This window comes from Lynx canadensis, chromosome B1 (genome assembly GCF_007474595.2).
Source record: "Lynx canadensis isolate LIC74 chromosome B1, mLynCan4.pri.v2, whole genome shotgun sequence".
Lineage (NCBI taxonomy): Eukaryota > Metazoa > Chordata > Mammalia > Carnivora > Felidae > Lynx > Lynx canadensis.
Window position 1 is genome coordinate 186152039 of NC_044306.2, and position 143516 is coordinate 186295554.

Here is a 143516-nt window from a genome sequence, read left to right on the forward strand (position 1 = left end):
GTGCACAGTTGGAAACACTGCAGTAGCTAAAGCAGGTCACGTAACTGAGCCTGGAGTCAGAGTTATAGACAGTGGCTGGGACACCGGCAGGGAACTATTAATGCCGTTTTCTGAACCATGTACCGTGCCAACAAAACAAGGCCGACAATAAAACGCAGTATTTCCATCTCCCAGGTGTGGTACTTCTTTTTCAGGCTTCCAAGATGCTGAAGAGGCCCTCTGGGAGCTAGAAGTCCTAGTTGAGTCTCTGTTTCTCCACGTTTCAGATCTCAGTAGCCACATCTGATAAATGAAGAAGACAGCTATCTCACAGGGTTGATCCAGGATCCACAGGGGGCTAGAAATCATAAAGCAATGTCGGCAGTCAGGCTTCCACAACTGTGCGATAGGTTCACAACTCCTTCTCAACCTACCTGATCATTTGCACAGGTCGCGCTTCCGCGACTGGAAAGCTCACCATTGGTGGTGGTCCGTGAGAGGAGTTTAGGAGACCTCGGGAAACCATCTTAAATAATAATGATTCATATGTTGAAGATTTCCTGCCCTCTGTAACTCTCTTCGGTCCTTCCTCTCGGGGGAAAGTCTCGTTTGATGCCAGTAGGGTTTTTTTTTTTTAAGCTTATTTATTTTGAGAGAGAACGAGAGAAAGTGACTGCAGACAGAGAGGGAGAAAGAGAGAATCCCAAGCAGGCTCTGCACTGTCAGCGCAGCCCCTCGTGGGGCTCGAACCCACCAACTGTGAGAGATTATGACCTGAGCCAAAAACGGAGTCTGAGGCTTAAGTGACAGAGCCACCCAGGCGCCCCATGATGCCAGTAGGTCTTAAACACCTCTCCTGACACATGTGCAGCATCGTACTCAGAGCTTTTAGTCCTATTTAGAATTCAATAGTGTTTTATTTTCAATATTTTCGTTTGCTTCCTATTTATGACAGCTGATAATTTGAGAAATAAATATAAGTAAACACTGGAAGCTTTAAAAACAATGTTAACTATATAATAACAGGAGGTTCGCTCATTCATGTGACCAACACATATTTGTAGAGCACCTACTATGTGCCAGGCCCTACACCTAGCATTCATTAGAGAACAAGGCCACCACCCTGTCCCGGTGATGCTTACTTTCTGGAAGTGGGTCAGGGGCTGGTTAGACAGTTGGGCGGGGGGGGGGGGGGGGGGGGTTGGTTCTTGCAGGGGACACGCAGGTGTCTGTTGAGCCCGCCTCCGGCCCAGGGAGAGCAGGCATCCAGGACACAGGAGTCACCTGCAGGTTGAGACCACCCGCTGCCGTCAGTCCCTTCCCTTGCACGAGGGTCGAGGGTCGGGGGCCGGGGCCGGCGCAGGGGTCAGGGATCCCGGCGTGGAGGTCAGGGGTCGGGGGCCGGGGCAGGGGTCAGGAGTCCCGGCGCGGAGTTGGGGGGGGGGGGGGGGGTCGGGAGGCCCGGCGGCGCGGGGCGGGCCGGGGCCGGCGGGGCCCTGGCTGCGGGCCGGGAGGCCGCGGCTCCTCCTCCCCTTCCTCCCGCGGAGGCGGACGTTGAGTCAACAGCGCGGGCGGCCGCAGGCGGCGGCGCGGCGGCTCGGAGGCGCCCGGCCCTCTCGGGGCCGCGCGGGGCGCGGGTGGCGGCGGCGGCGGCGGCGCGGCGGGAGGAGGCGGAGGCGGAGGCGGAGGCGGGCGGCGTCCACGAGGCCGGCCCGCGCCCGCAGGAGGAGGCCATGAACGGCGACCGGACCGAGAGCGACTGGCAGGGGCTGGTGAGCGAGGTGAGGCCGAGGCGCCGGCCAGGCGGGAAGGGCCGGGCCGCGCGTCCCCGCCCCGCGCCCGCAGCACGTCCCCCCTCCCCCGGCCCGCGCCCCCCTGGGTGGCCGAGCGCGGCGGGGACGCGCGGGGGGCGGGGGACGCGCTGCTCCCCGCCCCCGCCAGGTGCGCCGCTCCTCGCGCGCCTCCCGGGCCGGCCGGGCGCCGCTTCCACGCCATCTGGTGCCGGCTTCAGGGGAGGGGCCTTCCCCCTCCCGCGGGGCTCGGCCCTGGATTGGAGAGCGGAGCGCGGGGGACCCGGCAGGAGAGGAGCCAAGCCCCACCTGCCTTCCCGGTCACCACCGTTGTGGAGCCCAGCGATTGGACGGCCCGCGCTGAAGCGGAAAGGTGGTGCCGGGGAGGGGCGGGGGGAGATCCGGGCCCTGGGGTTCCCCCCGGGCCAGGTGGAATTACCTGCGGTGGAGGTTTGGGTGGGGGGAGTTCGGGGTCCTCCGTAGCCTTCATTCAGTCACTTACTTCTGTCAACACGTGTGTCTTGCGGGCCTACTCTGGGTAAGGTGGAGAGCCATTTATCAAAGGAGCGAACGACAGGTGCGGAAGGCACTCGATTCGTGCAAGCAGAAAACACCAGCCCTCTTCCCCCCAAACCCCTTTGTCACAACCACCCCGGGGTTGGCTTTTAGTCTCCTGAGCTATTGCCTCTTCAGCCCAGCCTGAGTTTTTTGGCCTGGGAGGGGCTGTCCGGCTTCTGCAGGTGACAGTGAAGGCTGATATCTTCCTGTCACAGGTAGGTCGCTCGTCCTGACTTACCGCCATATGTGATGGCAGTTCCCCGTGCTACCTAGCCTTGCTGAGCACCCCCCCCCTCCCAGTTTTCCATTCTCTCCCTCCCGAGAACCATCCCTTTGCCCAAAGCCAACTTGGGGCCTCTTTGACTTTACTCCTGTGCACATAATGCAGGGTGTAGTGATTTGCTCTCTTCCTTCCCCTGTGGGATGTTAGAAGAGAAACCCTTATACTTTCTCCTGTAATCATTTCCAGGGCCTCCAGGTCAGGCGGATAACAGTACTTAACGTCTGGTGTGTGCAAAGCGTTGTATTTCTGAAGAGGAATAAGATGCCATAAGTTCTTCCTGGTTTAGTTTGTTTACTCTTGGTCTAGTAGCTGAAAACTCCTAACTAGACAGTGTTCGGACGCATTGTTTTGCGGCCTGCTCCCTCCCGTCTCCTCTAACTCTCCGGCTCTATGTCAAGGGACAGATCCTCCAGGGAACTTTCAAGAATCAAGAATCATACCCAGTAGTCAAGGAGGCTGGGGGTGCGTCTTCATAAGAGTCCAGGGTTAGGCTCTGAAATGGCAGCAGAATGTTCTCTACTCCAACAAATATGTATCGAAGGTCTATTAGCAGCCAGGTACCTCGCTAGGTGCTTGGGATTCAGCGGCAAAGAAGGCAGACAACCCCTTCTGCTCTCAAAGAATTTCTGGAACCTATGCTACAGTTTGGGAGAGTTACGCGATAAACATAAAGAGAATGCTAAAGGGTGGAAAACCAGAGGAAGGAAGTGCTTCATTGCATCCGAATATGCCTCCCCGAGGTGGCCTTCCTTCTGCCTTGCGCTGACCACGCTACTGTGGCCTGGTGGTCTCCCCACCGGGATGTGTGTTTTACTTGGCTTTGATCCAGGGGCCTACACACCGAGCTCCATACACAGCGGGTGCTCAAAAAATGCTTATAGAATAAATCAAGATCCTGACATGTGCCTTTTAGGAGTTGCCTTGCCTATCCCAGCTGGATTTCTTCAGGGTAGTGCATTCGTGCCTTCCACAAACACTCAGTAAAGGCTCTAGGGTGTGGAAGGCACACAGCAAGGAGCTATGCTTGCCCCTCTCCTAATACCTCATGGCTGTTTCTTGAGTCCTTCATCAGTGTTAAGTATTTTACATAGCCTCATTCTCATAATGTTATAAAGTAGGAATTATTTCTCATTTTGCAAGTAAGGACACTGTGGCTCAGATAGGTTAAGGAGCTTGCCAGAGCCTTATAGCTGGAGCGGGCAGAATTTGAACCCTGGTCTGACTCCAGAGCTTGGAATCATTAGGCCATACTTTGTATGTTAATCATTGGTTCATCTCTGTGTATCTTCAGCTAGACAGCAGGTTCTCCAAGAGAGAGAACCATGTTTTATTCACCTTTGAATCCCCAGTGACTAAATCAGTGTTCCTCAGACTACGATCTACAGATCACCTGCACCCCAGTCATTTGGGGAACAAAGAACGCAGAGTCACTCTGCATTTTTGGGAAAAATGCAAGTTTTAAAGTCTCTCCCCGGATCCATTGTGCATTTCCCCCTCTTCACCGGGGATCCATCTAAGTCTTAACCCCCCAGTAGCTGTGAATGGGACCTTATTTTGAGATCGGGTCTTTGCAGATGTAATTACGTTAAAGATTGTGAGATGAAATCATCCTGGATTTAGGGTGAGCCCTGAATCTAATGACTGGTGTCCTTACAAAAGAAAGTAAAGATAGATTTCAGACACAGAGATACAAGGGAGAAGACAATGGGAAGGCACAGAGAGGGAGGCCATATGAAGATGGAGATCGAGATCAGAGTTGCACATCGAAAGTCCTGGAATGTCAAGGTTTGCCAGCTGCCACCAGAAGCTGGAAGAGGCATGGAACAGATTCTCCCTTAGAGCCTCCAGAAGGAATCAGTTCTTCTGACACCTCTTGACTGTGGACATCTGGTCTCCACAGCTGTGAGAGAATACATTTCTGTGTTTTAAGCCACCCAGTTTGCGGTAACTGGTTATGGCAGCCACAGGAAACTGATACACCGATGGCATGAAAATGCCCAGGGGTATAGCCTAAAATCTGCTCTTCTCAGACACTGAGCTACCCAGGGGATTCCCCTGCCCCACTCAAGTTTAGCTGGCCGGGTGCGGACTGGGCCTGGCGTGGAGATGCCTGCTACGTAGCCAATAGGATCCAAGGAAGAGAGTGGTCAGTGGCTGGTGGTGTTTCAAAGTGATTTTGGAATCCAGCCAGAAGAACTGGGGAAGACAGTCACCAGACACCTGACCTGAGCTGAGTGGGCCTTTTGACGGCTCACGTCGATTTCTGCAGAGGACCTGGTTTCTGCCTCCCGCCCTGGACACGCACTCCGTTGCCCTTCCTGCCCAGAGCCCTGTGCTGCCTTTCCATCGGTCTGCTTCCGCGGCTCGCCTCTACTAAGCCGTCTTCACTTAAAATGATCCTACGGAGATCAGTTTTATTTTCATATTTTTAGTATAACTAGCTGAAGTTGCAGCCCACTCGTAGGCCCCAAAGTAAACACGGCCATGCGTGTGAAGGAAGCCTGGCTGATGTTCTCTTTTAGAAATTGAATGTCTGGGGAGGGGGAAATGTTCTTCCTAGCACCACCTGAAGTGATCTTCCAAAAGATCTCTCTCTCTCTCAGGGAGAGATCTTGAAATGCAGCCATGCAGACAGTCAGTAATTTTTTATTTCTAAAATAAAAATGCCGGCCACCTCTTGGCCCGCTGCCTTATGATAACCCATGCCTAGTTCAATTTCACTATTTTCATCATTTGAATTTTGGTTAATTAATTAGATAGCAGTCAGCGTCATATTCTTTGAGTGTGTTGTGTAACCCTGCACCTCTACCCAGAATAGAGCCACTGACATTGGAAAGACAGAGATTGAATAGGCCCTACGGTTAATGGTGTGGCTTTGGGTCTGCGTTGTTGACTGAGCTCTGCGGGTGAATCTTGGCTCTACTTCCCTCTGGGTGCGAATGATCAAAAACCCAACCCAAAGCGGTTCAGCTCAGGGAATTTATCGGCTGATGTTGTGGGTTGAATTGTGCTTCCCAAAAACATATGTTCAAATCCTAACCTAACAAAGCTGTGAACGCAACCTTGTTTGGAAATAGGATCTTTGAAGATGTAATCAAGTTAAGGCAAAGTCATTAGAGTGGGTTCTTAATCCAGTGACTAGTGTCCTTACAAGGAGAGGAAAATTTGGATATAGGGATGCACAGGGAGAAGACACTGGGTGAAGTCACAGAGGAAAGAAGGCCATGTGATGACAGAGGCAGAGACCAGGAGTTATGCAGCTAAGGAGTTCCAGAGATTACTGGAAACTACCAGAAGCTAGGAAGAGGCAAGGAACAGTCCTCCCCTGGAGCCTTATTAGGGAGCATGGCCCTGCTGACACATTAATTTTGGACTCTCAACCCCCAGGAGTACAAGAGAATGAATTTCTGTTGTTTCAAGCTGCCCAGTTTATGGCAGTTTGTGACAGCAGCTGCAACAAACCAATACAGCTGACCTGTCTAGTAATTCCAAGAGAGGAGTGTTTTGGGCCCCAGCTGGATCCCACACTCAAATGGGCACTTTCTCTCTATCCATGAGTCTCCTTGCTGTTTGTCTTAAGTCTCAGCCTCCGTCCTTTTCAAGTTCAGAGAGGAAGACAGCAACTCTTATGTAGTACGTCCCATACAACCACAGGCGTCCCTCCATTTGAACCCACTTAGATCACTCACCTGGCCTGAAAGACAGTGGCTCAGGAGTGTGGTAATCTGGTTGTGGGCCCTGCCCAGGAAGGCCACGTGGCCTGAGAGTGGGCAGGCAGCAGGGGCTATTTGCCCGAAGCAGAATGGACTGGAAAAGTCCCTGCACTGTGCAGCTTCTCTGAGCCTCGTTTTCATAATCTTCAGATGGGTAATGAGTACGTACCCCGTAGGTGTGTGAGGGGCTTGTTAGTCCTTGGCCCTCTGCCTGGCAGGTGGTGTTTAGTGAACGTTAGTACAATGAGCATGAACCTCAGGATAGAAACTTAAGCATTCATGAAATGAAAACGTCTATATTTTGCTACAGCATGTGAATTTTGATTACACATTCCCAGGGATGGAAATGTACTTTGGGTCGGAGTCCTGTGTCTCCCTTTCCCCCAGCCTATGTTTAAGTTGTAGGGGGCTTAAGTGGTTCTCAGCCGCTGGCAGGGGTGACGGGGTAGGGGTTACGCATCCCGTCTGGGCTACTTTCATATAGTCACAATCTCCTCATGTTTCATCTAGTATCTAGTCATAGGTCACAGTTGTGTCTCTGCTTGTCCCCCTCTCAGCAATGGCTTGTACCCCACCCGTGCTACTTTGGGTGAACGAAGAACAAGTTGATAATTTGTTCCTTCGTGGCTCTGAGCCTTGCTCAGAGGACCTTGCTGAGCAAGGGGGACCTTGCATTCTTGCCCAGGGTAAAGGCAAGGGGTTCATATTCCGCTGCCCCCAAATCACTCCTGAGCTGACGGAAACTTTTGGAAACTATTGTGCAGTTGTCTGCATACATACACCACATGACACCGGGTGGGTCCAAGACCCTTGAGGTTATTGTCTACTTCCCCAGAAAGAAGGGTGAATTTTTTGGGTTAAGTTTAAGCTACTTTAACAAAGATACCTACCCTCAAAATATGTTGTTTTAAATAAGGTGGATATGTTGGTCTCTTTCATGTTACAGTGTGTGGTGGTCCAGTCTGGGAGGCCCTGCTCCGTGAGTCATCTAAGAACTCAGATTTTTTTTACACCTTCTTACTCCAGTGTGTCTTAGGGGGTGGTCCCCAACTATATGTATGAAGCTGGTTGTTGCCATGTTTTTGTCCCAACCCATGAGAATGGGGGGGAAAAAAGGGCAGGGGGAGTCCAGGGTGAGGGGCTTTTTAACATTAGGGATGACTTCTGCTCACATCCCATTAGTCTGAGCATAGTCACGTGGCCACACCTAGCCATGGAGGCTAGGGAGGCTAGGGAATGGAACTTTATCTGTGCCCAGCTTGTACTTGGGAAGGTTCTCTTATCACCACTGAGATGGTTTTTCACAGTTTGGGAGGTTCAAGAGTAAGAAGGGTACATAGGACATGAAAAACATAACCACAAAAGGAAAAAAGAATAAATTGTATTTTATCAAAACTTAAAACTTCTGCTCTTTGAAAAACTCCTTTAGGAAAATGAAAAGATAAGCCACAGACTGGGAGAAAATTTGTGCAGAACAGAAGTCTTATATCTAGAATATATAAAGGACTCTCACAACTCAATAATAAGAAAACAAGCAGCCTAATTTGTAAAATGGCAAAAGAGGGGTGCCTGGGTGGCTCAGTCAGTTAAGCATCAGACTCTAGATTTTGGCTCAAGGCAAGTTCATGGTTCATTAGTTTGAGCCTCGCATCGGGCTCCACGCTGGCAGTGTGGGATTCTCTCTCTCAAAGTAAACAAACTTTTTTTAAAAAAGAAAATGGCAAGAGAGTTAAATAGATTCTACACTCAAGAGATTTGGATGGTGGGGCACCTGGGTGGCTCAGTCGGTTAAGCATCCAACTGTTGGTTTCAGCTCAGATCATGATCTCATGGTTTCATGAGTTCGAGCCCCACATCGGGCTCAGAGCCTGCTTGGGATTCTCTCCCTCTCCCTTTCTCTCTGCCCCCCCCCCCCCCACACACTATCTCTGTCTCTTTCAAAATAAATAAAATAAACTTTAAAAAATTTTAAAAAAGAGATTTGGATGGAAAATAAGCACATGAATATATACTAAACTGTCAGTCATTAGAGAAATGTACATTGAGATCGCGATAAGGTTCCACAACACAACCTGTCAGGAGGGAAAAACAAACAGATAAAAAATGGATAAACCGAATGCCGCCAAGGATGCAGAGCACTGGAAGCCCCGTGCGTTGCTGGAGGAATAGAAAGTGGTTACGGCCACTTTTGAAAACAGTTGTGCAATTTCTCATACAGTCAAACATACGCTTAACCGAACAGCCCAGCCGCCCTGCCCCTGGGTGTTTACCCAAGAGAAGTGAGGATGCACATCAACACCAAAGCCTGTATGTGAATGTTTATAGCCCTTTTTTTTTTATAATCACTGAGAATGGAAACAGCCCCAGTGTCCGTGAACTGACGAGCGGATAACTGTCGTGCGTCCATGTAATGAAATCCTGCTCAGCGTTACGAGGGGACAGGTTACTGATCCGTGCAGAAACATGAATGAGCCTCCAAAACATTTGGTACACCTGAAGCTAGCGTAACATTGTGTGCCAACTATACTAAAAAAAGAAAAAAAAAATTGGCAAGTGATGGAAACCAGAGGCTCGAGCCAAGCGTACCTACTGTAAGATTCCATTAATATGAAATTTCTGGGGAGGCGCAGCTAGAAGGACAGGAAACAGATCAGTGGTTGCCAGAGCTTGGGAACAGGGTGAGCAGATTGACGGCGGGAGGGCACAAGGGAACTTTGTGGAGTGATGGACGTATTCTGTGCCTCAGCCGTGGTGATGGCTATGTGACTGTACAAGTGTAGTGAAATTCATAGAGCGGTACACCCAAAAAAGATGAACGTTTCTCTGTGAATTGTGCCTCAAGAAATTGAATTTTTTCAAGATCTTTTTTAATATTTATTTTTGAGAGACAGAGCGTGAGTGGGGGGGAAGGAGACAGAGAGAGAGAGAGGGAGACACAGACTCCGAAGCAGGCTCCGGGCTCTGAGCTGTCAGCACAGAGTCAGACGCAGGGTTTGAACTCATGAACCTCGAGATCATGACCCAAGCTGAAGTTGGACGTGTAACTGACTGAACCACCTGGGTACCCCAAAATCTAATTTTTTTAAAGGGGAGAGATGGATATTTGAGATAGACATTGCTCTGGAGAGCTTTATTCCTTACCTCGTCACATCCCACTTCATGAGGTTTCCAGCACGACTAGCCATGCTCCCCACCCTGGTCCCGGGGTTCCCCCTCCACTGCCCTCACCCAGGCGGATTAGGCAGAGGCTCCGTGCTCATTCTTAGAGACTCACTGATAGCCAAACTCTCTTTCTTTGCCCTCTGATTCTGCCCTTTCCTCAACTTTGGAGATCTTTCTAGTCTTTTGGGAAGCCATGGGGGAGGGAGCTCCTGGGGAGACTGTTCCATGCCCTGATGTCTTAAGGACCAGACTTCTAACACTGAAGAGCCAATCGCTTTGTTACCTGTGTTTTGCTGGGTGCTCCCTTCCTTGGAACACAAAGGCAGAATGTCTGGTTTCTTAAAAAGGCAGAGGGATGTGTAGGGAGAAACAGGGTAGGAATTATAGGAAATGGAGGCAAGGTGGGTAGATAGGACATCAGTTAATATTTCAAAGTATTATTCGTATTAATGATAGTATTAAATGAAAAAACCAGTACAGAATAGCGGGCACATATATAGACAGTTGGTCAGGCTTGAGAGGTGGGAAAAAGCTTCCTAGAGGCAGTGGAACTTGAACTGGGTCCCTCCCCTTTGGTTGAAGAGGCCATGGGTGATCATGATAGAAGCAGGCATGAACACTGGGCTGGCAGCTGACCTTTGAGGAAATGCTTCTGACCTTTGAGGAAAGGCTGGAACTAGTGGGTTGAGGTAGAGCAGACATGAAGGTTGGAAGAGCCAGGGTGGACCAGATGGTGAATGACCTCAAAAGCAAGACAGAGGGCGTGCTCTAACATAGCTGGTAATGGAGAGGTGCTGGACACTTTTTTAGCTGGGGTACAAGTCGATGAAACTATCTGGGATCTGTTTCCACCGAACTCAGTGATCACTGAGCCTCTAACAGAGTCTGCGAGGCACTATGCCAGGCAGCGGGGATGTGCAGACAAATTTGGTAACTTTGCCAGGAATCGGGGAAAGACAAGATGAGGGACTAGCAATCTAGTGTTTTCTGTCACCATCAGCATTTCCGATTACTCCTTTGGCACCGAAGCCATGCCACTTACATGGTTTTCTAACTAACCTATAACGTGTCTATCTCTCCGCTGAACCCAAATGATCTTGAACTCCTTGAGAGCAGGGACCATGTGTTGTTAATTTGTGGCCTTAGCTCTCTTTGCACTGTGCTTTGCCCTTTATAGGAATTAAGTAATTGTAGGATATATGAATCTGGATGTTTGAATAAATGAAGTGGTAAGGAGATAACAGCGTCCGTGGGAATAGAGGAGAAGGGATGGCTAAGAGAAAGATTTTGTTTTTAATGACCCCGACAGGATTTCATAGCCAACTGGATTGGGAAGATGAAATGGAATGGGTCCAAGATGACCCGTGATGGGTGGCTAGAGAGAGGCCAGGCTGGGCATGATAGAGGATTGGGAGTGGCCAAGTCTGGTGAGAAGAGATGAGTTCCATTTAGAACTCTGCATTGTTCAGAGTTTCCTGGGAGTACTTGAACTCTTGCAAGGCAAGCTTAGTGCTTACTGGGAGCATTTTGGATGAGCAGCTATCTGCATAGTGGCAGGCTAATTTCAGAGTAAGTTTATTAAAATTAGCATGTGGGGGAAAGTGAGCACAACTGCTATTTTTAACTAATAGGATTCATGTTCTCTCCTGTGCAGGGAAATTCGCATATGCGCTTCTAAAATTGACAATTTCTACTCTTATTATGTTAAAAAATTAATTTAGTGACTTTCACATTGGATAAAATACATTGGCTGAAGATTAGAAGAGGACTTTGGCTAGTCCCTGAATGAAAATGACCAGAGTGAATGACATTTCTTACTCACCGCCTGGTTTTCCACTAATAGAACCACACTGGGGCTTTGGGTACCTCATGGTGGAGATCTTTGCTTAGTGGAGAGTCTGCATCTCTCTGTGGCCCATCAGGTGACATGGTGCCCGTGGGAGGGGATAACTGGTTCCCAAGGAACGTAAACCTTGGTTGGTTTTTGTTTTGAAGTCTTCCCATTTTCATTTTCTGTATAAGTTTGTTCAATAATCTACTCTATCACCTTGTGCTGTTTTATTGTGACATCTCATTTATGTCCAGGATATCAGATCTCCTTCAAGACAGTCTATCCTCTGTACAACTAATCTATTATGCCACCTTAAGAAGAAAAGCACTTTTCACTAAGTCTTCTTACTCAGAAACCTTCTTGGCTCCCCATTATCTGGTGTTCAAAGGCTCCCCTCAAACTGGCCTTGAGCTTTCCAACTTTATGTCTCACTGGTCCCCTCAGAAACTGAGCGTTCCAGACAAACTGATCCATCCTGCATTCTGGTTCCTACCTCATTCCCACATCCTGATCTCATCTGGGTGGGCCTTCAACTTCTTCCCAGACCACAGCCTTTACTAGTCCTCCAAAGTGGAATAGAAGCCCACATCCCTCATAAAATCATCCATGACCACCCAAGCTTGAAGTGAACTCTTCAGCCTGTTGCGTTACATAGCTTAGACTCCAAGCCACTCATATAGCACTAAAATGCTCCCAGAGAAATATAGGGACCTTCTCTGTGTGTGGATCTCAACTCCTACACAAGTTAGTGAGCTCCTAAGAGAAGGGACTGTGACAAGCTATGTTGGGTGGGTAGGAGATAGGAATGAATTTCATGCTATGACTCAAGAGGAGCAGAACTGAGTGGGGATACTGAATAATACCCAAGAACCAACCCAGTTCTGACCCATATACAGGACCTCTACTTTGAGGTCTTCACTCATGGAAAAGTGACTCATCAATGTGCCTGCCCACCTATAGCTTTATTAATGGTCGACACACAGAATGTTACTGATGACATGATTATACCCTCTGGGCAGGGGAGAAATTACCTGGGTGCGGTGGGAAGGTAGCTGATCTGCCAGGAGTCAACGTGATAGGGATGAGCGTCGAGAAGGACACAGGAGCCCACCTGAGCCTCTTCCTTGTCCCCTTGCTCTCATCCACTCTCGATCCACCTGAGTCTGCCTTCTGCCCCTTCTTTTCTCCTGCAATGCTCTTGCCAAGCCCATCCAAGACCAGACTCCTCTCTGCCATGCACAGTGGTCTGTCCTCAGGTTTCAGCCTATGTGGTCCTGGCTGTGCAGCCTCTGACACTCCACTCTTCCTTCCCCACCCGCTGGGCTTCTGCATCCCTGCACATGGCCACTGGACATGTCTCCAGGCACCCTACACTCAATGTGCCCTAACCCGAATCCATCCTCCCTCTGGCTTCTGCCTTTCCTATCTGTCTTCCCTTCTTCCATCCCATCTCGATTGATGATGTCGCTACAGAGTCGTCTTTGATCGTTCTTCCCAGCTGAACCCAATCTAATTATTAATCAAGGCCCATATTTTCTGCTCTTGAACAAGTCTTTAATAAGGGCTCTGTGTCGCCATTTCCACCGTCCCACCACGGCTCAGATTCTCATTCACTGTCCTCAGAATTATCTGCTACATCCTGTAAGACCTTTCTTCTGTGTCCTGTCATCCAGCTGGAGTTGTCCTTATAAGCACTGAAATGCTTTACCACTCCTTTGCCTCAAGCTCTCTGATGGCCCTCAGGGGCCTGCAGAGTCAAGGCCAGTCCCTCAGTTGGCCTCCAGGGGCCCTGCTCCCTCCTCACCTCCAGTGACTCCCCTGGGCCCCTTCTGCCTATCCACTCCCCCACTCTCCACAGAACTCCTAACAGATACCAGATCATTCCAGGCCCTGAGGCATCTCTAGGTCTTTGCTCGTGTCCAAGGTGACCTCCTTTGCGTACTTAAAGGCCATGGTCAAATGTCACATCACATGAGCGTCCTACCTCCCCTGGGCCTGGTATGTTTTACTTGGGAAGTTGATGGTACGTTTCAGTTGGGAAGATGGTGTGGAGAATTGTTGTTGGCAGCATAATAAGGCAAGGTAATGGGGTTCCTGACAATGGGGGCCCTCAGAGAGGTGGGGGGGGCAATAATATCTAGTACAATTCCAGGCACATGGTCCTTTGCAGGTACTCATGGAAGGAAGGAAAGAAGGGAGGAAGGAAGGGAATAACAGGAAGGAAAGAAGGAAGGAAAGAGTTCACGTTGCCATTTCTGATACTGTCTTTGAAGCCAGCCCTGCTCAGCTGCTGGTGTGCCCCACTTCCAGCCTGTCCCCCAGACTGCTCATGGCCCCAAAGAAGCTGGGAGTGAGTGTCCACGTGGCGCCAGCCCATGACCGGTATCCTCACCAGCTGGGTCACGTAAGTCTTCAAGCTCCGTCGGTAGGTAGCTACATAGTGTTGGGTGAATCTCATGACTTCCCCAAGACCTCAAGTTTCTCTGGACTTTATGCAACGAGGATAACAATATCCGTCTTGTATCCCTCACCTGAGATGAGGCTAGAGTGAGGTGATATATATGAAAGTATGTTTCCAAGTCCCCGACCCTCTGCAGCCGAGGTGGTGGTCCTGTGCTTTAGGAAATGGTGCTCTGGTCTTCAGAGCCATTGCTAACTCCTTCCCACGTTTGGTGGGGTCCTGAATAAGCCTCTTAGTAGGCTGACATCAGTTCTCAGGACACAGCACTTGCTCACAAAGAACTAACAGTAACCTCCTCCCTGGAGAACATGCCTCCCTGCCTCCTGCACCCATTTCTGCCCTCCTGCCCTCTCCCTCACTGCCTGGTCAAGTGCCTGGAAGCAAAACTGGGATCTGACCCTTCCTTGGTCAAAAGCCTCCGTAGCTCCTGCTGGCTCTCACTTTGTCTCAGACTTTATTGTCGTTTAAGGCCTTTCTTACTTTCATCCAAACCAAATGATCCGGCCTTATTTTGCACATCTCCGTTTCACATGTCCTGTGTTCTCGGTAAACAGAAGCACGCTGAGTGTTTGCGGGAAGCCAGCGTTTCCACCCACCTGGGGTTTGCTCAGGCTGTGCCCTCTGGCAGGAACCCTGGTTCTCTTACTTCTTCTCACTCCTCCTTCGAGGCTCAGTCATAACCACCTTAACCTCCAGCTGGAAGGTCTTTGGCCTCCTGCGATCGCATAGCATCCAGGTTGCACCTCTGTGACCAGGTCGGAATTATTTACGTACGTGCCTTGTCTCCAGCCTGGAGTTACTCAGAGTGGGAAGGGGTGGATGTTTTTTGAATCTGCCATTATACCCAGCACAAAGTCCTGCTTGTAGACAAATCTGAAAGAGATGACAAGCCTATCCGGCTCTCAGTTAATACTTGCATTGAAAACCTGCTGAATTAAAACAAGGACATCCATTTGTTTGCTCGTCAGAACAACATTCTCGTGTGTTTCTCTCCCCAGAGTCCCCTTGTATCCATTTGATCTCACAGACCTTCTGACTTTCCAAATACAGACTGTGATCTGTTAAAGGTAGTAAGTCAAATCTCCTCTTAATAAGCTCCAAGGGATTTATGAATTCACTAGAAGTCGTTTCCTCTCTCTCTCTCTCTCTCTCCATCCCAACCTCCCCTTCTTTCCTTTATTTTCTTCCAAACTGAAATTTTATCGTATCGGATATATTGCTTGACAAGAGGCAGAAGCTGCGGGTGGGAAATCATTTAGTTATAAAGAGCTGCTTTCTGTAACGGGCTCTGACCTGTGCTATCGTGCGTCGTACCCAGCCTCTGCCTTCACCCTGGACTAGAAGGGTTTGTGCCAAGGTTGTCTGCACCCACCTTTGACTCTCATGCAAAGAAGCTATGCAATTGCTTTGGCCTCTGTGGTCACCTCATCACAGGACATAATACATAAAAACAGTACCTTACATCTGTCTTTCTTCTACTGATGCCTAAGAGGATTAACCCAGCCTCAGGCACCTTGCTAAAAGTTAGGGTGCAGAAGCCAATGGGATGCTGTCACCTTCGTCTCCATTCCCTTATCCTCATAACCACCTCGTCAGTTAGAATGAGCAGGGGGTAGCGTGAAGAAATGGAAATTCGGAGTCCTTATTGATGGTCACTTGGCAAGAAGCAAGTATGTGGAGGCAGGCCTTTTAACTTCAAGTCAGATGTTTCTCCCACCGGAAGGCTTGGGTTCCTATCCTCTCCATGCTCGTGCCAGCTGACCTAGATCTGAGCCCAAGAGCTTGAGCTGAGATAGAGACTTCTGGGGTCGGGTTCCAAATCCCTGCCCAGACTTCAGTAGAGGCTGGAAGTTGAGCAACAGTGGCGTCGGGGACACCTGCAGATGTGGCCATAACTGGAGGACGGTCAGGATGCCACCTCTGCTGTGGAGGCTGCAGGCAGGTGCTCCAGGTGACCCAGTGCTGTCTGAGCAGGGGCTCCGCAGAGGTACTAGAATCTGATAATGCCACGGATCCACCTCCCCTGGATCCTACCTGCCCCCATCACAGAGAGTTTCCTTGGGCAGCTGTGGGGGCCCTACCCTGGTCGGCCTGAATCTGTGAATGGAGAAAGGGTGGCGAAGAGAGGTGAGTGACTGAAGGTATTACCTAGAGATGGTAAAACTTTGGATCAGGATGGATTTGAGTTTAAATATCTGAATAAACTTAAGCGGTCCCCAAATTTAGAAAATATACGTATGTTTATTCATTTTTTAAAGTTTATTTATTTTTATTTTCAGGGAGAGAGAGAGAGAGCAGGGGAAAGGGAGAGAGAGAATCCCAAGTAGGCTCCGTGCTGTCAGCACAGAGCCTAATGCAGGACTCGATCCCGTGAACCATGAGATCATGACCTGAGCCAAAATCAAGAGTCAGACGCTCAAGCAACTGTCCCTAGAAAATATACGTATGTTTAAAAGAAAATAACTATAATTCTAGTACCCAGAGATGACTACTGTTAATATTTTAGTGTTTAATCATTCAGATATTTTTCCAGGCCTTTATTTCTAAAAATGAGTTTATATCACATGCTACACACATACAGTGAATGCACACGGTGAATGCTCAACGCATTTTTGCATGTGCACCACCCAGGTCAAGATATAGAACATTCTCAGCTCCCCAGAAGGCTCTGCATGCCTTTCCTAGTCGACTCCACCCACCCACCCCTCCTGCACCCATTAAGCATTTTTTTGAATTCTGTCACCGTATGCTGTTTTATAAGGTGTTCTTTTTCTTGCTCAGCAATAAGTCGTGAACAGTTTCCACGTCACTAACTCATCTCCATCGACATCAGTCTCTGTGGCAGCACGGATTACACCGTGTCGACAAACTATACATTTGCTGGACTTTGAGCCTATGTCTTAGAAATTCTTAACTGCATTGTTTCCCACTGTCGGAACACCCAGATGTCTGCCATCAGAGTTCTGTTAAACTCTAGAGTAGGCTGCGGGGACAGTGACTTTAAGGTTTTCCCGTGGTTTTTTGCACAGCCGGCTTATATCTTCCCTTGCTTACTTAGTTTCTGTGAATGCACATGAGTTAGGCTGAACGACCTAATAACTACCCCTGTGCGCTGGGGCAAGGGTATCTGGCATCTTACCACTTGGTGTAAAGGTTTGTACAGGAGAGCAGATTCTAGGGTGTTCGTTCATCCTGTCCATCAACTTCTTTTTAAAAATTCATTTTTGAAAAAGGAGAGGAATTCATTGGACAATTTAAACACCTGGGTTTTAGAGAGACGTTCTTTTAAGATTATAAGATTGCTTAGTGAGCAAGGAAAATCACTGCTTTGATTACTGGAAACATTGGTGAGGATTCATGAGAAAAATTCCACACTTCTCCAGAAACATTCTCCGACCTCGTGCTGAACAGTTAAGTTTTGATCATGTAGGTATTAACCGCACACATTTGGGGACCTTCCTTATTTTCACCCTCTCTGTTTAGCTTTTGATTATTTTACTACCGCTGTTTCTACGACCACTGCTGTGATTGCTACTACTCTCTCAGTATCATTATTATTATTAACTGCACTAAAGTTATTCTTTTCGTTCTGTTTTGCTTTTAAGTAGGCTCCCCACCCAGCAGGGAGCCCAACGCGGGGCTTGAACTCTCGATCTTAAGATCACGACCTAAGCTGAGATCAGGAGTCAGACGTTTCACTGATTGAGCCACCCAGGCGCCCCAGTGAAGTTATTCTTAACAAATGTGTCCATTTATTAAGCCCTGTGTGCCATACATATAAGGTTCATCTAAGGTTTGGTGCAGGCACATATTTGAAGGAAAAAGGATATGTTTATCGGGTGCTATTTAATGTGCCCAGTCCTGAACGCTTTATATATGCATTTCACTTATACCTCACAACAGCCTTGAGAGGCTGCTGGAGTTACCACCATTTCATTTGCTGTGATCAATATGGCTAAGAGTTGATAAGTGAACATAAGAGAATATGCTGGCAATACAAGAGCTGGGATTTGAACTCGGGTTCTTTTTATTCCAAAGTCTATGTTTCCCCTGGTCTACCGTAGGCTCTACCAAATGGATGAGTGAGTGAACGAATGAAAAAACATTCTAGTGTGGTGCTCATTTTTAGGAGGTGTGTATTTTGAATTATCAAGCCAAGAAGGAAGTATTCTTTCATTTAAACTCTATGAAAACCTCAGTGTGGTACTTACACAGTTTTGTATCATGGATATCCAGTGATACCTGTCAGGGGTGACATAGGGCTCTCTTATGAACTCAGTTACATATCTTACATTAAAAGGTGCCAAATTTCCTCAGTATCAGTTGCTTGGGTGTGTTGGCAGATTATTTAGGATTAGTTTTAACGTAATACCAGAAACGGCAGTGGTTTGGATAAGATAGAGTTATCTGTATTTCTCTCTCAAGTACAGTGACTTTAGAGGAAGACCGTTTAAGACTGATATGGCAGCTTACAGTTTTTCAGGGACCCAGGCACCTTCTGTTTCTTTTATCCACCGTTCCAACAGTGGAGCTTTCCATTTTCGGGATGAATATTTTGCAGGAGGAAGAAAACATGAAGAAGAATATGCTCCTTCCTTTAAGGCAACTTCCCAGAAGTCTCCTGGAACACTTCTGCTTCCCTCTTCTTGGCCAGCACTTTATAGGAGATGTAGGGGATCATAGTAACTCCTACCTCCTAGGGCCTCATTGTGAGGACCAAATGAACTAATGTGCGTGAAGTGCCCAGAACAGTACCTGGCACACGGTCAGTGGTGGAGGAGGGTCTGCCCTTAGTGTTTTGTCTGATGCCTCCACGGCCATATCTGGGGTCTAGGCCCATCAGGCTTGATAGGTCTTTCCCAAAGACTTGTTTTAACTACTTTGGTCTTTGCACCCTCCTACACAGTACGGACAGCAACAGTCCTCATGATATAGCATGAACATGATGATGATGATTGATGATGAGGAGGATGATGATGATTATAAAGATAAAAAAAATAATAACCTCTTAGCAAATGCCAGCTTCACGCCAGTGACTGGACTAGATACCTTGTTCCATTACCTCCTTTATGTCGCAGACCCTACGAAGGACACACTATCATGGTCCCCCTTTTACAAGTAAGGGGTCTTTGGCTCAGCAAGAGATGGATTAACTTGCTCAAGGTCATTCAGCTACAGGTGCAGGGCAGGGACTGGAATCCAAGAAAGTCTGACCCCCCCCCCCCCCAAAACGTACTTGGGATATCCACTGCCTTCCATGAGCTTTTAGGCCTCTCTGCCTCTAAAATTTCATCTCCTTTTGGAATGGTTAGCCTGGTCACATATTTAGTCAGTCCTATTGACGCTGCTGTCTGTAGTGACCTTGATTATCAGTGACTTTCCTTACTGAAAGAGAAATGCCCACGCCTTGATGCTACCTGCATCAGTGATGTCTTCTCCAAAGGAATCCTTTAAGCGCCAGGTCTTGTGTCTGTACTTGCAGAGGAACAAACTGAAGCAACCCATGTTACTGTCATTTCAATGCTCTTCTGATGAACCGTGATTGTGGTGGACAAATGGGCTGTCAAGAGAAGCCATAAAATTATGCCCAGTGTTGGCTGGTGGCTTGTTGGTGATGTGGAGACAATGAGGACTTTGCCATCCTCCCTGAAAGCCATACTAAATTGAGATCATCCATAGGAGCCCTTTGCTAGCATAATCGACCCAGTTGCACCATTACCAGCCAGGGAAACAGACCTGGGCAGAGCCCTCGCCTTAATTAGTGTTTATAGTCTAGTCTGTCCTCTGAATAAGCCTGCGACTTGAATCAGCAGAACTGCACATCCACCCATGTTCCAGAATGACTCTCCACCTAACTTGTTGCCGTGGGGCCGAGTTCTGAACTGACAGTTCTTGTTGAGGAACATTTCTCACTAATCAGTACTGCCTGGAGGTGGTGGTAAGAAACTGATAATGACAAGCTCAGGAGCAAATTAACAGTGCTCAGGAAAATATGAGCTAGGCATAGAGAGAAGGCAAAAACAGCTCCCACTCACAAGCTTCAGCTGGGGACACCTTCATCCTGTAGGCGGAAATTGGGGCCCAAGTGGCCCTTTAATGATGACTCCGTGATTCTCATGCAGAGAGAACCGCTGGGGGGAGCCGTGATGATCACGATTGGCTGACATCTTGGCAGATGGTGGTAAGAGCTCTACTTCCTTGGATAATTAAAATAGTGATGGATTTGCATGTCTGATTTCAAGATCTCTAGTCTGCAGATGACTGCCTTTCGGGGGCAGACAGGGACGGAACACCTCCTTGCCTTGGAGTATCTGCACCTGACTCTAGTATGGAAGAGATGGAAGCCAGGGAATACTCCCACAAATGCTCCATCTTGAGTTGAGTCTTCATCTGGAGCACTCTGACCCTCTTCTGGAACACTTCATCCCAGCAGGGAGATGATATTTTTCACAAAGGCAAGGTCTGCTGACAAACTTAGGAATGGAGCTTGGTTTTCTTTCTTTGAATAGGATGAACGCAGTTCTTTGGATTATTGTGATTATTAATAAGATTGGTGCCTTTAGAATTTATTGAGTGCTTTTTTAAAAAAAAAAAAAAAAACATGCATTGTCTTATAGAGCCCTTATGACTCTCCTGTGAGAGAGGTGGGGCAGGCCTGGGTTTAAATCCCACCATTTCCAGGGTGCCTGGGTAGCTCAGTCAGTTAAGCATCCAACTCTTGATTTCAGCTCATGTCGTGTTCTCACGTTTCATGGGTTTGAGCCCTGCATTGGGCTCTGTGCTGAGATCGCAGAGCCTGCTTGGGATTCTCTCTCCCTCTCTCTCTGCCCCTGCCCTGCTCTCTCTCTCTCTCTCTTTCTCAAAATAAATAAACATTAAAAAAAATAAATCCCACCGTTGCCACCGGCAAGTTGCGAGACTTTGTTCTTAAGTTTATTTATTTATTTTGAGAGAAACAGAGACAGCACGAGTTGGGCAGGGGCAGAGAGACAGGGAGAGAGAGAATTCCAAGCAGGCGCCGTCCTCTCAGCACAGAGCCCGACACAGGACTTGAACCCACAAAATGTGAGATCCTGACATGAGCTGACATCAAGAGTTGGACGCTTAACAGACTGAGCCACCCATATGCCCCACAAGTTGTGTGACTTAAAAAAAGAAAAATCTCCTAGGTCCTCAGTTTCTTCATCTGTAAAAGGGGAGAATGTCTACTTTTTGGGGTTGTGATAAGGATTAATGACTTATATATGGGAAATACTGAATCACCTTTGGGCACTGAGTAGAGTCCACTATGGTGATGGTCGTTCACCCAGCATTTATGTAAGAGGAAACTGAGATACAGAGGGGGTGAGTGGTAGGTGATGGCCATGGAAGCCACATAATTTCACTCTAAATCCCAGGTGCCATGTTGTGTCTATCAATAGTGCCTTTGTCTCTGTGCCTCCCAAATTCCCTTTTGTTAAAGGATAGTCCTGGAATCAGTTGGAGTTCTGCAAACGACTTGAGCCTCATCTGGGAAGTGGAGGCACTGCCTCACGGTGTTTGAGGGCAGATCTGAGAAGTCAGGGGCAGATAGATATACAGCGGTCACTGTGGCTCAACAGTAGTAAGGATTTTAGGGTTTTTTTTATTATTTTTTTTAATGTTTATTTTTGAGAGAGAGAGACAGAGTGTGAGCAGGGGAGGGGCAGAGAGAGAGGGAGACACAGAATCCGAAGCAGGCTTCAGTCTCCGAGCCATTAGCACAGACCCCCACGCGGGGCTCGAACTCATGAACCACGGGATCATGACCTGAGCTAAAGTGGAAAGCTTAACCGATGGAGCCACCCAAGTGCCCCAGGGTTGGTTTTTTTTTTTTTTTTTTTTTTTTTTTATGATTTCTTTTTGAGACGGGGAAGATGAGCCACAGCAATTTTATAGCTTTCAAAGACAGTTTGACCAAAATGTTGTCCATGCTTTGTTGGCTTTTTATTGGTACCCAGCCCACAAGAAAAGCTTTCTGCAATGGAATTGAATTATTATCCCATAACGAAGTGCCTAGTGAATCTCTCATTACATTCCATGTGTGACTGTTACATGTTTTAACATGTCATTGTATATGTGAGTGTTTGTGATGTGGGCTGTCGGCTACAGCTAGTGTACCCCAGGCCCCTGGCAGCCTGAATGGAAAAGGGTGAACCTCAGATGCGTGGGCGATTTTAGTGCCCCATCCCGAATCCTGGATCTCTGTGAAACAAACCTGAATTGCACGCCTTGCCATCAGCATCTCAGCCGGAGGCAAGGTCAGATCAGCCTAGTGCTGGGGAGAGACCAAAGTCGCTCTAGGCAAGCAATGGTCTTTAAAAATATATGCCGTCTTCAGCAAATGAGAAGGATTTCCTAGCCCATTTATGGCCAACTAGAAGGAAAGCAGTCTTTTTTCCTTGCATTTCCTCCTAATTTTTATTGGCCTGAAAAGAACAGGGGTGCACTCAGACGGTACAGAGACTGAGAAGGTGGGGACAGGGAGTAAGGAAGGAATAACAGGAGGGAAGGATTGAAATAGATATTCAGGCAAACCCTCGTTATTCCTAACTTCACTTAACCAAGACTGTCAGTGAATTTCACATACCCCCCAGCTACCATAGTTCACATTATAAACTCTTCCAATTACCTGAAATCTCACTTAACTTAAATTTCCAGCACATCCCCTGGGGCATTCAAATCATCAAAGTTTGCCTGTCGAAAGTAATACTGAAGAGGGGGAAGCCGCCATGGTGACTCAGAGAAAGCTAGATCATAAAAAAAAAAAAAAGTCATCTTAGAGAATGGCATTAGAATCATTGTTACCAACCTGAAATTGCTGAAGTGTTATCTAAAAATTACAGAGGCGAACACAGATTTGGAACAGGGCTGTGGACGTGCTTAGGAGACTGGGGTGTGATCGTGGCTGGCGAAGGCTGCTCCCACGGGTGAGTCAGTGTGGTGTGGTCACGATGGCCGCAGGCTGGAGGACCTCCGTGAGATGACTGTCCACGTGGGGTTGGCCCCACTTAGCATCTTACTCCATAGATGCCCAAACTCTGCCTGGCAAGGTTCACTGTGTCCCTAAGTGACAGTCCTGTATATCTGGAGTGGTCAGTCTGCAAGATTTCAGAGAATGAAGGTGTAAAGGAAGTTTATGCCCCTGTGATATGGGGAAGCGCTCGTTTTAAGGAATAAAAATGAGGTGAAATTACAAATGCCATTATGGCAATTCTATAGGAATGTCTTGTGACCTCTCCATACATATCAAGTTTTTGCAACCAGATTTCTTTCTCTAAATTTTTTAAAAAATGTTTATTTTTTATTTTTGAGAGAGAGAGAGAGAGAGACAGAGTGCAAGTAGGGGAGGGGCAGAGAGAGAGGGAGACACAGAATCTGAAGCAGACTCCAGGCTCTGAGCTGTCAGCACAGAGCCTGAGGCAGGTTTCGAACCCACAATCCGTGAGACCATGACCTGAGCTAAAGTTGGACGCTTAACTGACTGAGCCACCCTGGCGCCCCACCAGATTTCTTTTTCTAAATGATGCTAAAAATGGACTTTCGAGAGTTAAGCTTAATAATAAATAATAATTGATTAGCTTCCTAAAAAATATATTACAAATAGGTAAATATATTTCAGCTTAGCGGGAATCAAAATTCATTTACATCTCTAATATGTATTGAGCACTCACTCTTGGTCAGGAGCTTGGCTCTGGAGACGCAAAGGTGAATGAGTTGGACCTTGGCTGCAGGGAGGCCTCAGTCGGTGGGGAGGCAGATGGGTGGGCTGGTGGCTGTGATGCCCTACTTCAGGTGTACCTGGAATGTCACATGGTTACCAGGAGTCAGGAAGAGGGCAGGAGGAGTCCGAAGCGGACTGCAGCCAGGTACCGCAGAGCTCTTGTTTGCCAATCTCCATAACAGGGATATTTTTAAAGGTGAGTGAGTGGCAGGACCTGATGTATGGTTTTCAAAGGGATTCGTACCTGGACCAGACAGGTAAGGAGGCAAGAGGAGGCTGTCGTGATGGTCCCGGCCAGACATCACTGGGCAGGGCAGAGTAGGGCTTCTGAGAATGGAGGGAATGGCTTATTGGAAGTTGAAGTTATGTCGATTGTCGGATACTGTTTGCCCGAAGCCGCATATTGGGTGAGAAAGGAGGTATTCCTGGGTGGAGGACGGAGAATAGGGTAAGAAGAGGGCAGTGAGAAAGTAGGAAGTAGAGGAGGACCAGAGGGGGAAATACCTCTCAGAAAAGAGGGAGCCTACAGTTGAGAAGTTTCTAAATTATTCCTGAACACGAACCCTTCAGCCACACGAGTTTATCAGCACGTTGTGAAGCCTTTGGGGATTAGCAGGTAATATTCTCGCAGCGGCTAACGAGAGCTAGCCTGACCCCATCCGTAAAAATCGCCAAGGACCACGAGTCACTGTTCGAGGGAGAGAGTCACTCAGTGGAGAGGCTCCCTCCCTGACAGCCTGGCCACCTTTATCTCTCATCGCATTTGTCTAGCTGTAAAGCCATCTAAACAGTAATGTGGTATTTCAGATAGTCGTTTAATTATTATGATCTTCCTTATAGCAAATTATGATTTGCTTTATTGCAGATAACAGTAAGTGGGTAGATAAAAGCCACTCAGTGGTGAAAACTGTAGGTCTCGGTTCTTAGGATGAGAGCACAAGGCTACCTACGTGGCGTTTGTATGCAGGTAGGGATTGACATCGACAGATGACTTGTGAGTTGTGCTTTAAAAATACAATTGAAATGCAGTTCAAAAGAAGTCTATCTTGGAGAGGATAATAAAAGTGTTTCACGAGGTCTAGCATACGTGCGGAAAACCGGGCATATTTTACCGTTTATTGCATTCACGTTCACTGATTACCCCATGTACTTGGTGTGTGGTTTTCTCCATTCTCCAGGTGGTAGGTGTATACCCCACGGCAGCGTGTAGACTTCACCACTGTATATGTGTTTCTGGGTGTGATTGATAGAGTCTCAGAGGTTAATCAGAATAAAAGGAATTATTATTAAATGTGCACTGTTTCTTTTTCAACCTTTATTCATAAGCCACCAGAAGGAGGACCTTAGCAAAGTTGAGGAATAAGCTCAATAGAATGGATCTACCCAGGTTAGTGTGGTGAACAGTCGTTGTTTTCTCACTCCCCAGCATTCATTTCTCTTTGCACCAACACCCCGGGTAGGAGGGCATTACCTCTGGATATAATCTGCAGGGACAGAGCACAAGACTATAGTGTGGGTGTCCTGTGCTCCCCCAGGCAAAGGATGGCACATGATCTACTTTAGGCCACCCCTTGAGGTGAGAGATAAAGAAGCTGAAACTTTACCCCGTTCTGCCCCGATCGGTGGCTTCTAACCTCATCTTTCCTGCACTGAGACCTGGTGGTTCCTCGTCCTGCCTGCAGCCACCAGAGTCATCTCGCTGCTTACTTGTTTCCAAGTCGACTTCTCTGTCCTTCTGCCAATTCTATGAGTGCCAATATCCTTCCAGTACATTCCTGCGTTAGAGTATCAGTTACTGTCACTTACAGCTAAAGGGTCCTGTTGCTTAGAACCCAATGCAGAGAATAGTCTGGCTTTGCTACTGACTACTACTTTAGGAATGAAGGATAAATTGACCTCATTGGGCTTCAGTGTTCTCCTGCCTAAAATGAGGCTAATCATACAACCTATGTCATAGAGCAGCTGTATGGATTGAATATAATGTTTCAAGTTGATCATTGCATACAGTTTGGAACAAAATGTTCACTAAATAGTGGTCACTATGCCACTAATTACTATTGTTTTTTTTTTGTTTGTTTGTTTGTTTTTGAAGCGTTTATTTATTTTTGAGAGACAGAGAGAGACAGAGCGCAAGCGAGGGAGGGGCAGAGAGAGAGGGAGACACAGAATCCGAAGCAGGCTCCAGGCTCTGAGCTGACAGCACAGAGCCTGACGCGGGGCTCGAACTCACGAGCCACGAGATCATGACCTGAGCTGAAGTCAGACGCTTAGCCGACTGAGCCACCCAGGCGCCCCACTAATTACTATTGTTAATGAAAAGAAAGTCTACATTTCTCATCGTTATTACTCCTAACAGTGCCTGACACATAGTAGACGTTCAAAAAATACTAATTTGTTTTCTCCTTCTCCTTTACTGAAAACAAACCCAAACCCTCCTTTTCTTGGGCCGAGAAGAGAGCAAATATCCCCCACGCCACACATGAAGAGGGGGCGTGGCCCCCACGCCACACATGAACTTAACAGGCAGAACTACGCCTTGACTGGGGAGCAACGATGGAAGATAGGGAGAACCAAGTGTGCATCCCCTGGCCAGAGGGCCGGTTTCCTGAGGTTTGCCCTGCTCGTCTCCGCCCTTTGACCTGCGGTTGGGCAGCCACGTGACCCGTCCGCCCACTGATAAGATTCTGATAGCAGCCGCCGTGGCTGAGGCTAACCCAGTGCCTGCAGCCGGTTGCCTGGCTAGCACCCCGCCTAACAGAACTGCATTAGACAAGGTGATAACAGAATCCACATTAAGAAACAGCAAAGCCAGTGTGTTCTTTGTCGGCCTGACAGATCAGATCAAACTGCAGGATCCAAAGGTGTGTCTGCAAAGCGGGGCCCTGAACCCCAGCTGCCTTCCCCTCCCCCTGCGAGCTTGGCAGCAAATTTTACCCAAGCTGTATAGTCAAAGATAATTTACACCGCATTGATGTCAGGCCGAAATTGTCTTCCTCAAAGGATTCTTAATGTCACTCCCCTATTCAGAGACCCTCGGGGCTCCTGCTTACTGGAAGAATCAAATCTGAACTCCTCAACACCACTTCCAGGCCCTTTCTGACCTGACCACCCATCTGCCTCTCTTTCCAGCTTTATCTTAGGTAGCTTTCGTTCCCACTCCTCCGCCCAAGACAGCCCAGCATGCTGCTTGCCATGCGGACAGACTGTCTTCCGGCATCTCACCTCTGAGCTTTGCTGGGACCGTTTCCCTGCCAGGAGTACGGTTTTCCCATCACCACTACCTGTCACAACCGCAGCTACCCCCCCAGCAAAACAATCCTTCCACCTGTCCTTTGGGATCCGTTTCAAACATTCACATCTTCCTCTGACTCTCTGAGCACCTTCTTTGCCGAGCTGTGATCCTCTCCTTGTGATGAAAAATAGAATAGCAGTGCACATATGGCACTTACTATTGTAAATGTTTCACACATACTAATTCTTTTAATTCTCACACTAGCCCTATGAAGATACTATAATCATACCCACTGGACGGATGGAGAGACTGAGGCACGGAGAGGCTAAGTAATTGATCACATAGCTAGTGAGTGGTAAAGTCAAGATCTGACTGCAGTGTCCCAGTTCCTTCTGCCATGCTCTCAACCATTGCTTTAAGCTGCCTTTCCTGTGTTTCTGGGAACTTTGTATGTCTTTATAGCATTTAGCATGCTATAGTTCGTGACTATTAATGAATGATGATCAGGCTACTTATTATCATCTGTTACTCTCTCTTTTATTTTATTAATAATTTTTATTGCTATAAAAAGTACCAGGCACCATTCTACGTTTATAGGCACTTATGTCTCTCCAGGGATGTGTGCCTTAATTTGGTGTGTGGAGAGAAACACACTGGGCTGAGAGGAACCCTCAGCTTAGGTCCAGCTCTGGGTCCTACTAGTCAGCCCTGGGTAAGTCAGTGCACAGTCTGGGTTCCAGTTTCCACACCTGTATGATTAGGGGTCTGGTTTAGGTGATTCTTGTGGTCTTTACCAGCTGCGAGTTTGAGAATCCATAAAATGGGGATATAACCACATGTGTCACACAGACCGTTGAGGCTATAGTGAGATATAGTAAGAAAATGCATGACATTTTCTCATTCGTTATATGTATGTATTGAGCACCAGCTATATACCGTGCATCATTCTGAATGTGGGGCACCTAGAATGAAAAAGCAAAGCACTCGTGGCCATGGAGAGGGAGATATTGAAAATAAACCAATAGTCATCAGTTACATAACTCAAGATCAAGTACTAAGTGCAATGAAGGAAAGTAACACCATGTAAGAGGATTGAGAGTCTGGGTATTTACAGACAGGGACAGACTTCCTGAGAAGGAGATGTTAACGACAGATCTGAAGGAAGCCAGGGAACAAGTCTGCAATCCAAGCAGAGGAAGCAGCAAGGCCAAGGCCCTGAGGTTGGAGTGGGCTTGATGTGGTCATAGACCAGCAAGGAGGCCAGTGAGGTTGGAGAGCAGTGAGCAAGGGTAAGTGGGAGGACTTTGGGTTTTGTTTTAAATGTGATGGGAGGCCGTGGGGGACTTTGAGTCACTACATGTCACCATCTGCTTTCCGTTAAGAAGCATCATTCTCATTATGACACGGAGCAGGGACTGTAGGTGGGTAGAAGCAGACAGTGTGAAGCAAGAGGCTGGGGCCACGGTCTAATCAAGAGATGATGGCGGGGGCGCCTGGGTGACTCGGTCGGTTAAGTGTCTGGCTCTTGATTTTGGCTCAGGTCATGATCTCATGGCTCATGAGTTCGAGCCCCACATGGGGCTCCGTGCTGACAGTGCAGAGTCTGCTTGGGATTCTCTCTTTCTCCTCTCTATTCCCTTCCCCCACTTGTGTGCGCGCACGCTCTCTCTCTCTCTCTCTCAAAATAAATAAACTTAAAGATGATGGTGGCTGGAACAAGAGTGAGAGTGGGGGAAGTGGGTGAGCAGTACCTGATTCAATATACCCTGTGAAGGTAGAGCCCATGGCATTAGCTGATGAAGCAAATGAGGGCTTTGAGCAAAAGAAAAGAGGCAAGGAGGACTCCAAGGTTAAATGGAAAACCAAACATGGTTTGTACCACTTCCCAATGGGGAAGATTCAGGGCAGGGCAAGTTCAAGGGGATAGTGAGGGTTCAGTTGAAGCTGCCTCTCAGATGTTCAGATGGAGACACAGAGTTAGAGACGAGAGTGAATGCAGGTGAGAGGCTGAGCTGGTGACACCAACTTGGATGAAACCAGCAAGAGATGACAGGAAAGCCCATTGGACTGAAGGCGATCCCCTTGGTTGAGGGGGGTAAGGTTTTGAGTGAATGAAGAGAAGAGGGTCCGGGGCCTGAGTCACAGCTTACGTAACCGTGTGCAAGTGCCCTTTGAAAAACTATGCGTCTCATCCACGTGACTCAGCCGGCGAAGAGCCCAGTGTGTTCATCAGTACACAGGCGGCCAGAACTCTCTGGGACGGAGTTGGTTGGTGACCGAGCAGATGGCTAGGTGGCCTCTTGCGCCTCAGTCCTTCCCCGTGGAATATGATTGAAAAGGGTCCCAGGAGGGCCACCTATCTTCCAAACGAGGCCTCAACACACTATGAGTCAAAATGCACCACTCTGAGTACACAGTTATCTCCGAGAGCGTTTGGTTAAAAATGTAGTTAGGCCCTGGGACGCCTGGGAGGCTCAGTCAGTTGAGGGTCCGACTCCTGTTTTAACTCAGGTGAAGATCTCACAGTTCAAGAGTTTGAGCCCCACGCTGGGCTCTGCACTGTCAGTGTAGAAGATTCTCTGTCTCCCTCTCTGTCTCTCTCTGCTGCCCCTCCCCTGCTCTCTCTCTGTCTCTGTCTCTCTCTCTCAAAAATAAATAGACATTTTTAAAAATATGGTTAGATCTAAGAGAGGTAATGTGTGGACCTGCTAATAATGTATTTGGGACCAATATAGCATACTAAAAAGAGCCTGGAATTTGTACGTCAGAGTCCTGGTTTGAGCTGACAGTAGTTAGTTCTGTTACTCTGGGGAAGACAATCTCAGCTCTTTTTTAAAATGAGGAAAACAGTTTTTGTCCCACTTGTCATACAAGGTTGACCATCAAATGAGAGAATGTCTGTGAAAGTGTTTCATTCGCTTTAAGTGCCATGGACGTAGTACCTTGAATTTTGAAAAAGTTTACAAAGTCCAATTTTAGCATAGCACCTTCCGTTTGAAGCCCAGTGAGGGGGGGCAGAGCAGGTATTAATCAGGGTTGTGCCTCAGTCCCAAAGAACTAATTATCTCCATGATATAATGGCTTTATTTGGGCGCCATGATGCCCACTCAACTCTCAAAATGCATCAAGTGCCATCTCCTGTATGTAGTTTTCCTCCCCTGCCCATAAAACCAACCTCCATCCCACTCTTGCCTCCCTTGGAGGCCTTCGTGAAACATCCATCGAATGAATGAATACATGTGCAGGGTGGCTTTTTACAGAACAGTGGTTTATAGGCTTTTAGAGTGGCAGTCCACACTAAATGTGTGGAGATATGCAGATACGTGTGTTTATTCCTACACACATGCTCCAAAAGAAAAGCTTGGTGAAACAATGCTTACCTTCATGGGATGCACATGGATATCTTCTGTTCTGCATCTTTTTTTTTTTTCTTTTTAAAGAAAATGACATTGCAGGTGAATTAATTTCACTACCCAGACTAATGTGTCGTGACCCACCACTTGGAAAACACTATTAGGCCAGAAACCTTGTTCTTTGCAGTCGGGCAAGTCGCTTGGGTTACCTGTGAGGTTTATCCCAGCTCCAGCATTCAATGCTAATTCTAAATAATAAAGAAAATAGGAGGCTATGGGAATAGACACATAGCATTTAAGGCAGCTTGAAGATTTTCTGCATGTAATGTACTTTTAGTTTTTCCTGGCCTATGTGAGGAAGTCAATATCCAATAAATGCTTAGGTGTGGGACAATTATTGTCCAAGAAAGATTGGACTTTAGTCACACACATGTCGTCAAGACTATGTAGAGATTTGCAAGGGTGACTTTCAAATAAAAGTCAGGTTCCCTGTGTCTAAACTCCTTGGGCCCCAGAGGCGTTTCAGCTCCTGAAGTTATTGGAATCTGAGAGGAAATGCCTTAAGCATATGGTACATTGTGTATTGGCCCCAGCAAACTCCAGGGCAGTGACTAGTCAATAATCAAACACATTGATTTGTCTTCAGCAAATGTATGAATATTGACATTTAGTGGCATAGAGACCATAAACACCTTCACATCTAGGGCACGTGGGTGGCTCAGTCGATTAAGCATCCAACTTTTAATTTTGGCTCAGGTCATGATCTCACGGTTCATGAGTTTGAGCCCCACATCAGGTCCCACGCTGACAGTGTGGAGCCTGCTTTGGATTCTCTCTCTCTCCCTCTCTCTCTCTCTCTCTCCCCCTCTCTCTCTCCCCCTCTCTCCTTCTCCCTCTCCATCTCCCTCTCCCTCTCCCCTCCCCCCCCACGTCTTGTATACATGTGCTCTCTCTCTCCCTCTCAAAATAAATAAAACTAAAAAAAAAAGAATAAACACCCTCACGTCAGCTGAGGTCACTAATGGGATGTGAACATGTCTTCAGTTTTCCAAACATCGGGGGATTCAGAAAAACCCATAAGGGATTGTGGAAATAAGATTTGTTATCCAGGTATCATGTTTTTCATTTTCAAAATCAACAGGACCATTTATCCCTTGGGGAGACTGGTGTTTGGCTCAGTGCCTCCCACAGAGAAGGCACCTAGAAAATATTTGTTGAATGAGTGGCTGAGACCAGCTACAGCTTACACAAGACTGTTCCGACCAAGCCTCTTTGGAGGAAACAGCCCTCTGGTTCTTTTCTGACACCCTTAGTTTATCCCATTTCTTGTAAGTGGATAGAAAACTTATTGCTTCCACTTGGCTCCCTCCCAAAAAGCACAGGGGAGAGATGCTTGTGGATCCTCTTGGTTTGGGTTTTTGTTTTTTTTTTCCTTCTTCCTTCAGGCCTAGAATCTGAGGAAAGAAGAGGTAGGCCCCCTAGATCTAGAGGGGAGTGGGCGAAGAGATAAAGGTTTCACTCGTTTGTTCTAGGTCTAAAACATAGCCAAATTCAGAACTGCCCTCCCATAGCTCCTTGTGCTGGGAATACCGACTCAACGTAGTGACCAACTCCATGAATATTCTGAGGATTTCTTTCTTTCTTTCTCTTTCTTTTCTTTCTTTCCTTCTTTTTCTTTCTCTTTCTTTTCTTTCTTTCTTTCTCTTTCTCTCTCTCTTTCTTTCTTTCTTTTTCTCTCTTTCTTTTTCACAGAATGCTTAGTTTTTCAGGATTTGGGGTTTCAAGGGGTTGGCCCTACAAAGATCTAAGTTCAAATTCTGACTCTGTCCATCCCTGGGCACATTACATGAACTCTTTTATTTCAAGTTCATTTCCTCGTTAGACAATGAATGTGATGACAGCAGAGTAACCTCACGGGATTGCTGTGAGGATTAAAGGCACACATACATGGAAAGCATTTGTCACAAAAACTTTGGTTTTTGTTAATAGTGATGATAATAATACTTGTGTGTCTTCATCATTGTGGTGATTCAGCAGCAGCACAGTGAGGGGTGGGGTGCACAAATATAATCTCCACCAGGCTCCCTGTGCTCCTTTTCTTTGACATGGACTGTATGAGCCAGGATGGGCTAAGTTATGCTGCGGTAACAAACACCTCCCCCAAATCTCTGTACCTTAACAACCACAAAGTTTTACTTCTGGATCATGTAAATTTCTCCGTGGACCCAGATGACTCATCAGGGCAGTTGTCTGCCATGTGGGTACCACACTGCAGGCTCTTTTGTTCTTGTGACGTCTCCATAGCAATATGTGTTGTGGCAGGGGAGGAGAAGGCTTGGGGATTCTTACCTTGGCTCTTCAGTGCTTTCACCCTGGGAGTCCCTCGTGTCCCTTCCAGGCCCACTTTACTGGATAAAGCAAGTAACATGGCTCTATCTCACTCCAGAGCATGACGAGGGACAGTCCTGCCATGTGCCTGGAAGGAAAGGAGAACTGGACATGTCAGAGGGAGACACTAACGTCGACCACATAGACATTGGCCTTTTCTCGTTTTATCGTACATAGTTATTGCAAACACAGCTTCAGCCCAGCACCCTTTGCAACCAGGTAGTGTCCTTAGCCTCTGCTACCTAGAGATTCTGGAACTGCCACTATCCTGGCCTGTCTCTGGAAATCGTTGAGCCAGCTCCATCCTAGATAAGGCAGAAGAAGAGATTTCTGGGTGCTTGAAGTGAGTCATACTTCCTGGACGGGAGCCCCTCACCCCCAGTGTTTTCTCAGACACCCTTTACCCCCATTGCTATTGGATGGTGGTGTTAAAATCGTGGGTTGCTCAAGTTACAGGGCACCTGGGAATCCCTCTCATTTTCCAAGGGAGGACCAGGCAGTGTGTGTTTGTTCTGTGGCTCTCCCAGGGTCCCCAAAGTTCATGATTAGCTCCTCACTAGACCTGCTTCTGGATGGAGGCCTTCTGGCTCTGCCTGGTGATTTTCTGCTGTCCACCTCCTCCATCATCCTCTTTTAGGAGCTGAAATGTCTCAAGTACGTAACTTGGCTTGTCTGGCTTTCTGTTCTATTTTTGCCCCCCCCTTCCCTCTGCCCTCCCCCCACGCCCCCGCCCCGCCACCAGGGCTGGGGCTGGAGTCATGCACTTGCTGGTTGTTCACAGCTGCCAACAAGGAGGCTCTTGGGGACCTTTTCCTTTCCTTGCAGTTTTTGTTATTGTTGTTGTTGTTTGTTTCCAATTGGAGGGATACGAAATGGGTCACGTTAACAGCTGCCATAGGGACTAAACTATCACCATTTTAGAACGAGTACAAGAAATTCCATCCCATTCCCCAGTATCATCCCCTCCACACACATAACCCTTCCAGAGTTTTCTGTTGTTATTTTTTCTTAAGTGTTTATTTATTTTTGAGAGAGACAGAGCGCAAGTGGCAGGGGGGTCAGAGAGAGAGAGGGAGACAGAATCCTAAGCGGGCTGCAGGCTCTGAGCTGTCAGCACAGAGCTGGATGCGGGGCCCGAACTCAGGAACGGCAGGATCATGACCTGAGCCGAAGTCGGACGCTTCACCAGCCGAGCCACCCAGGCACCCTTCTATTGTTATTTTAATAATATATGTAAGCTCTTTGATCAGATGCAATAAAACATAGTCCATGCTTGTACTTATTCAGAACCCTTCTCTTCTACACAAAGTGGCTCAGATATCCCCGGAACAGTCCTGAGAGCCTGCCTCGCCCTTGGACCCGTGGGCTGCCACTGGCTTCTCAGGTTCTCCAGACTACTATAGTTGCGGTTCTAACTTCCAAGATGCCACGAGGCTGGAGGTCCCCGGAGCCTGTGTTTTCCAAGTGTAGATGAAGTCAGAATCACCCGTGCCGTGTGCTAACGATGCAGATTCCTGAGCCGGTTCCAGATTCCAAGTCAGTGGGTTCCCTGAGCTGGGGCCGGGAACCCGCATTTTCATGAGCTTCCCAGGGGAACATAGAGCAGCGTTTTCTAGTGTTCCTTCTTGGTGCTGCCACACCGGGGTCAGGGCGCTGTGGGGGAGGTGTCCCCACCTTCGCCAGGGCAGCACCGCTTAGAGCTGCTGCAGCAATGAGGCTTCAGCCTGAGGGTTCTACTGATAAAAATAAGTGACACAATGCAGTTTTTGCAGTTGGCTGTTCTAGACCATAGTAGAAGGAAAAGCAGTCCAGCAGTGGCTTCCTCGAGACCACCCTTTTGTTGCTGGGGCTCTAGGTTCCGTACAGAATAAGTTTGCTTTCTTCCCCTTTGGTGAAGGAATAACTGTCCTGTTTTCCATGCCCTGAAGGGACTAGAACTGCAGGACTGCACTTATCAAATCCCAGGTCACGGGGCCTTGGCAAAGGCCTCTGTGCCTGTTTCCTGCCGGGCACCTTAGACCCAAGGGAAGGGAGTCCTCTTACAGCTTCCGAGGCCTGATTTGGACCTTGCCTTGGGAGAGAAACAGCTTCTCTCTCTGATCCCATCAGACTGCAGTTCGAGGTCAGGAAACTTGAATTTCCACTTTGCCCTTAGGTGGCGGCCCTTCCCTGTTCTCCTTCAGTAGACCGGCTGTTACAGCCAATCTTGCCTACAGCACCTTACGGTCTTTGGGGCCTCAGATTTGGATCTGATCAATTGGAGGGACAAGGGTGGCCATCTTCCTGCCACCAGGACTAACAGCACTGACAACCCAGGCCTCTGATCTCGGCCGCAGAACCGGAGGCACAAGGGCAGATCGGCTAAATTGTGTGTAAATGGGATTTTTCCTGTGAAATCTCAATACCTCTTTTAGGATGTTGCAGTTTAGGGTTTTTGAGCCACTCTCCTCTGATATTTACTCACGGGGGATTTTACTCTTGAAAAATCACAGTGGCAATACAACCATTTTGCTTCCATGAAGGCGATGTCAAAGTCTTAAAAATCCAGGACGTTTTAAGGCAGGATTCCAACCTCATTACTGCCAGGAATAAGATTCACCCAAGGTGGAAGTGTCCTCCCTTAGAACGCAAATCCGTCTCAGAATGGCTTTTCTTTCCCCTTTGTTTTTAAAGCTAAGCAATTACTTTTTTTTTTTTTAAGGGAAAAAAAAAATTGTGCTAATGCACAAAACTCTCTTTTTCCCCTTTCATTTATTTGAAATTGAACTTAACAAAGTCAGTTCCAAGCAAGCACTATATATGAGTAATGCTTTTTGTCCATAAAAGAGCATTGACTCCAATGGTACGGGAGCGCTGATTCTCTCTCTGCTTTGTGTGAGCGTCCATAATGACAAAGTGCTCATGTCAGAGTGTATAATGAAACTATAAATTGTTTTCATGAATGCTCTGAATTTGGTCTTTTACGGGGCAAATTCAAAAGGTATTTAATGCCACATTTCACATATGTGAATAACGCCAGACGGTGCAATATATCCAATAAAAGTAAAAGAGTCCCAGTCGGGCTCACAGTGGCCCAGGTGGTGGATGATTATCAGGTGAGGGTAGTTCATGGTCAGGGTTGGGGGGGGGGGGTGGGGCGTGGTGATGGGGAGAAGGAGGGACAAAGATATCCTGTATCTCTGAAGAAGAGTTTCAGCTAGGTACACTCAACTGTTTGGGGGTAATTCAAAGTGTGGCTAAAATACTTAGCTCACAGAGTGGGTCTCTGGGGAGTGGGTCGCGGGGGGTGGGTGCCTGCATTGGAACCACGGAAGTTGTACATATCTTGGTGGAGTTAGTGAACAAATGTTCTCAGGTGAGAAAATGTCTGCTGGGCTGAATGGACGAGTGAAATCTATTGCAGTGATATATAGTTCAATTAAGTTATTTTTAATAACCATTTTTGTATTTTTTAAATTATAGAATAGTCATAAGGGCTTATTCTAGAGAACACAGAAAAGCATAAAGAATAAAATCTTTAAAAACACATGCAAATACTTTTGTTACCAGGAGTTGTTAATAACATTTTTTTTCAAAATTTGTATTGAATAGTCTTTCTGTATATATCATTCCATTACATTTTAATACGATTTTACATAATCTTATCTGGATATATACATCCTTTTAAAACAAAATTTGGTTCCAACTATCTATCTGTGTCATTTTTTAAAAAAATATTTTGCTTTTTGCGTTATACGTCGGTTAAACGATTTTATCTATTTATCCCAGTTTGCCAAAGTTCACAAACATATAAGGCTTTTTGGTTCTGTCACGAGAGGAATACATCATGTACCGTAGCCATCTTTACGTGCACATGTCATTCACTGATGTCTCTGGGTATATGACCTCTAAAAATAAAAAAGGCGCCAAAACGAAACCAGCCCCACGGGGTCTATTAAATACGGCGTGTGGCAAACGGAGGTCCATTGATATTTTTGACCAACGGCTTGGATTTGTTTGTTTTGCAGTACCTAGTGTGTAAAAGAAAGCTGGAGAGTAAAAAGGAAGCTCTGCTGATCCTCTCCAAGGAGCTGGACACATGCCAGCAAGAAAGGGACCAGTACAAACTCATGGCCAATCAGCTTCGAGAGCGCCACCAATCCCTGAAGAAGAAATACCGAGAGTTGATCGTACGTGTTACGTCACGGTGACGTCCTTGTCCCCTTATGACACAAAGTGGGTTACACTGGAATTAAAATTTTAAAAAATAAATAAAGCAGGGATTTTGACATGCCATTTCTTTAAAAAAAAAGGATTGCATTCAAATAGTTCCAAAGTGGAAACATTAAGATGTGAAAGTTGTCACCCGTTTCCTCCACAGCCCAGCCCTAGTCGCTAGCTGATGTATATGTGGTTCCAGACCACCTGCTTTGGCACCCGTGAAATAGGCATATATACCTATGTGTTTATATGTGTTTATATGTGCTTACTTATTAATTTATTTGTATTGTACTTTTTATCTTTGTTTTTTTTTTTTTTCTTCAGTAATCTCTATACCCAAGGTAAGGCTTAAACTCACCAACTGGAGATCAATAGTTGCATGCTCTACCGACTGAGCCAGCCAGGACCCTTTTATGGGGCTTTTAAAATAGGATGCATATTATAAATCTGCACTAGAAGCCACTAGTAACATGTGATTATTTAAATCTCATTTCACATTAATTAGAATCCAATAGAATTGAAAACTCCCTTCATCAGGCTCAGTCATCACACTTCATGGGGCCAGTCACCATAGGTGGCCGGCTGATGGCTGCCATATTGGATTATGTTGGTATAGATTTCCATGGTGGCCACTGTATTGGACAGTTAGATCTGGGACATTTCCATCATTGCAGAGCGCTGTTGAACAGCGTTGTGTGAATATTGTTCCAACATTTGCTCTTTTCAGTCAGTACTTTATTTGGGACATCTCTCTAGGCCACACGTACAGATTCAATTCATTTTTAAAAAACAGTTGCAGAGTAAGTTTCCCATAATTTCTTTAACCTTTCCTTTATCCTGAGCATTTAGATTCTCTCTGGGTCTTCATGGGGCAGGATTTTTAAGGATACAGATCACACTGAAATGGAAGACACCAACTGCAGAGTCCTATTTTGCGTCCTACTTTTTTCTCTCACAGATACAGTCTCTGTTTTGGGGTGCTAACGCTATGGCTAACGTTTAGCTGTCTGCACTGGGATCATTGTCCTGGAACAGAAATAGAATAGAAAGATTCTGCAGGTTAAAATACTGTCGACTTACACACGGGCAGCATCAGATAGAGGAGTTTACTGAACATTTACACATTCACCTGAACCTGAATTCTCTCTATTCCCAGGTGGCACAAGAGGGAGAGGAATCAGATCCTTTTAAGACAGAAAGCCTGTGGACTGGAAGAGCTCAGTTAATTCTTGCTTATTTTGAGCATATCCCTTCTTCCCTACCCGCTAAAAGTGTTCCGCCAGTAGGGCAAACTCAAGCATGTGTGGGTCCACTATTATTCCTTTGGATCTAACTATTTAAAAGACGAATTCAACTCAACCCAAATGAAATATTATCTTATTTTTGGCTCTGTTCAAAAATAATTGTGATAAATCCAGTTTATTTGTTTGTTTCACATAGTTTTAGAAAGTATAGGGATGGCTGGATGGCTTAGTCGGTTGAATGTCTGACTTCGGCTCAGGTCGTGATCTCACAGGTCATGAGTTTGAGCCCCATGTTGGGCTCTGTGCTGACAGCTCAGAGCCTAGAGCCTGCTTCGTATTCTTTGTCTCTCTCTCTCTCTCTCTCTCTCTCTCTCTCTGCCTGTCCCCCGATTATGCTCTTTCTCTCTCTCTCTCTCTCTCTCTCTCTGTGAAAAATAAAAATAATAAAAACATTAAAAAAAAAGAAAGTATATATGTTTCGCTGGAACTGATTTCCTAGAGGTTTTTCCAAAGTAACTGGTTCAGTTTATACTTTTTCCTTAAAATATATTTGAATTTGGCTCAGGACACTATTGATTGCAGGTGGGTGGGTCTGAATTTAGTTCATAGTTTGGTTTGGTTTTTTGAATCCAAGCACATATATTGTTTTTAAGTAAAATGTAATATTTGTTTCTTTGTAGGATGGAGATCCATCACTTCCCCCTGAAAAAAGGAAACAGGTAAGACTTATTCCTGAAGCTTGGTAACTCTTGGATTATTCACACTGACGCCTTACAATGACTGGGGGATCAGGGAATCCCAAAATGTGTAGAGAGCTTCCTTACCAGCACAACTCCCACGCCATTTATGTTCTTTTCTCCTAAATGGTAGTCAATGTTGTTTACTGATGAATCCATTCCCCCGCCCCCCACACATTTTAGGTGCTTACTTTTGTCACTGAACAAATCCTTAGATATTTGTGGATCTGTTTATGAACTTTCTGTTCTGTTCTCTTGAGCTTCCTGGGTAGTTCGGGGGTTGTACCACACTGTTCTAGCTGTTTTGGCTTTATAATACTTGAGACATCTGCTTAGGTTAGTCTCCTTCCCTTTGCTTTTGCTTTTCACAACTTTCTTATTTGTTACTTTTTCCAGATAAAACTTACATTTTCTCTGATCCCACCCAAATAAACAGACCTATGGGTATTTTGATTGGGGCTTTGTTAAATTTATAGATTAATTTGGGGACAGTTAAGATATTCATAACATTAGGGGCGCCTGGGTGGCTCAGTCCGTTAAGCCTCCGACTTCGGCTTGGGTCAGGATGTCGCGGTTTGTAGGTTCAAGCCCCGCGTTGGGCTCTGTGCTGATGGTGCAGAGCCTGGAGTCTGCTTCAGATTCTGTCTCCCTCTCTCTCTGCCCCTCCCTCGCTCACACTCTGTCTCTCTCTCAAAAGTAAACGTTAAAAAAAAATTTAAAAAAAAGGATTTTCATAACATTATGTTCAGGAATATTATAAATCACATTTCTTTTAATCCAGTTGTATACACCTATATATATATATATATATATATATATATATATATATATATATATGTTGTTGTTTCCCAAACGTCCTGTTTTGTTCATTGGTGATATACCTGGCATCACATATAAATGTGTTGGGTCCATTTCCCTGAGATTTTTTTTTTAATTTTTTTTAATGTTTATTTATTTTTGACAGAGAGAGAGCAAGAGCGGGGGAGGGGCAGAGAGAGAGGGACACACAGAATCCGAAGCAGGCTCCAGGCTCCAAGCTGTCAGCACAGAGCCCGACTCAGGGCTTGAACTCACAGACTGCGAGATCATGACCTGAGCTGAAGTCGGACGCTCAACCGACTGAGCCACCAAGGCACCCCCCACCCTGAGATTTTTGATGCTGAGTAAATAGTATGCCCAAGGCGCGCGCACACACACACACACACACACACACACACACACACATACGGGGCATTTACCCTTTAACACCAGCTCAGTCCTATGGTTACCCATTTGGTTATTCGGTTCTGCTCATTCCTATACTCTCTTCCTACTTTAATTTGATTATTCTGCAATGCTCCAGGTTTGATCTAAAGGCAAATTTTGCTATGGAGCTAATTGACTTTTTTTCCCCAAACAAAATTACAAGGAGATTTGTCAGGAACGGTTTAAAATTGGGATCCTCAGTCTGGAATTGCTAGATGTGTTTGTGTTTTTGGTGTCTACGAACAGTTATCTTTGTTGAAATTTTAAGAGTTTGTTAGTATTCATGAAGGGGTTTTACAGTTTAAGTGAATTCGCGTTCCGTGACTTTATAATACAAAATTTACATTGACTGAGGAGAATCTGATGAATTCCAGTAAGTCTGTCAAGCTGCATTCTTACGGCTCTGAAAAAAAACCAGTTCAGGTCCTAAGCACTGGCTTTTTTAGATTTGCATATGGCGTTCAGTTTCTGTCCCTTTAGGATTTGTGTGATGGTGTGACTGGCTCTGCGTCCTTCCCGCCTGGCTTAGAACCTCTGACTTGCTGCATGGGATAGAATGCGTTGGGGCACAGGTGACAGAAATTCCAAAGTGTTCAGACAGTGAAGAAATCGATGACCTCGCATAACCAGAAGCTCAGAGGTAGCACGTGCCGTTTCTTCTCCATCGCGTGGACACCTTCTCTCCATTGTGCCACACTTAGCGAACAAAAATACAAATTAAAGTACAGGACACCTGGGAAATTTGAATTTCAGATGGACAGCTGGTACTTTTTTAGTATAAAAGTATGACCGATGCGGTATTTGGGACAAATTTATACCAAACATTATTCATCATTTACCTAACATTCAAATCGAACAGGGCTCCTGTGTTTTGTCTGATCCCTCTACCACTGTGCCGATTTTAACATCAGCTTTCTCTTGACCTGAGTATCAGCTTTCTTCTCAGGCAGGTTTCCCTAAGCAAGAGAGGTAGAAACCCCAGGCGTGGAATAGAAGTCCTTCTCTCCAGTCTGACTGGGCGAGTGTAGGACATGCTACCATTTCTGGTCTACTAACATTCACTAGGAGAGTCTCGTGTGGTTTTTTTGGTTCGTTAGTTTGTTTAATTTTTTTTTTTAATTTATTTTTTGAGAGAGAGAGACAGAGAATGCGAGCAGGGGAGGGGCAGAGAGAGAGGGAGAAATAGAATCCCAAGCAGGCTCCACACTGTCAGCACAGAGCCCGATGCGGGGCTCGAGTTCACGAACCGTGAGACCAGGACCTGAGCTGAAACCAAGAGTCGGACGCTGAACGGACTGAGCCGCCCAGTTGCCCTGAGAATATCATATGTTAATTGGCTTAGATTAATCACCCAGGATAGAAGGGCTGCTAGGAAGCCGGCCGTAACACCCACGAAACTAATTGTGTGGCCTCGGGAAGGTTCCTTTCAGTGTCCAATTCTCAGCTTTCTCATCCATAAAATGGGAATCCACATGGTACCCACCATACAGTGTGGCTGTAAGGAACAAATGAGAGAGTGCAGGCAGAGTCCTCACCACGGTGCCTGGCACTGGGTGGGCACCAATAAATATTTATCATCCTTTCCTCCGCCTTATCCTCTTTTTTAATCAATTGTATATTAGTGTGTCGAATCTGTCTACCACTGCCCTTGTCGGGACCCTTTTGTTTGCCTTTGACAGCCTGAAGTAGCTCGGGCCACAGAGGAGGTTCCTGGCTCATAGGGCCTCAGAGGGGTTGGTAATTAACTGGTGTTGGAGCAGAGTTTGAACCCCTGCAGTTTACTCAGAGCAGGTGCTCAGAGCCACCGTGACTCAGTACCTATTTATTGAGCATCTCATGGGTGTCTTGTGCTAATTTAGACAGTGGAGACACAGGTGTGAAAAAGTCAGAGCCAACTCCCTGAGCTTATAGAACTTGCATTGTAGTTAGAGTGACCATACCTTCGTTTTTCCAGGAATGTTTCCAGTTTTTCATGGCATAATCTCTATTAGTGCTCCTTTCCTCTCTCCAAAATCTCTTGGTTTAGACAATAAGTAATATCATCACCCTAATTCTAGTACAGATGCTATGAACAAACAATACAGAAAATAATTAAAATATATTGGATGTCAATGGCCACTGGTGGCAATGGGGAGAAATGTAGAACCCGATGCAAGAGAGAGAATTCTGGCTTAGTATTGCCAGGAAACGTCTTGATAAATATTGGGGGGGAGGGGGGTGATGGAGAATAATTCCATTATTTGGAAAAATAAAGAATTTTACCCATTCAAAATATATTTTGTCAATTTTATTTACTTTTGGTTATTTTATTTATGAAAGCATGTGACTGGTCTTTGGGGAGTTGGTGTTAAGATGCCTTCTTCCTTAGCTCCTTGTGGGGAAGAAAATGCACCATTAAATGCTTAGTCACTGGTGACAATGAAACTTTCCATTTAGCCAGAAGCAAACAGCTTTGGCATACATGTGACAGGATTGGAAGGGAGAAGCACAATGATTTCCTTAACTTTTTCCTCTGGCAAGAAGGGGTTAGAAGCATGCACTCTGACCTAATGCCTCCTATATCACATTACATGCTTATCCCAAAGGCAAACCAGTGGGTGACGTATTTACCCCTCTCCCTGCAAAGCAAGTACATCTTATATAAGCAGAAGGCACTGGAACAAGAACGAGCTGTCGGGTTAATGGATGGGACATGGAGGTCAAGAGATCCACCTCTTGGAAAAGGAGGAGAGGCCACATTGAGCATCTCATTTGCCCATCAGCCTTGTTTCTTGATTTAGGAGGAAGAATCTCTCTGGTCTCTACTTACTGCCCCCTTCCCCCGTTGATTGCTCAACTCAGAGGGACAGATGGCTTGATCATTCTATTACGGACTGGATGTTTGTATCCCCCCGCCCTTTCATATATTGAAATGCTCCTCCCCAGTGTGACGGTATTAGAAGCTGGAGCCCCTGAAAGGTAGTTGGGATGAGATGAGGTCCTGGAGGTGGAGGCGTCACAAACGGGATTAGTGCCCTTACGGGAGTCATGACAAAGCTCGCTCTCTCTGCTCTGCTCCCCGCGCTGCGAGGATACAATAAGGAGTCACAACCGAAGCGGGCCCTCACCAGAACCTGACCATGCTGGCACCCCAGCGTCAGCTTGTCAGCCTGTGGAACTCTGCAAAACTAAATTTCTGTTATTTGCAAGCCACCCAGACTGTGGCACTTTGTTATCGCATCTTGAGCTGACTATAAACGTATTTGAGGGTTCTTCTTGAATGTAGGTGGAACCTTTGTAGTGCCTTTGTAGTGCTTTGTGCTCTTCAGAGACCGTAGAGGCACACGCGTTTGTACACACGTGATCTCCCAACTCTCTCCTGAAGTCACACGGGCAAGTTAGGTCTTCCGCAAAGTCTCAAGGTCGCATCGTTGGGTAGCAGTAGGTGGTAAGAGGCTGGGTTCTGGTGTCCAGTCGTACTGATTCGGATTTCACCCTTCCTTCCACTTGCAGCCTGGGGGAGTACAGGGGAGCTGCCTGGCCTTTCTGAGACTCAAATTCCTCCTCTCCAAGGTGAACATAATAACGAGGCATATTCACAAAGCTCTTATGAGGCATTGGTATGATAATGCTTGTAATGCTCATTGCCTGATACTTAGTGAGTGCTTGGTGAATGTTTTTCATGTTTCCTGTGACTCGTCCAAGGTCACACAACCAGTCAACAGAGCAGAACTAAAATCCACGTCAGCTAACTCGTAGTTCAGTGCTCTCGTTCAGGTTTTTTTGTTCTAGATTCGACTCTTAGACTGAGTGGGGAGGAAGCATAGTCAACATTTAATCCAACCCATTTTGGAAGTCCAGACATTCAGGTGCTTTAATCAAAGCCCTCTCCTTAGAAGTGGTGGAGAACCAGAAGCAGCTAGGAATTTCTACCTGGGAAGCCAGTGTTCTTTCTTGTGGCAACCAGTGTGTGGCCATAGATAACTTTCCTGCTTCGTCTCCTCCACAGAGGACAGACCAGAACTTTCGTGTTTGTAGTTCTAGAAATATAGTTGTCGAGGCTAAAGAAAGCCTTAGAACTTAGACTCCTTTTTAAAACAACTCAATTTCCAATGTTGAGCCATCCATTCCAGAAGCTGTGAAGAAATCGTGACAATAGCGATGGCCTAATCGCTTCTCCTGGGATGTCGAAATGAAAATTTGTTCTTGGTGCCCCCAGCACATCCGCACACAGGGTACCTCTCTGCACTGCACTGAGAGATCACCAGAAGATCTCAAACAACCTTTGAAATCTTTTTCTTCTGTTAAGCAAGCAGTTCCTCCAAAGGAGACAAAGGGAATTTAAATTATCTTGGGTTAATATTCTTAGAAGATGGGACTCTTTGGGGTCACAGCAGCACATTTTCCCTATTCAAACTCCTCCTTGAGTAAACAATCAAACGCATCTTTGTTTTCCCCTGTTTTGATTTTGAGCTGACACATCACGGGAGATAATTCCTCCTGGCTTAAGCGGGAGTCTCTGCTTTCTTCCCTTGTAGAGTGATGGCTTCTTTAGATGGTGACATGTGCCAGAATGCTGACCCTGGAGAAATCAGAGCATGCAGGGGCCCTTTGGGGGATGGGAGGGAGCCTTTTATTTCAGTAGAAAAGTCTTCTTGGTCAACCTTTTTTTCTTCCCCGGTGACTGCAAATCAGAGCAACTTTGTATACGCGCCCTGGTTTGATGCTCAGAACCTAAAACTTCCTTCAAAGATCTTGAGTGCTTTGAGATGTTTCTTTTCATGACTCTTTGAATAGCACGACTTTCTTGTCCCACCAGGGACACTGGGAAGAAGTGCAGGCCCAGCCTGTGGGAGCCCTCCCACATCTCCGTGACAGCCACTCACTCTGTTCTGAGCACCCGTGCATCTTGCTATCGGTTCTGTGAATCCTTGCGAGGGGTTTGGGAGGAAGGTGAGAGCACCCCACCCCCATCCCCCAGTTTATAGATGAGGAAATGTAGGCTCGACAAGTCCAGACAACTTGAGAGTTACTAAGGGGGGCGGGGGACACTAAGGGACAGGCGCAGAATCCTAATGGCCAAGATGAAGCGAACGTTCATCGTAACAGCAGCTTCCCAGATCTATTGAAGAGTGTTGTTTGCCTGCAGGCCTGGAAATGGGTTCCTTCGCAAGTGTGTGCTTTGAGATGATGAGGTCGGAGTAGGCTGCTGAGGGCCCCTTGCACAGCCAAAAACTATGTATGGAGTGAGCTTTGGCTGGGTGGTTTGTTTTTTTTTTTTTTTTTTTTGTAAATAAGAAAACTGTCACTGTAGCAGAGGTCATCATCTTGGCAGTTGCTATGAATAGGGGGTTCCTTGCTCAGCAAAGCGAGCTTCAGTCTGTTACTATTAACACAGTTGCCGCCATAGACCAAAGCAGCAGAGTAGAAATTGCCATTAAATTTGCTATCAATCACACTGCTCAAGTATACTTGATGTTTCATCAAACTTTTTTTTTTTTTTAACATTCTTGTTTAACCTAGCACTTTCCCCTATCAAAGGTGTGGGTGTAAGGAGTCCAGAGCCTCGGACTTTTTAACACCTTGTCGAGCAGCCTGTTCTAAGTCTGGTCTCTGTCTCTTTCCCACTCACCCTCTCTTTTCCTTACTGTTTTCCGGGAAGTGCATAGGTCAAGGTTTTACTTCTCTGACTTTTACTTATTTTTTTTTCCCTCCCGCTTTTAAATTGTCGTTTTGATATGTCAGTCAACTGAGAAGTAAGTTTTCGGAGTTTTTGGTATACATCATTTCTACACTATGATGGAGACTAACTTTTCCATGGCTAGGTTACTGCAACACCGTATAGCTAACGAATTACCGAGATTGAGGATGGTGTGAGAGATTGTTCCTGGAATGTTGCCCCTGCCCCCTTGTTGCTGATCTGAATCATTTAAGGACTTCGTTGGAAACATGTGGCTCCTCCCCTTTTTCTGCTCTCCCCAGCGTCTGGGCTAGTGCAAGGTTAGAAGGTTAACCTTAAGCTTTTTATCGCTTTCTTTTATTTTGCGTTGCTTTTCCTCTATCCTGTTAGGTTCAGTACACAAGGGCCTGCAAATTTAATCGACAAAAGACAGAAGAACGAAAGTATACAATTTTGTGAATATTTTACATGAATGGGAAAGTTCGCAGATGAAGTGAGACTCAAAGAAGTCGTTGACTCGGGGCTTATATACCGTTTTAATAAAAGAAAGGACGTCTGGGCTTCAAGGGATGATAAACTGTGGGAAAGTGACTAGGAAATGTACGAGGAAACTAATGGAAGCTAAGGGTTATTTTAGTAAGGTTTGTTTATGCAGACTCATCCGTGTCAGGGGCTGCTCTCTGGTGATGAGTCTCTTGCTTCTTCCTGGTATGGAAGAAGATGGAACACTTCACAAAGGGAAATTTATGCCCTGCATTTAGGCAGACATGGGGAGGATGGAAGGAAACTGTCTCTATCTATGGACTCTCAATTGCCTTCAGCTCAAAATATCCTTATGGCCAAGTGGAATATTTTGGAATGGCATATTCTGATCCCCTTCATATCCATCTTTTCTTACGTCAAGGAGAAGGGTATGTAGTGGATCCTTTTTTCCCTCCCATATAAAAGATCCAGGGCTGTTTCTTACAACTAGTATCCTGAAAACCTTCCTTGTGCATGAAGTGTCGATCACTTGATCATTGAAAGCAAGAGTCCTTAACAGTAATTGTCATTGCCAAGTTATATATCATTTACTTTTTAAAAAAAATCTCCCTCCCATCACTTCTGGTAAGTTTAAAAAAAAAAACAACTGTATTGCATCTAGAATGTAAACTTTTCTGACATATTTTATGGCACGTAGAGGGGAATTGAGACCTAGTGGCAGAGGCACTAAGCTAAGCTAGAGCTTAGGATACAGTGGGACTTGAAGAAAGCCGGAAAAATGACGCCCCCTGCCCATGGGACTCTGCCTCGGTGAGAATTTCTGCCCCCAAAGGCAGAAAGGTTGGGGTGTGAGATCCACACTGCTCTCTCAACTTCCAGATCTTTGCCTTCACATAACTATCGGGATCTGTGGCCCTCACCTCTGTGCAGAGAGAATTTCCATGAGCGCCATGGTGCCCACACCAAGGACTGGCTTTGGAAGCACGCTTCTGCAGACATCGCTTATAATCGGGGGTTGAATTGTTCGTTGATGAAGGTGTGCCAGAATGTTCCAGCTATGTCCTCATCAAATCTCCCTCTCCTCTCTTCCCCATCACAATTTTACTGAACTTCCAGCCAGAAAGAGTGATTGCGATATATGGGTCCTATGATACATTCCACTGTATTCATTCCCCTATTATCAGAGCTAAAATGTCACCCTTTCACATCGGCCCTGGCTAGATCTGAATATTTAAAAAAGGCTTCTCTTTAAACCTTTTTATGTTTTGCTGTTTAAGCTACCTCCTGCCCCAGAGACTTAGAGGAAATAATTTCTCAGTTTGGTTTTCCTTCCCAGTGTTAGCCTGTCTGCCACGCTTTCTCTGACATTTCCTTTCTATAGTGCTGCTGTTGCAAACTGATGGTCACAGAGTCCTTCTCAATAACACAGAGACAGAATGCTCTGCATAGCTGATAAATTATAAGCAGGAGCCACGTGTTAGCTTGATGGATTGTTATAGTGAGTGTGTGTGAGTCATGGGTGTTATTTTTGGTCAAAAGAATTGTGTGAACTTTTCTCCTCTATTTTGAGTGCTTTGATGAAATGTACTACTTTCTTTTCTTTTCTCTCTTTATTTCGCCCACCCCCCCTTTAAGGTATACAGCAAGGGATTAGGTACCATATCAGAACAGTCATGTTCTGGTTCCCAAAGTTACTGTTTTGGAGTTGAAGAGGCGGAAGGACTCAACAGACTGAACAGGAAAAAAGAAATGTGTTGACAGGAAACTCAGCCTGTGAAATGTAAAATTACAGTCTCCCTGCTTTGAAGCAGGGTGCCTCCCCCACTTGGCCCTCCCAGAGAGGTCAGTTTCAAAGCTGGGGGAGATTTACTAGAACCTAGCTTGGGGGCGCCTGGGTGGCTCAGTCACTTGAGCTTCCGACTCTCTTGATTTCCGATCAGGTCACGATCCCAGGGTTGTGAGATTGAGCAGCGTCAGGCTCCATGGTGGGCACAGAGATTGCTTGAGACTTTCTTGCTTTCACTCTCGCTCTCTCTGTCTCTTTCCCTTCCTCCCCCTCTCCCTCTGCCCCTCTCCCCTGCTTTCTCTCTCTGTCTCTCTCTCTCTCTCAAAAATAAAAAAAAAATAAATTAAAACTTAAAAACCTAGCTTGTAGGCTGTGTGCTCCTAATTCTGCAGCTACCATAGAAATGCCTGACTTCGCTTTAGTGGATTGCTTTTCGGCTGCCTACAGAGTAAATAACTGTTCCATCACCGGTTCTGCAAGTCACTATTTGCTAAAGCAGCCCTGTCCTCTGCTTCATGTGGCACTGGAACCTCTGACGGGGGTAGGGGGTCCATGCCCTGTGCTAGGGAGAGCTCATTAAGCTCAGTGCTTTCCAAAGTGAGGCCCAGGGAGCATGCCAGGGGGCGGGATAAGCAGAGAGGTGGAGAAAGTGTTCAGAAACTCTTACGGCAATTTGCCAGCATGATTTTATGTCCGTTGAATCTAATGAACACTTGGGGTTTGATCCTTTCGTCTTCTTAAGTTCATTTTTCTAGTAATCGATTATCGGACTTTACAAAAGTTCTGGTCTGGGCCAGGTTGGAGGCTGAGAGCAGGCGGTTCGCGTAGCTGCTACATCAGGCTTCCGAGTGAACACCAGGCTGCCCACTACCGGGGGCTCTCAAGCCACTGTTGATCCAAAAAGGAAAGGGTTTTTTGTTTGTTTGTTTGTTTTGTTGTTTGGGTTTTATTTATTTATTTATTTATTTATTTATTTATTTATTTATTTATTTTGGAGGGGTGGGGGTAGCCTTTTATTAAGTTTCCACTGGCACTTTTATTTTAATTTTAATTTTTAAAACTTTTAACGCCATTATAATTAACACGGACTGTGACATTAGTTTCGGGCGTACAGTGGTGATTCAACCATTCCATACATTACAACCTGTTCGTCGTGATAACAGTTGGCGTCCTGACCTCCCCCACCCGTCCTCTTACAAGCATTTCTCTCCGAGAACCTCTTCCACCGCCTAAGAGGAGGCAGGTCCCGGGAAGGTGAATTTTGCTGTGTCTCCTGCAGAGGGGGTGTGAGACGCCACTTCCCCGCCCCTCCTCGGGCGGCTCCCCTGCCTGTAGCGGAGGGATCATGCTTGCTGAGCTAATGTCTGGAAGACGTTCTGGGGTTCCGTGGAGGGGAAGTGGGGGCGGCCCCCTCGGGGATAGCTTCGCTAAGGAAGGAGAGCTGCGGCCGGAGGGGAGGGGCGGGGAAAGGAAAAGCAACCACTGAATCATCACTTCACCGCCCGTCCCTGGGGTCAGCCTGCTCTTGTGGCCTTGAACTGCCCAGCAAAATGGAAATCTTTGGGGCACCTGGGTGGCTCAGTCGATTTAAGCATGCAACTTCAGCTCAGGTCATGATCTCACGGTTGGTGAGTTCGAGCCCGGCGTCAGGCTCCGTGCTGACAGCTCAGAGCCTGGAGCCTGCTTCGGATTCTGTGTGTCCCTCTCTCCCTCTGTCCCTCCCCCAGTCGCTCTCACTCTTTCTCAAAACTAAACATTAAAGAAAATTTTTTTAATGGAGATCTTTGATGTAACGGGAGAGGGAGAAAGGGAAGCCAGTGCCATTCCCCCCATCTGAGACTTTTCCCTTCCCACCCACAAGGCTCACACTTACTCTTTTTGCTCTTTTAGTCTTGATTTAAATGTGGCCCTTTCCTCGGACACAGTCTGTTCCGTCTGCCTACCTCGTTTTTCTCCATAGCACTCATCATCCAACCCCTGGGTCATTATGTATTTTATGGCAAGATAATATAATTAATTTAACATCATCTATTCAAATGTACGTTTGCAAGGGCAAGGGGTTTTGTCGCTCCTGCTCGCTGCTGTATCCCCAGAGTCCAAAACAGTGCGTGATGCATGCTAGGTGCTCAATAAATACTTGCCGTATAAGTAAATGGACGAACAGGGAACAGTGAAGGGGCAGGATCGCAAAGGAGCCAGTTGTGTCCAAGGTCGCATTCGGCCATGTCTACCCAACTGTCCGCCCAGCGGTTGAGTTGGAGCCACTGGACAGGTGCAGTCAAGGGGAGCTAACCACCCTTTAACCAGCACCTACTTTACCAAGCACTGCGGTAGGTGCCCTGTGTTCATTATTCAGCTTAGGGATCACATGAAGCATGTATGGTTAGCCGCATTTACAGACAGGGAAACCCCAGAGGTTGAAGAATTCCCACACGGCCACCCAGCCCGGTAAGTGGCAGAAGGTGCAATTCAGCTTAATCCATCCGGTTTCCACAAATTTCCCAGAATAGTCAATTGGCCGTAGTATCTCTTGTCTTTTTGCTTTTGTACCTGTAAGATGGGAATTAATTTTCCTGGTAAGAACAGCGAGCTGGGAAAATCAGAATGCAGTTAGTATAAAATACGAACTTTGCACACATGCGGTTGAAAATTAGGTCGCGTTGTTGAGTCACACGGACTTGGTTAAATCCAGCCAGTGGGGATGAGTCCAGTTTTCACGTAGGACTCTGTGCTTAGCACTGGCTTCAGTGTTGGTACGTATTGTTGTTATTCCAAATTCCCCGCTAGGCTGAGACCGCAAACGCCAGACTCAGCATATTGTCTCTCATTTAGAAAATATTGATGGAGCACCTACTAGGTGCTCGGGGTAGATCCATCGAGAGGACCAAGTTCCCTGCCCTTCATGGAACTTCTATTTTTGTAGGGAGAAAGAGGCAGGAAATAAGTAGTCAGCAACAATCCATGAACTAAATTACATGGTGTGTTAAAAGGTAGCATGGGCTATGAATGAAAAAATTAGTGTAGGAGAAGGGGCTTGGAAGATCAGGGTGGAGGCAGGCAGGTTGCACTGTTAGATCGAGTGGTCCAGGTGGCTTTTGAACAAAGGCCTGAAGAAGGTGAGAGATGGAGGGAACCAAGAGGTGTTCTGGAGGGAGAGCATGCCCATCAGAGAGTACAGAGCAACAGTGCAGGGATGGGAGCATGCCTGATATGCTTGCGGAACAGCGAGGAGGGAAACTTGGCGGGAGCTGAATTGGAGTGGGGGAGACCCTGAGGGTAGAGACAACCTGATACCCCAACAGATGGGACATGGGAGATGAGCTAGAGTGTGGGGTCAGGGGTGAGCCAAACCAGGGTTTATTCTTCCTATTCTCTCACCTTCATTCCCTTTTTATAAAAGTATCTGTTGTAATTGAATATTCTCAAAAGTATTAACATTTTTTTAAAGCAACCTTCCTTCCTTCCTTCCTTCCTTCCTTCCTTCCTTCCTTCCTTCCTCTTTCTTTCTTTCTTTCTTTCTTTCTTTCTTTCTTTCTTTCTTTCTTTCTTTCTTTCTTTCTCTTTTCCTTCCTTCCTTCCTTCCTTCCTTCCTTCCTTCCTTCCTTCCTTCCTTCCCTTTTCCCTTTTTTTTCTCTCTCTCTCTCCCCCCACCCCACTTTCTTTCTTTTTTAAGTAGGCTCCATACCCAGTGTGGGTCTTGAACTCCCGACCCTGAGATCAAGTTGCATGTACTGGCTGAGCCAGCCAGACGCCCCTCCAAAGTATTAGCACTGAGCTTTTTGGAGATTTGGCCACTGCAGTTGTACTAGTCGCCTAATGTCTCTGGATGTGGGTTCATCAGCTATAATATGAAAGGAATCTTCTAGATAATCTTTAGAAGCCCCTGTACGACTATTGCTGAGTGATTCCTTTCCAGGAGTCATGTTCTCATTGCTTGCTTCTTTCCCTCCTTACTTTATTCATTTACTCATCGTGAGTACTTAAAACATTTGCTGGAACACGAGCCCTCCCTGGATGCTGAGGAAGTGGAGAACAAAATCTCTCGTTCAAAATAGCCTGAGGTCTCCTTGCTGAGCTTAGGTAAGAAGCTATAAGCAAGGCGAGAATCAGAGCAAGTTGCAACCAGCAAAATACAAACCGTGCTGTAGGACGAGCAGCCACGTGACGGCATCTCCAGGTTCGGGCCACCCGTGAAAGGGGGGTGGGCCCGGTAAGAGGTGCTCACGTGCTCCGGGAAAGCAGGCAGTGATGGTGTGACAGGAAGCTGGCTTGAGAGCGGGAGGCTGGTGAATGGAGAGCCATCCACATGGGCCAGAGGGATTTGAGTCTGAGCTGGAGACACATCCTAGGGAAGGGGTGACATTCTCATGCTGGTACTGCAGGACTAGAAGAGGAGAATAAGGAGGTGAGAAAACCAGCCCAGGAGACTGGTGGATTGCCTCTGGGCCCCGATTCCGGCAGTGGTCGCTCACCCCTCGTCCCCTCTCTGGCTGCCTCATTTTGTGACTGAAATTCTAGACCCTGAGGTAGCACAGAAAAGCTCTTTAAACCAGTTCTCTCTGAAGGGGAAGAAAACTACCTAAACAAGGAAATAAAGCTTTTCCTGTATCGTTGGCTCAACATTTAGAACTGACCTCTATGATGGCCATTGCAAGATTTTTAGTGCAGAGCTCTTAAAATTGTTTTCTAAAAAGTCGAATGTGGCAGACTCCCCCCGTTGCTTGTCTGTGAAGCTCTCCTGGAGACCGAGCACGTCCCCGCACCGAGGTTCACGGCCAACGTCGTTTGCCTCCATGCAGCTGTAGAGGCGTGATTTGCACACTTGCTACATTCGTGTATGCGTTTACTCTAATGGGCTTTGTGTGGTTGTGCTGGGCCTGGACGCCAGCCTCAGTGAGCCTCGCAGAGCCCCACATTTTATCCACTCCTGTGTTTCTGAACGTATTTCATAATATGTTGATATTTCCAGGCTAATCTTGCACAGCTACTGAGAGATTCTCAGGACCGAAATACACATCTGGGAGAAGAAATTAAAGAACTTCAGCAAAGGCTTGCAGAAGTCCAGGGTGACAATAAGGTACCGTGAATATTTAAAGGGAAAAAGCTCTGCCGTGTAATTGTGCACTAGAGGTTTATGTAGAGCACATCAGAAAAATGTAATGCAGCATTTGCTGAAAAATTTGTTATAGATTTTTACATTTGCAATGAAAATTCACAGTTTAGCATTTCTTATCTTTATTACATTGCCTTTGTGTGTGCACGCACGCGTATGTGCGTGCTTCTGGGTTGCTCTAAAATATTGCCACAACCCATTATAGAAGTTTCATTATGTTCAGCTTGGTGGTGAATAACATTGCGGTTGAGGGCAAAATAAAACCCCAAACGCTATACTTTCCCCCTTCTATACAAATAATGGATTTGTGGCTCAGATGATTTGGAATTATTCACATTCAGTTTTGAATTTTAAGTAGTCATCCTACTAATTATGTTCACATAACCAATTTATTTTATTGCTAAATTTGGCAATTTGTATGGAACATTGCTCAAAATCCGCTGCGTGGTATTAATCAAACTCCCCTGTTGGCAACGTTAATTATAAAATATGAACTCATAAACTCCAAACTGAATGTGTGCGCTCTCTCTCCCAGCTGAAGCTATGAACAAAAGTACAATTGAGAGAAAGGAAGAGAAACTATCAAAGTTTAATTCTGTCCCCCCAAATAATTTTCTGTTTGGCCACGATAGATTGATGTTCAGCTCCTTGCCAGAAGCAGCTCTCCTGATAGAGGTGGCCACTGGAGTTTCACGCAAGAAAACTGCATGGCAGGGAGGAGGTCCTTCCTTGGGAAATGCCTTTTAAATGTTACCAAATTTCCTTGACAAATGGTGGTGGCATTCACTGTTTCTGGGAGCTGTTGGTTATTGGAAGGCGCCATTTTGAAAGACGCTGGCTCGTAAAAAAAAAAAAAAAAAAAAAATGCACGAAGTGTCTTGAGTTTTCCAGAGACTTCTTCATAACAAAACAGAGAGGGTTTTATGCTCCTGCTGGCTTGAGAGGCTCAGTCTGAGGGCCAAGTGGGAAGTCTTCCTCTGTAGCGTCTTCTCCACTTAACCTGCCTTTAAGTGTTTTTTGAAACCTCTTGGATATAACATATGTATTTGAAAAATTAGGCTTTACTATTCCGGGTCATGAAATTGGGGGTGGGAGAGAATGCCTAAAGAAGGGTTCTAATTAACACTGGACAAGCTAATCAGGCCTCTGGTATGGCTTTATTCACCACTAAAAGGATTTAAGTTCTGTAACCTAGGTGTTTGGTCCATAATTAAGGGCCAGACCTTCTTAGTCACTTCCTCAAGTGGTAACAGGAGGACAAGGTTTTCTAGAGAATAAAATGAGATGTGTTTAACAGTTTCCTTTAAACCCATGAAAATACTACAGGAATTTTGGAGACATAATAAATCCACGGAATACTAAAACATTTTGAAGATGGTATTTTTGGATTTATAGCCGTTCCTGATTGATCTTTTTTTCATACTTTATTTCTTTCCCCCGCCCTTACATTAGCTACCCCCACCCCCCAACGTTCCTAAATATACCTTCTGCTTCTTGTTTTGGTCGCTTTTAATTCTGTCACCTTTTAGACACGTGGTATTTTAGGGATCGATGTTTGCAACTGGTATTTCAAGGGAAAAGAGGGTGCGTGTGAACGTGACTGTGTATGCATGCATGTGTGAGTAGGTGCAGGACTCAGCGTGGGGATGTGCGTGCATGTGCACCACTAAGCACAGGTCCGGGCCTCCTTTTGCATTGGCACAGTCTGAACTTCGTGATTTGTTTGCGCTCTGGGTCTTTATTCCAGTAGCTGGACACATTTATCAGACTTTGTTTTCTTGCTCAAGGTTTGGAATCTAGTGACTCATATTCATGGCCTATGAAGTAATTCGCCTGCTAAAAGGTACAGGAAAGATGTCATAATGTTCAGCAGACCCCCTGTCTCAGTATCCAGCCTCTCCTCCTCAAAAAAACACCAGCTTCAGTGAGCCCCAGAGGTTCCATTTATTCTCATTTGCATCTAAAGTTATAGGGCTGATTTGTTTCAGATCCCCGTGAATCATAGCCACCCTCCCCCCACCCCCACTCCCACCCCCAGTTGTCAACACGAAAGCCAGATTACTCATTCGATAATGACACCAGGCATCTTGGGAAACTCAGAGGCCCCTGTTCCTAGGTGTGTGGTGTAGAATGGTTAGCCCTTCATTTATTTTTTTCTAATTCATCATGTCACTAGCTGCTCCAACCTTTCCATTGCCTTCCAAATCCAGTCCAACCTCCTTGCCATGGTGGGCTAGGCCCTCCTGTATTTGGCCCCTACTGATTTCTCCAGCCACATCTCTCGCCACTGGTCACCTCATGCTTCAGCTCAGCAGCACTAATTTCAGCCCCTTGGTTGAGCTATACTGCCTTGTGCCTCAGGGCCTTTGCACCTGCTGTTTGTTCTGTCTGGGACTCTCTTCCCTTTTACTCTGCTCGCAAACTCCTGCTCATCGTTTAAGTCTTAGGTCAAATGGAGCCTTCTTCAACTCTTAGGGGCCCACACTGCTCTGCTCTTTCCCCTCTGCTTACACTTGTGTGGCACCCTCACCCCCAAGAGTAAGCTCTTTGCAGGCTGAATTCCTGACTGGTATACTGCAGTATTGCTAAGAATTGGTGCTCTTAGTTCCCGATACGTGAACATTATTTAATAAATCTTTATTGAAGACATGGAGTGGAATAAATGAACGAGTGAAGGAATAAAACAAATGAAGGGAATGAAAAGGAGAGCAAAAACGTTCAAGGAAGAGGAAAAGGGAGATGAAAAGGAAAAAGCATACAAGAAAATATGCAGACTGAGAAAACAAGCCCTGGTCATCATCAGTAACTCTATTTGTGGGGTGAGAAAAGTTTAGAAATTTGGAGAAAAGCAAACCGCTTCACCCAAGTAAAAGCAAAAGCAAACCAAACCCCAGGTATGAGACCTTGGGAAGCCCTTGTGGAGAGAGCAGAGGGTCTGAGGCTGAGCCATGGTGGGCTCAGGGTGAGATTCCTGCTCAGAGGTTGGCTCAAGCCTGTCAAAATCAAGAACACTCAATAACTGCTGTTGTTGGGCTCCTGACTCCTCCCCCCGCCCCCTCGTTCCAAACAGAAGGGCCGATGGCATCATTTTATGAGCAACTGTTAAAGTACAGGATTTTTATCTCCAAGTTGCCATTTTAACTGATGACCCTTATCCGTATTTTGGGAAGCCCAGATTCTAGATGTTAAGTACATTTAAGAAACAAGGTGATAGGAAATTACTTGCCTTGGATATTTTAAGGTAGACTAATTTTTCCATTTGTTCAGCTAGAGCCTTGTAACCCTATGTGCCATAAAGCATTTTCAAACAGCCTCTTGAAAGATTTGTTGCCACCCTGGCTTATAAGCAGCTTAGCCCTCCCATGGGGTGGAGAGGGTGGGGGTTTCCGTGATGGGGGGGGGGGTCCCATGATCAAATACCACCTGCCATCTCTCTGAACTGTGCCCAAGAATTTCTCGGGGCTCCTGGAGGGATGCAAACCCCTCATCCGAGCTTGAAGAGAGGTGTGAAAAGGGAAGCCTAGTGGACACCCTCCGTTTCCCTGATAATTCTAGTTCTGAAAGGTTAATGAGGAAAGAGGAGGCACGTGGGGAAGCAAGGACTCACACTTTTACAGATCACCCTGGGAAAAGCTTTTCGTGGGTGGTAGATTGCCCTGGGCTCTCAGTGAGTCCGTCTGTGAGGCATAAGGACCAATGATGAGGAAAGACCCAGATGAGGCTGGGGCCGCTGGGAGAGAACCGTAGCTTTCCTTCTTACCTCAGAGGTCTGCCTTCTCCGAATCTTCTGGCCACTAAGAAAAGAGTGGATTCAGGCAGAGGGGACTGGGAGGAAGAAGGGGTTCTCCGAGAAATGTAAGGAGTGGTAAGAGGCAGTCAAGAAAACTAGCAGAGCGCATTTGGATCCGATAGCCAGAGGTCAGCTGGTAGACCAGCTCTCTAAAGGAGGAAGCCGGGCTGATAGTGCCTTGCCAACTTCCATGACAAACAAGGAGGCCACCGAAGTGAAGGCACTGACCTGGGAGTTGGAAAGATTGGCACTCCTGGAGAGGCCAGCTGTAGCCTTGCCCCTGTCAAGTGGCGTCAGGAAATACAGCCCAAGGGGTCCAACTTTGGAAATCAGGAGGCCCCAGGTTTATATTCTGGGTCCACCAGTTACTGTTTTATGGGCGCGAGCAAGTTGGCTTTCTCTCCTGGCCTCAGGTGCCTCATCTGGAAAATGGGAGTAACCACACCTCTCCTAGATTTGTTGTTAGGTTTTATCAGGTATTCATGAGTGCATGGTTGGGGAATGGCTACATCCCGCTTAATGCTCTAGCAGCCGTGGATACATCCAGGAATAAGAAAGACAAGGTGCTCATTCTCAAAGAGCGTATATTCTAGTTGGGGAGACACACGGTAAGAAAACAAAATACGTAAGATCATCAGACAGTGGTTAGTGCTGGGAAGAAAGCAGGACGATGAGATTTAACGTGTGTGCGTGCGCGCACGTGTTTGTAAGGGTGTGGCACCCAGTAAGTGTTCCATAAAGGGTTAAGTGTTGCTGGTATCTTGGCGTGACCTGGGGCCAGATTGGCTTACAGTCTTTTTGTGCAGGTATGCCACCAGGAAGCTCAGGGTCTTTCTTTCTGTTGATCAACTGTTTCCAGCGCGCTGGGTACGTGCCTCCCAATAGAGACAGAAACTGTGGTAAAGAGCGTGGCACCTGCAGGATGGATCCCCCAAACTCAGCACTCCTTGTGGCCACCCCAGACTTTGCCAGCACCAAGCATTACTGCTTTGGTACAGAGCTTCTGGAAGCTTCCTTGCATTTTGTGTGCCCCTTGCAGGGTAACCACCTAACAGAATGTGCCAGGAACAGGAACTCAGGTTCCCATTGAGAACTTGGTTTTCTTGTCCACTTGGTTTTATTTTTCTTCATTTTACTGATTATGGCACTTGGGTGCAGAAGAACAGTCACAAAATGCAAGTGTTCAAAAGCAAGGAAGTTCAGGTGGACAGCTGCTCCCAGCAGTGTTCCACGTCCACATTTCCTGGGCCCCCGCTGGCCACTTTAAGCGTAGCTGTTTGTCATATTGCGTAGACACGAGGTTTTGCCCTTAATAATGAGCTTTATGTTACACCAGCTGACGGTCTTTAAGCACCTCTGTTTTATCTGGCGTTGGCACCATAAAACGATGGAGCCCTTCTGTGAACATACCTCTATTGACGTGGGACTTGTGGATGGATTCGGAGCGCAAACCAATTAAGTCAAAGCCATGAGCCAATAAAGACAGACCAATGAGCATGCAGGTGACTAATTAAAGTATACTTTGTTTCAAAAAAAAAAAAGATAACAACAAATGAGTGCTCAGCTGTGGCTGTTTGTAACGGTCCAGGGTGAGGAATCAGAGAGCTCTTTGTAAACAGTTCCTCTTTATGCTTCAGAGGAGCAGAGAGATGTCCTAGTCTGTAGGAAACCCAAATGAAGAGAGTGCACTAATGAAAAGCTCTTACCTTGGGGCATTATAGAAATTAATTACAAAGAATTAAAATGAAGGATAAGAGCCCCTCACCTGCTTCAGCCCCAGCGTATCCTGCTCTAACTGGGATCTTGATTGTGAACTAGAGGCAACGCTCAGTTCAGCCAGCAGCTGATTCCCTAATGTTCAGGATTCCCTAATGTTTTGCTGTCAGATGAATTGGATACATTTGGTCTCAGAGACTGTATTTGAGTCCATGCTGCCTTATTTAAGCGTGTAGCTTGGGTGGCCCATGAGACTGGTGGTTTTGAACAGTCATCCCATAGACCATGTGCTTGTAGTTACTTTTTAGTAGAGAGCAGGCTCTGAAAGCGATCTCGTTTTACAGCCCACCGTATCCAAACTACACTAAACTACCAAGAAATTGAAGCAGCCTTAAAACTGCTCGGTGGGACCCTATAAAGATTGTGGCTCCGCGGTCAATGTGTACCGAACTGTCCGAAGGTGATTCGGGGGCTTCCTGACTGTGTGATCTTGGGCCAGTCGCTTGACTTCTCTGTGTCACCGTTATTCTCATCGGTACACTGGAGATGTCAGCAGTACAGCGGATGGTTCGGTTCAGATCATTTCACCACATCGTTATTGAGGACCCAACCACGTGCTCTCTGGATAGGGCAGGAAATAGTGAGTCCCTGCCTTCACAGGGCTTCCACTCTAGTAAGGGGAGATGAACAGTAACCAAATAAATAAATATATTGGTATTTCACAGATCCGGAGATGCAGTTTTTCACATTTGAACATCTCTGACCTACAGTCAGTGGTATCATGTTGTTACGATTGCCGATTTTTATTCTTTTTAGAGACACGTCATGGTGGGTCTTCAACGTTGATGGAGTTTTATATTTGATGAAGCACAGCATGAGATGTCGGAGGGTGTTTTAGCGCTACAGGAGAAAATTACTCAGAGCACTGTGGAGTGCAGCCCGGGCAGATGGGTTGGTGGGGTGGGGGAAGCACCATTTATATCGGGTGGTCGGGGAAGGCGTATCTGTTCACGTGCCCTTTGCCCTGAAGCTGAAGGGCGTGTGGTGGGAGGTGGTCAGGTAACCGAGGGACGAGGTGCAGAACCCCGAGGCAGGAACAAGCTTGGGATGATAAATTCGTGGCAGGGAGGCCATTGGACCTCTTAGGAGAATCACATATGAAAAGTTATACAAACGGTTAACACAGAACTTGCTCCGTCGGGGGAATGCTGTGCAATGGCTGTCATAGTCGTCGTGGAGAGAGCCAGCACCACATAAACTCCAGAACCCTAGACTGCCAGTCAGGGTCGACCTCCCAGCCCTGCCATTTACAAGGTTGGCAACATGGGCAGATCGCTTCACCTTCTCTGAAGATGGGGATATCACAGTACCTCCCCGGGTGCTTGTTGGAATTACCTGGGTTCATGTGTGTAAGCACCTAGGCTGGGGCTTGGAGTGTGGGAAGAGCTGCACGTGTGTTTGCTGTAAGTCTTAGGAGACTAAGACCTTCGGAGAGGGAGCACTGGAGCCCAGGAAACCAAGCATGGACTCCTCGACTTCACAGCCTGTGTCAGCCTCTCTCGGGTGGCAGGGGAATCTCTCCTGTAGAGGACACGGCAGTGTCTGTCTCCTGGAGTTGTGACAAGCATGGTACGAGAGGCTTCCTGTGTTTAAGAAGTATTCGAGGACCCCTACGGTTAAGCCAGACACCGCTATGGGTGCTGGGTATTCCATTGTGTGTGATAAGGGAGGCTCCCGCTGGGGTGGAGCTGACGGTAGGGAGGGTGCAAGAGACTGCCGAGATCATTTCTGGTAAGTACGATAAACACAGTGGGGCAGGGTGGTGTGAAGGAGAGCCATGTAGGGGTGAACAGCTCCAGCAGTGGTATCCATGGAAGACTTCACAGAGGGAGTGACCTTTGATCTGAGGCCTGAAAGAGTTGAAAGAAGTGGGTTCTGGACAGACCAAGAGGATGTGCAAAGGCCCAGAGGCAGGCACAAGCCTGTGTGTCTGAGGCATTGAAAGGAAGCCGGCCAGGCCAGAGAACAGAGAAAACGCAAGCGGCTGGAGATGGAATCAGGAGGCAGATGGGAGCAGCTCACGTCCTCATGTTGTGCCGCATCAGCCCCGCTGAAAACTTGGGCATTGATTCCAGTGCAATGAAAAGCCACTGACGATATGCGTAAGAAGAGCTTCTAGCACGTTTTTGGGTGCTCAAGTTGGGTGCTGGTGAGCTGGGAGACGCTGATATACATAGACCCCAAAGAGCTCTTTTGCCTCTTCTGCCTCGTGTGGATACAGCAAGAAGATGGTTGTCTGTGAATGAGGAAGCAGGCTCCCACCAGAAACTAAATCCTCTAGAGCCTTGAGCTTGGACTTCCTAGCCTCCAGAATGATGAGAAATGCATTTCTGTTGTCAGAAGCCACCCAGACGATGGCATCCTATTATAGCATCCCAAACAGATCAAGGCAGGAATTGGTACCAAGAAGTAGGATGTTGCTATAACAAATACCTAGAAATGTGGAAGTGAATTTGGAACTGTGTAATTGGTAGGGCTGGGAGAGTTCGAAGGTGCGTGTTAGATAAAGCCTACGTTGCTGTGAATGGACCATCACGGGCGATTCTGCTGAGGGCTCAGAAAGAAAAGAGGCGAGCTGCAGAGAAAGCCTACATCTTCTTGGAGAATACCAAAGTAATCCTGAGCAGAATATCGGTGGAAATGTGGACAGTGAAGGTCATGGATGATGTATCGGAAACTGGGGGGGGAGGGCCTTCTTTGTTATGAAGTAGCCAAGAACTTGGCTGAACTGTGTTCGAATCCATTGTTTTATGAAAGGTAGAACTTGCGAGCAATAAAATTTGATATTTAGCTGAGGAGATCTCTAAGCAAAGTGTTGGAGACATGGCTTGGTTCCTCCTGATTGCTTATCAATTACAAGAAGAGAGAAATGATTTGAAGATGGAATTGTTAAGCAAAAGGAACCAGAACTTAAGGATATGGATAGTCCTCAGGCTATCTGTATTGAAAAAAAAAAAACAAAAAAACAAAAAAAAAACATCAAACGTGTGGCCAGGTGACCATTTGATAAGGAGATTTGTCCTGATCAACCGTCTCAGACAGAAGCCAGGTGCTGTTTTTCACGACAGTGGAAGAATGCCCGTGAAGGCACATCTGAGGTCACCAAGTCTGCCTGGTGTGCATGGGCCTGGAGGTCACGGCAGCCTACACCTGGTTATAGAGGATGGGGCCTCCCAGAACTGCAAGGCCAGCAGAGAGCCACTGTGGGGCTGTCCTGCCAAGTCATGGGGTCACAGAAGTGACATTGCCATCCCAGTGAGTCCAAAGGCAGAGCATCAAGCCAGAGAGGATTATCCTTGAGCCTTAAGGTTTAACATTGTTTGCTCTGTTAGGTCACCTGGGACCTGTCACCTCTTTCTTCTTTCCTAGTTCTCCTTTTTGGAATGGGAATGTCTATCCTGTGCCTGTCCCTCCTTTGTATGGTGGAAGCACATAGCTTGTCTGGTTTCATGGGTTCAGAGCTGGAGGAGTTTAGCTCAGGTCAAATCATACCTAGAGTCTCACCCATATCTGATTTAGACGCTATTTCAGTGAGGCTTTGGACTTTAGAGTTCATGCCAGAATGGGTTAAGACTTTGGGGGCTGTTGACATGGAATGAATGTATTATGTATGTGAGAAGACTGTGAATTTTAAGGGGTCAGTGGTGGAATATTGTGCCCCCTCCCCCTCCTAAATTTATGTGTTGAGATTCTAACCCCCAACGGGATGGTATTGGGAGGTGGGGCCTTTGCAACATTATTGGGTCATGAGGGTGGAGCCCTCATGCCTGGGATCAGTGTCCTTATAAAAGAGGCCCCAGCAGCTCTGTCTTCGCCACCACCATGTGAGGACACAGCAAGAAGATGGCCCTCTGGGAACCAGGAAGCAGACACCAAGCCTGCCACCACCTTGATCTAGGACTCGTGATCTCTAGAACCGCAAGAAATCAATGTTTGTTGCTTATAAGCCACCAGTGCATGGCAGTCTGTTACAGCAGCCTGGATGCCCTAAGACAATCCCCATTTCCAAAAGGACGGATGTCCCCTGGGGCCCAGCAAGGGCTGGGTGACTTTCCCAGGATGCATGACAGGCAATAGCAGCATCAGGGTCTGAACAGGTGACACCCGGGGAACAGCAGCCACTCCTGCCTCTGGCTTCCTCTTCCTGTCTCGTGGGGGAAACGGATTCGGGCAAGTGGAAGCCAGGTGAGGAGAGGATATGGCGGGCCATGACGGCAGAAGCCTGAGAGGAGATGGTGGAAAGGAGTGAGTCATTCCGACTGGGGGAAGGAGGACCAGAGTTTGCAGGGGCCCTCGGCGGAGGAATCGACTCAGGGGGCAGGGTGGGGGAAGGGCACCCAAGAGTCATTTAGCCGCATGGTTTTGTGGCCACATCCCCCAGCCACATCCCAGCTGCAGCCGTTCCTCATCCATAAGCTGACGACTCACACCGTAATTCATTCATAAACGTTTATTTCCATCTAAATCAGCAAATGAATACATCCACTGGTGGCAGGCAAGTGCCTCGCGGGGCAATGATCCACTTCTGGGGCTGGCGCAGGGAGGCTGGCCGCGGAGTTTTGCCCGCCCTGTTTGGGGGAATTAAGTGCCCGGAGCAGTTGTAGCAATAGCCATTTCCAAGGTGGGAAATCAACATCATCGCCTGCAGTCTGCAGATAAGGTTGGCCCTGGAGCCCTGCTTCCTCCAGCTTGAAGGAACGATTGGACTTCCGCAGCGGGCGAGTGTGGGGGGAAACTCACGTGGAGGACGACAATGATGACACTCGTAACAATAATCGTAATAGCAGCTAACACTTCTTGCACACTTCTGTTGTTCCGGGGGCTGTGCTAAGGATCACAGAGAAACCCATCTTCTCTTAGGATTACGTTCTGAAGTCAGCATGTGAGCGGTAAAAACTTGTGTCTAGCCACAGGTCCCCTCCCATCCCCCCCGCGATGGTCCCTGAAATTGTCCATCAAGTTCAGGGCGCAGGGCATTTATGTTCCCGAACACGGCATGATGCATTCGTATGAACAATGCGATCGTGCCTGAATGTGTTACCAGCCACGCCCCCACACCCCTCTGTCCGGGGCATTGAACGCAGGAAGTGGGTAGTCACCCAACTTAAAAAACTTTCTCTCTCTCTCATCCTCTCTTCCTCTTCTTTTTTTTTTCTTTCCCTCATCTTTTCGCCAAGCACGTATGCTTGAGCCCCTAAGTGAAATGTTCACTTAGAGCAACCCCATTCCTTCTCACTGCATGCTTACAGCAACCCTCCAAGGAAGCTATACCATTACCCTTGTGTTGTTTCAGTGCAAGATACTGCAGCCCAGGGAAGTTCCGGCGTGTGCCAAGGTTGCACAGCTAGCAGACTGTGGAGCCAGGACACAGACCCCAGCCAAGACAGGCTCCAGAGCCTGCGAGGCTGGTGCACTGGAAGGCGGGTGAACTCTGCCTTCGGCATCCCTGTCGCAACCCCCTCCTTGGCCCCTTGCACTTGACTTGACTTGCACTTGACTTGACTTGCACTTGGGCTGCTTGCACTTGAGTTTCAGACCAACTAATGATCCAGCTATTTCCAGTTTGGACCTCACTTTAAAAAAAAAAAAAAAAAACACAAATGTTTCAACCAGTCCAGCCCTGCAATTTAATAGACAATATTGTATGCATATTAAACACCAAATGATTGTTAACATATTTATTGAGGCTTAACAGGCATCCGGCATATAAAAGATGACTCTCTTATATGGCTGTCAGACCTCAATAAACATGTTTAATAATTAATTGGCATTAAGCAAACATAATTGCGTGATTCTAAATTAGGTGTTCAGTGAAGCGTACTTCGAATGGAAAACCACCGTAGTGTTTTATTACTTAAAGTTCAGGCTGTCAGTCTGGCTTTTCACAGATCAAGAGAAGTGCCCTCCGTTCAAAGCCGGGTCAAAGGCCGCCTGTTGCCTCGTGCCAAAAAAAGGCACAAGCCTTCTTGCTCCTAGACCCTTTGCTCCGAGAAATGTTTCTCATTTGGTTAGCTGTTTGTCTTTCTGTATGCCCTCTTGGGGTTCCGAAAGTTCTGAACCGAGAAGCTGTGTGATGTAAAAGCTGGTTTCACGTGTCAGCTTTCAGCTGAATTAACCAGTTCTGCCATAAACTCCTGCTTCCCCTAATACAGACGATTCTCATTATTTGCTGTAGTTCTGCTCTCTAAATTCTCTACGAACAGTGAATTAGCAAATACTGACCCATCGCTCCTAGGAGAAGCCCAAGACCAGGTTCCTTGGAGCCTCTGGCCACAACGTTTTTATCAATTAACACATAACTTTGCTTTATGTGTGATTCTGGTTAAGGCCACCTTATTTAATTTATAGTGTTGGTTCCGTGACATTGAACTCAGGGCCTGTCGTGCTGTAACTCATGCCCGACATGTATTCTCTGCAAGGCACCTCACAGCCTATCTGGGAACACTAGATAGCACTTCAGCACTAGGTATTTTACATAGCAAAACACCAACAAAAAACACGAAAGGATGAACAGTCATGGCACTAAATAGACCACGAAAGGGGTATTTATTCACGGTACCAGAACTGAAATAAGGCAACACGCGTTGCCTTGTTCTACCTCAACTGGGAATGCGCCTGTTGGATGATTCACACTTTTTGCACCTCTGTACTTCTCTGCACATGTCTGCCCATGATGCAAAAGCACCATGCATGTTGATTTTGAGATTACAAACACATTGGCAGTAGGCAAATTCACAAATACAGAATCCTCCAGTAATGAGGATCAACCGGAAGCGGGTTCCATTAAGCACAGCCATCTGGATACCTACGTGCCATACGTCCCCCGCCAGCTCTGTGTACAGACTTCCTGGAACATTGTCTGCTCAGTATCAGTGATGCTTTGGCTCGTAGTAGGTGCACAATTAATGTCTCACATTCAATTGAGTGGTTTTCAAATAAGGACCCCAAATAGATGTCACCTGAAAATGCTCTTTGCGGGGCACCTGGGTGGCTCAGTGGATTCGGCGTCCGACTTCGGCTCAGGTCACGATCTCATGGTTCATGGGTTGAAGCCCCATGCTGGGCTTTGCATTGACAGTGCAGAGCGTGCTTTGGATTCTCTGTCTCCCTCTCTCTCTGCCCCTCCCCTGCTTATGTTCTCTCTCTGAAAAATAAATAAACATTAAAAACAAAAAAGAAAATGCTCTTTGCTTTTCTTTGGGCATCATTACTTTCAGCGTTCACTGCTGGTATATCTTGTTTCAGTCTTGTTAATATTCTACCTTGGCTTTTAACTTTCTATCTCTCACCTGCCCCCAAATCCTTTAGAGACTTGAAAATCCATTTCTTTACCAGCAGTGAAGCCCTTAAGATCCGTGCTGGAACAAGGAAGGGCATGCCCCAAGCAGACCCTAATGGCTGGGTTGTGAAAACCTGTCTCCAGGATCTCATCCATCTACGAAGCCCATCCACTCACACCCTACAGGGAGGTGGGGGAGTCAGGCTTACAACCTTTTTAGAAGAAGCATCAGGAAGAAGTGCCATAACTTGAAAAATTCACTCTAATGGCAACCTGTTTGGCACTGAGATAGGCACTTAAGAGATGTTCTGGCACCGTGGGATCATCCTGGGGTCACAGTTCCCATCGCGGCTCTACCAGAAGGTTTGCGGCTGTGCGTAGAGCTAGGTTCCAGAGTCTGGGGCAGCTCTAGATTCTCCAGGGACCCTTTGGAAAAAGACGTTTTGAAGACTGGAATTTTATCTGTAGGGATTTTTAAAGAAAAGCCTGTTATGAAAGTTGTGTGTGCTTACTTGAAAAGTTGGAAAACAGAGATCCAAACAGAGACCATGCAAGCTTCACCATTACCTAAACGTGCACATTTAAAAATGTTGATGTATTTGGTCATTTTTTCTTTTGTGCCTGGGTTCTTAGTGTAATTTCAATTATGCTGCAAATGGAAGTTAGTCGTCTGCCTTTGGTTCCCCGCTTAGCATGCTATCATAAGCATGTTCTGCGTTATTACACAGTTCATCACCCTTGTGTCAAACAGCTGCAAACTAGCCCATTGATTGATTGCTAGCCATTCCACTCTTGTTAGACTCTCTTTCTCATGTTTTAGCTCTTTCTGTAAAGGACAGTGCCATCTACTTTTTCTCTTTTCCTAAAGCATGTCTGGGATTGCTGTTAGCCCAGGTTTTCAGAAGCAGGGTTACTGGGTCATTAGTGGGGGCATTCTTAAGGCCCTTGATGATGTAGCCTCAGTGTTCAGAGCATGGGAGTATGCCCGACTCACCAGACCCTTCTTAACCTTGTGTTACCATTTTTTAATCTTTGATCTCTGACCCAGAGTTTTTTCCTCACTGTGGCAGTGCTGTAAAGGACGTTCACCTTCAAATGCCCAGGACTGTGTTCCTGTTAGATTTATACTGTGTATGCATGCACATGCATGTGTGTACAAAGTATAATATATATTATATTTGGTTTTTTAAACTCATGATACTGTCAAGAAGTTTCTTTTTCTTGTGCCCTTCCTTAGTATATTTTGAAAAGTCTTACCTTCCAAAATTTTCTGCCTAATATGCTTGAGTATTTGTTTGGATCTATTCATTTTAACACACATACACCCATTCTCTCCCTCTCTCTCTCCCTCTCTCTCTCTCTCCTTTCCTTTGCTACCAATGGAAAATGCAGCTCTTGAGAATGACAATTGCCAAACAGAGGCTCGGAGACGAAGAAATTGGCGTGCGACACTTCGCAGCTCATGAGCGTGAAGACTTGGTTCAGCAGCTGGAGAGAGCCAAGGAGCAGGTTATTGCTAACATCTGTTACGAGTGGGGGATGTGTTTGTACGGTCGGACTCTGTCCCCTGTTCCTCAGAGAGGGTGACGTGCCTGGGATGCTAGTCAGAGGCAGAAGAGGGTGTAATGCGTGCTTTTACTTCCTCTGTGCTCTGCGAGTTCCAAGCCCCCCTCTTGGGGTCTGGGCTTCCTGCACATGTGCCCTCCTACTTTGGATGCCATTGTTCTGAACGAAAGAAATGCACCCCCCCCCACACACACACACACACTCAGTATAGACAAGGACAAAACGTGACCCCCTGACCTTAATCTGCAAGTTTCCTGAAATGCCGAGCAATGCTTTTCAGGTAGAATCTCAAAGGGTACAGAGCCCTATTTAGGGAATGAGGAAGAGAGCCTAGACTTCCTTTCCTTCTTTTGCTCATTGGTTTCGAAGAACAGGACAAGATTTCTGTGTCTCGAGAAGCTTGAAAAAGTATGCGTGTGTAAGACACCAGCTGCCCTTCTCAGCATCTGGATTTGCCCTCTCGGAGCCTCCGGCTTGGGGGCGAGCTGCCGCTGGGAGGGGGTGGGTTCTGCTTCCCGGTGGCACTCATCCTATCTCAGACACCATGAGTGTCGGGCAGGAAGTCTGTCCCTTCCCTTAAGCTTTTATTGGTTTCAGATTGAGTCTCTGGAGCATGACCTACAGGCCTCTGTGGATGAGCTTCAGGATGTGAAAGAGGAGCGGTCTTCCTACCAGGACAAAGTGGAGAGGCTCAACCAGGAGCTAAACCGTATCCTGGGCGGGCACGAGAACCGTCTCATCGACGTGGATGCCCTCTGCATGGAAAATAGGCAAGTGGCCATGCCCCCGCGGGTGCTCTGGGGGCCATCTGCAGCCCTAGTGACGTTTGAGGGAATTGCCTTACAATGGAAGGGAAGTCTCAGCGCTAAAATGGTGACGTCAGGGTCATGGATGAGTTCTGAAAGTCAGAAAGGAAAGCACCACATACCTATATGCCTACATACGAACCCCCTTCTCTCTCTCCTCTCTCTCCCCCTGCCCTCCCCACTCCCCAGTTGGGCAGGAGGGGTAGGGAGCCAGCAAGAGCTGCTCGGTATTGCTATCAAGGAGGGGGAAACGAATAAGAAAATAAATTGAGAAATTCCCGTAGCTGTTTCTCTTCCCTGAGGCAAGTTTCAGTGCGCGCGCGCGTGTGTGTGCGTGTGTGTTTGTGCGTGTGCGTGTGTGTGTCTAACTTCATGTTATGTCTTGTGTCGCCTCTTCCTGCCTGCCTTCCCAGTGGAATCATCTTAATGAGAATTATGTGGAAACTGTGTTGATATCCCGTAGGGGATCTCTGCAGAAGGCTGTTCTAAAGTGGGGTTTCTGTGATTTGGGCATATTTGACCTTGATCGCATCCATTTAAGAAGAGGTCACAAAGATGCATTTTTCTCCTCCTTTTGGTGGTGAGAAGGCATTATATGTAAAAGATGGCTCTTGGGATGTGTCCTTTTCTTTTTTTCCCCTCTCCTACTTGAGTGTATTTTTTTTATCTTGTCCCCAAACACTCCCTAGTTGAATGTTTTCTTTTCTAGGTACCTTCAAGAGAGACTAAAGCAACTTCATGAAGAGGTCAACCTCTTGAAATCAAACATTGCCAAGTACAAGGTAGAAAGTCATGGTGACACTAGTGATGATTCATTATCGCGCATCTAAATGCCATTCTATTTTAATTCCCTTTTATGTGCCAAAGACGTTTGAGTACTTGCCTGCCCTCCCAGACAGAATAAGAGCTTTAACTGAGGTAACCAGGAAGAATTATACCCCAAACGACAAGCACAACAGAAACAGCTCTTGCAAGAGTCCCTTCTGTTGCCGTTACTGGGACAGGGCACACAGAGACCACCCGAATCTGGACACGGCCACGTTACGGCCTCGGTGCACGTAGAATTAGCTTTTTTTCCGCAGCTTTTCTGTGCAATATGCTGCCATCAGACGCTATTTGTCGCATAATCATCCCTAAGAAAATGGTTTCTGAGCGAGAAAGAAACAGAGATTGGGAAATCACGATCCGAGAGACAATGTTCACGTCACACTAAAAGGACAGAATGTTTAAATTCTCCCACTGTTGTTTAGACTAATTCTGGCACCATTAGCTTGATAATATCTATTTCTGCAGATGTTCGTTGTGAGCGTTATAATTAGAAACGTCTCCTGGGCTTCTCTGCTTTGAAAATAGATTGATTTCTCTTCCTAAGGGTGAAGTTTTACAGCAGTCTCGATGCTTGGGAGAACCTTCTCGTTTTCCTGGCTTTTGACGTTAGCTTTTTTCCTCAGAAGTCTCTACACTGTTCGTCCTCTTCCATGCGGTGGGGGCCACACTTTACGTCAGTCTATATATACGCATGGAGCCAAAGAAGAATACAGCTTTTAAAGTTGTATAATTAATACATACATTTAAAAAATGTGTGTATGCATTCATTTAACAGCCTTTATTCGGTTCTTCTACGTGCTAAGCATTGGCTAGACAGTGCATATCAATTTTAGCGTAAGGGTCTGTTGTCAGAATGGCACTCTGGTTCACATTCACACTTCCTAATCTCGTGTCCGTGACCGATGTCATTCTTTGACCGTGTCTTCTTCCAGCCCAGCCACGGAAGCCTTCCAAATACTAATAACAATCTTTTGGCATTGGTATATGGAAGTAAACCTGTTCTCCATCTCATGTCTATTCAGAAGGGGTTTCCATAACTAGTGACTTCACACATTAGATGGAATTCTTGCTTCAGATTTGATTTAATTTAACAAATATGCACGGAGTGCCTTTTATATATAGGAGAAGGTAATTACTGTCATTCTGCTGGGCACCAACTTAAAAAAAAAAAAAAAAAAAAAAAAAAAACCTCTTTACCAGATCCATACATTTCATAACTCTTTGGCAGGGACTCAGAATTTTAAAAGTTGGGTCCGCATCTGGAGTTCGCCAGGGTTCTTGCATGCCAGATGGGAGGATGCATGTACTATAAGGAGGTATTTTTCTATTATTTGGCTTTTTTTGATAGAGATTTGTATTTTCTCCCAATGCTGCTTTAGAATGCTCTCGAGAGACGGAAAAACTCAAAAGGCCAGAGTAAATCTAGCAGCAGTGCGCTAACTGGAGTCTTGTCTGCAAAGCAAGGTATGGTTCGACCTCTGATGACAATCCGGTGCTGGGGCTGTGGGTCTACATCTCGGTTTATGGGTTGGGAACCAAGTGGTTCTTAAAACAGCCTTCCAAACCTGCCTCTGTATCAGCATTGCCTGGAAGACTTGTGAAATCACAGATTACTGTCCCCTCCACACACAGAGTTTTTGGTTTAGTAGGTCTGGGGGGGGGGGTGCGGTGCAGAGAATATGCATTTCTTAAGTGTTCCCAGGTGATGCTGATGCCTGTTCCGGGATCCTGCTTTGAGAACCTCTACATTAGATGTTTTTCTAATGACGGGACCCCATTTGCATCTGTTCCCCTCCACTGGGCTCTTCTTTCAAGAATGCTTCCCCCTACCCTCTCATCACCAGTTTAGCATCACTGAGTACATGTTCCAGCCTCATCGAGTTTCTCCTTTTCCTGGCCTCTGTGACCAGAATAGAAAAGTCTCAGAGCTGCTGAAATCATTTTATCATGGAACATGTGCCTTTTTCAAAGAAGCTTTTATTGATTGCAATTTTGTTCCTCCTCCTTGTCGATTCTGATGAAAAATAATGATCTTCCAGGAACAGTCCAGGGGAATAAATAGCAGAGAGCTTGCTTCTGACACTTAATATTTGGGAATTCAGTTCTCAACGTGAGCCTCAGGTTGAACACGCTCGACTGGCCCACTCTCGGGCTGCCGGCCGTGCAGACCAGAACAATCAGGCGGCAGTCTTAATCAGAGCTACAGTGGCTGGGGAAAAAAAAAAGAAAGAAAAAAGTGCTGAATCTCCAGCCCACCTAATAACCAAGGCACTTGTCCAAGCAACTTTTGTTTTTCCACTTGACTGAAAAAAGGAAACCCTAGAATTGTTTTTAAACAGAAAACCACAATACTCCACAGAAATATGGAGTGGCTCATGTGAGGTCAGCCCTGGGTACCCCTGACAGCCAAACATGTTTGAATGGTGAGATCCAGCCTTGCGCTGATGTGGGGGATGCCAGCCATGGCCAAGCAGTAAACCTCGCACGGCCTTTCTAGATAACACTTTGGCCACCTATATCGAAAAGCCTTGAACTCATCCCCTTTGAGCAGCAAGAAATAATGACAGATGTATGAAAAACTTATTGCTTGAAGAAAGCTCTTCCTGCATTACTTAAAATAAAAACAGAACCAAAAAAAAAAAAACCCACATAGGAAATAACATAAATGTCCAACAGTAATTAAAGAAGTTACTCTATATTTTATATATGGGCTAGCAAGCAGCCACTCTATTTTATGTTTTAAAAAATATTAATGATGAGGAATAGGCTTAAGTGCAAAAAGAAGAGCTTTTTCCCATTTTCAAAGAAAAATGTATAAATTTGTGTACCTGCATATAAGCATATAGGAAGTGATGCTCAAAGGTAGACAGTGAGATTTGTTTGTTTCTGTCTGGTAAGCAAGTCCAAGTGGTATCTCTTTTGTGGTGACTCTTAGTTCCTAAAAACATGCATGCACAAAATATATTTTGTATTTTAAGTAATGCCCTATATGATCTTCCCACCCACCGAGCATACCACATCGTGGGAAACTTTGCCACAAAGCGAGGAGCTCAGGACCAGAGTCATTACCATTTGCAAGGCTGTGTGACCTTTAGCTAATATTTTTAACCCATTACCACCTTGCATTCCTGTCCGTGAAATGGGAATACATAATACTTCCCAGGTGAGTTTTTTTTTCTTTTTTTTTTTTTAATTTTCAGCCTCAAATGAGTTAGTATGAAAATGTTTTGAAAGGGCAAAAGACTGGACAAATAAAAAAGATGATTATTATCCTTTTAAAACATTGTTGGTAAAAGTCCACGAGAACTTCCTCCTTTTACTTGCCGTTTACCCCTCATGCTGAATTTTATTTCGTTTTACTTTTGACACCTGATGCGGATTCTTCAGTACAACATCGTAGCATTTAGGGGCTGGGAACGTATCCCAGCTTTGTTATCCAGGAAGAATGGCCATTGGTTTGCATTCCAGCGTTTCAGAAGGACTTAACACTGAGTTGTAAACTTTAATCCCACCTAGTTCAGGATCTGTTGTCTGAGGATCATGGGTGCAGTCTCCCAGCTACTCCACAGTCCATTTCTGATCTGAAATCTCTGGCAACGGCCCTACTAGAGACAATCCACGAGAAAAACATGGTCATCCAGCACCAGAGGCAGACCAGCAAGTATGTAGATAAACCCCTGGGTGGGCGGTGGGTGGGAGAGAGGTGGGACACTGGCTACCTACCAGCAGTGGGTGGCGGCCGGGTGGGTCTGCAGGCCTTTGGGGGAAGCGAGGGAGCCCTCACGTTAAGGAAACTTAACTAAACTGGAATGGTCCATCTGCATTATGACAACATCTTGGCCATTCGCCAGATTTGGGTGAGGAAATACTACCAGTCATTACATATTGAACACTTACTCTGAGCCACTCACTGAGAAATGCATATTACACGGGTGATTTGGGTAGTGCCATTGCCTGGGGAATGTAACCTACCTCTCCTGCAAGGTTTCCTTCAGGGGAGGCACCTCCTCAGTGCCATCATAGCCTCCAGCATGACTTTGAGGGGTTCGGACAGAGAGGAACATCAAGCGTCAATTTCCACAGGCAGCCAGCCGGGCCCAGAAGGGAGTGTTGCGTCACTCTTCCAGATAAGCAAAAACGGTGGTGGGACAGAACTACAGTCAAAACACAGTGTGTTGGTTTTTACAAACATATTGACTACGAGGGGCAACATCAAGCAAGTTAAAATAGAAATTAGAGACGCATGAGGAATTGGAGGTGTTCAGACGATGGTGAATATACAATAAGTTAAAGCAACAAACATTGCAAACAGAGCTGGTTCCAAGGGCGGGCGGCCATGCTCAAGAAAGGCCCCACACTTGGTCCAGGGCCCCCCTGTCGCCATCTTGAAGTCCTTCATCACTGTCTAACGAAGAGGCCTGCGTTTCCATCTTTCACGTAGCGGGTCCTGCTTATAAAACCTACTCACAGAACCAAAATGAAGGCGTGGAACGAGCGAGCAGGCTTCCAGCAAGGAGGAGAGGGATGAGGGAATCAGGGTCCTGGCGAGGGCGGGGGGCACAGGGAAAGAGGCAACCCGAAAATGATTGAGAGTATTGTAAAAACAAAATAGAAAAAAAAAAAAAGAGGGAAGCAAGGAGTGAAGGGAAGATCACGCAGGAGATGAAGATATATATAAAACAAGGCAGAGAGCAGTGGAGGGAGTCTGGGCAATCTCAGAGGGATGACAAGGGTAATTTATTGACAGAAGAAGTTTTTAAAATTCTCTTAAAAGAAATCTTAACCAAGGAATGAAACAGTGAGGTGCTAAAATTCAGATACTTCTCAGGGGAGGGAGAAGAAATGGAAATCTCCCCAGAATAGGTACCAGGTCTATTTAATTCAGGAAGAATCCCCTGCAGCCACCAGTGTTCCACATGAGCCTTCTTTGTCCTCACTGACTCCTATAAAGCACCCACTGGGGCTCTTTCAAAACTTGTCAGGTCTTCTAAACCCTAGACTATTCTCAGCAGGCAGCCTCGGCTTCTCTTTGACCGAGAAAATAGATGCTACTCACCGTGAAGCCCAAGAGTTACTCTCGGATGGAACCAGTGCCTTCCACCCTCTCCCCCATCTCTGGGAAACACACTGGCCCGCCCTCCTGTTGGTCCACACCGCCGTCTCCTGTGCACTCCTCCTCCCACCTGTTCAACGTCTGCCCCTCCTCTGGCTCCTGCCTCTTCACCCAGAAACCACACAGAGCTCCCTGAACCCCCAAAGCCTTTCCGCACTTTCTGCAGCTCCCCTCAAATTCCGCTTACCTAGTGTCCTTGTGAATAAGGACACTTTTAGTTCTTCAACAGCCACCCCCTCAAAGTGTGTGTGGGGGGGGGGGGGGGCACCTCTGTCAGAATTACCTGGAGGCACTTGTTTAGAAATGCAGATTCGGCGGGGGGGGTGGTCATTCTGGAGGGAGAGGAGGGGGTGTCAGGGTTCTGGATCTTAGCACACACTGCCTAGGGGGGAGGGGCTGCCGTGCAAGGGAAAGAAAGACCACCTACGCTTCAACACCTCCCAAGACTTCTTCCCAAATTTTCCACAGCAGGGTCTCCGGTCCCCGCCAAGCCCCACTTTCTGAGTCTGTTTCTGAGTCTGGGATGTCTCTGCATCCCAGTTCCGGTCTTGCACTGCTCTCTCAGAATTCCTCTGACTTTCTCCGCTGCCTCTTCCCCTCGATTCGCTCCGCGTTCCTCCCTTCCACCCCAGGCCTCTGCCAGGACTTCTTTTTTTTTTTTTTTAATTTTTTTTTTATGTTTATTCATTTTTTTTTTTTTTAATTTTTTTTTCAACGTTTATTTATTTTTGGGACAGAGAGAGACAGAGCATGAACGGGGGAGGGGCAGAGAGAGAGGGAGACACAGAATCGGAAACAGGCTCCAGGCTCTGAGCCATCAGCCCAGAGCCTGACGCGGGGCTCGAACTCACGGACCGCGAGATCGTGACCTGGCTGAAGTCGGACGCTTAACCGACTGCGCCACCCAGGCGCCCCTGTTTATTCATTTTTGACAGAGAGAGAGAGACAGAGCATGAGCGGGGGAGGGGCAGAGAGCGAGGGAGACACAGAATCCGAAGCAGGCTCCAGGCTCTGAGCTGTCAGCACAGAGCCCGACGCGGGGCTCAAACTCACGAACCGCGAGATCATGACCTGAGCCGAAGTCGGTCGCTCAACCGACTGAGCCGCCCAGGCATCCCCTCTGCCAGGTCTTCTGCTCTTCTTCCCTACCTGGGAGGGGGGCATCCTTCCCCCCCCCCCCATCTTTACCTCTGGCTCTCTTCAGGCTCCTCTCAGAAGTCATGTCCCCACCTCACCATCGAGAGCAAGACCCACATGGCCAGCTGCTAGGTTGACAGCTTCCCCCTGATACCCTTCAGCTCCTCACATTCAGCAAGTCTTGACTCTGGGCCATCCATTCCTTAGTTCGCTTTAAGACCCTTCAGGGGTGCCTGGGTGGCTCAGTCAGTCAAGCTTCTGACTCTTGATTTCCGCTCAGATCATGATCTCGGTTCATGAGCATGAGCCCCGTGTGGGGCTCTGTGCCGACAATGCAGAGCCTGCCTGGGATTCTCTCTCTCCCTCTCTCTCTCTCTGCCCCTCCGCTGCTCTCTCTGTCTCTCTCTCTCTCTCTCTCTCTCAAAAAAATAATAATAATAAAATAAACTAAAAAAAAAAAAAAAAACACCTTCAAAGTGCTTGTGCCCTTTGACCTACATGGTCTGCATCTAGGAATTTATCCAAAGGGAAAAAAGATCGGAATGATTCCCTAAGATGCATACATAAGGTGTTCACCATGGATTTGTTTATAAGAGGGAAAAAGAACAGAAACAACCCAAGTATTTTTATGTTGGAGACTGGTTAGGCCTAAGAGAGGATATTATGCAGCCATTTAAACCATGATTGGAAGAATATTTAATGGGGTCTTCCCCCCCATCCTGACATCCCGGCTCCACAAACCTCCACATCATGCAGGTTGAAGCTGTTCCAAGACCAGAATGTTTATCCATTAGAATCACTGGTCTCTCCCAGGATATAGAATAGTGCTGGGCCCATAGTAGGTGCTTATGATTATTTAATGAATGGATGACGAAACTATCTTCTAATCCTTTGTACCTATTCCCCCCCACCTTTTTAAAATCATTTTTAAGGGTTTATTTTTATTCTTTTTTTTTTTTTTGAGACAGAGAGACAGAGTATGAGCAGGGGAGGGGCAGAGAGAGAGGGAGACACAGAATCCGAAGCAGGCTCCAGACTCTGAGCTGTCAGCCCAGAGCCCGACACGGGGCTCGAACTCATAAACTGTGAGATCGTGACCTAAGCTGAAGTTGGACGCCCAGCTGACTGAGCCACCCAGGCGCCCCTGTTCCTACTCCCTTAATACTCTTCATGGTTTTCATGCATTCACTATGTATTTCAAGTCCTTGCCATGGGCCTTCAGTGCACATGTCACCCCTCCCCCCCTGCTTTGTCCCCACCAGACTATCACTTGTTCCTTGGGAAGACCTTCCCATCTATCCTCCAGCCTCAGACCCCAGTTCCTCCTGCACAACCTCCAGCCCCAGCGCTCTCATACCTGCCCTCCAGCTGAACACATCACAAGCCTCCACTTAAAAGCTGGACTTTTATTTTTTTTGCTTGTTTGTTGCAAGTTTTTATTTAAATTCTAGTTCGTTAACATATAGTGTGATATTGGTTTCAGGAAAAGGCTGGACTTTTAAAGCAGAGTCCCGCTGCCTGCCAAACTCAGGGACCCCAAGCCATCAGCCTGACACTCCTACCTGTTGGGACAGACTGATTCCCTAACGCGTTCCTACCATAACCCGCACAGCCAGCACACCCCCCAGGCTCCGTGGGCTCTCACCCTCTGTTGAGAAACAGACATGTTCCTTTTGCCAGGTTTGATTTTGTTGTAATGCACCTTTTCATTTTCAACTATTGTTTAATAATTTTGTGCCATCTCGTGGTTCAAATTTTAAAAGGTTAAATAACGATATGTCTATTGGTTACTACTGTCACTCAGCCACCCAACTCCTTTCCTGGAAGAAACCACCATTTCTTATTTCTTACGTATCCTTTCCAAGGATGCATATGTAAGTAAGTGTATAATATATTTATATAGACACATATGAATACTCATGTATATTTATATAGAGATATTCTTTCTTTTCTGTTCTTTCTTTCCGTCCTTCTTTCTTTTTACAAATGGTAGCTAGTATTCACCAAAAAAATTTTTTTCACTGTTTTGCACCTTGCCTTTTTTCCCCCGTAACAATAGATCTTGAAGATTGCTTCATATCAGTACATAAAGTACCTAATGTGCCATTTTTAATACTTAGAAGGTCTTAAGTTTCATACTTTCAATAAATGTTTTATTTGGGAGCATGTAAAGGAACTAATTAGACAACAAATGGAGTGGGAACTAGGAATAGAATCTGAACTTGGTCTGCTTGCTGTTATCCCCGTTGAGTGGGCCCTTTGTGACTAAAGTAATAAAATAGTTTTGTGTTGGTGGAGCATTGTGAGAATATTCTGTTCTGTAAGCGTGTGCTCCCCCTCCTGGCCTTCCGCTGCCCGACAGTTTCCCCCCACTTGGAGAAGGCCCAGTGGGAGCCATCTTGAAGAACTGATGAATCCAATTTGGCTTGAGGTGCTTATCACCAAAGAGCTGGCAGTTGTCTGATGCTTGCCAAAGAAGGCATGAGGTTCATGTGACCTAACAACAGGTAGCAAAGCAGTCGTGGAAGGGGCAGGTGTTGAAGTCCTATTTTCCTGAACGCCACATTCAGTTTTCCAGGCAACGCTTTGCCGGTGGTTGGGTGCTGGTGGTGGTGGTGGTGGTGAATAAATAAGGACACGCTGGTCTCTCACTACCCTTCCTGCTGTGCTTACACTGTTTTTACTGCGCCGCCCCTTCCCTGGCCAATGGCAAGTAGCTTGGAAGTTCAAGATATTGATAGCAGGGTGAGCTCTCATGGATCAGAGCAGAGATTCAAAAGGAGGCTCCCTGAGGTGGAGGTGGGGGCAGGGTTATTGCCAGGCGTGTGTAGAGCCATAGTCCCTTCTTCCTCTTTGGACCAGGCTCTCCCCGGGGGCCCTCACTCTGGAATTTCTGCTCCCTGTGTTGTCTGCAGAGCAAGAGCAGAGGTACCGTGGTGGTCAGCTCCTGAGTTAGTTCTGTCTTTGCAGATCTCCTATGAGGTTGTCACTATCAGAAACTACTACTGAAAATCTGTCTAGAGGCCTGGCATCTTGGGGAATTTCCTAGACCACTAGGCAAACATATGCCGAAATCCCCCCCTAAAACAAACCATAGCTAAATAAAAACCTTATTTTAAAATCTCCCCCATCCTACAAAAAAAAAAAACCCAAAAAACAAAAACACCTCTCTCAAACCTGTTTATGCCTCGAGCTACTGCCCTAGCTGTCTCCTTCCATTCCCTGCTAAACTACTTGAAGAGTCATCTGTATTCACTGCCTAAAGTTTCTCCTAGTCTGCGTCTCTCAACCCTGTCACTTGGATTCTGGGTTTCACCCTCTCCACCATCCTAAAACATCTCTCTCAAGGGTCAGGCACATGTTCTCGGTGGACTTTTTCAGCCAGTGTGACCGCTTTCTAGAATGAGGCAATATGGACCACACCGTCCCACCTGGAACACTGTCTCCTTTTGGCTTGCAGGTCCCACCTTGCCTGGTTCTCCTCTTCCCGGTCTACCTGTGCCTCTCGAGTCCCTTCTTCCCTCATGTGGGAGGTACTCGAGCCTCCTATTCCTCTGGTTTCTCACACTCTGCTGGCGAGCAGACCTACTCCCCAGCCTACGTGCTCCTCCCTGCACTCCCAGACTTTCCTTCTCCCACGTGGCCAGCTGTCTACGTGGATATCCTGTCGGCACTTCAAATTCCTCACCCACCTCCATGTTATTACTCCTTTTGGTTGACTTCCCACATCCCCAGTGGCTTGTTTGGGGCCCCCACCGTCGCTGACTTGGGCACCACCCTTCTGACTGGTCTTTCTGTTCCTGCTCCTACTGGGTGCAGTTCATTCTCAACTCCACATCAAGAATACTTTCCCTAAACGCCATTATGCTGCTTCTCTGCTTAAAACCTTCCAATCTTTCCCTGTTGCCAGTGTATAAAAGTCTCACCATTCTCAACATGGCAACAAGATCATTCATGAGCCGAGTCCCTGAAAACCACTCTGGATCCGTCTTTCCTTGACTCCACTTCTTGTCTGCAGTTCTCCGTAAGTGCTTGTGTACGTTCAGGGCCAGGTTCTGATTCTGGACCTTCCACTTACCAGCTGTGTCACCCTGGACAAGCTAGCTGACCTCTTTGAATCTCAGTTCCCTCACATACAAACTAAACTTACTAAGGGCTGCCTCACTGGTTGTTGCAAAGGGCTAAGGGAGATAATATCTGTGCAGTGCTTAGAGGAGTACCTAGAAGAGGATAAGTGATTGATAAATGTGATTCAGACCTTCCACAGGCTCTGTGCATGTATCTCTGTACACGTCCGTCTCCCAACAGACTTTTAGTCCCTCAAATACAGGGACCCAGGCTGCTTCCCTTCATCATCCCCTACCGCCTCAATAATTGTGCGTTGAATCGGTCTAATTGAATTCAAGGGACCCTGTTCCTACTTTGCTGTCTTCATCTCTGCATACCGCCGCCTGTCTCCCTGCACCACACCACATTCAGTGGACGCCCTGCCATATTTGTTAAATGGGAAGCCAACAAGGAAAAGCCTTTTTTGTCATTTGAGGAATCTTGGGTTGTATTGTTCGGGTCAGCCCGGCTGCATCCATATTTCAATTACGAATAGTGTTTAAGACTTGTTTTTTTAATGTTTATTTATTTTTGAGAGAGAGGGCGAGAGAGAGGGAGGGAGTGGGGGATGGGTAGAGAGAATGGGAGACGGAGAATCCCAAGCAGGCTCCGCACTGTTAGCACAGAGCCCGATGCAGGGCTTGATCTCACCATCCATGAGATCATGACCTGAGCTGAGACCAAGAGTCAGATGCTTAACCAACTGAGCCACCCAGGTGCCCCATGAACAGTTTTTAAAGAGTACTAGTTCCTGACGCAAGAGTGCTTGTTTTAAAGTGCCATTGTTTGGGGCGCCTGGGTGGCGCAGTCGGTTAAGCGTCCGACTTCGGCTCAGTTCACGATCTCGCGGTCCGTGAGTTCGAGCCCCGCGTCAGGCTCTGGGCTGATGGCTTGGAGCCTGGAGCCTGTTTCTGATTCTGTGTCTCCCTCTCTCTCTGCCCCTCCCCCGTTCATGCTCTGTCTCTCTCTGTCCCAAAAATAAATAAACGTTGAAAAAAAAATTTTTTTTAAATAAAAAAATAAAGTGCCATTGTTAGGTGTTGGTTAAGAGCCTGCACTTTGGCAACAAACCGAGTTGTGACTTCAAATCCAGATTCATCACCAGCCGAGTCCTGCTTGTGCTTTCAGGCACGTTAACTAACTTCTGCGACTCTGTTTCCCAATGGGAGTAATCGAGTGGGATGGGCTGGAAGAGAGCGCTGGGGGTGGGCAAAAGATACACCTTGAAGATAAACTGCGTGTCCTTGAGCAAGTTCCTTAGGGTCCATGTGTAAAAAGAAGATAATAATACAGTGTACCCCGCAGGGTTTTTGTCAGGTCAGATGAGATCACATAAGTTCAATAAGTGTTCAGCACGGGCTCTGACTCATACCCAGGACTCGGGAAAGATTAGTTCTGCTGTTCATGTTAACAGTGGTGTGGTTGCTATTGTTATTGATGACCTTATTGCTGCCATTGCCACCAGTACAGTTTCCACTTGGTCCATTTTATTTACCCCCAGCTCTGTATCAGATGCCTATGTCAGGCCAAAGAGAACAGTCACTGCTGACAAACAAGCAGGGTCCCTCAAAGTAGGGGACACCAGCAAATTCGCCTCAGCCCATTTCTGGGAGACAGGTCTGTGTTATCCGGGAACATCAGTAAAAAAAGAACCAAATGTCTCTTCACCACGCCTTCAGACGTTGTTCTGATGGCATCCTTCAGTATACACAGAAGAGTTAAGCCTTATCTTCTGTTTTCCAAGAGGCAGCCACACACAGATGATCTGATCTCGTTAAGAAACAGGCATCAACTTGAACTCTGCCGTGATTGCATCTCAAACCCATCAACTGGTGAAAAGGGAGCTTGGATCGGAAGGTCTGAGCAAAATATTGAAAGCGAGATTACGAAGAATGGTGTTTATTGAAGGGTCGGTGACACGAAAGCAGAATAGACCCAACAAATAGGGTGAAAATGGAAAGTAATTGATAAAGACCTCGCAGAATTTAAGACTTAAGGAAAAGAAGAAAAGCTCCAGGTACCTAGATGAAGAAAACCACATATAGTAACGTCAGAGTTTTCTGTGAACTCAAAGGGAATATTAATTAAGATGCTGCAAGTCAATTCAGGTAAAATAAAGACGGATCCAAAGCCATATATATACGTGCAGATATATACATATTCATGCCTCTGTATGTATGTGGGTGTGTGCAGCTATCTCTGGAATATAAAGAGAGGTAGGAGAACAATTCTGGCATTCTGATTTCTCCTGCTGAAAGGAATCGAAACTTTACCTTGAAGGTGATTTCCGCATCATGTTAGCACAGCAGGGTCAAGAAAATCCCCCAAATAATATAAAGACTGGTTTTTCAATTCCCAGGCCAATGGAAAGTGATTGAAGTTTTAGATGACTATGGAATCATTTCCCAACTATATTTAATGTCACGTAGAGTGAAACATGGGAAATATATGCCCACATTTATGTCTTTCCATGCATGTAGACCAACTTTGGCCTCCAAGTAAACAGCATAATCTTTTAGATCTACATTCTAGAACCTATATGTCACAATGAGCCAGAATGGTCGCCTTGGAAAGCAATTAATTCTTCTAGTGATTCTGCAATTGCTAGAAGTTCTTTTGCAATGCCTATTTCTTAATTCCTTCCACAGATAATTACAGGCCTTGAGAAAAGGAAGGCATTTTGTGTAATCAAATATGTTTATCGAACACCTACCATCAACCAGGCATTACGCTAGGTAATAAGGGTGGGGACGTCAGTAAGACGTAGGTTAGGTATAAGAAGGCAGATCTTATTGTTTTATTGACTCAAAGCAACTTTACCAAGCATGTTCACCCACCTTATTTGTTAGAGTTGGTTGTTTCCAGAACTCAGATCCACTCTCAGAGAATCAGCTGTGATACTACTAAGGGTATTCAAAATGAATCGTAATCTCTAGCAATGAGAAATTCCCGTATAGAAATTGTGTAAAATATTTGGGCAATGATGGAATAATTGACGTGGGAGAGGACTCGAATGGCAACATTTTAGTATTTTTTTAATCACTCGTTTTTATATGTTTTCATATGTGCTTTCAATAGAATGTATATGAATATAATATATATTCTTTACACGCGCACACACACACACACATACACTCTTTTTGCATATACCTTAAATATCAAAACATTTTCTATCAGGGCACTAGGGCGTTTTCCCAAGTAGCTTGCTCACAGCCCTGAGAGCTGATAAGATACTCATTAATCTGTTGCCATTTTCTCTCATTTTCCAGAATCCTAGGGAATCGGGTGGCTGAATTGGAGAAAAAGTTAAGAACTCTGGAAGTTTCTGGTTTGTGGAGTCTTCCAGGTAAGCAGATCTTCATGAAAATTCTTTTCTCTCCTTTTTTTTTTAAGGAAGCCCTCACATAATTTGCAAAGAAGATTCTACTTTTTAAATGTCCTTTTATTTGAAGATCGTTGTGGAGAAATCTACAAGCACTTTAAACTTAGAAGCCATCAATTTTGGAAAACAGTCGGGAAAATTCAATAAATATACTAATTCCCATCTATGGACCTATCAAGTTTCGCTGACCTAAATTCAGAAATTGTCATTGTATGTGTCTGTGTATGCTTTATTTTTCACCTTTGTGAGTGTAGTAAATTGTTTCTTTTCTTTTTTTTTTACCCATAGGTATCTTATAAAGATTTGTTCATTTTATTCTATGTTTTTAAGTTTATTTATTTTGAGAGAGAGAGAGAGCACACATGAGAGCAAGCAGAGGAGGGGCAGAGAGAGAGAGGGAGAGAGAGAATCCCAAGCAGGCTCCACGCTGTCAGCGCAGAGCCCGACATGGCGCTCGATCTCACGAACTGTGAGGTCATGACCCGAGCGGAAGTCAAGAGTCGGATGCTTAACCACCTGAGCCACCCAGATGCCCCAAGATTTGTTCGTTTTAAGTATGATCCCTAAAAGGAATATAAGAATGTACAAAGGTTTGTACAATTTAATCATCAATCTAAAACTGAATATAAGAACTGACAAAAATTTATTCTATTTATCATTCCTAAAAATGCATATAAGAGCTAACAGTTAGTTCCGCCTTCTTCCCTTCTCTTCCCCTATCCTGTTTGTTTGTGCAGCTTGAAAATCAGAATTTTCTGGGGCACCTGGGTGGCTCAGTTGGTTAAGCGTCCGACTTCGGCTCAGGTCATGATCTGGCCGTCTGTGGGTTTGAGCCCCACGTCAGGCTCTGTGCTGACAGCTCAGAGCCTGGAGCCTGTTTCAGATTCTGTGTCTCCCTCTCTCTCTGCCCCTCCCCCACTTGCACTCTGTCTCTGTCTCAAAAATAAATAAACATTAAAAAAAATTAAAAAAAAAAAAAAGAAAATCAGAATTTCCTTTGGAGATTTTTCCCCACAATTGTACTCTGCCGTGAGGAAACTCTGATGCCTCACTTTAATTAGCTATATTTATCCTCTTTGTCTTGATAAAATACCCCCTTCGTGAGACCCCCGTCAGCTATTCCCCTTTGCTTTAAACTCTCCAGAAACTTGTATTTATCATTTTCCACCACCCACTCTTTCCCTAGAAGCAACATTGTACACATATTTTTAGTTACTTAACCTTTCTGCACAAACCAGCCTCCTGTACCCTTGAATCATATCAGTTGCTTCCCGGTAACGTGTGAGAAATGAAAATTGCCACAGGGACGTGGACAACACGTTTTCCTAATGTAAACCTGAATAGCTGCCTTAGTTTGTCTGCAAGTGCGTTTCATAAATTGGAATTTTTAGCAGAGATTCCTTGAACTTGATGTCAAAAGACCTAACAGAACTAATTAGTGGCAAGTGCCATTCTGGGGATTTGAATGATCCATTTTGCACAAGAACCTTTTGATGCAGTTAAAACCTTATCTTCTCTGAAGGCCTTTCTTTCATTGCATTGAATTTCAACACAGGCAAATTTATCGTTTATTTTGTGCAGTCAGATTGCTATTTCTGTGCCCGTACTGGAGTTTTGACTTTTTTTTTTCTCCAAGTGATTTAGTGAAATTTCACAATGTTTTATTTCTATGATTTATGTAAAAAGATGGAAGTTGAATAAGTAAAGGAATGCCGAGAATTCTCTCTCTCTCTCTCTCTCTCTCTCTCTCTCTCTCTGGTGATGTTTGGTCTGGGTTAGAATGGCTGTATTATGCACTAACAATTCTTTCTTTCCTCTTTTTTGCTGCCTGAAGGCCTGAGCTACAATGTTTCAGTAGGATTCGGGAGTATGTTCTATTTAAAATATCTGTGTTTGGGTCTGGTATCAGCAGTGCATTAATAACACCCCTGCATGTAAATAAATAGGAATGCATTCTCTATGTATCATTGCACTTTTCTGATTAGAGCAGTCAATTGAAATAGAGAATTCAATTAGTACAAAGCAAATATTGAACGGTAAAATTAGCTTTCAGGGACCCAGCTAAATGGATTTTATGCCATGGCCGTGTTCGTTTAGTATCCGGCCCCCACATAGACACAAAGTGAGAGGACAGGGAAAAAAACAAAAAAACAAAAAACGGTGGGGATTCCCCAGATCTGATACAGTTTAATGTAAGGGAAAGAGCTGCTCTGGTACACTTGTGAAGGATGTTACAATGAGGCATGGCTTACGATCATTTCTAAACGCTGGTGAGAAATACAAGGGAAGGGCCTCTTGCAATATGAATCCAATCAGGCCCTTCTATCTGCTCATTGTTGATGGTGTGCTTTTAACACACCAAACAGTGGAGCACGGGTCACTCTCCTCCTTCCTCTCTCCTTCTCTCCTCTTCCCACCCCCCCACCCCCCCCACCCCCCCACCCCCCCCACCCCCCACCCCCCCACCCCCCCACCCCCCCACCCCCCCACCCCCCCACCCCCCACCCCCCCACCCCCCCCACCCCCCGCCGCCACCTCCTTCTCTTCCTTTCTTCTTCTCCACCTCTTCCTCCTCTTCCCCTCCCCAGGGTGAAGCCATATCAGTGTTTCAGCCACCTGGAGGGGACTGAGTCCCGGTAGTTTCAGAGAATTGCTAGCTCTCTCTTATTTGCTAGCATCTTGAAAGGATCAGTGTCTTCTCCAATATATCAGCCCATCAGCATGTTGATACCTTTTTGAGCAGCACCTCTGTGAATTCAGTTCTGTACGGGGCATTCTAGACATGCCCCTTGCCCCCTTCCAAGAACCCATAGTCCCATTAGGGCAGCAAGATGCATACACATGTGGCAATGAGAAGAAAGCACGAAGTGATATATAACTAAGTGCTGAGTGACAAAGGTGTTAGTGTGTGTGAGTGAACGATGTGAAGAGTCATCAAATGTCAGATCTGGAAGGACAGCTGAGAGCAAAGGGTTCAAGGATGGCAAATCCTTGGTGTATATTAGAACACACCCATTCCCACATCAGCGGCAGACATTGCTAATCAATCACATGACTCTTCCATACTGATCTCATATGTGGCCTTCAGAACAGACATCCCCACTGGCTTCCCAGGAAGCCACCTCTTGGTTGGAGTTGCCACGTGAGAGAAAACATTTCCCTTTCCTGATCTAGTCCAACCCCCTCTATTTTTGATGAGGAAACAAAGGCTCAGGAATTTCAAGGGTACCTACAGCCACCGAGGCCGGTATTGGAACTCAGGTGTTTCCACCTGTCCTGGGGACCTGCAGTTCAGAGAAGAGAAGAATGGGGTGAGTCAGATCACCCGGGGACTGGATTTCAAAGCAAAGTGGATTGGAGAAGAGGCGTTCAGAGCCAGAAGAGTCTGCCCTGAGACTCCGAAGGACTGTGGTGAATTCCGCCTCACTCCACGCCAGGATCACCGCTGGGCTTTGAGCAAGCAATGAGTTTTCTCTGAGTCTCTTCTCCTCCCTCCTCACTCTCTGCGCCCACAATACGTAGTTCTTGATGTCGTTTGATAGAACTAGGGAAGGTTTGGGATCTTGCTGGGAAGGCAAGTTCGACAACAGTACAGCCTGCATGGAGAAATCATCTGGATAGGAGAGGGCACTCCAGACTATTTAATCGGTTCCTATGAGGCAGAAAGGCATGGGGCTCCTGCGAGAAGGAGGGGATGCTGACCTGGTCCCCCAGGAGGGAATGACACCCCAGCCTCAGCCCTCCAGCCCTTTGCTGGCCTCTGCAGGGAGAGGGGGGTGCTTGGGGGCTCTGAGGGGAGGTCTCCTGGACGAGCTCCTGCTCTGAAGAGAAACACTGAAAGCCAGAAAAAAACCTGGCAAGAGCAGAGCCTGGCTCCTTGAGTTTTTCATTTTACTTCCCTCTTCTCCACTCTAAGCATCAGCCTGAGGAGGAAAGTGTGCATTTTGAAAGTACTTGGCACACTTTGGAGAAGGGAGAGAGGGATGTTGTGTTACAGGGAATCAAGAGCGCTCCCAGACATTCACACGCCCAGCAAACGGAGGTGCCTCTGTGGCCTTCCACACCGCCTGTGGTCTGACTCCTTGTGGGTCACCTGGCCCCACCCCTCCTCCTCCAGGTAGAGGCATCAAAATGAAACAATGAGACAGCAGACCATCAGATTAGAGCTCACATTCATCAGCATAGATGGAATCCAGACTTAGAAACGTTAGGACTGCCTTCTGATAAGCCTTTGAATCCTTCAAACGCTGCAGGAATGACAAAATCTTGGCATTTTACCTCCAGATCAGGAAATGAACTCTCCAGGCAGGAATTTCAGGAAGTATTTATCTTCTCCCCAACCCCCACCTTGGTTGGCCATGGAGAGTGATGGCTTCAGTTTCCCTTTGCTAATGCTTGTTGCTCAGACTCTTGGAGAGGTTTCATGGTGCTGGCTCCAGCATTTTTGAGGAGCCACTGTGGAAAGGATGATGTTCTGTGACTGGAGAGGGCCACAGAGACACTGCACCCTCGAGAATTCCTCATGCCAGGAGGAGGTGGCCCTCAGGCCACCTTAGTCACTCGGCTGCACCCAGCTCCCAGCTCAGTCGGTAATTCTGATTCTTCGGCCGCCAGGGCAGAGGGGACTTGGAAGACTGGTTGGGACACAGAGTGGCAGAGTGTGTCTCTTCCTGCAAGACCGGGTCTACCTGCTAGAGAAAGCTCAAGAAACGCAGTCCTGCTCCTAACTTGAAGACAGTAACTGTTGCCTTGATGGAGAGAAGCAAAAGAAGTTCACCCTGAGGCATCTGCTATGGGTTCATAGTAACCACTAATCCCTCAAAGTGTTCCCAGATTGGATCTTTGCAGCACAAAGGGAGACCTGATGGTGTTTATTTCATCTGAGGGCCTCTTAATAATATCCCAACCTGTACATCTACAATTCTCTTTGGGACACTTCTCCAGACTGTGTCCCTGAAGATTCTGGAGCTTTTTCCACATCAGACACTAGCTGTGCTGGTGGGGAGCTTCAGGATCAGCTTCTATCAGATTTCTGTTCTCCTGGGATGACCCTCAGCAGACACCAGAGTGCTGTGGCTGCTAACAACATATGCCATCTGCCCGAGGCAGCAGCAGGCACCTGTGCCCACCAAGACATCAGAAGTCCCAAGAACCCATCACCCATTTATCCAGACACTTATCAGCTATTTATTAAGCACCTCCCATATGCCGGACTCTCTACTACAGTCTTGGAAATGAAGTTCCCTACTGGGAAGCCAGTATTGTAAACAAACTGAGGGCTCAGGGGTGCAGTCCAAGGTTCAGCTGGTTCTCTAAGGGAGGGAACGTCTTTATAGAAATACCATTCTATATCTGCTGAGGCTGAAGCAGAGTAAAATCACAGAGCTTTAGGGCCGATGATGTGAGCCCCAGAGAGACTGAGTAGCTTGGAGTTAGAAAAGGTCTTGCTTAGAGTGTGATGCTAAGTGAAATAAGCCACACAGAGAAAGACAGCTACCATATGTGTTCACTCTTATGTGGATCCTGAGAGACTTAACAGGAACCCATGGGGGAGGGGAAGGGAAAAAAAAAAAAAAAAAGAGGTTAGAGTGGGAGAGAGCCAAAGCATAAGAGACTCTTAAAAACTGAGAACAAACTGAGGGCTGATGGGGGGTGGGAGGGAGGGGAGGGTGGGTGATGGGCATGGAGGAGGGCACCTGTTGGGATGAGCACTGGGTGTTGTATGGAAACCAATTTGACAATAAATTTCATATATTTAAAAAAAAATAATAAAGTGGCATAAAATTAGCACTGTCCAAAAGAAAGAAAGAGAGAAAGAGAGAAAGAGAGAAAGAAAGAAAGAAAGAAAGAAAGAAAAGAAAGAAAAGAAAGAAAGAAAGAAAGAAAGAAAAGAAAAGAAAAGAAAGAAAAAGAAAGAAAGAAAAGAAAGAAAGAGAGAGAGAGAGAAAGAAAGAAAGAAAGAAGAAAGAAAGAAAAGAAAGAAAGAAAGAAAGAAAGAAAGAAAGAAGAAAGAAAGAAAGAAAAGGTCTCGCTCAAAGTTGGACTGCTAAGCAGGCTGGATCCATAGCCCTGGGGTTTTCATTTTGGGCACTGCAGTTCCCACCCTCAGAATCACAAGGCCTCGTGGACAGAAGTCTGGGATCAGATTCTGCTTGGCGTGCCCTCCTGACCCCTGGGCAGTGTCCCTTTATGTCCACGTGTTTTATGTCTGTGTGTCTGTGTCCATGAGCCGCACTGTGTCCGAAGCCACACTTCCCTGCTCCTAACTTCCAGAACTTGCCATGGCCTCAACAATAGAGTTGTAATGGTCTTCTTCGTTCCTCAAACTTTCTCTATCCACTTAGGGTGTTCATACTACAAGTTCCTAATAGATGAAAGAGTTTGGCCAGTATGGGACTAGCTGTTGTAAGTGAAAGTTTAGCTGTGATAATTTGGGGGACCTGATACTATCTTCCACATGACAGAGTTAGTACTCAGCCTACATGATCAAATTGAAATAAATCAAATATAGTGTATATGGCAAGTAGAATGTGTTTATTTTTTTTAATTACAAAAAATTTTGCTTACATTTATTTATTTTTGAGAGACAGAGTGAGACAAAGTGGGGGGGGGGAGGGGCAGAGAGAGAGGGAGACACAGAATCCGAAGCAGGCTCCGGGCTCTGAGCCGTCAGCACAGAGCCCGACTCGCGGCTTGAACCCACAAACCGTGAGACCATGACCTGAGCCAAAGTCGAACGTTTAACCGACTGAGCCCACCAGGCGCCCCTAGTGTAAGGGTTTAGAGTGTATGTAGCTGTCTACACTGCAAAGTAATAATTTCAAGATGTGACATTCACTGAGCGCTAATGAAATGCTTAAGTGCTTCACACGAGTCAGTTCATTTCATCACAACTACCCGGCGAGGTGCGTGCTGTCCTTCCTCATTTTACAGAGGAAGGCTCCAAGGCTTAAGTCCCTTGTCTGAAGTCAGCCATCTAGCAAGTGGCGGGGTCCAGAACACAAACCGTGTAGCAGTCCCAGAGCCTGCACTCCCGAACACCCCGCAGTGGTTATCCGTGCTCTCACCTAACCCAGACCAAAGCCATTCGGTTTGTGGCCAACATAACAAACGGTGGCATTTATTGGCAGCCATGTCCCTGCAGACTCTCAGGACATTAGACAGCTGACCCTGCACCTCCCTGCCTGGTCGTCACGCTACAGGAGGGGCCGGTCAGCCATTTCTCTTCCACGGCATGGCCTGTGATTAAAGAAAGTGCCTTGTTCACCCAAACGGCCAGTCCATTGTGTGGGGTGAATGTAACTATAACCGCACTGGTGACATCCTGTGTCCATTTTCCCCTTTTCCACGACAGGGGGCAAGGACACCATACTGTTCGGCGACCCCGCTGTTCCCACCATACAGAGATCAAGGTCTCCCCTGCTGAAGTTCATCGAGCAGCCTGCTGAGACCAAAACGAATTCCAAGGACGGTCAGTAAGCACACCTTGATTTCTCTGTCTCTACCTGATCACAGAGGAGGGGCTCAGTGGGCATCGGTTCTTCCCCTTCCTACAGCTTCTGTGGCCCCGTGGGGTCATTCCTTGCATTTCCTGTTGTTGTTTCTGTGGGTCTGTCTTGTTTGGAGCTTCCGGCCAAAGAATGCAGGCCTCTGGACTCAGAACAGTGGCATCAAGGTTAAGAGAAAGGGCTCAGGATATGAACAAGTCGGGCTCATGTTCCAACCCCATATTGTGTTGGCTCTGAGAAGTGGGACTTCTAACCTCTGCACGTCTCCTCACCCATAGAATGGTGAGATGATGGTGCCAACCTCAGGGAAATCTTGGCCCATTGTCTGGCACAGGTTAAGTGTCCTGGGAATCATTTAAATGGAGAATAAAAGCTTCTCCTCTACCAGACACACTTTCCGGAGGCAGAGTGTTTTGAAGGTACCATTGAGGGTGGCACAGGGGCCCATCTCACAACGTGAAATACAGCTATCTTCCCATGTGGCAGTCTTGTTTCCCCAGCTAAACTATCCTTCCTATCTTTCCAAGTTTCATCTGTCTTCTTTTTTATCCCTAGTGTGATCGCCAGCTTCCAGGATGGCCCCCAGTGATCCTCACTTCCTGGTATTCATGCCCTCGCATATTCCCCTCCACATCGTATCAGGGCTAATCTGGGTGACTAATAGAATACAAGGCACAAGTAACCTTATGTGACTTCCTAGGCTGGGTCATAAAAGACATACGGGGTCTTCCTTTCCGTCTCTGTCTTGAGTCATCCTCCCTGGAGGAAGCCGGCTGCCATGTGCTGAGGAACCCAAGCAGTCCTACGTGCTGTTCATGCGGTCTGGAACTGAGGCCTCCCAGCCACCAGCCGTGAAGCAGAATCCGCAGCCCCAGTCAAGCGTTCAGATGACAACAACCCCAGTTAACATTTTGGTGACAGCTTCATGAGAGACCGCTAATGAGAGCCACCCCGATCAATTGCTCCCAGGCTCCCGAGTCTCCAGCTGCTACGTTTTGAGTTAACTTGTGGCACAGTAGCACGTAACTCACATACCCAGCTTGCGGGAGCCAAGGGTCTCTCCCCGATTCCGGTATTTTCTCTCCGTCTCCTCTCGCTCTGAGTCATGTCTGCAACCATCAGCGCTATGAAAATATTCTCGAAATATTCTTCCAGCCGGGTCTCATCTGCAGTTACAGTCCCTTATTTGCCAAAGTCCAGACCTTACCACCTAAGTATTCTGTGGGCTTCTCAAGTATGCCGTCACCAACTCTCCACGCCTCCTCCCTTTTTTTGCCACCCTCTCGGCTCTGCAGCTGCCTTTGGAGTCCTCATCGACCCCTGTCAGCTTTCCTTCCTCATCGCATCTGGTCTGTGGCCACTCTTCTTCAGACCTTCCCCCACCTCCATTCCTCCCACCTCTGGCTTGGCTCAACCCTCTTTTCTTCCTCTGCAGGGCTTCCATCCGGTTTCCCTGTCTTCTGGACCCTCCCTACTTCACTCCCATCCTCCTCCCTTGTGCTGCAGGGTAAAGCTTCTGGAGCACTGCTCTCCTACACCTGCGCACCCTGCTCTGAAATCTTCGGTGGCTCCCCACTGTCTCCCACTTGAAATCGTAACCGGCAAACTGGCCTACCCTGTCTTTCTGACCTGATGATTATCTGTCTTGAAAACTGTGCTTTTATCAAGCTGTACTAACCAGTTTGAAACAGTTGTTACCATTGTGTAACAAACCACCCCAAAACCTAGGGCTGAAAGGAACTACTATGTCTTATTAATCACGAGTCTTTGGGTCAGACCAGCAGTTCTGCTAATCTGAGCTGGGCTCAGCAAGGCTCACTGGGTACAGCTGTGTTTTGAAGCTCGTCTCAATCACTTACAATAGTGCATGGAATGGGAAGAATTGGACAGGTCTGGGATTTCAACAAAGAGGATCCCCAAGCATACGCAGGGAGAATTCTTGGAGAGAATCCCCAACTCGGGTGGGTTTCATATTGGCCAGAAGGCAAGGCCGGGTCTTTCCAGCCAGCAGCACGTGGCTGTTTGCAGATCTGGCCCGTAACACACCATGGTCCGGTGCAGTCTGGAACGTGGCTTGGCTGATGGTCAGCCCGTGCCAGCATCCAGTGTCCACACTGGATCCGAAACCCTCTATCTGCTCTGAGCTTGTTTAGCCCCTGGGTGGGTGGGCCCAGGCCTGCGAAATTGACGAGATCAGGCGCGTTCAGGGTGGTATGGCCGTAGACCAGGCCTGCAAAATTGAAATGGAACATGAGACCGGCTTGATTTTCACAAGGGTAGCATAAGTAATGGCCTGATTCAAAATGATAGCTTCCAGAGTTCCATCATTACCTCTCATTGTTCCAACCCCGTCCTTCACCAGTGCGGTAGGAACAAGGAAGCATTTACGTAGCGGCTGTCAGCGTCTGGGAAGGTCTCATCCCCACCGCATCTCTGATTAATTCCAACTGAAAGAAGCCCACACTTGGGAGGACAAAGCCCGTCAGAGATCAGTTAACAAAAGAAGACGAATGTCCCCTTCGGGCCATTGTGCAAGGGTGACACGGTTTTAGGAGCCTAACCGCCTTTCTACAAAAAGCTACTATTTCTTCATCTTTTTGAGAAAACATTTTTTCTTTCCTTACTATTTATGCCATGAAGCAATTCTACCGGTCGATTGCGTCATCATTATTGACACGTGTTTGTTATTAGTAAGGATTAATGATACTAATTCTGTGTGCAAAAACAGCACAGAATAATTACTATTATTTTCTAATAATATCTTCCCATGCCGAGCTAGTTCAAAAATCCTTCTTTTATGGAAATGGCAGTGCAACATGTCTGTTCTCAAGGGGAAACCAAAACTCGGCACAGTTTAGGAGTCAACATTCCATAAACCCAGACTTAAGGGCAGGTTTTGCACCTCCAGCAAGGAGCGGAGGTCCTAGTTACATAGATCAGCGTTTGTGGCATTTTCGGGAACTTTTCTTTGTCTCCTGACAATGACTTGCGCATACTTTTTAGACATCTTTTGGATAACAAGGGAGGAGAGGATTGAAAAATCTTGCTGTTGACCTATAATCTAATCCTGGGCGGAGGCTGGCGCCTGTGTTTTCATGGTCCTGAGGCTCTGAAAATCCAGACATTCTCAGGAAAAACAAACAAACAAACAAACAAAATCCCTGATCAGACCAAACGGGAGAACCACAGCCTCGCCCATCCCCCTCTTGACGCTGTGTTTTGACCTCTAAGGATGACAGCAATGTCGCTTCCCCCCCAATCCCCAGCCAAAAAAAAAGGTTGAAAAGTTCTCCCTGGTAATCTCAGAGGTTTGCCATTTTAAAAAAGATTCATGCGTTTGGACATGAGCAGAATGTCATCTAAAGAAATGGCACGAGGCAAAGTACCGGCGACCAAAAGGCCCCGGTGTAATTTAGACCACCCTCACTTAGATGTAAATTAAGGTAGAGAAGATTAACCTGACCCACAGTAAAAACACCGAGAATGGTTTAGGGGTTAGGTTGTTACGGGTAAGGTTAATTAATTTTTCAGGGGCACCAGAATATACTATTAAGTGTCTTGGAAGGAGTAATTTCATAAGAGTAATTTCCAGACGGAGTTTATTCATCTCACGTTGGTGAAAAATTTAACTGCAGAAAGGACCATAATTTACTCCTTTTGAATACAGCTCCTTGCACGATGCTGGAAACTTGCTCGTTTTGACTCGGTGTTTCCCATAACCCCCGTACAACAACCATAAAAATTTTCTTTTCGTTAGTATGGAAATTATGTTATTGCTTCCCTGAGCTACCTCAGATGCCACTAAACGTTTGCGTGAGTTAGAGATCTTTTTTTCTGAGAGTGCCATTTTAGGAACTTTTAGGGTAGCAACCTGAGTACAGCCTAAACAAATACCATAAATTCGGTGGTTGCTCTCATTTATTTATGTGTGACATTTACATATATGTACTAATATACTCATTTATTCATATATATGTCCCCAGATTCAAACATTTAATCAGCTATCTGGTGAGTACCCACTATAGAACACTGGCAAAGTTTGAGGCCCCTGGGTGGCTCAGTCGGTTAAGCGCCCAACTTCGGCTCAGGTCATGATCTCACGGTTCATGGACTCGAGCCCCGCGTCAGGCTCTGTGGTGACAGCTCGGAACCTGGAGCTGCTTCAGATTCCGTGTCTCCCTCTCTCTCTGTCCCTCCCCTGCTCACCCTCTGTCTCTGTCTCTCTCTCAAAGGTAAATAAATGCTAATTAAAAAAAAATTGACAAAGTTTAAAAATTAATCAGGTAGGATTTTATACTTCAGGTGATTTTTTATGAGCTAATTATACATAAGTAACAAGTTAGGGGTAAAAAAGTAAAAAGTACAAAGCTCCCTCGGAGGTGCAGACACAGCTGGGGGAGGTGAGGGGCACTGCGGTTGGTAATATTTTGCTTCTTGTCCCGGCCGCTGCTTCCGTGGGCGCATTCACAGTGTAAGAATTCAGTGAACTGTGGACATAATGATTTGCACACTTTTATGTAAGTTATACTTCCATCAAAAGAAAAAAAGGAAAGTGAGGGACTGTTTATAGACATTCTTGAGTGCTTAGCATGTGCCAGGCACTGTGAACAGGTCAGGTGAGGCTCCTGCTTATATTCTAGAATAAGATAAACATGTAAAACGCTGAGCACTCAGCCCAGCACAGAAAATCACCTAAAAGTCATTAGCCGGTACGATTCATTTTAGAGAGGGAGAAACCAAAGGTGCCTGCATAAAATGGACAGAAGTGAAAGAAACGTGGGAACTGAGGCTATGGACTGAAGCAAGAACTCATCAGTTAGGATCCTGCCAAAGACGTAAGTGAAAGGAATGAAAATTTATCCTAAAAGCAGCAAGCCTCCAGTGAAAGGTTCTAAGCAGGAAAGCGCATGGTCAGAACAGCTCAACTCTCAGGGCGCGTGGGTGGCTCAGTCGGTTGAGTGTTGGACTCTTGATTTCGGCTCAGGTCATGATCTCACAGTTCATGAGTTGGAGCCCTGAATTGGGCTCCGAGCTGACAGCGTGGAGCCTGCTTGGGATTCTCTCCACTCCCCCCCCCCCCGCCCCTCCCCTACTCACTCTCAAAATAAATAAACTTAAAAAAAAAAAAAAAAAGGGCAACTCCCTCTAACTGTCCTCATTTGTCCCCCAGTTTCCCCAAATGCCAGCTGTCAGCCTGAAAATATTTGCATGTGTCTGATGCCAGCCCAATCGCAGTAAGACTCCTCTCGGGCCCCCTTATGGGTACCAGGAAGTGTTCCCCCCGGGCCCCTTGCCCCTGAAATCAGCCCTGTGAGGCTCTTGCATGCGTTTCACCACTGTTTGGTCTGAGAGCTAAGAAAATCTTGACTTCTGGGGGCCTCAGAGTCTGGCATGGAGCGCACATGATCGGATGCTAAGAAGCTGCTCCCCAAGTGGGTCTCAGTCCTGCAGTCTGGAAGGGACATCAGAGTCCCGCCCCCCCTTTTGTGTCTAAGGAAAGGAGACCAGATGGGTCCTCCTGATCACAAAGCGATGAGTAGGAAAATGGGGCTGGGTACCAGTCCTCAGGACCCCATTCTCTGCCATCCACCCCCCTCCAGTTGAACTCGACAACCTCTGTTATTTAGAGAAGTTTGGTGGAACAATTTAGTTAGGAGGCGTAGGGAGCTTAAAGCTTCTTTTACACATGGCATGTTATTGAAACTGAGGAAACATCAGCTGTCTGCATCGAAGAATGAGGTGCTGATGGAGAAAGGGTGATGGGGGACCCTAAGTCCCTCCCAACTGTTCTCTTTCCTGCCGTGAAGGCAGCCAGCACCTCTTGTCATTACTAAAGGTCCCAGGTCTTTCCTGAGCTGCAGCATCTATAAAACCTGCCTCGATTTAGATATTTAACGGCACACGGAAATGATGGTTATGGACGTGGCCAAGGGCTCCCTTTCCCTCCGTGAATGACACAGAGCGGCTGCTTTCTTTTTTAATGTGGGTCCCATGGCCCCCGCCAGCAGCATGTTCTACCTGAGAGCCCCTGTGACGTGGGCCTGGGGTTGAGAGGAGAGAGGGAGTGAGGGCTGACTTCCTGCCAGAGGTGTGATGCTGTCCCGGGTCTGTTTCAGGGGAGATCCAGACGCAAGAACGAGATGAAAGTCGTGCCGCCACCGAGGCATTGACAGCACCCGAGGACGCGGGAAGGCCCACCATCAGCTCCCCGGCAAACCAGAGCCACGGGAACCAACGCAACCCCTTTCATCCTTCATTACCGCAGGTACCCTCTGAGGAAGAAGAAATGAACAGGCTTGGAAGGGAAATCACGAAACTGACAGAGGCACAGGCAGAGGCAGAACCAGAAGGGGCCAAAAGAGCAGGTCCCGGGGAGGCTCAGAGGAACGAGATGGGGACAGCCACGCTGGGCCTGACCTCCAGGGGGGAGGCCCCCAAATCTTGCCAGGGCCCCATTGAGTCCAACCAGGCAGCGGCCGAAGCCTCCACCGCGGAGGACAGCAAGGAGACCCTGGAGGGTGCAGGCAGGAGGAGCCCCGTGAAAACATGAAGGGGAAAGGGATCCCCGCAATGTCACATCAGAGGCACGGGGGACGGTAAAGAATCAAGCATCAGAGCAGCTTTCGGAGGCGACTCTCTCCTAAAACACTTCCAAGTCCGCAAGTGAGAAGGGACACAGGTCCTGTTGCAAACTGAACATGCTGATGATGCCAGCACAGTGCGATTTATTAAATGCCGGTCCTCAAGCTTCCCGGTGTCCTCTCTTTGTGCCGAAGACGCGCTGCGGTGAACACGGCCGGGCGCAGCATCGTGTCCCCCACACGGCTGGGTTTTGGCATCCGTCTTTCTGTCGGCGTTTGTTTTATTAGAGATAAGATGTTTTTCTATTAGCATTTAATGTTGTCGATCAAGATTATGGGAAGAGCTTGAAAGGGATGGGGTTTTTAATCAGGCCCCTGTCTTTGTAATGGTTAGGCGGCTGGAGAGAAAGGTGTAATTGAGCGTAATGGGTCCAGAGGGCCCACGGCTCCGCCTCATCATGTCAGGGCCCCGTAAGGCCTCCCAGCACGGGTGTTCTTGGCACCCTGCCCGCAGCCCTGTCTGTCACGGCCCCGACTGGCAGGTGGAAAGGGGCTTAAGCAGGCTCAGAAGGCTGGGCTTCCGGTTTGAAATCCACAGCCCCTGTTGAGCCCTGTTTGCTGGCTGCTAGAGCTGAGTTTTCCAGCCTGTAATTCTGAAGGATTAATCGACCTGGACTGATGGAGTGGGGCTGGGGGGGGGAGGGGGGGTGGGGGGGGATAAGAAGGCAAGGAAGGGGACTCCAGGGGTGTTTTGATTTTTTGTTTCTGAGATAAGAGCCAGAACCTGGAAATGCTGGTTCTCTCCACTCAACCTGCGCTGCCTATAGGGTTTTATGGCCATGTAGGGTTAGGGCAAGATAAGCAGTTCCCTGTGCCACCTGAAACCTTGAACCCTTCACCTCGCTTCCTCTGTGCCGCCACGTACTGGGATTTTAAAGACAAGACACAGAGCGGGTGGCCCTAGGGTGGAGAGAGAGAGAGGAAAACAAGATAACTTCATGACAGCCCGTTTAAGGGGGACTGTGGGGCCAAGCACCAAGGGTGGGAACAGGGGAGATATCATCCCTCCTGGTTCTTTCCTTAGGGATCAAATGAGCTCTTGCAGGTGGCATCTGGAGCCACAGGAAATTAGAGACTCGTCGAATGATAGACCTTTCTTTCCGCTGAACTCCATTCATTTCCCCAGAAAGGCCCGATACCAGATCCCAAAGCTCCAAACACCCCCCTGAGAACCAGAATCACTCCTTGGAGAGGCTCTCCTGCAGGAAAAAGAGAGGCTCCCCAGCTGGGAAAGTTGAAAATTCCTCGGAAGTATCAGCTGTCAATAGCACGCTTGTGATTCCGGAGGGGGGGGAAGGGGGGGAGGGGGAGGGCGGGGAGGGCCGGCCCACCCTGATACCTCCCTGCCACGTCTCCTCTGCGGCCTTACTCTGCTGTGCCGCGTGCTGCCTTACGCTGCAGGAGAGCGGAGTGTAGGCAAGAAGGTCCAGCGTGGGCGCCTGGGCGGACCTCCCGCTGCTTTCTTCCCGCTCGCTTAGAGGTCACCCCAGTAGTGGGAGAGGTGGCACGGCCGAGTCGGTGCTCTGTTGCCCCTGGACACAGGAGCTGGGATCTGGACACACCACCTGCCCCTGCCCGTCAGGCCCCGATGCCCCTTTCATCCGTCTGCGCTTCAGCGCCTCCCCGCTCTCCAGACCCACCCCCTCAACTCCCTCTCCAGGGAGGTCGCTTCTGCAGCTGCAGACCTTGCACAGGCCAGCAGCCACAGAAATAATTTTCCTGCTGCACGAGGCCTTAACTATCTGCAAATGTTCAGCGCGACCGCATCGTCCGCCAGAGCCACCAAAGGAAAACACAGCCAGATTTAATACAATAATAATAAAAAGAAAGATCTCTCCCCTCGGAAGCTCTGGTTTTGACACACAGTCGGCCAGGTGCACATCTTTAGGGCCCATTGAATCACCTTCTGGAAAGCAGGGCTTACAATAAACTCCGTCCCATTCCATCAGGGGCAGGGAAATGCTGAGTCCCAGAGAGAGGGGGGTTTGGGGTACGGAGGTCAGAGGGAGTGATAAGCCAAACTGTGTGTGCCGAGGGCCTGGGAGGGTTTTGTGTCAATGGATGGAGTCGGAGCCAATGAGTTGATCCTGTCACATATGTAACCTTGACATTGCCCCATACGCACATGACACTCCCCCACCCCTGCTGTCCTAGCCCGACATGGTTCTCCTGTTCCACAGACATTAAAGAGCAGGTTTCAGCAATTATTTATGGTTGTCTTCTGTCTTTTTGAGAGTCGTCGTGAAAGCATACAGCATTCTCTCTCCTCCGCCAGGTAACCCTGTGTCAGTCAGAGTCCTCTCAGCTACAACTCACACTTCAAGAAACTTAATAGAGAAATGAATTACATTACATAACACGCAGTTCAGAAGTAGGGCATTCCTGGGCTGGTTTATTCAAGAAGTCATCGAGTATCTGGGTTCCCATCTTCCTGCTCTGCCGAACCTCAGTGTCAGCTACTCCCTCAAACTGCCAAGATGGCTGCCACAGCTCCAGCATCAGTCACCTGTTCTTACATTTGTGTCCAAAGGCAGAAGGAAGTTTCTCCCTGTGTGTATGTGTGTGTGTGTGTGTGTGTGTGTGTGCGTGTGTTTAAGAGCAAGAGCAAGAAATCTAGGTCTTGGCACATTTCATCGGTCAGAATTATCGCATGCCTCTGTCTACACCAACGCCTGGCAAGGGAGATGGAATATTCCTGCGAAGGGTTTAGGTTCCGTAAGATCACCATGGGAACTAGGGAGGGCCCGACCGGGGACACGCACACTCTAAAAGGGTGAACACCAAAACAAAATCAGGTCTGAAGAAGTACAGGAAAGTTAGAAATGGATTTAAAATAGACCACCGACATGGGGCGCCTGGGTGGCGCAGTCGGTTAAGCGTCCGACTTCAGCCAGGTCACGATCTCGCGGTCCGTGAGTTCGAGCCCCGCGTCGGGCTCTGGGCTGATGGCTCGGAGCCTGGAGCCTGTTTCCGATTCTGTGTCTCCCTCTCTCTCTGCCCCTCCCCCGTTCATGCTCTGTCTCTCTCTGTCCCCAAAAAAATAAATAAACGTTGAAAAAAAAAAATTAAAAAAAAAAAAAAAAATAGACCACCGACAGCATTGTCTCTGAAGTCCATGTCTGATTTTGTTTCATTTTCTTCCCTTTAAAAGCCAGAATGTTGCGTTACTCATGGGTTTGGAGGTGGGGGGAGGGGCAGTGGTTGCTTGTTTGTTAAGAAAAATGCCATCTTCTCTCTGCTCCTCCCTGGCTTCTTTATCATCTGTTCTGTTTTGCAGCTGGAACGTTCCCACCTTTGTTTACCTCTTCGAGTATGTCTGTCCTTCCATTATTTTTCCAGCTCGGTTGCCAGCAGAATGCAGAGCAGTCTGGATAAATGAAACAGAGCTGACAGGCCTCTTAATGAGAGCTTGTTTGCACATACTGCATTTCTTGTGACGGCTCTGTACCTGAGAGCCTTTATGTGTGGATTTTTACATACGAGCGTTTGTCCTTCTTGTAATTAAGGCCCCTGGAAACGGATTGGCTTTTTAAAATCAGGCATTTCTCTTCCTTAACTCCTTTTTCCATGCCTCCTCTGTCCACTTTCCCCTCCCCCTCTGTCGTCTTCACCTCACGTGGCTATTCCAGAAGCCTCTCTAGCTAGGAGGCTCCTACTGGCATTCAGCTCAGTCCCTGCTGGGGCCTCCTCTCAGTTGGCAATCTTACGCTAAATTCATTTTCCCCTATGGGTCCTCTTGTGTCCTCAATCCCAAACACACACCATTGTGATGACGTGGAATTCTAAAAAGGGACCTGGCATCAGTCGTTCACATGTTGGGGTGAACTTGGGGATGTGTTATTCCCACTGGGGCATTTGTGCCCCTATTCACCATGTGACATGAAAGGTTCAATCTCTTCCTCAAGGAATTTCAAAGACCAGCTACTTGCTCATTGGTATTTTCGTCCCTGTTTCTTTAAAATTCCAGCACGCCTTAGCCATGCTTTTCTCCTGGTTCCATCACTTTCCCGTAGCCCTTGGGATGGCTTGTATCCGACTTCTCCTTGAAAAAGCCCTCTCTTTGCTCTGCCCTCTGCTTTCATTCTGGACGCCTCCATTTGGAACAATCTCTGTTAATAATACAGAGGGTACCATCACACAGCTCAGTTAGGATGTCAAAGAGCCAAAAGATTCCCCTTACTTAACTCACTACTTTAATATATTCCTTTTTTCCAGATGTCTTTCTGAACGGAGAAAAATTTGAAATTCCGAGATGCAGTAGAGAGCTCAGTAGTGAATCTAATTAGAAATGAGAAGCAGAAAAATAAGAAGGGCCTGTCTCTCGATATTATGATTGCTCACAAAAACAAAACAAAACAAGTTGATACAGCATGAAGGCAATTTAAGATGATAGATACAGATGTGCTGCCTTACATTTCATATCACCTCTTGAATGGGATTTTTTTTTTTATAGGGAAAGTTTGTACAATACTGACAGGTTAGACTTTCTGGAATCTATGTAAACCCAGGAATATATTTTGGATCTTAGCCAAGGCCAGTGATAGCCTATTAAATTTAAAACAATTGGTGAAAGAAAGAAAAGAGAAAGAAAGAGAAAGAAAGGAAGGAAGGAAGGAAAGGAAGGAAGGAAGGAAGGAAGGAAGAAGGAAGGAAAAGAAGAAAGAAAGAAAGAAAGAAAGAAAGAAAGAAAGAAAGAAAGAAAAAGAAAGGAAGAAAGGAAGAAGGAAGGAAAGGAAGGGAAGAGGGAAAGAAAGAAAGAAAAGAAGGGAAAGAAAGGAAAGAAGAAAAGAAAGAAAGAAAGAAGAAAGAAAGAAGGAAAAGAAAGGAAAGAAAGAAAAGAAAAAGAAAGAAGAAAGAAAGAAAGAAAGAAAAGAAAGAAAGAAAGAAAAAAGAAGGAAAGAAAGAAAGAAAGAAAAAGGAAGGAGAAAAGAAAGAAGGAAGAAAGAAAGAAGGAAGGAATGAGAAAGAAGGAAGAAAGAGAAAGAATGAATGAAAGAAAGAAAAAGAAAGAAAAAGAGAAAACCAGCTGCTATTTTGTAGTTTAACTTAAAGACAGAAGTAACTTCTATTCATTTGCAGACTTTGTGTTATTGGATTCTATGACCATCATGTAACATAACTATATATATTTTTTTGTTACCTGAAATAAACATGCAGTAATTTTCCTGATACAGATGATTATCTTTATTATTTGCACCATTCTCCCTCCCCACCCTCGCCACAGGCCAGGCATATAGACTGAGCGTTCCTTCTGAACATATTGTAACAACTTATCAGTTGCAATCTGCCACCTAAAATTATTAGATCGTATGGTAGTCATGAAAATTATGGAGAATGTAAAGATTTTATGCATTCCGTCAAAAATGCCAGATCTAAAATCAGTTAGTTTATTTCCTGCAGTCTTTCAAGTTGACCAAAGCACTCACTGATTTGCTCTATTTTCTTACGTTTTTAGTATTTCTGCATATATATATATATATATATATATGCACTGAAAAGCCCCACTCGGAAAAAAATTCACTGCAATTCTGAGAAAAAGCTTATCCTAAACATCTAAAGATAGCATTTCTAATTATTGTCTACATTGTGTTTAAACTGTGCAAACTCGAGCATTATTCTCACTTTACCAGCTGTGTCTAGGTAGAGTCATTACATCAAACGCTTCTAATTTTACAAAAAGAAATCAAAACAAGTGTGTGTTTAAGTCTCAGTGACAAATGCAAACCCTGTGAGTCAAACAGGCAAACTGATTAGCAAGCTGGCTGGGAAGTCAAAACAGCAAATATAAGGAGATTAACAAAACAGATCTGTAAGATGAGAGGGGTAAAAATAGCTTCCAGGGGCCAAGTGGGGTCCAGTGGGTGGGTCTGGCCGCAGCATCAAGTTCTGTGCCCAAAACCAGATGCCTGCCTGTACCACTCGCAATCTTCCTCCGTCCCAGAACTCTACCTGCCCTCCCCCAGGAGCGGGGATCAAAGTTCAGCACGCCAGCCTCTTCACCGGATGCAGAAACTTTCTTTCAAACCTAAGTGGAAGCAACGTTTCCACTACTTGAATCTTTCTAGTTGCAGGCACTCACTAGGACACAAGGTCGTTCAATCTGTTGATACGTAGCTATTTTTCTGACATTAGCCATCACTATTAAGTAGACATTTATTAGATACTTAGGTCCTCCCTTTATACAGCTCTCACAAATAACACTTGATTTAATTCTCACAACAATACAATATAATGATCTTATTTTACAGACGAGAAAACCCAGGCCCAGAGAGGTGAAGTGACTTAACTCAGGTCATACAGCTTCTAAAAGTGTGGCGGAGTGGGGGTTCCAAACAGGCCACTTCACTCTTCTATTATTTCCTTTCTTTGTTTCTTGCCTCTGGAGCCCCATGGAAGAGCTTATCAATCCAATTCCCACCGATGGACCGAAAGAACATGGAATGGGTCTGCTAGGTTACCTCTTTAGTCTTGGAGGGTTGAGGGTCATGAAGAGAGAAACTAAAAACAGAAGATACTATGATCTGAATGTTTGTGCCCCCCCCCCCCGCCAATTCATACATTGAAATCCTAACCCCCAAAGATGATGGTAACAGAAGGTGACACCTTTTCCCAAAGGTGTCCCAAAGTCATGAGGGGGGGAGCCTTATAAAAGAGGCTCAGAGAGATCCCTAATCCCTTCCTCCATATGAGGACACAGTGAAAGGCACTGGGTGTGAACCCCAAAGAGGGCTTTCACCTGACCATGCCGGTGCCATGACCTTGGACTTCCAGTCTCCAGAACTGTGAGAAATGAAGTTCTGTTGTTTATAGGCCACCCGGTCTGGACTGTTCTATGACAGCCCAAATGGACTACGACATAAGGTAAGTGATGAGAAGCACCAGCCTCCTTCTAAAAAAGAAATCCAAACCTCCCTTGATGATCCTGAATTTAGCCTATAATCGGGGCAGCGAGTGGAAGATGGGGTGTTGGGCATCCATCCGTGGGGTGTTCATTCCTCTCCACTGTGTGTCCTATGTGCTTCCTGCCTCGTTTTCACCACTTTAAACTGTGGGGATAGGCAAACACATCTGTTGGGATCAGGATATTTAAAGAAGCAGTTTGCTAGTCCCCTTTCAACGCTAATCTGCACGGTTCAAGCGAACGCTTCAAACCAGTGAAAACCAGTTGGTGGAGCAAAGTCACCAGACAAAAACCTTTCTCTCCAATTGTCACTTGGGTTCAAGGAAAGATTTGTAAATAACAAGTTAGTCCTAGTAAGCGGTAAAAATAGCCACCGGGGATGGGCTTCTGGCGAAGGTTCCGTTTGACTCACTGCCTCGAGTCTGGGAGGAATGGAAGTCGCAGCTAGAAAGTGGGTCTGCCCGAGGAGCGTAAAAAGTTGTTGGGTGCTTTTATTCCACAAATGAAGGTGGCTACGCATTCTAATCTAGTCTGTGTAGAGATTATAATTTTCAAAAAGACAGGCTGAACATCCAAGTCTTAGTCAATATCAGCCTGCCCATGGGCTTCATTGTTCCAACCGCCTCTGTGTCAAGAAGTCAAGAGAAGCCTTGTCCTTATCCTGACTGTGGAGAAGGCCAGCAACTTCAGATCCCAAAGCCAACCGCCCTGTAAACTGCTCTGTCACACTGCTTCACTGGCCCTCTCACCATCTGGGACCTCAGGCTGCCCTCAGAGGCACGTGTGAGGAGACACAGGGCCCAGTGAAGTGGCATTGGCCTTGTGTCACGCTGGCGGCCCCAGCATCAGAACCACCAGGAAGCTTGTTGCAAATAGCTGTCCATCTTTCCCTTTGGATTCCAGCCCAGGATGCCCAGGGTTTTTTGGGGTTTTGGGGTTTTTTTTGTTTTTTTTGTTTTTTTTTTTTTTTTTTTTGGTTTTTTCTTTTCTCACTTTCCTGAGTGATCCTGGTGCCCTCCATCTTGGGAGCCACACGGAAGGACAAGATAACCAGAGACCCCACGTCGTGGTCAGCAGATGTAGAGAGAGAAGAGGGTAAGGAGAAATCCTGCCTGTTTTGGGGAAATATCTTTGCGGTTTCCAAATAGTAGCTGAGCCTAGGAGCAGAGCCTCAAACAAACAAACAAAAGTAACCAAGGCCCCAGTGCAAGACTGAATTGCTGAGTTTTAATATGCAACACGAAGACTGCCAATCGGCCTCTCGGTGGGTGGCAGCGGGCGAGCAACAGCTGAGGACACCGGGCAGGGGAGCCTAACTGCAGGCTGCATGTGCTGGCATGGTGTGTGAGAGGTCGGGGGTCGGCGGTTGGGGTGGGGGGCTAGGTGACCTCAGGAAGGGTCTCAGAGCGCCCAGAAGGACTCTAAGGGGTGGGAGGAGTTGAGCCCTTTGGGCATAGCAGGATTGGTTCAGGGCTCCTGGAATGAGGGTAGAAAGGAACCTGGGGTGGGGGTGGGGGGTCCGGGAGGGTAGGTGGGTCATTTCAATACGTCCAGGGCTCCTCAGAGCTCGAGATGGGGGTCTCAGAGGGCACGGCCTGCCCTCTGGATGCGGAGGGGTGTTACCGCATACGTGGTTGGAGGCCTCAGGGTGCAGGGGATTTTCGGGGAGACCTCAGCCGCGCAGAACTGGGACCCCGGGCGAGAAGGTGACTCTGGGAGCTGGGGGGAGAAAGTCAAGGCCGGCAGGGGGCAGGTGCCTGGCGCGCGGAGGAGCGGCGGGGCCCGCAGGGGGTCTCCGCGGGCCCCGCCCCGGGCGGGGGGCGCGCTCAGACGGCCTTGCACTCGCTGTCCCGCCGCCGCTTCCGGCGCTCGGCGTGCTCCTGCGCCTGGCGCGCCCAGGGCAGCGGCCCGCACACGCCCACCACGCAGCAGGCGAGCCGGGGGCCCGCGTTGCCGTTCTCCACGCTGGCCGCGTTGCCGCCGCGGCCCAGGTCGTCCTCGCCCGCGTGGACCACCACGGCGCGGCCCACGATCGAGTGCGGGCCGAAGAGCGAGGCGGCCAGGCCGCCGCGGTACTTCCAGAGGCGGCCGTCGCGCACGGCGAAGTTGCCGAAGTCGCCCGGGTGCTGCGGGTGCGGCACGGCCCGCGGGTTGTAGTGCGCGCCGGTGGAGTCGCAGCCCTGGCTCAGGTCCCCGAACTGGTGCACGTGGATGGCGCGGCTGGAGTTGTTGGGCTCGGCCGGGAAGCCCTCCAGGTCGAAGAAGGCCTCGAGCCGGGCGCCGGGCACCTGCTGCCGGAAGAGCACGAGGCCGCTCACCCGGGGCTGCGCCGCGTCCAGCGTGGCCGACGGCTGCACCCGGCAGGCGGCGTGGAGCGCGGCGTCCGGGCGGTCGCCCGCCGCCTGCCGCTGCGTCATCTCCTGCCAGATCGCCGTCACTTTCTCGTGCATGTCGCGGATCTGCGCCGCCGTGCTGGAGCCGGGCTCCTCCGGGTCCGGGTCGGACCAGGCGCGCGAGGCGCGGGCAGCCAGCAGCAGGTAGGCACACAGCAGCGCCGGCGCCAGCATGGCCGGAGTCGGGCACCTGCGGGCGCCCCCAGGGGTGGAGCAGAGCGAGCCTTAGTCCCTGGCAACGTGAGGACCCCAGACCCCAGGGGCTTCCTCGCCCAGCGCGCATTCCTGCCTTTGGCCCCGTGCCTTTCTGGGCCTGCCATGCTCCGGGACCTGGGTCAGGTGCTGTGCTTGTAAAGATGGCTTTGACACAGTCTCAAGCAACTCATGGGGATCTTTTCGAGCCGCCAGGGTGATCATGGCCCTCTCAAGTCCTGTCTGCATCACTTGGAGGAAGTCATGGGGCAATGGGGGGAGAGTCTCAGGGCACATAAGGATGGCCCTTCCAGACCTTCCCCTCCCCCATCACCCCCTGCCACCCTCGCTAAGCATCCTCCTGTACAGACAGTTAAGACTTCCTACCCCTCATTCTCGGCCCTTAGAATAGCCGTGCCCTCTCCCAAGTGTCCTGCCCCCTCTTCTCTGCCGGGCACAGCAGACTTGAAGACAGAAACTCGGTTTTCCTCCTCATCAGCCCCAGCACCTGGGCCCACACCTGGCTGTAAGGAGACATTTAATATGTGATTGTTGAATGAGGACTTCACCGAGGGACAGGCATGTCATCAAGTCATTCTAACACCATCCTGTGATTGGAGATGGATGAGCTCTGGGCTGGGGAAGGACAGAGAAAGTAGTACCCATCCCGCCAGGGGAACGCCAGGAACGCTTCCCCAGAGGAGATGACATTTGAGCTTGGTCTCCCAAGACAAGCCGTTTTTGAGCTGAACCAGACTGGAGACTGCTTTCAGGCAGGAGGCACACCCTGACGTGTTCACAGCCTGTGAAAGGACACGGCATGTCTAAGGGACGGGGGGGGGGGGGGGGGGGGGAGATTTTGTGTGGGAGAAGTAGAGACAGCTGGAGGGAGAGGAGTTGCCCAATTGCAGCAACCCCGATGGGAACCAGTGAAGGCCTTCACCAAGGTGGAGGCAGCAGTGCTGGAGGGGTATGGACTTGAGAGACATCTTGGCTAGCACGGACAGTGGGGGGGGGGGGAGAGGGGGGCACGAGCCGGCGCGATGACTGAGTAGCCAGCAGGGGAGACTGGGCTGGGCCCATGGACAGAGGCCCTGAGAGGACAGCAGGGAGGGTGAGTTCAGCCGAGCCCCCGGGGGTGAGAGTCTGGTCGGTGACGCACGTGGGGTGTTTGGTAGACATTTGGAAACACAGGTCTGGCGCTTGGAAAAGGCAGCGTCACTGGGAGGGGTTTTCCGTGTCGACTGCACGTCACATTCCGGTTCATAAAAGTCATGTGCCCAGGCCTTGCCCGAGAGCTTCTGATTCAGTGGGCATGAATTATTATTTTTGTAAAGCTCCGTCAGAGATTCTGGGACCCAGCCAGAGCTCGAGAGTCAAACACAGGTTCAAATCCCAGTTCTAACGTTTGCTCATGGCGATATTGTGGGGGAGTTACCGGCTCTGTCTTAGCTACCTGTAAAATAGGGTAATGTCACCAAGGATCACGGCGAGGATTAAATGAGGTATTATATGGCAGGCCAGTTTCATATTTTTAAGTGCATCTTCAGGGGTCAGGTCAGCGGCACTTTCGAGGGTCTTCTCCAGCCCCACAGCAGGTACCATTTTAAAAATAAACTCTGGGGTTGAGGATTTTTTTCTTTCCGTAACCGTTACAGAAAGGCAGTCTAGTATGGTGAGTACAAGAAGGTGGTTCTGGAACTCACTGTCTGAAGCCTGCCTCTGCCACTTACTCTCTGAGGGTTTAGTTATTTTTATTGCAGAGTTAGGCAGAGTAACTGCCGGACTGAAAACTGGTGGGGCTCCAGCTCTTTCCTGAGCCTCAGTGTGTTTTTTGTTTTTTGTTTTTATCTGCAAATGCATACCTCAGGGGCTGGCTGAGACTTCAGGGAGACAGTTCGAATCGTTAACATTTATCAAACACACAGAAGCGCTGTTAAAAAGCACTTTGTATATGTTAATTCGTATAAGTCTTCCATGAACCCTATGGGGCAGGTGTCACTGTTATCCCCATTCCAAAGTGCAGGAAACTGAGGCACAGAGAAGCAAGTGTCTCGCCCGAAGTTACACAATAAATAGCTGAGGGCAAGATTTAAAAGTGTGTGGTCCAAGCCAAGGTTTAGCCACTACACCGAATGGCTCTCAAGTCGAAGGCACTTAGCATAGAGCCTGGTTGGTAGAAAGTTCCTAGTATATGGCGACTCGTAGCGACCAGAGGGAAGCTGCTGATAGAAGTTTCGGGACAGGGGCACCTGGGTGGCTCCCTAGGTTCGGCATCCGGCTCTCACTTTCAACTCAGGTCATGATCTCACAGTTTGTGGCACCGAGTTCCTTGTCGGGATCTGTACTGACAGCTTGGAGCCTGCTTGGGATTTTCTCTCTTCCTCTCTCTCTCCCTCCCCTGCTCATCATGCTCGCTCTCTCTCTCTCTCCCTCCCTCTCTCAAAAATAAATAAATAAACATTAAAAAAAAAAAAAAAAAAAAGGAGAAGAAGTTTCAGGACAATCAGGTGAGAGATGCTATTGAAGCCGTGACAGGAGGACGTGATGCCCGGGAAGGGCTCCCAGGAGGAGTGGCGGGAAGGTAGGAGAAGCCCAGAAAGTGAGGTCCAGGGAACCACCACCTCAGACATGGCCTGGTATGGGGTTACCGCCCTGGAGCCCCAGGGAGCAGGAGCGGAAGTGAGGGACCGTCCCAGGCCTCAGCCTCAAGCTGTCCACCATCATTGCCTGCCCCAGCCCCGCTGGCCGTCCTGCCCCCCAGGAGGGCTCTGCCAGTTGGAAAACTCTTCCTTAAAAACCGAACAAAAACAGATGGCGCGGGGTGTGTCGATGAAGCTTTTTTTCAGAATTGGCTGGGTAATAATTAACATTTTAAGGAGATTCTTTTCTCTTGAGAGAAAAAGCATCTTCCTCCACCTCAGGTGAGCCGGGACTCCTTGGTTCTCAACCTGGACTTCTACGTCCTGAGGCCGGTCCCCGGGAGGCTCCCCTTTCTCACACACACACCGTGTCCCCCTGAGATCGAGCTGTGAAGGACCAAGTGGTTTCGGGGGGCCCTGCTATGTGCCTGGTCTGGAAGGGAAGACAGGTCATTGGAGAAAGAGGTCAAAGGAAGCCACCAGGCCTGTGCCTCCTTCCTGGGTCTGGATCTGGGAAGACCGTGGCCCTTCTGACACCTTCCCTGTGTTCCGGTCCCTCGGCCCACTCCCAGAAGGAGCCCTGGACGTGAGCCTGAACCGGCCAGGAGCCCCCGCTCTGTGCCTCCGCCAACCAAGCAGGTGGTTCTGCAGGAGGAGGTCCTGGGAGAGGCGGCCTTCCTCACTCGGGATCACTCCTGACACTAAAGTCCACTGGGACTGGCCTCCGCGGTGCAAACAAAGGACAACAGTTCCTTTCTCCCCGGAGGCCTCCCTCACCCCTTCCCCACCTCTCCGCTCGTCCCCTCCCCAGCAGCCAGGTTCTGTCATTAGATGACCGGTCGCTTTCCCAAGAAGCACCCCCCCCCGATGCCCCGCCCCAGTTTCAGACTCAAAAAACGCGCTCTGGGAAGAAGGAAACGAACTCCAACTTGGCACCCACCTTTCCCGCTCTTCCAAGAGAGCTTTCCTCCTGAGAAGCGGGGAGCTGCACCCAGCGTTCGCAGGAATGCAGGCTGGCTCCTGAGGCCGGGCTGTTTGCGGGCAGCGAGGGGAAGCCGGCCCAGGGGAGTGGTCACGGCGGGGAAGGAAAGAAGGCCATTGGGCTGACTTTGCGAAGGAATGTAGGCCAGGTCCCTAGTCGTCTGATTGCCTCACCTCCTCCTCTGACTCCACCCGCCTCCGTCTCCACCTCCGCCCTCCCCAGCCCCCGGGCTCCCTGGCCAGTTGTTCCTTCCTGTGACTCCACTGAGTGGCGCCCAGACGGAGCCAGTGACCTTCAGCCGGCAGCAGGGGGATAAGAAGGAGACAGAAAGCAGCCTGTTTGGAGAGATGTACAATGGTCTCTTTCTTGAGCGGCCTTTAGCTCTTCCCTGATTTCCTCAGCTGTTGACTTATTTTTGCTCGATGCTACCAAGAAGGGAATGGGCCCCTTGCAGATACACGTGGTGTTTTCGTCCCAGAGCCTTTGAGAGGTGAGAGGCAGGAGGGTGGGGGGGGTGGGGGCCGTGCACTCCGGCTGCCCAGGCCCCGCTGTGTCACATCCTGACTTTGCTCCCGGACCAGCTCCCCCGGGACCTCCCTTTCATCATCTGTAAAATGGGGATATGATGTCAACCCGGCGGCTGGCACACAATCAAACTCCTCAGCAATCATCATCACTGTTGTCGCTTTATTATTAAAGTTCTCGAGAAGTCTTTGGAGAGTATGTGGCCCAGGGCACCGCGAGCCTTTTCCACATCCCCCCCTCCCCCAGTGGCCTTCCTTCCTTTGCTGCCATCATCTTTTCTCAATCACAGCAGCACTTTCCTGAAATAGCAGCTTTTCTCTCCCAGAAAAGCCCACATGGGAGAAGGCAGTCCTGTCTGCCTGCTTGTCCGTCCTCCAGCCTTCTTTCCTTCAACAAATGTTCTGTGGGTGCTCACTCCATGCTGGGTGCCCAAACCTGCAGAGGCCCCTGCCCTCTGGGGGTTCGTAGTCTGGGAGGGAACGGTGGTGTCGACAGATCCATCCAGTACAGAGTGAGGAGTGAGGCTGCAAAGGGACGGACAGGGCCCCTAGAGACCCAAATACTAGTCCTGGCAGCCGGAAAGCTTGTTCAAAATCTTAGATTCTGGGCCCCACCCGAGGCTGAGTGAATCAATTGCCAGCTTCCTAGAACCGTTTGTTTGTTTGCTTGTTTTTTCAAGGTGGTCATTCTGGCGGGCAGCCAGCTCTGGGATCTTCTGTTCGCCCCCACCCTTCCTTTGGCAACGGCACCTCAGTTTTCTGCATTTTCATTCCATGCGGGTGGAATTGACTTCATCCCTCACTCCAGAGGTGGGCTTGTGACTCATCAAAACATTGCATTGGTTCCAGGATAATTCACGCAGGGCCAGTGAAATGTAATGCCACTTCTGCCGGGACTTTTAGAAAGACTGGAGTTCTAGCCACCCCCTGGCCCCCACTGGGGGAGAACCCAGCTGAAGACTGGGCCAATGTGGAGGGAAGCGGAATAAAAGTTGAGTGAAATCGTGACTCAGGGTTAGAGTTTGCACCCCTGGATCTAGCTGTACCTGAAGCTCTGTTTTTTTACGTCAGTCGATACGTTCTCATTTTGCTCAAGTTGTCTGGGTTTTGTTTTCCGAACTGGCAACTGAACACTTTGCGGAACACTTTCTCATACGGTATTTTATGTAACGTTTGTATTCATGGCGTGGGATGGGCGTTAGCTTGCCCACTTGGTAGATAAGGAAAATGAGGTTCGGAAAGAACCCGGAAGGGGCCCAAGGTTGCAGAGCCTAGAAAGTGGCAAAGTCGAGAGCTCAACTCAAGACTCTGATCCCTAAAGCCTGCCTCCTTAATCGTTACACTTTACTACCTCGCAGGCTGAGAGATGAAAGAAAGAGACAACAGGTGAGCCGGCCCCCCGCGGCTGTCTCCTCGCATCAGTGACTGCCTTGCAGCCAGACGCTGAACTGCTGACCTCTCTTTCTTTTCACGTCGGTTAATGTCTAATACAACAACCGAAAAAATCAAGGGAGTGTTGTAAAAGCAGCAGTATTAGAAAATGCAGTCCGAGGTACTCCTGTCTGTGTAGAAGAGATCTCTGCTAGAGAACTTTGAACTTCCTTTGTGCAGGGACACCGATTATAGTTTCCTTTTCATTGTGTTCAGAAAACGCATAGAACAAAATTCCACCAGGAAATAAAGAGGTTCCCACGAGGAGAAAACTTTTCGAAGCAGTGATTAGGGTCTCCAGGTGGCGTCCCTAAAAGGCCAAATTCTGTGTGATGATAGTTTAACCCAACCCGAGTACTTTAGACACGCCTAAGAAGACTCCCAACTGTGTCTTGCTGCCTCAGGTTGGCCCAGACACCCAAGAGGGAGGGAAATGGAGTCAGGGAACGACAGGGTCTAAGTTTGGATCTGGGTCATTTTGTCCAAACACATCAGGGTAATACAGGGGCAAGGAGGTCCTTGTTAGTAAGGTTGGGCAAAGAAGCATCATTCTTAGTGATAGCAATAAACTAATAACATCTAGCATTTATTAAAGTGGCTCTTGTGTGCGGGGCACTTGTTAAACAATTTGTGTGCACCTTTGCATCCCCGTGAATAGCCCCGCTCTTCAGTGAAGAAGGGAGATTGCATTCTGGGTCCGTGGAGCATTCTGGCAAGTTTCCTCTTCCCTGTGAACGCGTCACCCTTCCGCTCACAGGTCAGGACAATGTGTGCGAATCAGAAGGTAATGAAAGCCAGTCAGAACCAGGACCTTCTCAACTAATTACACTTGGCTGGCCATGTGACGAGAATGACCAATGACAGGACACGACAGCGGTGCCTTTTCCAACCAGAAGGCTAGGGTGTGCGAAGGAAGTTACTCTCAGGAAAGCACCAGAGTGAGACCCTTCCAGGCGAAGCTCTGCACCCGCCCTGACCCTGCCTCCGGTTCCCCTTCCTGCCCATATCTGCGAGAGGAAACAGGTCATTCCTGCTTTACCTACCGTCTGAAAACAAGATAGCAGCGTGAATAACCAAAAAGCACATCGGGCGTGGTGCCTCTTTCCTCAAAATAATCGCACAGTGTATTCCTCTTGGGAAAAGGGAAGCATTTTCAGCTTACTTTCTTGTCCTACTTTAAAAAAAATACTTGCCGAGCGCAACGACCACACCTGCCCCCCCCCCCCCCCCACTGTAGAAGCTGGAAAGTCAGACACTTGCTTTCACCCAGGGGCACTCATGGGACCCAGTAATCCGGCAGTGAGATCCAGAACCTGATGTCGCTTTGGGGAAGGCAGAATTTTAAAAGGGGCAGAAATGGTTGGTGCCTCTTTCCTCTTCCTCTTGCCTTGAACGTGGGTGCGACGTCTAACGACGCGGCAGCCACGTTGGGACTGCGTGTCGGCAAGAGTGAGAACAGAAGGCAACAGAGGGGAAAGATGGAAAGAATCTAGGTCCTCAGAAACCTCATGGAAAACGTGGTGAAAAAAAGAAAAAAAAAAAACTAAATGAAACCCAGTGCCCCACTGAGCACCTTAACCAACACCCGTGCAGCTCTAGTCTTCTTGTTCTAGGAGAAAAGAAGCCTCAAATACGTTCTCCTGTTAGTGAGATTCTGTTATTTGCAGCCAAATTCATGCCCAACTGGTACGGTTAGATGCCAGACCCTTCGGTGGGCATCATGACTAGGAACTTGTAGAAATCAGAGCCTTCCTTCAAGCAGCCTGTAGTCTATTCGGAGAGACCTATATATGAGAGACCAAAACATAGTCCTATAGGGAGGATATAGTCACTCCCATATTTTACAGATAAGGAAATAGATTCACAGGAGTTAACTGACTTGTCCAGTGTCATACCTATAGGTACAGAGGAGGGACTCATGCCCAGGTGGCTGAGCTGTCAGGCTCTTGACCTTGTACCTCACCAGTTTTGAGGCTCCATTCACCATCTCTTCACTTTTCCCATGCTGTCACACACACACACACACACACACACCCTGCAACCTCACCCTGAAGAGGCAATACTGTCCTCACTCAAGACCCTAGAATGACCAAACTAACAGAAAAGATGGGCAGAAAAACTCCTCAGGAATTTATGCAAAAAGCACAAACGTCGCGACATGTAGAGAGTGAAATCTAGAGACAAAGGCGATAGAATATTCTCTACCGCTAGGGTTATGGAAAATTGTTGCTGGAAGCAGCTATAGAGAAAAGAGAGGTCCTGTGACTCAGCTTCTGTTCTAGAAGAGAAATTAGAAAATCTACATGCTAACAGGATTCAAAAAGCCTTAGAATCAAGGCCCGGGAACGAAAATAGGGGAGCAGCCATGTGATTCATTCAGAAAACAAATCCAATATGGTTCTGGTCCTTCTTAAGTGATGGTTCCAAAGGGAGTGGGTTGGAACCCCCATCAGAGCTTCCAAATCACTGTCGCCCACCAGGCCCACTGAAGGGGGCAGCAGCATCTGGAAGATTGGGACAGTTAGAGTAGTTAATAAATTGAATTAATTTTGGAGCAATCTAATAAAGTCATGAACCTCCTCATAGTGCTTCTGGGCCCTGGCCCAGATGTACAGGGCACCACCTTGCCCTCTCTGGAAAGAACAGGAGAGAGAAAGTCGGGTCTTATGACATTCTGCTCACAATGGAAAGGTGAGAGGATCTACTGGTGGCTCCAACCAGGGACCAAGACATGGAACTTTTTGAGTGTTTCCCTCAACTTTTGTCCATCGCGGTGTACGAAGCTTTTCACGTTGGTCTTTCTCCACAAAACGTACATCAAATACAGGCGTTTATCTCTCATTGGCCTATTTCCCTCAAAAGCCAAGGCAAAAGAGATGGGATCTAACTATTGGTTCAACTCTTTTATTTTACTTATGGAGACATGCTTAATAATCAGAGCATTGTTCTAGTTGGGTTTTATCTATCAGAATAAAGTTGTCTTTTCATTTGTGAGCATATATTCATTATATAATCACTAGTATAGACTTGAAATTGCTTTTGCAGCTGAGAGCAGCTATTTGTAAAAGAAAATGGCTATGCATAGCCTGAAACCAGCCTCCCTTTTCTTAATTCTAAGCCTCAAAGTTAGATCATCTCAAACGGAACTTGAATATTTACTGTAACAGGAATTGAAAATTCAAATGCCTGTGGGGGCCAGACAGGTTATACAATGAATAAAATAGGCCAAGTGCATGCCCTTTCCTTTTTGCCTTTAAACACACAGCCTTCTTATTTACCTCGTGTCTTCATATTGTAGTGGAGATCTTTATCTGAAGAAATATTTGCAGCTCATTGAAAAATAGCAATCCAGCCCCCGGTGCGTGGGCAGAACGCAAGATGCCAAGTCTGTTGGGGGCAGGGGCAGCCCAACCATGTGTTGCCATATTGGAATGCAGCCCATTACCGCCAGATCTTCCACTCCTCAAGAGACGCCAGAGATTCAGATTTCCACATGATACCTCTCATTTTTTAGAAAGTAGTTAAGGGGCACCTGGGTGACTCAGTCGCTTAAGCATCTGACTTCGACTCGGGTCATGATCTCCTGGTTCGTGAGTTCCAGCCCCACATCAGGCTCTGTGCTGACAGCTCATAGCCTGGAGCGTGCTTCAGATTCTGTGTCTCCCTCTCTCTCTCTACCCCACCGCCCCCCTCACACTCTGTGGCCCTCTCTCTCTCTCAAACAAATAAACATTAAAATTTTTTTAATTAAAAAAAATTAAGAAGTAGTTCATTAGGGTTATTTGTTGCCTACAAGAGTTACATATGAAATATAAAGGCACAGGTTGGCAGTAAAAGGATGGAAAAAAGATATACCATGTGAACAGTAAGCATAAAATGAGCATGGTTGTCTTAATAGCAGATACGGTAGATTTCAAGACAAAGACTGTTGCCATGGTCACAGAAATTGGACAGCTCATGATGATAAAGGCACATTTATCAGAAAGACAATAATCCTCAGTGTTTATCTCTCTAATAGCAAAGCCTTGAAATACACTAGACAAAAACTTACAAAGCTAAAGAGAGAAATAAATCCACAATCATAGTTGCATATTTTTAACATACCCTCTTACTAGTTGATAGAAGAAATAGTATTTAGATTATCTGAACATTATCAACCAACATGACTGAAATGATATTTTCCCAAGAATTCAGAATAAGTGTTCTTTGCAAGTTTACACGAAATGTTCACCAAGATAGACCGCATCCTAGTCTGTCTTGTTTCATTAAATTTGAAAAGGTGAAAGCTTTACAGACTATGTTATCTGGTTGCAATGAAGTAAGAAATGGAAATCAGTAACACTGAGAGATCTAGAAAATCCCTAATGCATGGAAATTAAATCATGCACACTATATAATCTGTGAGTCAAAGAACCCATAAGAGAAATTAGAAAATATTTCTGAGTGAGTCATAATGAAAGGAACATACCAAAATTTGTGGGATGTAGCCAAAGCAGTTTTGAGAGGAAAATGTATAATTTTAAATGCCTAGAAAAATACAAAGGTTTAAATGTTATGAAGCTATAAAAGTAGCAGCAAATTAAACCCAATGTATATAGAAGGAAAGAAATAGGAACGTAAATCAATGGAATTCAGAACAGATAAACATTACCGAAAGTTAAAAAAGCCAAAAGTGGCTTCTTTGAAGATTATACAATTGATAAAGCTCTAGCGAGACTAATTAAAAGAGAGAGAAATCTGAATTACCATTGTGAGAAATAAAAAAGGCGTATCACTTCATGTCCTATAGCTAACAAAAGGATAAGGAAATATTTTGAACAAATTTATGGTTGTAAATGCAATATAGCCCCATATATTTAAAGTCTATTTTCTAGGGGCGCCTGGGTGGCGCAGTCGGTTAAGCGTCCGACTTCAGCCAGGTCACGATCTCGCGGTCCGTGAGTTCGAGCCCCGTGTCGGGCTCTGGGCTGATGGCTCGGAGCCTGGAGCCTGTTTCCGATTCTGTGTCTCCCTCTCTCTCTGCCCCTCCCCCGTTCATGCTCTGTCTCTCTCTGTCCCAAAAATAAATAAACGTTGGAAAAAAAAAATAAATAAAAAAAAATAAAGTCTATTTTCTAATTAAAAATTTTTTTCCCACAAAGAAAGGTATAGTCCACATGGTTTCACTGGTGAATTCTACCAAACGCTTATCAAATATTTGAGAAGTTATACCAAACTTACACAAACTCTTGCAGAGAAGAAAGGAGAAAATTCTTCTCACTTCATTTTATGAGGCTCGCATAACCCTGAAACCAAAATCTTGATAGACCAATATCCCTCATGGGCCTGAGAAAAATAATAGCGAAAGAAATCCAGAAAATATATGTGGAAAATATATCATGGCCAAGTACAATTTATCTCAGAAATGCAAGATTGGTTTAACATTTGAAGACTCATGGATGCAATTCACCACATTAACAGAATAAAGAAGAAAAATATTTTATTTTCGTGATAAAAAAACTGTTAGAAAACTAGAAATAGAGAGGACCTTCCTCAATTTTATTAAAGGCAGCTATGAAAAACTTACGGGTACTAGCATACTTAATGGAGAAATCTTGACCACTTTCCACTTAGGGAACAAGGCAAGGATATTTGCTTTCTCCACCTCCATTCAACATTGTAGTAGAAGTCTAGCCAGGGCAATATGACAAGAAAAAAAACAAGGGAACAAGGCAAGGATATTTGCTTTCTCCACCTCCATTCAACATTGTAGTAGAAGTCTAGCCACGGCAATATGACAAGAAAAAAACATAATAAAAAGCATGGATATTGAGAGAGAAGAAAGTAAACATACAAACGTCACGACTATCTACATAGGAAAGTCGAAGGGCTATTAAAAAAACACTACTATGAATAACAAGAGAACTTAAGGTCATATAATACAAAGTCAGAAAATAAAAATCAGTTGGAACTTTATATACTAGCAACAAACAATTGAAAATAGAATAGATACTATTTATAACAGCACCAAAGAAGAAAATACTTAGCGATAAATTTGGGAAAAAAAATCTAAGACCTCTGTACTTAACGTGTACAAAATGCACACAAATGCAAAATGTTTCTGAGAGATATTAACGTAGATGTAAAAGCGGGTATTCCATATTCACGAATAATAAGATTCAGTATTGTCAAGATGTCCATTATCTGACTGTAATTCTAGTCAAAATCTCAGCAGACTTATTTGTAGAAATTGAAGAAGTGGCTTCACATCGTACGTAGAAAAGCAAAGGATCTAGAATTGCTAAAATAATTCTGAAAAAAAAAGTTCACAGACTAATACTACCTGACTATTGTAAGACTTTAGAATAGGAGGTAAATCTTTGTGACCCTCAAGAGGGTAACGATTGCTTAATAGAAGGACGACAGGCAGAAGCCATAAGAGAAGAAATGGACGAACGGACTTCATCCTAAGTAAAAATGACACCCCTGTGAAACTGAAAAAACAAATCACAGCCTGGGAGAAAATATTCCTAATACATAGATCTACCAAAGGATTTGTATCCAGAATATATAAAGAACTCTCAGAACATAAGAAGAAGAAGAAAGATGACCCAATTTTTAAAACAGATCAAAGAATTTAACCAGTGGCTTCACAAAAGAAGATATATAAATATAAGTGTCTTTATTGGTCATCATGAAAATGCAAAACAAAATCACGATCGAATGCCACTTGATCAGTGTGCCTGCTAAAAATAAAAAGACTGGCAATGTAAACGTTGGTGAGGACGTAGATTAACTAAAACTCATACATTTTGGTGGGAGTATAAAACAGTACAACCACTTTGGAAAACTGTAAGTTTCATATAGGGTTAAATACATATTTAACATGTGATCTGATTTTTTCCCCTAGATATTTACTCAAGGGAAACAAAAATGTATGTCTATACAAAGACACAAGGGTATATGTAAGAGCTTTAATTGTAAGTTCTACTGGAAACATCACAATTGTTCATCAGCAGGTGAATAGATCATTTGTGTTATATTTCCACAGTTGAATATTGTTCAGAAATAAAAAGCTGTTGGCACATACAACAATGTGGATGGACCTCAACACTATTTAACCCTGAGTGACAGAAGCCAGACACAAAATAGTGCATACTGTATGATTCTGTTCACATGAAGTCCTGGAACAGCTCAACTAATCTATTATCATAAAAGTCAGAATCGTGAAGGGGTTAGGGTACAGGGGCATTGGATATGAGTGTGTTAGACTTGGCTGCAGAAGGACTTGAGAAGTTTCTCTAGGGTGATCAGGTGTTCTATATACAGAATATTGAATACGGGATGCTTACGTGAGGGTTTACATTTGCCAAAGATCATGCATTTTATTGCTTGTAAGTTATACTTTAATAAATTTGGAAAGCAGAAACGTTTGTAAATGGCCTGATAACAAGGTTGGCAGCTGTTGGGCTGACCTCATTGGTGTGAGGATAGCCTCAAGTTCAAAGTCTTTCCAGGCAAAGTCATTCAAATGGAACTTTGTATGATACGTTGTTGGTCCTTAAAATTCAGTCTTGCAGCGTTTGAGATCAGACCTCTAATGAGCCAGCATTCTAGAGTAAAAAGAGAAGACTTCATGGCGGGGCTGGGTGTCTTGTTGAGGTATAAAAACAACTGAGGCTAGCTGGACCCGCTCTCCCTGAGACCTTAGGAGAGGTGAGAGCACTGCTCTTGACCTCATGCTGACTGAGTTGGCACCCCTCCCAGCATTTGCCCACTCTGAACCCTGGGGTTCTCACACATAAGAACAGAGACCGGAATTGGGTGAGGATTAAAGGAGATATGGATGTAAAAGTAATAAGAGAGTGTGTGGCATATGGTAACCACATTATGTAATTTTATCACTTGTTTTTGAGGATGTCTCATTTTCTACACTGAGCTAGGAAAAATAGATGAAGATATTAGGGTGGAGTTAGGAGACAGTTGTGAATATAAAATTAATTTTTTTATATAGTCACGGGTGACTGTCTCCTCTTTAAGACTCAAGAGACTGGCACTATGTGTTTCTTGTATTAACTGGATCTCCTTACATTGCACAAATGCAACTCATGTCAAATTCAGTAATTGGGGTTTTATTTGTTCATGTAACTAAAAACCCCAGGAGCTTACATTCCAGTAGCTCTGCAACCCCTGATAATTCCAACAGAGTCCCAGGTTGAGTCTCACAGAACCTATTTGGGTCACGTTTGCCCATCAGAACCAACTCCTGAGATTGGAATACGAGATTGTGTCATAGACCCATCCCTCTAGCCAGGAGTTGGGCCAGCACACCAGAACCACACGGGGAGAGAGGGAAAGACAGGGTTCCCCAAAGGAAAACACAGGTGCCTCTCTGTCCTGTCCTGGCTCTGTCCGTCTGGCAGGCGGTTCCTGGTACAACTTGTTCTCCCCTGGTTCTCCACTGAATACCATGGGGCTTTATGCGTTAGCAGATTAGCATTCTGGGGAGGAATTAACTCTTGCGAAGCTGCCTATACATCATGTGATCCTGTCATCACTTTTCACATCCATTCCCAGTGAGGCACCAGTTCTGGAAATTCCTAAGAACATTAGCTCCACACTGAAAAAAATTAAAAAAAAAAAAAAGACTATTTCCAATAAGCAACCATGATTTTGCTTTGTTATTAAACAGACTTTGGAATCTTTTTCTTTCCACTTAAACAGAGTTTGGGTTGACTTCAGCACGCTCTAGTAAAGTGAAGGTGACTCAGTTGGGAGGAAAAGAAGGGAGGAATTGTGTTTTTTTTTCTTCAAATATTCCCTTTTTACAAGTAGACTGTTTGGTCCCTTGGGAAACTTTAATTGCTTCCTGTTATGAGACCAGTCAAATAGGATGAATGAATTAGACCATTCAGTTGGAACCATAAATGTTAGCTGAATGGACAAGAAAACAAGCCCTCCTTTTTTAAGTAGCAGCCAGACAGTGTTGAAACCAACGTTGGCAGTAAGTTGGTAGAATCATCGTCGTCATTTTGTACTTTGGGGTTTTCTGCATTCGCAGATGATGCAACATGTGTGTAGAGCCCACTTTGGTTCCCTGGGCTGATCGATCCCTGCGTTTCCTTTCCTTTTGTTCAGGTATCCAGCTCTACCCAGCAAGATGCAGGGGCTCAGCAGGGAAAGTTTCTGATTAGTTTAACTGGCACACAGCGTTCCCCAAGGACGGCCAAGCGGAGGGATGGAATAATCTGGGTCCCTGAGGCTATGATGGTTCTGCACCTGTGTCTTTTTTACCTCTGGACTTCCCACTCTGTGATTTGTTACGTAAATTAGTGCAAGCCAGGGGTTCCTTTTATTTGGAGCCCAAACTAGCACAGCGTACCCTGCAAGGAAGTGGCCTTTTATGCAGGCGGTGTTCAACAAAAAATGTTTTTTCCCTTATCTCCTCTGGGCACCAGAACTCAGACTGCAATTTGCAATTAGCTCAACCCAAGAGTGACTGCCAAGGAGGGCTTTTGGCTGCAACTAACGGAAAATATGATAAAAAGTTGTTGAAACACTTAGATGTTTGTCACATAGAACACAAAGTCTAGAGCCGGCAGGGTGGCTCCGTTATGCCGTCGGAGCACAGGGCTTTCCCGCGTGTAGACTTCTGACCTCACGCCTGTTGCCGCATGGCTGTGCCGTGGCTTTTGCACATCTGGATGTTGACTCTGATTTCAGGCAGGAAGAAGAAAGGGGAGGAGTAGCAGCCCCCTACTTCCCAGGCTTCTTTGGCTTATGTCTCGTGGCCACGGGGCATCCCTCGACGCTTCAGAATTTGGCAGAGCAAGTGCTCTTAGCCGAACGTGTTGCTACCCTAACAAAATTGAGTTTTCCTTATTAAGAAGGAAGGGAGGATGTGTACTAGGTAGGCAGCTAGCCCTGTCTGCCACACGGGTCCAGGTATTTATCTTTGGTTCTTTAAGGCACTAAGGAAGTTCTGTAATGTAGGATTTTTCTAAAGACAGTGAGGAGGTCAGATGAGAAGGGTTCGTCTCGGTCCGTGAATTAACTGCTGCTGGTTACCTTGAGCGTGAATAGAGGCTGTCCACTAGAAACTTGGGTTCCTTCTCGCAGTTGCCGTCACTGGGTGGCTGGGGCTGCCACGAAGCTGGATGTCTGAGCCTCAGGTGCTCAGGGCATGGCCACAGCTTCCCTGAGCTCAGAATTCCTCAAGCAGCACCAAATGCCATTGGCCAAAGCATTCGGGTGGCCAAGCTCAGATTAGGCGGAAGGGTGTGTGTAAACATACGAGGGGAGCTGTTAATGGCTTTGAATTCCACGAGGAGGGGAAGGGAAGGGGCTGAACAAACCTTGCCTGTCTCATGACTTGCCTCGTAGCCAGCACCAGCGCCCGGCCCCGCCCCCGTCACGTTTATTTAGGAGACAGCCTTGACGCAGGAGGCAGGCCGGGTGGTGAAATAGGGTTGCGTGCAATTTTGGAGTCTGGCTCAGAGTCAGAGAGACTCAATAATGCACTTATTCCCACTCCGTAGCTCCACATGTGTTTTTAATCATCCATCCTGCGGCATGAAGGCAAAACCTGCTCTTGGGCATTTGGAGAAAAGCTAGAGGGATGGTCTCACTCTGCTCTGGCCAAGGCTGACCTCGTGGCCACGTGCAAGAGCACCTTATCCAAGCAAAACGTGTTGATTATTTTTAGCATAACTTAAGCCCCGGGAGACTAATGAGGTGCTAACAGTGTGTGTTAATTATGCGATTTTTGTTGTCTTCATTAAAGTTAAGATTCTCAATCCTGTTTGCCACCTGAAATCCCAGAGGGGCCCCATCACTCTTCTGACCCTGGCATCTTTTCGCTTCCTGCGGTTCACACAATCACGTAAACATATTGTGTTCCCCCCGCGGAGAATCCGATGAGCGCGGCTCACACACCCGGAAGACCTCGGATACCCCCGTTCTAATCCCTGTCCGTTTTTCATCTCCATTGCTGGTTGTTCGATCTTACAGTAAGCTCATGGTGCAGGAAGCGAGCGACATTAGCTCATTTTTGATCATCTAAAATTGACTGCCCTTCAACTCACAGAAAACTGCCAGAGAAGCTGAAAACCAGGAAAAGGAGAAACACAAAAATCAGCTTTCGTTGCTTTTCCCGGCATTTTAATTAACCAAGGAATTGCGTCGCATACACACGACTCTGATTATTTTAAACTCCTGCAATATACGATATACCTCTGTCCCGAGTGACAATACATCCCACCCAGAATAACCTCTTCTCAGGAAGAGATAATCACCTATCCCAGACTCATTTGAAGCAGCAATCAACATCCCTTTCATGACTTTGTCTGCAATGCTGATGTTCTGGAGAAGCTTTATTTGGCAATGGTGTTAGGGGCCTTATTGCAAGTCCAGGAGGTAATGGGGTTCCGGATTTCAGTTGAGGGCGTCTTAATGATGGCCTCATCAGGGTGTATGAGGTTGTAATGAAAATAGCAGGCGAACCTGAGTGGCAAATAGCACATTAGGAGTCTTCCTAGTAATTAGGGTTGTCTAAAAATGGAAGGGGCTGTCACATGAGGTGGTGAGCTCCCCATCACCGAAGCAGGGATGTCTAAGCAGAGGCCCTTGTCAGGTGGGGGTTAGGCTCCATACTCTTTTGCGCCCCTTCCAGCTTTCGTCTGCATTCTCTGATTGTTCTAAGCCCACACACAGAGCAGGAGTGTTGACTTTGGGAATTTGAAAGTTGGGTTCCATAGCGGGGTGCGATAAAGCGGAAAGTCAGGCCCGCCTGGGCTCCAGTCTCCGCTCAGAACTTTGTTCGCACTAGGTGACCATGAGCAGGTGACTTAACCCTCTGTGCCCTGTAAAATGAAAATTGAAATCTATCGCTTCTAGGGCTGTTGTGTTACAAATAATACACGTAAAATACGAGGCCCAAGGTAAGCACTCAATAAATCTCAGCCCCAGTTACTCTTTGGAGCCTACTTCTGTCACTTTTTTATTCCCTCTCTACTTCAGCGATAGTCTTGATTTGTAAAGGCAAGAGAAACGGAGGGCTCATAGATACTGGAGAAAGGTCGTGCTAGCAGCTGGACTCGTTGCCCAAAGAAGGCTGAGCAAATTTTCGTGGTAAGTCCCCGGGTAGATTCTGCTGAGCAGGCAGAATCCTGCAGCACCGCGGTCTTCCTGGGAAAGAATGTTGATGGCGTCGAGTGCCTGTCACATACTAGACATGCCCGTATTTTATCTTAGTTATACCACTGCCATATCAATTCTGAAAGGCAGGTCTGATCATCCCCATTCTACAGAGGAGAAAACTGAGGCTCACAGACATCATGTGCCTGACCCAAGGACATATGGCCGTTTCCCAGATCCACCTCACCTACCCCATGACCAGGCCTCCCGAGCATTCTGCTGCGTCCTCCATTCACGGGGCAGAGTAAATCCAGAGGTCCAGTTGCCCTCTGGAGAAGATACTCCCACCTGCTGGAATATGGGAGATTTAACCCAACCAACGGGCGCCTGGGAAGCTAGTGTTTGGAGAACTGAGATAGGACCTTAGTTTGTAGATTCTGAGCCAACCGTGGTCTGCCACTAACTTATGCTTTACTTATTTATCTTGCACTTTGTAGAGGGTGTGCATATATCCGTTGCATCTTCATAGCCTCTCTTGGCCACAGGCTTCGACATTTTAAAGTACAGAAAGGCACGGGGCGCCTGGGTGGCTCAGTCGGTTAAGCGGCCGACTTCGGCTCAGGTCATGATCTCACGGTTTGTGAGTTCGAGCCCCGTGTCGGGCTCTGTGCTGACAGCTCAGAGCCTGGAGCCTGTTTCAGATTCTGTGTCTCCCTCTCTTTGACCCTCCCCCGTTCATGCTCTGTCTCTCTCTGTCTCAAAAATAAATAAATGTTTAAAAAAAATTTTAAAAATAAAGTACAAAAAGGCATACAAGGCAAACTCACCCTTGCGCCCTGTTTCCCAAATACCCAGTTCTCCTCCCCAGAGACGATGAGTTTACCTGTTTCTATGTGCAGTCTCCCAGAGGTCTTTTTTGTTTCTTCAAAAATTGAAGTTTACATATAGCTATTTTAAAGTGCACAGTTCACTGGCATCTAGCGTATTCATAATGTTGTACAGCCACCACCTCCCTCTAGTTTCCAAACTTTTTCATCAACCCAGAAAAAAAAGACCACAAAAAATCACCGTTAAGTAACAATTACTCCCCATTTTCCCGTTCCCGCATTCCTTGGTAACCACTAAAGTGCTTTCTATCGCTATGGATTTGCCTCCGTGTGTGATACATCATATAAAAGGAATCACACACAGAATATATGACCTTTTCTTTTGGGCTTTTTTTCACTTAGCATAATGTTGTCGAGGTTTTGGCACGTATCTGTTCTTTATTCCTTTTAACGGCTAAATAGCATTCTATTGTACACACATACCACAGTTATTTATTCATTCATCCGTTGATGGACATTTGGGTTGTTTTTTTTTTAATTTTCTTTAAATGTTTATTTATTTTTTTTGAGAGAGAGAGAGAGACAGAGTGTGAGCGAGGGAGGGGCAGAGAGAGAGAGGGAGACACAGAATCCGAAGCAGGCTCCGGGCTCTGGGCTGTCGGTACAGAGTCCGACGAGGAGCTCGAACCCACAAGCTGTGAGATCATGACCTGAGCCGAAGTCAGACGCTTAACTGACTGAGCCCCCTGGGCGCCCCTGGGTTGTTTTTATCTACTGGCTATTACGATTAATGCTGCTACAAATACTTGCGTACAAGTTTCTGTATGGACGTATGTCTTCTTTCCTCTTGGGTATATACCTGGGAGTAGAATTGCTGGGTCATATGGTAATTCTGTACTTACATATTGAAGAATCAGAGGTTTTTAACATGTAGTATCCCCCGTTGTTATACAGTTGCTAGCACACGAGGCACATTGTGCTCCCGCTTGCTTTATTTACTTGACAGTAGGTGGTGGAGATCTTTTCAGTGATATGCTAATAAATGTTTAGCACCAGCGCTTATGGGGTAAGGAGGGCTTTGATGGGGTAGCATGTACAGATTCCCATGACATAACTGCCGCCATAGCCAATGTCAAGCTGTGTGAGGTCACTGACTGCAGAATTAGGAACACAGGCTAATAATCCGCCCTTACGAACGGGTCCAAGCTACCTCCAACACACAACTGGATCGTTCCATATCAGAGCATGAAGAACTGCCTCATTCCCTTTTATGACTGCATAGCATGTCATTTTAGGATGCACCATAATTTTTTAACCAGTCCCTCGTGGTAGACATTTAGGTTGTTTCCAGTCTTTTACTTTCATAAACCTGGTTTTAATGGATAACCTTGTGTGTGTGTCATTTTTGCTCATGTGCAAATATAGCCGTAGACATGGTTCCATGACTTCATGAGATTCACTGTAGGAAGAAATTCTCAAAAGGCAATTTATTCCTTCATTGGACAGTTATGGTGTTAGGAAGAATTCTGTGCAAAGCAACTGTCTGGTTTTGCCCCAGTTTCCTTGTGAATAAAATGGATGCAAATTAACCCTCCACTTGCCAGCATTAAAAAATTAATGTCAAACTTTGAGATGAAATTTTAAAGCACTTTTTTCTTCTTGGAGGCAGGAATTTGTGTTAACACAGAGTAACGTGGTTCACACTTGGCGACCTAAAGAGCTCTCACAAGTAGGTTGATGAGAAAAACATCCATTCCCTGGACATTGTGACCCTACTCTACAGCCTGATACACATGTGATTTGTAGCAAAAGGATCCATTCAGCTGGTTAAGAATAAGATAGTTGAAGACTTTAGCCCAGTTCTTACTTAGATTTTTTGACCAACGGACATAGAAAAATGTTTTTCAACCATGATTGCACTTTTGAATCATCTGGGAGGCTTTTAAAACCTTGATGCCCAGGCTACAGCCCTTGCCAATCAAATCAGGTTCTGTGGTCGGGGGACACGGGCATCTGAGTCTCTCAAAGCTCCCTTGGTGATTCCGCTGTTCAGCCACGACCGTGAAAAGACTAGAAGAAGGGAATCAAATTAGGGAAATAGGAAAACACATTGGTATTAGTTAGGATCCCCCAGACAAGAACCAATGGGATATGTATACACATAGAAGGAAATTTATTTTAAGTAATTGGCTCATGTGATTACAGAGGTGACAAAATTTGTGGGATGGGACTGCAGGCTGGAGACCAGGGAAGAGCCAATGCTGTGGTCCAAGTCTAAATACCACCTGCTGATGAAGTCCCTCTTGCTTGGAGGGGTGTCTTTGGTGGATGAGGCCCACCTACTTTAGGGAAGGCGACCTGTTTTACTCAAGGTCCACTGGTTTCAATGTTAGTCCCATCCACAAACACTGTCCCAGAAACATCCAGAATAATGTTGGGACCATGTATTTGGCCACTGTGGTCCTGCCAAGCTGACCCATATATTTAACCATCACAATTTCACAGTTGTTTGGGGTTACTCAAAAACGTCATCTTGAGGATGGAGAGACAGGAGTTTAGTGTGCCTTTGAAGGTGTGTTTCTCTTGTATGGTTACAGATTGTCATCGAAATTCCTTGGCTGCTGCCTCCAAGAGGAACTAACCATTTACTTGTCATTTGTAAGTCTTCCTCCCAGAGCCCGCGGATTTTACTAAAATTAAGAATTATGAGAAGATAAAGTATTTTGTTCCATCATCTTGCCATTGGATGTTTTTATTAGAAGATCATCAACCCTTTTTGTCAGCAGGAATGAGTGTCGTTAATTGTGCAAGGAGATTCACTAGAGTGGGTGTAAAAAGGTTGATCTTAAGCCGAGAATATATTCCTTTAAGAAGATCTGATTCTTTCTGCTCTCTCGAAAGAACCCCAGCGTCAAAACCCAGAATTAAAAGAGATTAGTGTTGAGAATTCTATCAGTCACCGCAGTAAGGAATCCGTGGTTTATTGGGAAAATCATGGACAACCTAATTATCCCTTCTCCCCTTTATGTAAAGCACGTTAGAGCCCTTCCACATCACCAGCAATAGAGTTTATGTTCTTCCAGAGTGACTGGGGATTTCATCTAGAATCCAGTTTTTCTAAATAGCTGACCATTAGGTTGCATGAAAATCCCAAGGTATTTGATTTCGAGTAACGGATGAGGAGTTGGGAGGCCTTTGGCTCAGAAGCAATCTCAGCCCTGTGCTTCCAGCTGGCCTGGCACTTGCCACTCTTGTTCAAGCTCTCATTCCAGAGAGCACCCTGGAAATGCTCAACCTAGCAAGGAGGTCTAGGCCATGAGGACAGTGCAAGCAGTCCGAGGACTCCTTCTGAGTCTCTCGTAGTGGCCCTGTGTGATGTTCTGATTCCCAGGGACCTTGTGTTCTGCCTCATGCCACTTGTAACCTGTGGAACCAGCTGACTGGTAGGGCCAGGGCTGCTGTGAGTCAGCAGGAAACTGAGTCAGCCTTATTGATTGGGAGCAGGAGGGTGTGGGTTGGATTTGTCGGGACCTTGAGTGGGTTTCTGTGGTCATGGAAATAGTTTCATTTTGCCAGCTACGAATCAACTCGCATTCATGCAGGCCCAGAAGCAGAAGAGCTAAAGTTAAAAATAAGTCAACCTTTTATTTTTAGGCAAGGAAGAGTACAGCCCTAAAATGGGAATTGGGGCATGTGGACCTGCTTCTCTTTGGAAACTCAAGGGGAAGGGGCAGTAGCCCAGGGTCTCACTCATGTAGCTTCCCTGCCTGTGGAGCAAGGTATGTCCCTCCCATGTCCGAGCATGGGAAGCAGCCTAAATTGAAGCATGGTTGCTCACCTATCCCATCCCCAGCTAAAGTCGGGGGGGGGGGCGGGCAGAGCCTCAGCTTGCTATCTAAATACTGTCACGAAACGACATCAGGGTGGGGACACGTCCGTTGTATATGGATTTCGTGTGTGTAAGACTGGTGTGCATCAGTACCCAGCTGCCCTGGTTTTCAAAACTTTGGAGTATTTTCATGCTACTTGGTAAATAGACATTGACCTAAGTCCTCTATTTTCCTCTTATTACCGGCAGCTACCCATTCCCTCCTCTGGGGCTTCACCGACTTCCCTGGTGCCCTGCAACTAGAGGGTTAATTCCTGACAGCAGGACATCCAGAAAATCTGATTCCCTCTGTTCTCTAGAAAGAATGTCAGCATCAAAATTCAGAATTCAGAAACATTGGTGTTGAAAATTCTACTGGCCTCAGGAATGAATCTGTGGTTTGTTGGGAAAATCACGGACAACCCAATTGCCCCCTTGTCTCTTTTGTAAAAGTGTTCTATAGCCTTTCCAAGTCACCGGCGACTTTCGTCTACAGTTGGAAGCTTCAGCACCAGGGCCAGCTACATCCTTTTGAACTGGTCCTCGTCAATACAGTAGCACAGTGGTTAAATACAGTGAGCATCACCACTGACTAGGTAGAGGTATGTGTGTATTCTATCAAAGGAAGGTGTTGGGCTGGTGACCCAAGGGACTGTTTCCATGACCCTGCCTACTTAGTTGCAGAAAATACTCCTCCATTTCATCACAGCATTTTCCGCCTATTTCAGTCCTTGGGCTGCCTTCTCCCATGTGCTTGGGCACAGACTCTCGGATTTTGCCATTCAGACCTCTTCATCATGCCACCATTCAGTGCCTTTACCCCCCCCCCCCCGTGATCCTCTGCTGGTGACACCACTGCCGCTGCCAGCTGACCTTAAGGAAGCGAGGGCTCCCCTTCTTGTGTCCACCAAATCCCCAAAGTAAGCAGCCACTTCCATTCGGTTTCCACAGGGGATCAGAAATCGGGATGTCACTTTTAATGAGGCCTAGTGTAGGTGAGGCAATAATGACAGGAAAGCAAAGTACAAACAAAAGTTTATAGCTCTGATGGGCCCCAGACCCATCTTGGAGTCCCAGCAGGTCAGTTTCGTGGACATGTACTCTTTTGGCTGCTTTGTGGCTTGGATGAGCTTCACTCAGCTGCCATTAGAAAGGCCCCAGATGTTACCACGTGTTAGAGTTTAGGCAAGGCTGACTCCGCCTAGCTCCACTACAAGGAAGAAAGGGTTTTCTCACCCAGCTCTAGGGCCTGCGAGAAGACTGATAGCTCAGCCAAGGTGAAACTTCACTGGATTCAGTCAGTCTCTCTGGAAGGGCCTGAGCATCCTGCAAAGGAATCGGACCCGGAGTCAGCCAGGTACAGACCCCGCTTACCATGAGTGTGTTTGTTATACTGTCATTCCCATTTTACAGAAAAGAAACTGAGGTCCAGAAAAGTTTAGTAACTCAATGAAGCTCACATAGCCTGTAAAGCTTCTAAGGCCTTGTACGGGGACGATCACTCTAAAACCTGAGCTTTAGCCACTACACAAACACGTTTCCTATGTGGATCTAAGAGTTCTTAAAAATTTCAATTGTCAATAAGTTACAAAGGTGCAAAAGGCATATGGCACTCATGACTTAAACAGGACATTAAGCATGAAGACCTCTGGTGGGTTTCATATGGAATAAGTCAACAATGAGAAGCTTAGAAGAGGACACACTAGCAGAATGCTTGTGAAATCGTCCAGGTAATTTCTTCACTATCTTATGGTAATGTCAAGACAGCAGCGTCAGCCACGCATTCGTGGCTTGAGTTCTTGCCACGTGGCTTCAGGCATTCGTGTTCTTGAGTTCTTCAGTTGCCACGCTCCTGCGAACACTATAAGGTCAGCAAACATAGGTGGGATGATCACAAAAGCCAAGTGGTTTCACAAGACCTTGATCTGTCCTATTCTGCAGTTTCTTTTGTACCAGCCTTCTTTCAGCTGTGATAAATAAAGCTCCATGTGGGGTGGTCTTTTCCGATCCGATTTCTCACTGCCGTGTCTTTCTGCTTTCTATCTTTTAAATCGGTGCATCACTTGGATTACTGAGTCATCTGGTTTACTTGCCAATACCAGAATAATGTCCTTGTATATACTAGGTGATGTCTCTGGTTGCACACGGAGATGAGAATCTATCCCTAGATTATAAGTTCCTTGAGGACAGGAACTGTGTCTCAAGCATTCTCGTCTTCCCCTCAGCTCCTAGATCTGTGCCTTTGTGGCAGACGCATTGGAACTGCTGGGAATTGGTTTATGTGTTCTAAGTTTTCCCTCAAAGAATAGTGTTCGGTTCATGCCTGGCTTGTTCCAATTGTGTAAGCCCTCCATTTCTCCTTACTACCCACCCAAGTCCATCCTGGACCATTTCCACTTGCCTGTCCTGTGCAGAGGGGGTAAGAACTGCCCCACCCTTATCCTTGAAAGAGCTCCTCATTTTCTTAAGTTTCGGTTAAGTTCATTTTCAGTATTTCTCGCATCAGGAAAAATTACAAATGTGTGTGCTTCAAAATTTGTTCTTTGTTCTCCTGGAAAACAGTTGTATATGGTGGCCTACATATTGGGCTTATTGCCTTCAAGGTAAGATATTCATGGTTTGGAGAATTAAGATATGGACATCTTTGGGATGGGTGGCATTATTCTGCCTCCCACAGGCACGGAGGACATTAGATGACCTAAAACATCACGTTGTACCAGAAAGTACTCAACTAATGATGGGGACATATCAAAAGGACTCCAGAAGCCAAGTTGAAGGGCCTAGTATTCGTCTGCTCTGGCCGCCATAACAAAGCACTACAGACTGGGTGATCTAAACAACAGATATTTTATTGTCACATGGTTCTGGGGGCTGGAAAGTCCCAAGATCAAGGGGAAGGTTGGATTACTCCTGAGGCCCCTCTTCCTGGCTTGCAAATGGCCACCTTCCCTCTGTGTCTTCAAATGGCCTTCCCTCTGTGTGTGCACTGAAAGAGTGAGCTGTCTTGTGTCTTCTCTGCTTATAAGGACATCAGTCCTGTGGGACTAGGGCCCCACCCTGATGACCTCATCGAACCTTAATTATTTCATTATAGGCCCTGTCTCTGAATACTGTCACACTGGGGGTTATGGCTTCAACATACAAATTTTTGGAGTACACAGTTCAGTTCACAATAGTTCTTCCACCTATACTGTGGTTTAGGCCCTGCTGTGTGAGCAAAAACAGATCAAGAAAGCTCTCTGGATATCAGAATGTGGGGAGCAAGATGTGCTGTGGTGTACAACACACAGGTGGCCTTTGACTCTGCACTGGTTGGGTGGCTGAAAGCAGGCACAGGTTTGTACCACTTTTCAGTTTCATTATTTGATTTATTTCTCCTGTTAGTTATTTCGTGAGGGAGACAGAATTTCATTGTAATGGAATGTATTAACCTACCTTGGGAGCTCTTGAGCCTGTATCCAAGAAGATAAGAGCTGTGGGTGCACTCCTTCCTGGCCCTAAATTAGGTAGTCCTGGAAGTGTCATATAAAGGCAAGTCAACCACTGCTCAGTCTGTTCCCACCACAGTCAGTGCTGCCTCCCTGTCCAACCAGTCCCCCTGTCAGTGCCCCCTCTCACCCTCACTGTTCATGGTGACCCCAAGTGTAAACTATGAGGAAAATGGGAGAGGCTAGAAAGCAAAAATATAAAATCACTTAGAAATAGGTCGCATATGTTGTTTTCTTGTCTTTCCTTCTTACTATAAAATAAATGGAGAAAATCATCCTTAACAACAGAATAATTGGAATAATTTTTGCACATATTTCCAGTGTTTTCCACGTGCCTATTCCTTGTGTCTCACTTCAATCGCAGTATGCACACAATCCTAGATTCTGCCTTTTGTATTTGATCTTAGAGAATTTAATGTGTTGTGTGGCAGTTTTTAAAACATACCTGCAAATTCTTTGTCATTCCTCTGTTGAGAGGTGGCACTGTGTTTCCTCCCCTCGTATCTGGGGTGACTTTAGCGACCTCCTTGTAGCCATTAGAGGGCAGCAGGAGTGATGCTGTAACATCCAGAACTGGCTCAGATGGGGCCCTGGTTCTTTGGGAGGGGAGGGGGGGTTCAGCTGTTGCCTGGTTCTTTGGGGATGTTGGTCCTAGGGGAAACTAGCACCATGTAAGAAGGCCAAGTATCCTGAGACAACCATGCTGGAGAGGCCATGTGTACAAACTGGTTGATGACCCTGATGTGCTCGCAGCTGACACGAGTGTCAACTCCTCACCGTATGAATGAGCCATCTTGGACGTCCAGCCAAATCATCAGATGTTTGCAGCCCCAGCTGATATCTTCCTGCAACTGCATGAGTAATTCCAAGCAAGAACTGTTCAACTGCGCCCTTTTCAAGTTTCTGATGCACAAATTTTTGAGAAAAATTAAATGGTTCGTTTAAACTGGTAAGTTTGGAGGCAATTTCCCATGCAGCCATATTAACCAAAATTAATTTTGGTACCTGGAGATGAGGGGTTGTTGTAACAAAAACCTAAAACGTGTGGTGCTGACTTTGACACTGGGCAAGAGGTAAGGGCTGGAAGGACCTTGAGAAGTACGTCAGTGAGAGCTTAAAGGAAAGTGAGGAAAATGTTACAAGAAGCTGAAGACCAGTGTTGTGTAATGGTGGAAGGTCCAGCAAAACTATCACCTGCAATAATTAGAAAATGCATTCAGTAAACTCTGCAGTTGAGCTAAGAAAACTTCCAGGCAGAAGGCTTAAGATCCCACCCGCCTTTGTTGGACTGCCTATAATAAAATGAGAGCAAAGAGATATAAACAGATAAGCTGAAGAACCAACCATTCAGTTTTCAGGGAGAATTTAGAAGAAATACAAAGGGCCCAAGAGAATATTTTGAGCCAGCAAAGGGTTCTTAAAGTAAGAAAGAGCCTTGGAAAAAGATTTTTAAGAAAATGTGATCATAGGGTAAAAATGACGTCAGAGGGGTCACTTTAAAACATGTTTTTAAAGACTTCAGAAGGATTCAAGGCAGCATCTCATAGACATTGTCAACCAGAAAAAAAGTGTCTGAGGATCTTCAAGTCCTGCTTTGTAGATCATACCTCTTAAATAATAGAGCTTCTGGGCTCTTTGGGATATTACCCTTAGCAGCCTTACAGGCAGTCTAAGATAGAGAAGGGTCAGTCTCAAAGACCTTTTGTGGGTTTTGTCTAATGAAGAGAGCTCTAATAAGATTCACAAAAACCAGACATTTTTCAAACGAATTTTATTGACCAAAGCAATGCCATCTTGACCGAAAGAGTCAGAAGCAGCACAAAATGAAAAAAAGGCCTCTGAATCTCCAACCTTCTGTAGGAAGAAAGCAGAATGAGAAAGGTACCCAGCTGCAAACACAGGCTGTTTATTACAGAAAAGAATGGACTACCCAAAGCCATCTACAAATTCAGTGTAATCCTTTTCAAAATTCCAATGGCATTTTTCACATAATACAAAAAACCATCTTATAATTTGTGTGGAACCACAAAAGACTCCTAATAGCCATGAAGTCCTGAAAAAGAGGAGCAAAGCTGGAGGGATCACATTTCCTGATCTTAAATTATGCCACAAAGTTATATAATAATCAAAACATTATGGTACTGGCATAAAAATACACACATAGACCGATGGAACAGAATCACGAGCCCAGAAACTATCTGCAAAGATTGGGTCAACTAATATTTGACAAGGGAGCCAAGAAGACTCAATGGGGAAAGGATGGTCTCTTCAATAAATTGTGGTGGGAAAGCCAGATAACCTCATGCAGAAGAATGAAATTGGACCCCTAACACTACTCACAAAAATTAGCTCAAAAATGGATTAAAGATGTAAATATAAGACCCAAAAGCATAAAACTCCTAGGTGAAAATACAGGGATAAAGCTCCTTGATATTGGTCTTGGCAATAGTTTTTTGGATATGATATCAAAAACACAAGCAACAATAGCAAAAACTAGCAAGTGGGACTGAATCTGACTAAAAAGAAAAGTGCACCGTAGGTGGGAATACAAATTGGTGCAGCCACTGTGGAAAACAGTATGGAGGTTCCTCAAAAAATTAAAAATAGAATTACCCTGTGATCCAACAATCCACTTCTGGGTATATATCCAAAGGAAGTGAAAATAGGATCTCAAAAAGATACCAGCATTCCCATGTTTATTGCAGCATTGTTCATAATAGCCAAAACATGGATACCACCTAAATGTTCATCAGTGGATGAACAGACAAAGAATGGATATAGAAAGTGGCATATATATGCAATGGAATATTATTCAGCTATGAAAAAGAAGGAAATCGTGCCATTTGCGATACTGTGGATGGACTTGAAGGTATTACCCCGAGATAAGTCAGAGAGAAAAACACTACATGATATCATTTATATGACCTAAAAATCTAAAAACAGCAAACTTACAGAAACAGAGAGTAAAATGGCAGTTACCAGGGTATGGGGGTTTGGGGGAGTTGGGGAGTTGTTGGTCAAAGGGTAGAAATTTGCAGTCAGAAAATAAATACATTCTGGAGATCTAAAGTACAGCAGTGTCATTATAGTTAACAATACTATAGTTACATACTGTATTATGTAATTGACAGTTACTAAAAGATTAGATCTTAAATGTTCTCATCACAAAAAGGAAATAACAATTATGTCACATGATGATGGTGTTGGCTAATGCTACTGTGGTAGTCATACTAAAATATACGTTTCAGATCGATACATTGTGTATCTTAAACTTACACAATGTTAGATGTCAGTTGCATCAATAAAAAATAAAAGTTACTATAGCTGCTTCCTCTTTGTTTTCTCAAATACAGATAAAAATCGCTTTCCTCATTTTCCTTCTTTTGGATAATTTTTTAGGACACATTTTCAAGTGAAAGAGTATGAAAGTGAAGGAGGATGAGCATTTTTGTAACTTCTAATTCACACTGCCAAATTACTTTCCTAAAAGATAATACCAATTTGCCACCGAAAACTTATGGGTGTAGCAGCTTTATTGCAGCTTCTCCAGCTTTGGGTGTTGTAATTTTAGGCATATTTAAAAGCATCACAAATTTAAAAGCTGTTCTTGCGTATGTACTGCAGAATTCCGCTAACCCTACTCCTAGAAAGGAAGGCTACTCAGTTGTAGCCACGGAGCTCTCTCCCATTCAGTCTCAGTCCTTTATTATCTGGTTGGTATGTTTCTTTTTATCCCAATAAAATTACTCTATTGTATCCCCAGTCTCCTTCTGGAAAGTTGGCCAAGGAGAACCTTAGCAGCCTAGGCTATATCTAGCCCTCCACATTGCTTGCCTGTCTCTTAAAAATATCCCTGAACTATATTGGCTTTCTGGTCTACCTCTAGCTTGCTATTGTTACTATTGATGGAGCCTTTACTATCTTAAGTGAGACCTACATATGTTGTTTCATTCTTTCGCTCAACCACCTTATAAAGTAGACTTGGTTCCTCCTTTTCAGATAAGGATTAAGATCAGAGACCTTAAGTAACTTACCTAGGTCACATGATGCATAAGTGATGAGACAGGATTTGAACCCATGTTTTTGGTTACCACACTACCTCAGACTACCAATCTGCTGGGTGTTTCCTTCCTACTCACCCAGACTTTGGGGGAGGAAGGTAGAAGGTGATGGAAAATTCTCATGCGCACCCTCCAAACGTTGTCCTGAACCATACCTTTGAACTATACCAATTGAAAAGTCAACGTCCAGGTTTCAACTACGTCTGTACCTCTACGCGACAGTAGCGTTAAGATGCATTTTCTTAGAAATTATTTGGAGAAAGCAAAAGTGAGTATGCATACATAAATATATGAACATCTTTTCTGAACAAATTTATTCACAAGCCTGAGAAATTTTATACTTCTTAAATAAAATGGGAAGAAAAAAAGTATTTTAAGTTATTCTACTTTTCTGCAGTCCTTTATATTTCTTCTCCTTTCTCAGGATAAGCTGTGATGTGAAATATTGAAGCCAGAAGAAGAATCCTCTGAGTTTTGGGGAATGAGCTGTAAATGTGACTTTGCTTCTCTGGAATGTGAACTCCATGAAAGCAAGCATTTCGGTCGTTCAATGCTGTGTTCCCAGCACCTTTCACAGAACCTGGTGCTCCTATCTTTGGAATGAATGAATGACCTGGCTCCCTGCCTGACACTCCTCTAGTCTCTACAGCTGAGATAATTTGTCACATGACTTCAGGCTCAGCATCTGCCTTGGAACCAGTCTGAGTCCCTTCCTACTCAAATCCTCGTCCCCGGGCCAGCACCTGGAAACTTGTCCAGGGAATACAGATTCTGAGGCCCCAATCCAGACCCACTGAATCGGATTCTGCATTTTAACAAGGTCTCCAAGTGATTTGTTCCCACGTTAAAATTTGCAAATGACTGTCCAGGGCAAGATCAGCATCATCAGCATGACCTGGGAACTTGTTAGATCAGAAACTCTGGGGGTGTGGGGTCCGCAGTATGTGCTTGAAACCTCCAGGAGGCTCTGATGCACCCTCACATTTGAAAATCCCTGGCACAGCCCCACTGGCTTTGTCCTAATTCTACTCAGACTCGAGATCTTGGTTGTAGTAACTAGACTGCTTTCTATTTCCGATGACCCAACTTTTGCTTGATCCCCTCTAATTGTGGGGAATCCACTTTCCTTTAAAGCTTTACCTTTCAAGTTTGGATAGCTGTGAAAGTTCATCCTTACCAGTTGTATGTAATGTAACATACTCCATTCCATTCCAAACACAATGAATAACCTCATTCTTCTAACACAGCCCTTGAGGAGTTCAGATACAGAGGAGTTCAGGTTTCAGAGTATAGGAACAGATCATGTCAGGACTCTCCAGGTCTGTGGAATCAGCTATTCCCTGCATGGAGAAGCTCAGCGGAAGGGGGATGAGAAGGGTAAAGTCTAGCCCACGTTCCACTCTATGAGTGATTCACCTACAGAGCTGTATCTACCCAGCAGGAGAACTTTTTCTAATTCACCCAAAGGTGTTGGATGAGCTAGCTGTGGACCTGAGTCTTACTCCTGTGACTATGGATGATCATTTCGATTATTGTTACAGTAGGGTACCCCTGTCCAAGATCAGTGCACATGGCTCTAACATTTTCTAAGCTGTGTGCATCTGCCTTGATTACAGCTGACAGATTATTCTCTGCTCCTCCTGACAATTGTCAGGCTGTTTCCTCTTCTGTTAATTCCTACACTTTTCCTCCAGGTTCACTGTTAGCCTTTCACTGTCAGCTATCTGATCTCTCCTCTCCTTTAAGGCTTTATTGATGTATCTTCTTCCATTTCTCAAAGCTCTTATACACGGTTCTGCAAATTGTTTTAAACTCTTAAACACCCTTAAGCAAATAAATGCTCAAAACACACATCGTTCTTTTATAAATAGTGTTTGTACACTGTATTAATTTTAAAACAGGAAACAAACATTTGCTATTATAGGTTATAATGTGTAGTATAGTTGCTAAGCTAAATTTTTAAAAAAGTAAAAAAAAAACCTTACATATGTATGTGTACACACACACACACACACACACACACACAATTCATATAGCCATAGCCTACCTGCCATGTATTATTGTCAGCTTTTATAAACTAATAGCTTTGGTTTTCATAGTAATACATTATTTGACTGGAATTATAAAGTGAAAACCCATTTTCAGGTGACGTTTGGGAAAATATATTTAAGTATTTCACATAGAGGGATATGGAATTAAAATGTGTCTATCTGTAGCTTCTGCCCATTGATCCCAGATCTGTCACTGGAGGCAGAGAGAACACATTTTATCCTTCTTTCACCTGTCAGACCTGCAGGTTTTTAAAAATAGCTATCATACCTCCCATTCTCTATATCTACCCCCTTATTTTCTCCTCCATGTACTAAATGCTTTCTGTTCCTTCTATTGTTCATCACATGGTAATTTAAGTCAATTTGCCGTCTTGATTCTTCTAGATGTGTTCTTATGAGTCTGTAGCACGCTAAATATATGATGGCAAAATGAAGACATAACTTTGCTCTGAGAAACTTGAAATAGAGAAGGACAATCATCTCCCTTGTTTAAGGTAATCTATCTCTATTAATGCTACTTAACATTACAGATTACTGAGGTGCCTGGGTGGCTCAGTTGGTTAAGCATCCAACTCTTGATTTGGGCTCAGGTCATGATCTCACAGTTCACGGGTTCAAGCCCCGCATCAGGCTCTGCGCTGAGCATGGGGTCTCCTTGCGATTCTGTCTCTCGTTCTCTCTGCCTCTGCCCCACTTGTACTTGCTCTCTCTCTCTCTCTCTCAAAATACATAGAGAAGCTCTAAAAGAAATCACAGACTACTTAGCACCCACATCCTGATGCTGGCCCACACCAAACAAACCCTAAATATGCATACATGATGTTAGTAAGTAACCCATGTCTATCCAGTACTCCAGGCATAGTTTTTAGTATGACTTCTTTCTACCATAGCTTCTGGGGTTTTCCTCCTAACCTCCTGCCCCTCCAGAAAAGACTACCAGCAGCCAAGTCCTTCTATGCCATGGTCCTAGGCCCAGTCCCGATCCAGTCCCTCGACAGCCCAGGACAGCCTTTAAAACGATTGCTGGCTGCTTATTCACCGGCAGACTCGAAAACTTGATTTTTAACAAGAGCAACAAAAAAGAAGTGTTATCTATGAGGAAATCTGGTGACAATGATTTGTTATTATTACTGCTATTCCCAGCCCAGATGGTTCTCCAGATGAAATGGATAAAAATTGGATCCTCTTTGTGGATGGTGACAGGTGCAGGTTTGGCCCCTCCAGTGGGATCTCATCAGACACACAGCACACTGCCGGCTCAGGAGCTTCCCACAGACATGTGTGTGTTGCAGCAGTCCTGAAAACTGTCAAGTGAATAATTGGCCTCTTATCTGGAGTCTTTAGAAGATTCCCTTTTGCACATCCTTTGAAAAGCCGTATCAGTCAGGTTCTTTGTTTGCACGCAACAGAAACAGGCTCTGGCTAACTTGAGCGGGAAGGGTATTTTTTGGATGGACACAGAGGTTCTTCCACAATTGATAAAAGGCCAGAGAACGAGGCTTTGTACATGGTGGGAACCGGGGAGCTCTGGAAACATAGGTAGCAGGAGATCATTGGGAATCTTGTCAGGGTGGGGCTAAAATGAATGGAGTATATAAGCTTTTTCTGTTTTTGTATCTCTCCTGTCAAAATTTAATATTTGAATCAGGGGAGTTTGACGGCTTAGCTGTGTCTTAGAGGTACCCCCTGGCAAGAAAAGGGCAGGGCCTCTAGTCAGCAGTCTCAGCAAAGCAGCGCCCAATAGAAAGATGATGACCCAAAATTATATTGAGGAGGTGGGGTTTCCAGATCGGCAGAGAGAAGCTCTGCAAATTCTTTCTCCCGCCAGACAACTGTAAAGCTGGACAAAATTATCAAAAACAACTTTGAGACACTGGAGACTGACCAAAGACACGCAAAAAAATGAGAAGTGTTTATTCAAGGAAACCTACTGAAACTTGGCTAAGGATGGCTGGACCCTAGGGTGTTTTAGCCTGGGGCTCTTCCCATTATCCCCTCAGTTCCATCAGTATAGTAGGTCTACCAGGGCAGGGCAAGCTGTGAAAAACAACAGATTTTTCTTCCAGAGGAGGCAGACCTGATTTGGAGTGGAGCGTGGAAAAAAATCCTACACCCTCAGAAATCATGGGAAACCGTAGGGATTGCATTATCAAACATCTGGGGAAGGCCAGTATCACAGGTATTCTGAGGCTGTGATACTGGTTGGGACAAACAATAGACTGGAAGCCCAGGCAGAAATTTGACAGGGACACATAGGGAACAAAACAGGCATAGTGGGCCTAGGAAAGCTCCAAGCTATTCCTAGAGGTCTGAGAGGCTGTAATCACGCTCAAGGCTGAGTACAAGCTCAGTAGAGAGTGGAGAAGCCCCCAGCTAAGTACACATCCCCAGATGAATGTGAGACTTTGTGGACACGCAGAGAAGGCACAAACAGGCTCAGTAGAGAGTAAAGACAGGAGCAGATTTATAAAATGCCTGGCCTTTAAATATCTTCCCCAATCCATGAAGAGATCCATTAGCAAAGGGCAGAAGGCTTGGTGGCTCAATGTGTTGGTGCCCAACTTCGGACCAGTTAGTGAGCTGTGCTGAACTGAGGGTGAATGGTAGGAAGCCAAACTTCGAAATAAAAACAAGAACAAAAAAGATATCAGCTATCAATACTGAAGTAAGGAGATACTCTACAGAATAAGTCCAGGCAAGTCAATAAACAAAACAAAACAAAACAAAATAGCAATAACAGCAACTCCCAAGAGAGGGAGTGAGACTCCAGAGCTACTATAATGTATTATCTAAAATGTCTAGCTTCCAAAAAAAAATTACAGAACATCCAGAGAAACAGGAAAATAGGAAAAGCAATCAATAGAAACTGTCTCTGAGAGGTCCTCTAAGACGGTGGAAACAATTTCAAAGTGGTTGGTCAAAATATATTCAACACCTAAAAGAAATTGCACTTTAAAAATTAAGGTAAGGGGTGCCTGGATGGCTCAGTTGGTTAAGCGTCTGACCGTTGGTTTCAGCTTAGGTCATGATCTCACAGTTTGTGAGTTCAAGTCCTGCGATGGACTCTGCACTGGGATTCTCTCTCTCTCTCTCTCTGCCCCTTCCACTTTCTCTCTCTTGCACATGTTCTCTCTCTCTCAAAATAAATAAATAAACTTAAAAAAATTAGGGCAAAATATGCCCAATGACTTATCAAATACAGAATATAAACATCCAGATAGAAATTATATTTTAAGGGGCACCTGGGTGGCGCAGTAGGTTAAGTGTCTGACTCTCGGTTTCAGCTCAGGTCATGATCTCACAGTTCATGAGTTTGAGTTCCACATCAGCCTCTGTGCTCATAGTGCAGAGCCTGCTTGGTATTCTCTCCCTCTCTCTCTCTCTCTCTCTGCCCCTCCCCTGCTCGCTCTCTCTCTTTCTCTCAAAATAAATAAACTTAAAAAAAATTAAGAAATTATATTTTAGAAGAACCAAATGGGAAACCTAGAATTGAAAAGTAAAGTAAGTGAAATGGAATTTTCACTAGAGGGGCTCAATGTCTTATTTGAGATAGCATAATAAAGAGTCCATGACCTTGGATATAAATCAATAGAAATTATCCACTCTGAAGAACAGAGGAAGGAGAAGGAGGAGGGGGCAGAGAAACTTTAAAGAGCTCCATCAGGACTCCATCAGGCATACCAAAATACATGTATGTAATTGTAACCTCAGAGGGAGAGAAGTGAGAGAATGAACATAAAAATATTTGAAAAATAATGGCCAGAAAATCCCCAAATTTGATGAGAAAACATTAATCTACAGATTCTAGAAGATCTAAGAACTCTAAATAAAATTAATATAAATAGATCTACATCTAAATACAAATCCACACCTAAATCGTATACAAACTGGTGAAAGTTAAAGACAAACTTGAATGTACCAAAGAGGAAAATGACTCATTACACATAAAGAGAATTAAGAATTAACTCTTTATTAAAACCAATGGAACTGAGAACAAACTGAGGGTTGATGGGGGGTGGGAGGGAAGGGAGGGTGGGTGAAGGGTATTGAGGAGGGCACCTTTTGGGATGAGCACTGGGTGTTGTATGGAAACCAACTTGGCAATAAACTTCATATATTGAAAAAATAAAAATAAAAATAAAATAAATAAAAATATTAAAACCAGTGGAGGCCAGAGGGCAGTGGAAGGACATATTGAAGGCGTTAGGGGGTAAAAATTCCAATCACAAGGAAATAAATCAGAAATCAGCAATAGAAATAAAATTGAGAAATCCACAAATACTTGGAAATTAAATAACACACTACAAAATAACCAATGAGTCAAAGAAAAAATTCACAAGCGAAGTTGGAAAATATTTTTAAATGAATGAAAATTAAAACATATCAACAATTTATGGGATGCAGCTAAAGCAGAGCTAACAGGAAAAAGTATAGCTTTAAATGCTTAAATGTATTAAAAAAGAAGAGAGATATCAAATCAAAAATTTTCATTTCCATCTTAAGAAACAAGAAAAAGGAAACAAACTAACCCTAAATCAAACAGAAAAACAAAGAAAAATTATACTTGGACATCAACAAAACAAAAAATAAAGTAACACTGAAAAATCAATGAAACCAAAACTAGATTCTTTGGAAAGATAAACAAAATTGACAAAGGTTTAGTTAGATTGACCAAGAAAAAAAAGAAGATACAAATGGCAAAAATCCTTGGTGTGAAAGAGAGGCTATCACTACCTACCCTACAGAAATTAAAATAATTATAACAGATTAGTATAACAACATTACGGCAACAAATTAGACAACATAAGTGCAATTGACAAATTCCTGGAAGAACACAAATTATCAAAATGGACTCAGGAAGAAATTTTAAAATATGAATAGACCTGTGACAACAACAACAAAAAAGAAATTAAATTGCTAATTAAAAATTCTCTCCCCTCACACACAAAAACCTCCAGATCCAGATGCCTTCATTAGTGAATTTTATCAAATATTTAAATAATAAATAATACCAATAATTCTGAAACCCACCCAGAAAATACAGGGAATGGAAACACTTCCCAAATCATTGTGCGAAGGCACCGTTACCCTGATGCCAAAGTGAAAGATATCACAAGAAACTGAAGCTACAGAATAATGTCTTCATGAAT

General features: G+C 46.3%; 2 protein-coding genes and 1 long non-coding RNA gene across 5 annotated transcripts; 2 read left to right on the forward strand and 1 right to left on the reverse strand.

Moving 5' to 3' along the window:
* The first annotated feature begins 1660 nt into the window (after positions 1-1660).
* CCDC149 (coiled-coil domain containing 149) lies at positions 1661-96998 on the forward strand. Of its 3 annotated transcripts, XM_030314105.1 has the most exons (13): positions 1661-1760; positions 36500-36661; positions 38617-38655; positions 52816-52923; positions 67197-67313; positions 67968-68140; positions 68886-68958; positions 70384-70468; positions 72521-72665; positions 82631-82707; positions 84578-84610; positions 90098-90214; positions 96368-96998. In XM_030314105.1, exons 1-13 carry the CDS (start codon positions 1713-1715, stop codon positions 96799-96801), a joined length of 1611 nt encoding a protein of 536 aa, XP_030169965.1. In that variant the 5' UTR covers positions 1661-1712; the 3' UTR covers positions 96802-96998. The 3 variants fall into 3 exon arrangements, with proteins under 3 accessions (XP_030169965.1, XP_030169967.1, XP_032448901.1); XM_030314107.1 differs by lacking the exon at positions 84578-84610; XM_032593010.1 differs by lacking the exon at positions 52816-52923.
* An 8596-nt stretch (positions 96999-105594) lies between these two features.
* On the reverse strand, positions 105595-110189 carry SOD3 (superoxide dismutase 3). The gene is made up of 2 exons (XM_030314108.1): positions 109961-110189; positions 105595-106376 (listed from the first exon to the last, which is right to left on the reverse strand). Exon 2 carries the CDS (start codon positions 106358-106360, stop codon positions 105620-105622), a length of 741 nt encoding a protein of 246 aa, XP_030169968.1. The 5' UTR covers positions 106361-106376; positions 109961-110189; the 3' UTR covers positions 105595-105619.
* A 109-nt stretch (positions 110190-110298) lies between these two features.
* LOC115511629 lies at positions 110299-111534 on the forward strand. The gene is made up of 2 exons (XR_003968120.1): positions 110299-110492; positions 111207-111534. It is a non-coding gene; the product is annotated as an uncharacterized LOC115511629 (long non-coding RNA).
* The last annotated feature ends 31982 nt before the right edge of the window (positions 111535-143516 follow it).

Excerpts from the sequence above, each read along its gene's own strand:
- CCDC149 (XM_030314105.1), top strand. The coding sequence starts at position 1,713 with ATGAACGGCGACCGGACCGAGAGCGACTGGCAGGGGCTGGTGAGCGAG. Across the intron at positions 36,662-38,616 it reads AGAAATACCGAGAGTTGATC|GATGGAGATCCATCACTTCC; the intron begins GTACGTGTTACG and ends GTTTCTTTGTAG. Across the intron at positions 68,141-68,885 it reads GCCCTCTGCATGGAAAATAG|GTACCTTCAAGAGAGACTAA; the intron begins GCAAGTGGCCAT and ends TTTCTTTTCTAG.
- SOD3 (XM_030314108.1), bottom strand. The coding sequence starts at position 106,360 with ATGCTGGCGCCGGCGCTGCTGTGTGCCTACCTGCTGCTGGCTGCCCGC.